General features: G+C 46.0%; 1 protein-coding gene across 1 annotated transcript; it reads left to right on the forward strand.

Annotated features, from left to right (window-relative positions):
• The first annotated feature begins 29,642 nt into the window (after window positions 1–29,642).
• Window positions 29,643–69,077, forward strand: APOB (apolipoprotein B). Its single transcript, XM_052649316.1, has 29 exons — window positions 29,643–29,715; window positions 30,042–30,080; window positions 31,098–31,213; window positions 32,775–32,920; window positions 35,146–35,299; window positions 36,086–36,241; window positions 36,923–37,047; window positions 37,735–37,820; window positions 39,213–39,432; window positions 40,180–40,407; window positions 40,627–40,744; window positions 40,866–41,012; window positions 42,136–42,347; window positions 42,609–42,846; window positions 43,352–43,528; window positions 44,950–45,141; window positions 46,026–46,193; window positions 46,871–47,082; window positions 49,735–49,917; window positions 51,094–51,215; window positions 53,636–53,846; window positions 54,410–54,585; window positions 54,711–54,898; window positions 55,586–55,731; window positions 56,505–56,878; window positions 57,753–65,327; window positions 66,072–66,186; window positions 66,302–66,488; window positions 67,437–69,077. The coding sequence occupies exons 1-29, from the start codon at window positions 29,643–29,645 to the stop codon at window positions 69,075–69,077; spliced, it is 13,725 nt and encodes a 4,574-aa protein (XP_052505276.1).
• The last annotated feature ends 75,102 nt before the right edge of the window (window positions 69,078–144,179 follow it).

The raw sequence follows: 144,179 nt of genomic DNA on the forward strand, positions 1-144,179 counted from the left end.
ATGTTGTTGCTCCAATTTCAGCCAAAGTCCTTTAAAGACAAAGACTGCATTTTACTTTTCTGTACCTTTCACTGATAGCCTAACTCAGTGATGGGTGAATGGGTGAGTGAGGGAATGGGTAAGTGAGTGAATGAATGAACAAATGAACAAACCAGCTTAAGATTATCATTGGGGTGACAAGGGAGCCCCTGGAGGAGGTACAGCAGTTCTGGTTGTTGTTATTGCTCTGATGGAACTTTCTTGGTCCTGGACATCCTCCCTCAGGGAAAAAGTATCCAGTGGAGAATGGTCTGAAGTCAGCAGTCTGGTTTCTAGTCCCAGTGTACCGCTAGATATCTGTGACCTTGAAGAGCTCAATGCTCTGGGCTTTTTACATCTCTGTAAAATAAACATTCCTTTCAGATCTATTATTCCAAGATTCTTAAAACCACTGGTCCTTATAAAAATGCAGGGAAAAAGCCTACCAAAATAAACCACAAATTTAGCAAATAATATTTATTTTTTATATCCTATTCATATCCAGGATTTAATGAATGCCTGCTGTATTCAGGCACTGTTTTAAACAAGTGCATCACCTGTATCATTCGTATGAACCATTTCATTCACTTTCACATAGGAGGCATAGAAAAGTTGTGTCACTTACATAGCCAGTGGTGGAACCAATTTCAGATCCAGGCTGTCTGACTCCCATAGCTGTGCTCTCGATCTTAGTGTTTCTCCCAGCACAAGGGTAGAACCAGCCTTCCCTTCTGCCCTCAGAACCACTGGCCTCTTCTGAGATTGTATACTTCATTTGAAAGATTAAAACTGCTGCCTCAATACAAAGTGATAATTCAGAAAGATGTTTTGAGAGAACAGAACTCCCAGCAGAGCAAAGAGATATTTGCTAACGACTTCATTTGGGACCAAGGCCTTTGTTTTATTTGGTATTACAGATCCTGGGTTGAGAAATCAGTGTGTGGATAAGCTTTTGACCTGACTTTTGAACAGAATGTCATTCTTTCCTCCAAACCTTATCAGTCATGAGGTTGAAAGGTGAGTCTTGTCCTTGCAACATCACCTATTTTTCTCCTACTGAGAGGGTTCCATTTGATGTAATATTAGGATAGGTTTCTTTCACATGAACTAGATGGAGGACGCCATCTTAGTCTGCTTCCTCCCACTCCTTACCTCAGCTCACAGGTATATCAGCTACAGGAAACATACTGAGATGGTCAAATAGCCTTTAAAGCTGGGTCAGGAAGAGTAAGTAAACAGGGAAACTTTCCACCATATGAAATGTGTACTTTGAGTCCAACAACGTATACAGAGTAACAAATAAGATATGATTTTAGAACTAACAAAGATGTGATCAGCACTCAGTGTTGCTGGGCCTTCTTCCTGCAATTTCAGCCACATTTTCCTCTCATTCTTTTTTTCCCATTCCTCCCTTCACTTTTCTCCATTCAGCTATTCTTTCCCCAATCCTTTCCTTTCCAAGTACCCCCAGGACTGGTATTGTCACACTTCCTGCTCCTAGAACATTGAGGAAAACGGGCCTGTATGAGGACATGTAAAAATGCTGAATATCCACATACGTATAGCATATATTCACACTTTGATTTTTCACATCCGTGCTCTCAATCAACAGGTGAGTATTTAGTGCCTATTCAGTCTTTACAAGTTCTTACATATGTGGGTATACCTTAGGACAGATGTATGCATGTGTTTCCCTAAGGACTTTGCATTTTAGCTGGAGAGCCCCAAAGGAACTGAAATGGGGGCTTAACCTTGATAGTTTACCATTGATCATGGGTTCAGAGTCTGCCAGGTCTGCAAATTACAGCCTGAGGAAAGCCATTTGGGAAAACTAGCAGAAATAAAGACTTTCCTGTCTGGTCCTTTTATTGGCCTTTCTGGAACTTTCTCTTTGAGTTCTGGGGAAAGCTCAAGTACAGGTAGGAACCAGTGTCCCTTTCTCATGACCTCCTATCTGTGCACTCAAAAGGTCCTACAAGCTTGGGAAACATTGACACATAGGGTATCACAAATATGATACAATCTATGAAACATAATCATTCCTTTTAGGAGGTTTGACTCTAAAGCATTATAAAAAGTTTTGGCACAAAAATGCCCAAAATACAATATCAAAACCAGAACATGGCTTTTGACCAACCTTATAATACCTTTCTGTTTACCATTGAGCACGGCACTCCTGGGGCACCCAGCATGGTGTTAGGAGTATTCATGGTCTTTTGGGCACTTACAACCAAGTTTTGGAGGCTAGACCGACACTAATCAGATCATGAATGCAGCATGATAAAGTGGAAGTAGCGGCTCAGATGGTAAAGCGTCTGTCTACAATGCGGGAGACCCAGGTTCAATCCCTGTGTTGGGAATATCCACTGGAGAAGGAAATGGCAATCCACTCCAGTACAATTGCCTGGAAAATCCCATGGACAGAGGAGCCTGGTAGGCTACAGTCCATGGGGTCGCAAAGAGTCAGACACAACTGAGCAACTTCACTTACTTACTTCACTTAGCCTTTGATTTGGAAACTTAAGACTGGCTGTGGCTCTAAATTCCACTACTTCCTGGATGTGAAACCCAGTTAAGAAATGTTGTAAAGCTTAGCTTATGTAAATTATGTATGAATAGGAAATATTTTAATGGTTTTTAGAGAAGGCAAAGCAGAATAGGATTCCTTGCCAGGTTTAATATAGTCCAATGAAGTAAGCCAGTATTTTGCAAACAAATTGCCACCCATTGGTAGATCAGGAAATCAGTTTAATGGGTGGTGACCAGCTCTTTTCTTCTTTTTTTTTTTTTTTGATGAGACAATTTAAAACATCAGTGTATCACATGTAGTAAGGATAAGAGTAAGTTTTGTTTCAGGTAACTTTTATCTCGTCTGTGTGTGTGTACTCTGTTGGAATGGTAAAGTAACTATAAGTCACTTTCAAGAAGTTTGAAAAATGCTGATAGAGATGGCATGCCCTCTCTACTTGAATATTTATAAAATTATCTGGACTAAGCCTGGTCTCATCTTTAATAATTCAATAGTTAGATTCCTAACTCACTCAAGCCAGTATTTCTTGATTTCTATACCTGCTCAGTTCCGTGAGGTGTTGCCTACAGACATCTTGCTCCCAAGGATGTAACCAGGAAAGGAGAATGACCAAAAATAATAGAGAATATTAGGAATATTTAAATGTCACACCAGGTAATCATTACAGTTCAGTTAACAGAATGGCACTAAAGCGGAGGGGAACTGAGATATCCAGGAATATTTCTAATAAGTCCACCGAGAGCGAATCCTAGGGGCAGCACCGTGTAAATGGGGTTGACATCTTGCCAGTCCTCTGTGCCCACAAGCTCCTGCCTGGCTGGCTGACCCCAGCTACCAGTTCTCAGCAAGCATAGCCCGGGTTTCCCTCCCTTGCATCATCTTCTCTCAGCCCTAACCCTGGCCAATCACCATGCACAGTTACTACAGGCCAGGAGAGGGCAAGAGACAGGCAGCAGAACAACATGTCATCTGAGATTTACATTTCTATTCTTGAGCTACTGCACTTGAGAGGAACCTTTGCCAGTGGGGTGTTCTCACAGAAACCTGATCTCTGCACTGAGGCACTGTGTCGGCACATGACTGTCCTACACAACTCAGTGTGGCTCCAGTATTGAGGTGCTGTCCAGGTACAGTGGATCTTTGGGTCAGCGCCAAAGGTTTTGGCTCAGAAGTTAAAGTGATGTCACAGGTCACATGTACTTTAGGAAGGTGAGCCTCAAAACATCCTTGGAAGCATGGATTGAGTCTCAGCTTTGGAACTTCCTTCTCTGCCCCCTGTCTCCGTCTCTCTCTCTTTCACACACACACACACACGGCAACACCCAGAGGAAAACCTGATTCTAAGGCTTCATGGACTCCATCTGAAGCCTTTCTCTGCATTCTTCTCATAGCATACATTTTCCCTGTCAAGACCATCATTTCTGGACCCGTGACTCAGCACACTCATTGGCTCAAACCAGGATTTCCTGATGACACAAGAGCAGTTAACTGTACCATTTATTGAAGGATGGTGTTATTCTAGCATCTAATATCATGGCCAAAGCACCGAAAACCGCAGTCATCCTGACAGCAGTGACCTCACTCATAACTTGCCCAGTGTGCTCAGGCTGGGGTTGCTAGTGCCAGCATGTGGGTGTCCCTGACAGCCAGCACTCACCCAGCACTGCCCAGGCTTCCCAGTTCTCCTGAAACCCTCTGTCCTGAATGCACAGACAACAGGCTGCAGTGGGGAGCACTCGACCTCTGGAGATGCAGGCACTGGTGCACTGAGTTTCTCAGAGCCTTCCTCCTGGTGCTCTGGGACTCCCTGTGGCTGAGACCACCAACTCCAACCCCTGGTAAATTATTTATTGCCAGTAAATCTGAAATCCTGCTCCAGGCTAGTCACTGCATGAGGAATTCTAAAGATACAGGGACAAATTAAGTCTGAACCTGATCCTCTAGTTGTCACAGTAAGCAGGTTAGGCATTGTTGGGGTCTGGATGGGTTCCAGGGACTTCACAACCTCTTGAAGTTCTGTGCAAAACTTGCTGGCCATTTGTAGCTATTTTATAGTAAGAGGATACTAGCTAGGATCAGATCATCAAAGAGCAGGGTTCTTTGGCCCCCAAATGTTTAAGAACAATCAGTTTTCTCGCATATAATCTTTATGTGTTCTCATAGTAAGAAGAGTAGTTTTGTAACCCTGGGTAAAATGGAGACAAAGATCTTTTGAGTAACAGAAGATGGTGTCCGTATGATTTACTGCCCCAGCATCTACTTAGTAAGTGGTCAGTTAACAGATTCTAGTGGCCAGGGTGTTACTGCCTCAGTGGGAAGGTGTACCCTGTGGAAGACTAGCTAGAAGCGCTTTGACCAAATCTAAGGGCTGATTTCCTCAAAACGCAGTGTCATACGTTACTCATCCCTGTAGTATTTGTGTAAGCATTGGTTTCTGATCCTACTGTAACAGCATGTTCAAAAACAAGTAAATAGAAGATAGTCCATTTGTTATGCAATACAGCAGTCCCCCAGTTTCTGTCATCAGTGTGAAGAGTGTAGATTTCCCCACAGTGGATTCTGTTCCTCCAATTGCTGCTATTAAAAATACTGAGAGAGCAGGCTATGTTGACTCTACTGTATCCAGCTAGGCCATGATGTTTCTTACTGAATTGGCTTATTGCAACTCAGAGTCCCATTTGGCTAACTGTTATCTGATCACATTGTGTATTTATAGTCTGATTTTTAAAAATCTGAATCTAGGAAAATCTGAAAACGTATCCTTTGAAACTAAGATATTTATCTTTTGTCCCGGAAGAGACATTCTTTTCTTTATTGCTGAGTAGCTGAGAAAAAAGTTTACCTGATGTCCTCTAAATGACTAAATAACTTTTACACAATTGTATAATCTAAATCAAGGTGTTTTTATCAGAAGATTAACTATGGCCTAATTTCACAGCTTGTAGTTTTCCTGAGCTCCAAGAAGGTTAATCCCATGCCTAAATTGGGATTGTTTCTTTCTCTTTGTATGAAAATACCTAATTATTTAAGTATTAAGTTTCTTACAAATAATTAATGTCAGCAAAATTAATTCATTCACTTTTAAAAGCAGGGATCTGACAGCAAGAGAAAAATTTGGGCTCTAAAAATGTTGCTGTCCCCTATTCATTCTTTCCAGTGTTCTAAATCAATAACTATCTCTATCATGACTGAGTCATTACTGATAGAATAATGAAAAAATGGAAAAAATTAACTATTCCATGTTACTTTAGTTATATAATGTTGATTTTGGAGAGTTGTATAAAATAAGTTCTAGTTGGCTGCTAAAATAATAGAAAAATAATATCAAGCAGCTTTATGACCAGTGAAAATCTAACATGACAATTTAAAAATAGCCATTTAGTTTATGATGCTGCATTTCAAATATACATTTAGATGGTAATGGGAAAGATGATTAAAGTTGGCCCAGTGACATTTTTCAGATAGCTGAGAAATGAGAAATATATTCTTCCCTTCACAGCTTTATGTTTCATTGGTGTGAATTGATAGGTTCTTTTGCTGAAGAAGTGAACCAGTGGTCCATGTACCAGAGCATTTATATTTCCAATTCTAAACTACTTCATTTTTCTAAACCCCAAAGAATTTTCCTAGAGTGAAAATTATATCTCATTACTGAATCATAAAAAAAATAAAAGTAGGCTCTGTTCTTTTGCTCAGAGTAGAACAACATTTCATAAAGTGTGGAACTAGAAGGAATTTCACATGACACAAAGGAAGAACATTTTCTAACTCTGACCAAACGGATAGTAGAAATTGCTAAAAATCATCAATTCCTCTAAGACAACGTGAATTATTTTTCCTTTTTTATTCATTAATTGTTTTGAGGTTTGTGAATGAAGTGTGTGTATGTTTGTACACAAACATAACTTTTGCAAATGATTCTGCAAAAGAAATTATCTTTCTTGATCTTTTTAAATGCAAGCCAGATAAAAAGGAAGCTACACTCTTGAAATACCATTGCCCTGGTCAAATCCAACTGTGCATCCAGGAAGCATTCCTATTAACACTGTGCTTTAATTCAAATGATGATCTTTCTGTGAAACAATGGAAACTTCATTGGAGTTTAAAGAAAAAAAAGTCTGTATTACACCTTACAGGAAACTGCTGCTTGAGAAGGGAACAGGTTGTGAATGACCAATGAGAACCAGTCTGTGAATCTCCATCACTTAAGACATAGGATTAAATATTTGCGACCAAAGAAGATACTCACACTTAAAGTACAGGAGGTGAAAAGAAGTATATTCAACAAATTTCATACTTTCAAAAAAGTCATGTCTGAGATATTTGTGGGATATCCAAGTGGAGACGTTTTGGTGTGCCTGGCAATGAGCTGACAAAGTGAAAAGGCAGAACCTCTGCCCTTAAAATGCTCAGAGTAATGAAAAATGGATGGACAAACAGATGATTACAGTACAACCAGATATATGTCCAAAGCACAGAAGTAGCATTAAAAGCAACTACTAAATTTGTTGGGGACATCACAGATAGCTACAGAAAGGATTTCAAGTTTGTTTGACAAACTGATGGGAGGAGAGCATTCCAGGCAGAGAGTGGCATCTTCAAGGACTCCAAGAAGTGAAAGATGTTGAAATATTCAGCCATACACATTGAATTGTATGGCTATAGATGGGGTGCAGGATGGCTCTTGCAGTGATATAGGAGAGACATGTCGAGATCAGTGGCAGTAGAGAACTGGAGGCAAAAAGTAATGGAGATATTTAGAAAGTAGACTAGACTTGTTTTTGTGATTGACAGGGCTCAGAAATAAAGAGGGAAGAGGTCCCACTGACTCCTAGGGTTCTGCTTTGGGTATGTGGAGAAAACTGTTTCCTATCGATAAAATAGGGAATGCACATGGTGAAGAGATTTAGATTCAAGGATGGGTAAGATGATATATTCAGTTTCAAATGTGTTGTGTTTGAGATGCCTACAGGCAATTATATATGTTGGTGAGGATCCCAAATAAGAAACCCAGGCTGAAAATATAAATGAGAAGCCATCAGCATGTCAATAGAGGTGGAAGCCACAAGATAGGTGAGATAGAGAGTGACGAGAACAGAGCCTGAGAGAAGAGTGACATTTAAAGAACAGATAAAGCAATAGTTGGGTAAAGTAGGTTGCTCTATGGAGGATAGGAGGAGAAGTAGTAGATTGTAATGACATGAAACTCACCAGGAGAGTGGGACTTCACAAACCAGGCAACACATATCAGTGTCAAAAGTCGAAGTTAAGTCAGGCAGCATAGAGACTGAGATGCTGACATGGGATGTGTTAAATAAGTCTTGGCACCCTTAACAAAGCAGTTGCCGTGGGTTTTAGTGGCTGAGAGGGTCTACACCAGAATGCATTGTGCTGAGACGTGAATTGGAAGTGAGAAAATGGAAGCAGTGCATTTAGGAAAAGCTGTGGGAAAATCAAGGAGGAATAGAGAAAGGGAGGTAGTGATTCAGTATCAAGAACATTTTTTAAGTTAGTAGGGATTTGACAGGTTTTATATATGCAAGCAGCATAGCATGTTTTATATGCAATTTTAATCATTTTAGATATGCACTCTTGGTTAATTCTGAGAATAATTCTGAGATGATAACAATCATATTTAACATTTATTGAGTGCTTCCTACGTTCTAATAGAGGAAACGGACACTTTACGTATATTACCTCATTTAATCCTCATGACAACTCTTATGGGGTAACTGGTGTTTTCATTTCACTTTCATTTTGCAGATGAGAAAATTTGAAGGACAGAGAAGTAAAGTATATCTCCAGGCATACAGTTATAAAACAGCCAGGTCAAAATTGAACTAGAAGTCTAATGCCAAAGTCCGTGAAATGATAAAATTGTTCCTATCACCCTTTTAAAGATGAGAAGCGGAGTCTAAGAGGTTAAACAGTTTGCCTACTGTGAGGTCAGTCAATGAGTTTCAGAGCAGAGGGGCACAGAACGCCTTACTCCAAAGCTTGAAACAACTGTGCTGCTGACGGAGCAGAGTCTAGAGATAAGAGAGAAAGGGCACAACATGTGGAATAAGAACTTCCAGAAGCAGAAGAGGATAACAACGCAGGTGAAGCAATTCATCTGTTATCTGCAACATGTGAGCAAATCCAGGAATGTACAGATCACAGGATCGGAAAGAAACTCTTCAAGGCCAACCCTGCTGCTTTCTTAATACACCACAAACAAAAACAGACGGTAAATATATTTCCTGCCCAGGAAAGGAGGTCAGAGTCCAGGGGGAGGTGTGAAGAGGGATGGAAGTAACTCTATCATTCACAATTCTCTTTGCTGTCACTTAACACTGGTGACCACCAAGAATTCTTAGTCCAAGCAGAATGGCTTTCTGTCTCCACATGCAGACAGCTCTCTGCAGGTTCTCAAAGCCTCAGGATAATGTTTACCCAAGCATCCTTTCTGACATTTATCTCAGAAAAACGAAAGCTTACGTTCCCACAAAAACCCATACACAATGCTTATAGCAGTTGTTGTCTTAATAATCAAAAATGTGAAAACCAGCCAGAGGTCCTTCAAAGGGTGAATGGTTAAACATACTCTGATAAATCTTCATCACCTGATTCTACTGAGCAATAAAAAGGAACTATTATTGATACACATTGCTACAGATTTCTGGCAATTGTGAGTGGAAAAAAATCTCAAAAGTATGTATACTGTATAATTCTATTTATATAACATTCTTGAAATGACAAAATTATAGAAATGGAGAACAGATTAGAGGTTGCCAAGGGTTAAGGAGGAGCACTGAAGAGGAAAGTAGTTGCTGTGATGAGAAGGTAAAAAGGTGTTTGTGAGGGAATAGGTTCATGTCTTGACTGTGGGGGTGGCCACACAAATCTGCGTATGCAGTGAAACTGCACAGAACTATGTACACACACATCACACACAAATGCATGCAAAACTGGTGACAGTTACAGTCACCGGATTGTATTAGTGTCATTTTCCTGGTTGTAATACTGTGTCATTCTTCTACAGAATGTTCCTCTTGTGGGAATCTCGGTGAAGGGTAAACAAAACCTCTCTGTATTATTTCTTACCACTGCATATGAACATGCAGTCATCTCAAAAAGTGTTTAAAGCCTTGTAAATAAAAGCCTTTAAAGATTGCTACATAGGCTGTCACTTTATACTTGAATCACTCCAGAATAGATTCTGGACAAAAACTGATACAGTCAAGTTATTTGAATGTTCTTAAGACTAAGACCAGAGAAGGCAATGGCACCCTACTCCAGTACTGTTGCCTGGAAAATCCCATGGACAGGAGAGCCTGGTAGGCTGCAGTCCATGGGGTCATGAAGAGTCGGACACGAGTGAGCAACTTCACTTTCACTTTTCACTTTCATGCATTGGAGAAGGAAATGGCAACCCACTCCAGTGTTCTTGCCTGGAGAATCCCAGGGACCGGGGAGCCTGGTGGGCTGCCGTCTATGGGGTGACACAGAGTCAGACATGACTGAAGTGACTTAGCAGCAGCAGCAGCAAGACTAAGACAAACACATACTGATCAGTGTTTGTTGAATAAATCCAGGATGAATGAACAAACAGAACAAATTATTTTTTCCTTTCCTGCCAACTTTTTAATAATGTTAGTTTCTAAATCAGTGATTCACCTGTACTCTAGAATCAAAGGTCTCTAAATCACCTCAACTCCAGTGACCTTCACCTGTATTCCAGCAACCCACATCCATAGTCACATTCCAAATTATCTCTTTGTCCAGAATCCCAGAGTTATTCTTCTGAAAGCTAAAGTTCAGAAAACCAACACCTGACCCTAACATCCACTAAGCTTTCTTTTCACCTTCACAAAGAGCCTCAGTCCCTTCACCCCTTCTAATCTGTCTACACTTCATGACTTCTGTGCCCTCTCATCTCTAGATTACATAGTGAATCCCTCCGAAGACTACCACCCTCAGTTACCTGACTCCTTTATTCTTCTTCACATCCCTCAGTTCAGTTCAGTTCAGTTCGGTTCAGTCGCTCAGTCATGTCCAACTCGTTGCAACCCCATGATTCGCAGCAGTCAGTCCCAAATCCATGCTTACTTTGACCATGCAGTATCTACAAGGGATATACAAGGCTGTATAGAGAAAAAATTCCCACTGAGTTCTCAGGATCATTTTAAACATTATTTCCAACATCAATCAGACACTGAACTCACCTTGAGAGAGAGTTTGTTATCCTAGTCTCAGTTTCTTTTCCCCAATGAGTTATCTATTTTCAATCTTTCCCACATCTTCTTCCCCCTTATTTCCCAACTCCTCCCTCAGTTACTCTTTTTATACCATCAGCCTTCTTCATAACCTCAAGACATATCCATGTTTCCATCTTGCCAAATAAAGGCTTTTCTATCCTCTTCTCTTCAGATCACCTTTTTTTCCTTATAAGCTAGCTTTTCTAAAGAGTCTCTTCCTTTTTATCTCCCATTTACAATCCCAGCTTATTGTGATCTGGCTTTAGGCCTCACACCTTTAACAGAAACAAGACTTCAAATAATTTCCTAATTTCCAAAGCCAGTGGACATTTTCCATCCCTTGATTCCATTGGACCCTTCTTAAAATTCTCACTTCTCTTAGCTTCTGTGAGGCCACTTGTTATGCCATATGATAAACTCTTTCAGTTTGGGGATGTGATATAAAGAAGATCATTAGAGACTCAGAGACTTGCTCAAGGTCTGAAAGTCCTTTTGCCTTATTTCTTTCCTTTTAATGGTTGTATCAGAAAGAATCACAGCTCTAAAAAACTTTGGAAAAACTGGTTGAATTACTGGAGAGCTGGATGCATTTTACCCACTGGTATTAGTCTTTCATGAAACTAAAATTTTAGAAAATACCTCTCCATGTAACAAATCACAAAATCATGAGTCCCAATTCTGAGTTCTTCAACAGAAGAATATTCCTTATCACCTTTCACTATGAGGCTTTACTCCCCTGACCAGAGATCAGATGTGGGCAGTCCATTCACTCCTACCCTGTTCAGAAGGTTCTAAGGTAACTCAGCTTTCAGCCCAACCATGGGTATTGTAATTGTATTGCAAACTTTATCATCATACTTATGAAAATATTTTTATAAATTGCATGAGAAAAGAATTATTTGCTTTTCATAAATGTTAAAGCTAGATAAAGAAACAGCCTACCAGACAAATAATTTGAGAGTTTCCAGATTTCTGAGAATCTCCACTAAACATGTAAAGATACCAAATAAGAAATGGAAACTCATTTTACAAAATGAGATGTTAGTGTTTTTACTTCAAATGAAAATCGCACCTAATAAAGAAAATGCCAGGAATATATTTAGTAAAACATAAATATCACAAAAAAGTCAGTTGGCCATTCAGCTAGCATGCAAAGGAACTTATTGCAAAACCCTTCAAAGGTTTGGATCTTTCATCACAGCACATTGTCTCCCTCCACCCTCTCTGGTGACCCCAGCTGCACTTCTTCTAGAGCGATAACGTCTGGTCTTACAGTCTGGCTATTCTTGTAGGTCTCACTTCCTCTTTAAGAATGTAAACAGAAAAACTTTGTATTCACCTTGGGAAGATATCTGAAGTAGACATTATGTGTGCACATCAGTAGACCACAGACATTGGCAAGAAGGAAGGAAGCTGAATGTGAAAGGATATATTGACAGACCAATGATAGTAACTAATATTTAAGGACTGTTTACCATGCATAAGAACTATGTGCAGTGCCTTAAATTTTCTTATGTAGGAACAATCTATTATGATCCCCTTTTTACAGATAAGGAAACAGAGCCACAAGAGATTAAATAACATGCCCCCAGTCACATTGCCTATAAGTGACAGAGCTGTAGTGCTGACTTCAAAGTGTGGGCTCTTAACCATTCTGCAAATGCATTTCCTGAAAAGAAACACATGAGCAAGGGAAGTATTGGTACCCAGCTCTGAAAAAAAAATGGATTTCTGGGTCTCCTGGGATCAGCTTGTTTTGCAAGAATAAGTTGCTCAATAGATTGTCCAGTCGGAAAGCCCACCTTCATTGTTGGGCCATAGAGTTGCCCAGGTGCAGCTAGTGGTAAAGAACTCACCTGCCAGTGCAGGAGATGTAAGAGACGTGGGTTTGATCCCTGAGTCAGGAAGATCCCCTGGAGGAGGGCATGGCAACCCACTCCAGTATTCTTGCCTGGAGAATCCCATGAACAGAGGAGCCTGGTAGCTACAGTCCATGGGGTTGCAAAGAGTTGAACATGACTGCAGCAGCTTAGCATGCACACACATGGTTACTTCAAACACAGTTTGGCTGACCGAATGAATTAATGAACACATAAAAATCTCTAGAAAGGGAAGTTATAAATATTTCAGCATATCATCATGAGCCCATACACACTGATTTCATACATGACATAAACTCCCAGATTTATTAACTAAATCCATATCTTCTTTCTTTCACCACCCAGTGTAAGGACTAAAGAATACTGAAAATAATAAATGCTCTTTTGCTGATTAATTGACTTATCGACTGACTGATACGAGGAAGCCTTATTCTTTTTGTGTCCCAGCTACAGTTATAGTCAGCTAGTTCAACACTCCACTCTCAGCATCTCATAGAATCAATAGACAAAATCAACAAGAATATAAAAGAACTCAACAACACCATCAACCAACAACATCTAATGGACATGCGTATAAGTCTATACCCAACTCAGTAGAATACACATTTTTTTCAAATGACTATTGAAACAGTCACCAACATAGGCCATATTCTGGGCCATAAACAAACCTCAACAAATTTGAAATAATTAAAATCATACAGAGTAAATTCTCTGACCATAATGAAATCACTTTTGGTTTCAGTGAAACTACTCAACTAAATAATATAACTGTTATTGTTGCCTTATTTTTGTGATTTTACCCAAATGTGTTATTACCATGCCTTTCTCATAGGCTGGTTGATGTTAATGGTGTCACTTAAAAAAAAATTTCATAAATGATTTCTCACATTTCCTTGAGAAGCCTAGTATTTAATGTAAATGAGTCTTTTCTAATCTGTAGATTTTTGCACCTACTTTTTTCTTGCAAGAGACACTTTTATTTCCCTGTTCTCCACCCGAAGCATTCACAGTATCAAAGTATTAATCTGCCCTTCCTAATCAGGTTAGGGCCACCGCTGCACTGCTCCTGAGCTAAGAAGACTGCTGGCCCACAGGTACAAGGGAATCCATAATTTCCCAGGAATCTATCTTTAATTCTCTTAGGGATGAGTTTATTCTGCTAGAAGAAAAGGGAGAAAAGTAGTCCTTTAAGAGCAAAAGTCAGGACTACCTTAGTGGTCCAATGGCTAAGACTCTGAGCTCCCAACTCCAGAGACCCAGGTTCAAACGCTGGTCAGGGAACTAGAGCCCAAATTATGCAACTAAAGACCCTGCATGCCAAAACTAAGACCCAGCACAGCCAAATAAATCAATAAATATTTTTAAATAATAAAGAGCAAAATAATGCACTCTATTATTATGGGTTATTTTGTCATTGCTGATAGGCTGTCTTAGTGTCCCAGGCCAGTTGTTTTCTGGACTTATCCTACCATTGAAATTACCACAGGATCTCCTGGCTACCCAGGACTTTCAAAGTGGCACTAGTGGTAAAGAACCCGCCTACCAATATGTGTAGGTTTGATCCCTGCGTAGGGAAGATCCCCCTGGAGAAGGGAACGGCGACCCGCTCCAGTATTCTTGCCTGTAAAATTCCATGGACAGAGGAGACTGATGGGCTACAATCCATGGGGTCACAAAGAGTAGGACATGAATGTGCAACTAAGCACAGCTCCTGGCTGCCCAGAAGTATGCTCTAGAGGCACTCTTCTCCCATAGTGTCCTTCCACTGAAGAAATCACATGGCCAAAGCCCTTCTCAGGACTCTGAGGAAGCCATTTAACTCAGTGAGGCAGTTCCAAGCCCATTTGGACCCTCGTCAGCTACTCTACTAACAGGGTCTTTTTGCAGCTTTCCAGAGCCCTTCTCAGGAAAGGAGTCTGCATAACTGCCAGTTGTAAGGAAGTCATGTACTTCTGTTTATAAAGCCCTTCTGACTATATTGTATAGTCACTGAGTATAGGGCTCAAGTGTATCCCCCCAAAATTCGTATGTTGCTATGAACAGGATTGTGTTCCTTCAAATATGTATGTTGAAGCCCTAATCCCCAGTGTGATAGTGTTTGGAAATAGAGCTGTTGGAGGTAATTAGGTTTAGACAAGATCAGGAGGACAGGGCTTTGATGGTGAGATTGGTTCCCTTATAAGAAGGAACATCAGAGTTCCCTGACTCTCTCTGTCTCTCTCTCTGCTTCCTACCCCTGCTCCCACTCACCCCCTACCATGTGGAAACACAGGTAGTAGGTAGCCATCTGCAGTCCTGGAAGAGAGCTCTCACCAGAACCTGACCATGCTGGCACGCTCATCTCAAACTTCTAGCTTCCAGACTGTGAGAAGATAAATTTCTGTTGCTTAAGGCCCCAGTCTATGGTTTTTGCTATAGCAGTCTGAACAGACGAAGGCATACTTTGAAATCTTAAGCTCCAGTATCTCAGAATGTGACTGTATTTGGAGATGGGGCTTTTAGCCCAGTGATTAAAATGAAACCATTAGGGTGAGCATGATCCAATAAGACTGCTGTCTTTGTAAGACAGACAGGCAGGCAGGCAGAGAGGGAAAACCATGTGAAAACGGAGGGAAGAGGAGATAGCCATCCACAAGCCAAAGAAACCAGCCTTGCCAACACCTTGATCTTGAACTTCCAGCCCCCAGAGTTTTGAGAAAAGAAATTGCTGTTGTTTAAGTCACCCATTCTCTGGTACTTTGTTATGGTGACCTGAGCAAACTAATACACAGGCTATGTTGGGAGTCCTGGCAACATATTCACTTATATGGCAGCCTCTCGGTCCATAAAATAACTCAAAATATCAATTAATTCAGAGATAACAAGGTGCTAAATTGGTGGTAATGATAAAGCAAATGTGAAAGAGGACGAAGAATGTGACAGACAACCTTAATAAAGAAGATGGAATTTGGGGCTGAGGTTTGGTGACCAGGGCAAGAGAGTGAATTTGCTGAGGCAAGAGTGAGAAAGAAAGTGAGGAGAGTGGAGGAGAGGGAAGTTGCTCCCAAGAGAGCTTCCTCTCCCTCCACGGAAGGATTTCAGGGAGGGGACGATCAGAGAGGTGGAAGCAGGGCAGCTAAAGATGGTGGCATTCTCATCCATGGGATGGCGCTGGAAGCTAAGTTGTCTCATTGCCCACCCCTCAACCTCCCTCTTTTCAGGAAGGTTCTAGCTTCTCTGAGCAGTAAGGAGGCACACAGCACATCTGCCCTCTAACAAGGAGACACAGTTCTGTTGTTAATGAAGTGAGGATGAAGTAATTATCTGAGTAATTCAGACATCTATCACCATATTTAACTAAGAAGTCCAGGTAAAAATGGTATAAGAGTCAAGAGGAATATATTGATTGGAGTTAATTGCCTCAAGGCCTCCACAGTGGCTCAAACAAGTAAAGAATCTGTCTGCAGGAGACATTGGAGAGATGGATTCGATCCCTGGGTCAGGAAGATCCCCTGGAGGAAATGGCTACCCACTCCAGTATTCTTGCCTGGAGAATCCCATGGACAGAGGAGCCTGGTGGGCTATGGTCCATAGGGTCACAAAAGAGTCAGATACAACTGAGCACCAGCACTTGGACCATTTTATATTGGACTTCTCCAAATGAAGTTATTTCAATGACCATTAGCTTTCCCTATGGGTTGGCCAGTGATGGAGAATGTTGTTAAGTCAGTGTTCTGCCAAGGGACTCTCCAGTCCCAAGACCTGGTCTGGAATAAGCGGACAGACACATCATGTCATACTGACTCATTCTCAGATTTTCTGAGTATGAGACAGTGTCTCACATTCTCACTCATAAGAGTAACCATGTGAGGTCATCATGTGCAAGATAAATATGAAAAAAGAACTGAGGTGTCTGAGCCAGCTTCTTGTTTACCTACTTAGAGGAAATGCATGAAGGCACTGAGAAGGGGAAAATTGCAAGAAAAAGCATTTACATTAAGAACACATCAAAGGAGCGATGACCACAGGTGTTTCAGCACATTGTTGCTTCTCACCTAAGTGCGTTTCAACAGAAAGCTGGATGTTATCAAAGGCGGCCCCTCGGAAGTACCACCAAACCCCCTCTCCTCCTGCGGCAGTGGATTGCTCGCGTATTTTCATGTTGTCTCTCTGAGCATCTCAGAGGCTCGGAACCTCTGTGCCTTATTCCTCTATCACATTCCATAAAAAGTCCTGGATTCCCTAATTCTCTCATTAAGATTCAAGGTGGTGAAATAAGTATGAATTCCTCGGGATGTGAAGTCAGAACACCTAATCTTGAGTTCTCGCTCAGCTGGTGACATGCCAGGTGTGCTCAGAAAGTCATTTAACTCCAGGGAGCCTCCAGAGCCTCACCTGTAATATCTAAAATAAAACTCACAGGGTTAGAAATCCCATGGCAGTACAGTGGGTAAGACTCTGTGCTGCCTCTGCAAGAGGTGCAGGTTCAATCCCTGGTTGAGGAACTAAGATCATGTATGCCAGGTGGCACAGCCAAAAAAAAAAAAAGGTCAAAAGATTATTAGAAAAAAGAAATGATGGACACCAAAGACTTTAGCAAAACTTAAAGCAAGATGCAATTGCAGCTCTTGTTAATAAGACAGTAGCTTACTCCATAGATAAAGAGCTATTCGAGTATATGTACCAAGGTGGCTTGAGATGAACCTTGGTGTTCATTTGATCCTATTGTGCATCCATGGTTGCCTCTTCTAGGGATCATGAGGAAGATTTGCATAAGGAAGACTGAAATTTGTAACTTTCCTGGTGGCTCCCACAGCCTGCATTGCAGGAGACCTGGGTTCAGTCCCTGAGTCAGCAAGGTCTGCTGGAGAAGGGAATGGCTTCCCACTCCAGTATTCTTGCCTGGAGAATCCCGTGGACAGAGGAGCTTGGCAGGCTACCGTCCAGGGATCACCAAGAGTCAGACATAACTGAGCGACTAATGCTTTCACTTTTATGTAGAATTTAGCCCTTGCTTCCTTATTTTTAGGAACAGGGGTTAAAAATACCTGTTTGGCAGATTTTCTTCTTTTGAATGTTGAATGATTTATGAAAGTTAATTCTCACAGTGATTAGTACATTTTGGGTACTTGAGAAATACTATTTTTTTTAACATTTTTAGTTAGGAGTGTTGTTCTGTTATCACTCAGGAGGAGACATGACTGTTCCCCCTCCCAGTCTCTGACACACAGTTATTGGTCTGCAGAGATCCTTGTCTCATTCTCCTGGTTTATTTATTTCCCATCCTAATTCCCCATTCCCACCTACAACTCCTGCTCTTCTCCCCTTTATCCCCTAAGCAATCATTCTGATGTGTTTGATGTCACTTCATTTAATTTGTTTGTCTCTAGTTTTGTATATTTCCTTGTAGAACATGTTGAGCCATCTTGGGTGCAGAAACGCCTCATTTCTCTAACCACTGGATACTTTTGGAAGGAAAAAGGAAGCATGGTTATCAGAGAGCCTTATGGACTTGAAAAGGAGATTGGAAGTTCAGCTTCAGAGACCAAAAACATCTTTTTTCCTTTTGAGAAGACAAGGGCTCAAGGCCTGTCCCCTCAGAGACTGTGGCTCTCGGGCACTGGTGACTGGTCACTGCCTGGAAAGCACCAGGGAGGAGCAGCGCCCGATAAGGGATTGACCCTGCGCATTGAGCAAGGGGCCTGATGTCATTCTCATCGGGAACAAGCCACACCCTGTTAGCAGGGAGGAGGGAGAGGTTATGCAGAGTCATGTGCAGGCTCACAGAACTCAGTTCAGTCAGTTCAGTTCAATCGCTCAGTTGTGTCCGACTCTTTGCGACCCCATGAATCACAGCACACCAGGCCTCCCTGTCCATCACCAACTCCGGGAGTTCACTCAGACTCACGTCCATTGAGTCAGTGACACCATCCAGCCATCTCATCTTCTGTCGTCCCCTTCTCCTCCTGCCCCCAATCCCTCCCAGCATCAGTCTTTTCCAATGAGTCAACTCTTTGCATGAGGTGGCCAAAGTACTGGAGCTTCAGCTTTAGCATCATTCCTTCCAAAGAAATCCCAGGGCTGATCTCCTTTAGAATGGACTGGTTGGATCTCCTTGCAGTCCAAGGGACTCTCAAGAGTCTTCACCAACACCACAGTTCAAAAGCATCAATTCTTTGGCGCTCAGCCTTCTTCACAGTCCAACTCTCACATCCATACATGACCACAGGAAAGACCATAGCCTTGACTAAATGGACCTTAGTCGGCAAAGTAATGTCTCTGCTTTTGAATATGCTGTCTAGGTTGGTCATAACTTTTCTGTTTTCACAGAACTCAGACATTTCCAAAAGCAAGGCTTGAAAGGTGACCTCTGTGTACAAAATTTAATTCTAAATAGATTGAACACACAAATATAATACCGAATACTATAAATCTCCTTGAAGAAAATATAGGAGTAAATTTTCTTGACCTTGTTTCAGGCAGTATTTTTAGGTAAGACACCAAAAGAACAAGTAACAAAAATAAATAAAGCAGACTTTACCAAAATTAAAAATGTACTTCAAAGGACACCATGAAAGTGAAAAGACAGTCCACAAAATGAGGGAAAATATTTGCAAATCCTATGTCTAATAAAGGTCTTGTGTCTATTATATGTAAAGAACTCTTGTTTTGTTGTTTAGTCACTGAGTCACGTCCGGCTCTTTTGTGACCCCATGGACTGCAGGTCACTGGTTCCTCTGTCCATGGGATTTTCCAGGCAAGAATACTGGAGTGGGTTGCCATTTCCTTCTCTAGAATATTTTTCTGACCCAGGAGTTGAACCCACATCTCCTGCATTGGCGGGCAGATTCTTTACCACTGAGCCACCTGGGAAGCCCCAAAGAACTCTTGCAACTTAGTAATAAAAATAACTCAATTAAAAAGTTTGAAATCCAAAGGATTTGAATAAATGTTTCTCCAAAGAAGATATACAAATTGCCAGTGAGAACACAAAAAATATGCTCAATATCCTAGCCCCCATGGAAATACCAATGAAAGTCACAATGAGATACCAGTTCACACCCACTAGAGTGGCTGTAATCAACAAGTGTTGTTGTTCATATTCTTAGCAGAAATGAAAACGTTATGTCCACCCAAAAACTTGTACACAAATATCCATAGCAGCATTATTCATAATAGCCACTAAGTAGAAGCAACATAAATGCCCATCAACTGATGAATAGATAAACTGTAGTAAATCCAAACAATGGAATATTATTTGCCACTAAAAAGGAATGATGCTACAATATGGATGACCCTTGAAAATATTATGCTAAGTAAAAGAAACCTGTCCCAAAAAAACAATGCATTTATGACCCCATTTGTACAAAATGTCTAACATAGGCAGTCTGTGGCTGGACAGGGGAGCCTGACTGGCTATGGTCTGTAGGGTCACAAAGAGTCAGACACAACTGAAGCAACTTAGCACACACACACAGGGCTGAAGGAATAGAGAGTTTAGGGGGTTGCTGGCTAATTGGAACAAGATTTCTTTCAGAAGTATTAAAATTTTTTCTAAAAACCTGTTGAGGTAATGGTAGTACAATTCTCTGATTACACTAAGAAACATTGAATTATACACTTGAAATGGGTGTATTTTATGGTATGAATCTTATCTCAATAAACCTGATTAAAAAATTCTTTTCCAATATAGATCTCAAAATAGCTGAAGGTGACCTTTATTTTTTAAAATAACAATTAAAAGCGAAGTGCCACCGTTAAAAAGAAGAAAGGCAAAGAACCCCAGATACTAAACAGCACATGTGTCTACCCACTTTCTGTTTTGGATAACAAAACACCAAAGCAGACTGAGTTCTGGGAATGGTCTGACTCCTCCCCCTAAGCTAATAGACAGCAAAGGAGGTGCAGATGAAAATAATATCAGTCAGTCTGACAGTCATTTGCTCTTCACACCAAAACACAGATAAAGACTGTATCAGAGAAACTTCCATCCCCAAATGGGCATCTTTCTCAGTTTTCCCAGCGATGGACGGTCTGACCTGGGCAGAGGCCAGAAATAGAAGAGACCTGAGATATGACCACAGGCATTGCTGTCCATACATAGGGTCCAGCTGGTCCTCTGCAGATAAGCAGGCTGGGGGAGTGTCCCTTTAAGGGAATTTTAATTGCTCTGCTAACTAGGGCATTTTTAGGCAGCTTGCTAACGGGCTCCCAGGTATTTTGAGTTTGATGAGATACCCATGTTGGGAGATGAGTTGGATGCAATGACTGTAATGGCCCTTTGAAACCCTAAATCTCTGTGACTCTGTGTAGTTTGTTACATAACAACATTTATTCTGAACACAAACCCACAAAAATATTAATTAAGTTTTCTGCTTTTAATGAGCAATAGATTACAAGGAAATACACTGAGATTGAAGATTCATTTTCCTAAAGTGTCTGCAAGCAATTTTATGTAGTCAGCATAGATTTAATGCAATTAGAGAATAATGAATATTCTAGATTATAAATTAGGAGATCCAAGTTCTTACCCCATCTTTGCCCTTGTCTGGAAAAAAAAAAAGAAAAACAAAAAAGAACCTCAGGCTGTCAAGACCTCAGTTTCTCTATCTATAGAGTAACAATATTGTCTGGAGTCACCCTCTAATATATTCTGTGCCTTTACACTCTAGGAATCCCTGTTCTTCCATTTCCCTTCACAGCTGTGGACAAGGAGAATCCAGCCCAATATAATCATTGCGTTCTCATTAGCTAGAGGTTTAATGCCATGTGAAGTGAAAGTGACTCAATCGTGTCTAACTCTTTGCGACCTCATGGACCGAAGCCCAACAGGCTCCTCTGTCCATGGCATTCTCCAGGCAGGAATTCTGGAGTGGGTAGCCATTCCTTCTCCAGGGGATCTTTCTGATCCAGGGATCAAACCAGGGTCTCCTGTATTGCAGGCAGATTCTTTACCATCTGAGCCACCAAGGAAGCCCCACTTAACGCCATAAGTACCGTTTTTAATGACAAACATATAGTGTTCCGTTTATACAGTAACTCACAGTTAAATCAAAGATTGAATTAGCCAGCCAGCTGTCTGTGTCCCGGGCACAGTGCCCTGTGCTCCGTCCTGATTCGCATCCCACTTTTCCCCAGCCTTCTCCATGAACTCAGCTGGCTGGCTGGGTTACAGACTGTCAGCCACATCAGAGACTCAGCTTCTAGCCCTTGCACTTTCAGTGGTACCCCGCAGTCAAGGAACCCAAATCCTGTCCATCATCCAAGATCTACTCAAGACCCACCTCCTCCTGGACCTCAGAGACCCACACTGGACCACTACTGTGGTCCACAGCCTGCTGTGTAGACCCTACACTTTAGCTTTTTCTTTCTTTTTATTAGCTGTGATGTGCATTCAGGCCCTTCTCCTCACCTGTAAGCTCTCAGAAGGTGAAGTGCTCAGAGGCTCCCTGAATACTTCACGAGAACCTGCAGTTGCGTGGGTGGGGGAGGTGGGATTAGTTTAGCTATCCAGCCATTTCTTTATCATTAGTGCTGGTCAGCTCTTTGGTCCTGTGAGAACACAAAACTTAAAAAAAAAAAAAATCAGTAAAGAGCAGCTGACCAAAGCCAGCAAAAAGCCTTTCAAAGGAAAAACTAAGGTATATCTAAAGAAGACAAGTGACTTCCCTGGTGGTCCGGTGATTAAGAATCTGCCTTCCAATGCAGGGGATGTCGGTTTGATCCCTGGTTTTGGAACTAAGATCCCACACGCTGCTAAGCAACTAAGCCCATGCACTGCAAATACTGAACCCAAACACCACGACGAGAGAAGCCCATGCACTGCAATGAAGACCCAGTGTAGTCAAAATTTTAAAAAAATAAAAGGCAAGGATGAAGCCTAAAATTATACGTGAGGAAGGACTTCCTAAGAGCCCCCACTACCCCCAGGAGGGCAGGACCTCTCCTTATTTGGAAATCTGTTTAAAACAGATGAAGAGTTATATTTCTTGCACAGTATGAGTTCAGGTCTCCTGGAAATGCATCCTGCTCAGTGATTCCAAATCCTCAGCCCCAGTTCCTCATCACAGTGAGGTCGGAACCCAGGATCATTTGTAGGTTGTTTTCCTTAAGTTCCAAAGTGTCCACAGAATCAAGTAGTCAGAGCTGCAATGAGTTTAAAAGGTCACCTAATCGTGTTTACTCATCTCACAGGTGAGGGACAATACTCAGTCTGAGACTGTCCCATGATCCCGGCTCTGAGATCCTGCCTATCTTATGCTGATTCAGATCCACCACTCATTGGGTTGGGTTGGTCAAAAAGTTTGTTCGGGTTTCTTATGGAAAAATTAACATATAAGCATATACAGCAGCACCCAAGAGTAAAATTGAGTTGTAGGTATGGAAAAATTAAAAGAAAAAAAAACCTGTCTCACAAGGACCATCTCACATAACAGTCACAGGGTTTACTGGCCCTACCTGCCTGGCCCTCCCTGCCTGGCCCTCCCTGCCTGGCCCTCCCTGCCTGGCCCTCCCTGCCTGGCCCTCCCTGCCTGGCCCTGTGTGAGGTGCTGGCAAGGGAGAGGGAAAAGAAATACAAAGGTGAAAACAACACACAGTCCTGTCCTCCAAGCTTATCTCTCCAGTTGGCAAGATAATATGTAAACACATAAAAAATTAAATAATATCACCAGAGACAAATATAGATTCAGGGCAACAGGATGTCTGTATGGAGGTCCTTTAGGAACTGTTGCCCTATAAAGAAACTGACCCTTGAGAGACCAGGATCAGAAGCCAGGAGGTCTAACAATGGGAGCCAGAGAAAGGCTCCTGGAAGTAGGTGGGGCTGGAGCTGCCCTGGCAGGGTGGAGGGCTGAGATCTGCACGGTCATGGAAGGGATAGCTACACACCCATACGACCTGACCGCACGCTGAACCATGCTGACTTCGGACTTTTCTCCTCGGTAAGCACTGCTGCTCAACAGTCTGACCTTATCTCTTGGATAGCAGAATAACTGAGTAGGAAGGTTTCTTTTTACTTCTGCACCAGAAATGAATCATCCACCAGTCATGTCTTCATCTGACTGATGCTGGCCCTTCCCACCATCTTTCACTTACACCATTTAGCACTGTTTTTTTTTCCTTGACATTTATCATTTCTGTATGTGTTTGTGTATATGTGTGCCTGCACTCTGTTATCAGCAGGCACAGACCATACTGGGAACGGCCCCATCTACAATTCTTTTTCTTCAATTGATCTATTTATTTGGTATTTTTGGTTGCACTGAGTCTTCATTTCTGTGTGGGCTTCCTCTAATTGTGACGAGCAGGGGCTACTCTGTATTGTGGTGCACTCATCTCTCATTACTGCAGCTTCTCGTTGCAGAGCGTAAATTCTATGGTTTCGACCTTCAGCAGCTGTAGCATGTGGGTTCATCCCCTGTGGCATGTGGGATCTTCCCAGACCAGGGATTGATCCCATATCCCCTGCATTGGCAGACAGATTCTTAACCACTGGACCACCAGGGAAATCCCTCCATCTATAATTCTTGAAGTTTACTTTCAGCTCCTGGGCATCATTTAGCAATTATAATGCTGTCATCGGCAGAAAAGAAATGAGCCAATTAATCATTGTCAATTCTGGTCCCTATTTGCCAGATGAGTTATTTGAACAGTATAGCTGGGAATAATTTGTATCAGATTGTATTTCCTTGTTTTATGTCCCTGAAAAGATATATTTAACATCATGGTCACTGTCCCTGAATGTCCTGGAAGCAACAGAGGTAAAACCGAATGTCAGAAATTCATTCATTTGTTTTCAGCAAATGTATATTGAACACATTTTAGTATATAAACTATGCTGAACTCAGGATAGTGGGCTGCCGAGGGGCCTTGAATTGTTCCTATAGGTCCCTGAACTTGACCAGGACCCTTCTGGTCACCTGCAGATAAACAGAATGCATAGTTTCGTTTCTGAAGACTGTTACTGGGATATTCAGCATTATCTAATTCCTTGAAATTCCGTTCATCAGATGGCTTTCTAATGGGGACCCTGCGCTCTGTGATTACTCAGACCAATGGTTCACCCCATGCGACTTTGCCTTCACAAACTGGCAAATCATAGCTGCCAGCTGAGATTAATCTCCACAACTTCAGAATGTGTGTCTATCCTAGTCACTCAGTCGTCTGCTTGCTATAGGAAGAACTCTGTTCACTCCAGAAAAGACAGTGATTTCAGGTCCCCAGAGAAGTTAGGAATCATCAGTGACCAACAGGCGCTCTGTGTCTGCTGTACATCGCCCTCAAGGATGCCCTGTTTTGTTTCTGCTCTCTCTCCTTAGCCTGATTTCCTATTTTTGTTCTATTTATTTCTGTCTCTATATCTGCTGTGGTTAGCTAGCTCAGTAGGTACCCTCCAAATATATTTCCACTCCAATGCACACACATATTAAATGATAATTTACCATGTATTGTCTTCTTTCGTGGGACATCCTGCTATCAATGCAATCATTTACATAATTGTTTCACTTAATTCTCACAAAGATTCCTCTGAGGGAGGTGTATATTTTTAATCCTGTTCTAGGGATGACTAAACAGAGACTTGGGAAAGTGAAGTCACTTAGCCAAGGTTACAAACCCCACAAGAAACCCAGATAGGACTCAACCCCAGGTCTTCTTGACTCTAACACACACACTGCTTTCCTTTACATCAACTGACCTCGCAGGACCTGGGTTTTCTCCTCTCAGTGAATAGCTTATACTAGAAGATTGCCTGACTCCTGACACCATTTGATGTCTGTGAAAACAGCTTGCTGTCCTTTGAAACTTCATGTTTAGGAGAGCAAACTGAGAAATGTTCTACTTAAAGAGATGAAGAGTGATAGCTATGGTCGCAGATAATGCTGTATTTTAAAATAGTGTTTTACGGGCTTCCGTGGTGACTCAGTGGTAAAGAATCTGCCTGCCAATGCAGGAGACACAGGTTTGATCCCTGGTCCAGGACGATCCCACATGCCATTGGAGCACCTAAGCCCGTGCACCATAACTGTTGAGTCTGTGCTCCAGAGTCAGTGAGCCACTACTGAGCCTACATGCTGCAGCTACCGAAGCCTGGGCTCTGCAGCAAGAGAAGCCACTGCAACAAGAAGCCCATACACTGCAACTAGAGAATAGCCCCCACTCATGCAACTAGAGAATAGCCCCCACTCATGCAACTAGGGAAAAGCCTGCACAGCAGTGAAGACCCAGCACAGCCAAAAATAAATAAATAAGTAATTTTTAAAAAATGAAATAGTGTTTTACACAAGGTCTAAGTGGATTTAGTAATTTCAGAAAAGTCTTCATATTAATCCTTACAGTATTCCTGTGAAAAGTGAAAGTGAAGTCGCTCAGTCGTGTCCGACTCTTTGTGACCCCTGGACTGTAGCCCAACCAAGCTCCTCCGTACATGGGACTCTCCAAGCAAGAATATGAGAGTGGGTTGCTATTTCCTTCTCCAGGGGATCTTCCTGACCCAGGGATCGAACCCAGGTCTCCTGCATTGCAAGCAGACACTTTAACCTCTGAGCCACCAGGGAGTATACCCAAATCAACTCAACAGTCAACCCTCCCTCTGTAGTGCTTGTGTCCCTGACCCTGTCAGAGCATGGGTACTGCTGGCTGAAGCCCAGAACTGAGGTGACTTTACAGAGAAAATCGGGGAAAGAAACAGAAGCTGAGCCCAGTGCTTCCAAGTCTTAGGGTTTCTCCTTTAGAGATGGTGACAGTCAACTCAGGGCACAGAAACAACCCACAGAGTTTTCCTGTATCCAAGTCAGCAGATTCATTTTTTTAGTCTCAAATCATAAAAATTATGTTCTCTACCTTCTCTAATAGAGTAATCCAGTGTTTGTACACATTGCAAAATGATCACAAAACGTCAACCTCCAACACTGTACACAATTACCAAATTTTTTTTTTCTTTTCTTGTGATCCTTTTATAATCTACTCTTTTGTGTGCTAAGTCACTTCAGTCATGTCTGACTTTTTGCGACCCTAAGGAATGTAGCCCTCCAGGGCCCTCTGTCTATGGGATGTTCCAGGCAAGAATATTGGAGTGGGTTGCCCTGCCCTCTTCCAGAGGATCCTCCGGACCCAGGGATTGAACATGCATCTCCTGTGTCTCCTGCACTGGCAGGAGGGTTCATTACCACCTGGGGAGTCCCATCTGTTCTCTTAGCAACTTGCAAATATGCAAAGCAGTACTATTAACCACATTCATAATGCTGTACATTAATCTCCAAGACTTATTAATGTTTTCCACTGACACACTATAAGACAGTGGCTTCATTTGTCATCCAGCAGAGGAAGCCTGGACTTGTGTTCATAAACTGAAGTTAACCATCTCCTTTTGGTTTCCTTGTACCTACATATGTTTGCCCATTCTCCTTAAAGTAAAAATGTATAGGAGCAGGACCATTTCCTGATATTCTGGCAGCAGCTCCTCCTGTGGAGCGACACTCCACATAAAATAGTTCAAATAAAATACTCAGAGAAATGGGGTTTGGGGGCAGTTTTTTTTTCCAGATCTTGTACAACTCAGTGGTGTAGGTATGACCAGCTTTGGGTTGAAGCCTTTGTAATACCCACTTTTAACGATATGAATATACCTTGGATACAAAGAAGCTAATCACTGAAGAGAGTTTAGCTGCTCATAGAGAGTTCCCAGCTAAGGACAATACATGAATGAGGAGAAATGTGAAGGCCCAGGTTCTGGGAACAAGACAAACCTTCAAGTGTCCTTTGAGGAAATGGGGGTCTTTATATACTATGGAGAAGGAAATGGCAACCCACTCCAGTGTTCTTGCCTGGAGAATCCCAAGGATGGGGGAGCCTGGTAGGCTGCCATCTATGGGGTCACACATAGTTGGACACGACTGAAGCGACTTAGCAGTAGCAGCAGCATACACTATTTCAGAACTGTTGTGCTGGAGAAGACTCTTGAGAGTCCCTTGGACTGCAAGATCAAACCAGTCAATCCTAAAGGAAATCAACCCTTCCAAGAATATTCATTGGAAGGACTGACACTGAAGCTCCAATACTATGGCCACCTGATGTGAAGAGTTGGCTCATTGGAAAAGGCCCTGATGCTGAGAAAGATTGAAGACAGAGAGGGGTTGACACAGAATGAGATGGTTGGATGACATCACCGACTCAATGGACATGAGTTTGAGCAAACTCCAGAAGATGGTAAAGGACAGGGAAGCCTGGCATGCTGCAGCCCATGAGGTCGCAAAAAGCTGGACACAACTTAGCGACTGAACTGAACTGTTTCAGAACATGACCCTTCTGAAACTGTCAGTCTTGGCACCAGAAAATTTAAAAGACTTCACATGTGGTTCGTTACCTCTGGATGCATCTCATAAATAACAGATTGTAACAACATATACTGACTTGCGCCTCGGGTGCTCCGTGTCCCCTTCAGTCTATAGTCTCACTTCATTGCTTGTTGCCCACCCCCGACTCCTCCCTTGGCTCTCCTCCAGCGGGTCTACATCCTTGAGCTTTGCTTGCAGCCTGCCTGCGTTGCTTACCATCTGTCTCCCGTCTACGCGGCTTCTCTCCCCAGTCAGATTGCAGGTGCCTTGTAGACATGGCCAGTCTCAGACATTCATCCATCCCATCACAAAACCACCCCATCCATCACCCTTTATGATTGTTTCTGGGTCAGTAAGACATCAGTGTATGAGTGTGTAGGCTCAGTCACTCATTTGTGTCCACCTCTTTGCCATCCCATGGACTGTAGCCTGCCAGGCTCCTCTGACTGTGGGATTTCCCAGGCAAGAAGGCTGGAGTGGGTTGCCATTTTTTCCTCCACAGGATCTTCCAAACCCAGGGATCAAACCCTTGTCTCCTGCATTGGCAGGCAGATTATTTACCACTGGGCCACCTGGGAAGCCCAAGACATCAGTAAGATGCTGAAATACTTATGCTGTGCCTGATTGCCTATGACAGGGCAAGGAAAAGTGGGAGGAGAGCCTTGGTCAAAGTTTTCTGTGGGACATGGACAGGACCTAGAGAGGAAGGGACCGATTCGTGGAGAAGGTTCTGGGATGTGTTAGGAGAAATATTCTGCATCCACCCACTACTTCACTTCTCCTCACTGGCCTCCCCTGTTCCTGAGGAAACCCAAAGGCAGTTCATGCAGAGAAAAGCCTCCTCCCCTCAACTTCCCAAAAAGAAATTGGACCTTTGGGGTGGGCAGAGGAGAAGAGGGAGGAAGCTGGCCTTTTCCAAAGGCCCCTCCTCACTGGGGCTTCCACAGGATTCCGGCCTCTGGATTTCTGCTTTGACAGAGATGTGGTCCCTCAGGTCGAGAGGGGTTCAGTCCCTCTCCAGACCCCTCTCTCCTTCTCTTCTCTCTCTGCTTCCTCCAGATGAACTGAGTCTAGGGCAGGCGACCCAGAGCCTTGGGTACTGATCTGGGTTAGAGGCCCCCAGGCAACCTCAAAGTCCACCCAGGTAGGAAGGAAGTGGGGGTCGGGGGAAGGTCTCCACCTAGACGCTGGGAAGGACTAGCCATCCAGTGGCTACAGAGTCCGTGCATGGAGCAGGGGTAGGCTTCATCCTGCGCTCAGTCGTCTTGCTGGGTCAGGGCAGGCCCCTCGGGCTCTGAGACCCCTGCAGACAAGCCAGGGGAGAGGCCAGGCCCCAGTAGCCCTGGAGGAGTCTGGGCTGAGCCCCCTCGCCGGCCCCTTCTCAGGGCTCAGAGCCTGGCCTGGTGCGGAAAAGCAAACAGGCCCCGGTCGCTGCCCTTTGGACCTTGTGCAATTTGCCCGGTGCTCCTTCAGCTGGGGCCCTGGGCAGGCGGCCTTAGGCCTCGTATAAATAGAGCCCTGGGCGCCGGCCGTCCATCCCCACTGCAGGTGCAAGTGTAGGTGCGGGGCTGCCTGTGGGCGCCCGTCCCCCGGAGCCAGCGAGCAGCACCGAGGCCAGGCCCAGACAGCAGGCGGCAGGGAGACACCGCCCAGGTTGGCCATGGGCGCCCCGAGGCCCGCGGTGCTGCTGCTGCTGCTGCTGCTGTTCCTGGATGCCGCCAGCACCCAGGCCAGTGAGTGAGGCCACCCAGCCGTCAGGGTGCAGGGCTGGGGGCGGGGGACCAGGGGCCCCAAAGCCAGGGCCGGAGTGGTGGCTGGGGCAGCTTGGTCCTGGGACAGAGGGAGGGCAGCCCGAGGATGGAAGGACAGGGGCACAGGACCAGCTGCGAGGGGCTCCTCTAGACTCAGGGTGGGAGTGGGGGAGGTGATGGGAGGGACGGAGGATTCTTCAAAGCCTTCTTCCCTGCTAGAGGTTAATGCAGTGGTCCTTCTGGCCAGACCCTAGGCCCCAGCTGGAAGAAAGGGAAAACCTACAGTTGCCTTTCTCCCTTTCTTACAGGAGATGAAGTGCTGGAAAATGTCAGCCCCAGTTGTCCAAGTAAGGCATTTCCCCCTGAGCTGAGAAGGGCGCCCCACCCCACCCCTCAACCCTCGACCCCCGACCCCTCCCTCTGCACCTTGGATCACTGCAACACCGTGATGCTGTAATTGATGTACACCGCTCTGACCCCAAGAAACCAGTTCCTGGAGCCTCTGCCCCCGCGAGGGGACCTCAGCTCTTTTACCCACCCTTCCCCTCTTGTCCCCAGCGTTCAGCCTGGGGATAGGGTGGGGAAGGGACCTGTTGATCCATGGGCACTTTAAAGAGACTGTTTGTCAGGGACTAATCATTAATCTGAAGCACAAGAGGGTGAAGAAATGCTGACTTTAACCTTTGTAGATGCTCACCCTGGGATTTGTATTTACCTGACCCCTAGGGGTCAAAGGAGCCGGCCTTGCAGTGGTACCCTGTTTTCTCCGGAGAGAGAGGGATGCTTCTGATGGGGCAGCACTGCCATCTCGTGGGCGTCTGGCATCACTGCATCTGGACTCGGGACCCAGATGCTCTTTCTCTCAAATTGTTCAGGAAATTTCTCTCAAGCACAGCAGAAACCTCCAGAAATTCCTTCTTGGGGGTTTCTTAAGTCAGCCAGATATCCTTGACGCTTAGTGAACTTTGCCTCAGATATTTGGTAGAATCTAAAAAGAGCCATAGAGTTAGAGTATTTTCATTCTGAAAAGTCAGTGAAAGATATATTTGCTTTATTCTGTCAACTCTTAATTTTCCAAGGAGTCTTTCCTGTAGACTGTCTGAGCCTCATCGCTTGACACTCCCTGCCTTGTGCTTCAGATTATATATTCAAAGAATACAAGTTAATTTAAATATTAGCCTCAGCACTGTCGTAACAGAGAAATCTATAAAGAAAAATTAAGTATAAGGCAAAATTAATTGAAAATAATTGGAGTTTAATTACCGTTTTTCATTATCTGTGCCACTATCCCTCTATGCCCAGGATGGAGTATCCTTGGGCGAGTTATTTCTGCCATGTAGCTGATGGATTTCTCCTCATTGTAGAAGATGCAACGCGATTCAAGCACCTCAGGAAATACGTCTATAACTATGAGGCTGAGAGTTCCAGTGGTGTCCCTGGGACTGCTGATTCAAGAAGCTCCACTAAGATCAACTGCAAGGTACGAGGGGAGAGGGAAGGCCACTGGAGGACCCTGGAGCCCAGGGCTGAGCAAACCCGGCTTGCGCCAGGACCGTCATAACCTCTAAGTGCTGGACTGGCCCTCAGTTTGCCAGTCAGCTTCTTTGCTGAGAAGCTATCTGCTACAGAGACTTCCCTGCTGGTCCAGGGGTTAAGGCTTCACCTTCCAATGCGGGAAGTTGTGGATTCAATCCTTGTTTGGGGTGGCCAAGATCCCACATGACTAGATGCCAAAAAACCGAAACATAAAACAGAAGCGACAGATTCAATGAAGACTTTAGAAATGGTTCACATTAAAAAAAAAAAATTTAAGTTGTCTGCCACAGAAACAATATTTTTACCTACCAGGTTTATTTTGATATTAGCTTCCATTCCCTGGTGGCTCAGAGGGTTAAGCCTCTGCCTGCAGTGCGGGAGACCCAGGTTCCATCCCTGGGTCAAGAAGATCCCCTAGAGACGGAAATGGCAGTCCACTCCGGTACTTTTGCCAGAGAAGCCTGGTAGTCCATGGAGTTGCAAGGAGTCGGACATGACTGAGCGACTTCACTTTCACTTTCACTTTTCTTTCCAAGATGTAATTAAAATATGTGATCTAAAATGTCAAAATTGCAGACTAATAGAGTTAACATTTCAAGAGATGTCCAATGGGTGAGCATCCCAGGAAAGCATTCTGGAGTGTGGCTTTTATCATGTAACTGAAACAGGATCTACTACTAAAAACAAACAGAACAGAAAATTTTAAACGTGCAGTTTGTTCTCAAATAAAACTTCACCAGTTGTTGAGACAGACTGTACTCGTATCCATGTTCTGCGGAACAGATCTAAGGGCAGCTATTGGGGTTCCTGTGGGAAAGAGAAGTCAAACTGGGCCGCCCTCTTAGTTTTCAGGCACCAGCATCTGTGCTGTCAGGTAAGTAGCCATTAGTCACATGCGACTATTTAAATTGAATAAAAGTTGTTACTCGGCTGTATTCAAATATAAAATAAAAAGGTTTAAATAAATAAAAATCAATTGAATAAAAGTAAACATTCAGTTTCTTAGTCACACTAACTGTATTTCGAATGCCCTGTTGGCCCCCATACCTAGTGGCTCCTATATTGGATAGTGAGAAAACAGAACATCTCCAGCACTGCAGAAAGTTCTTTAAACCACGCTGGATAACACAGAGGGAACTATTTAAACTCCAGCTGTATGTGAAGCTTGGAATAGGCCCTGATAGATACACATGGTCTTGGATTTTTGGTTTTTCCCCTGACATTAAGGAAGCATTTGCTGTTGAAACCAATGATAGCCCTCCTCCTGCCTCCTGGTTTTCTTCCAAACCCTCACTCCTCAGCTGCATTTCTTCCAGCCAGTTGTACCTCTTTATAACTAAAGGGAGTACATTTAGAACCAATAAAAAGTTATCATCCTTTGCATACAAAGGGGAAAACTTCAGAAGTATGGTGTCCCGCGGAACATGGGAAAGGTCAGAAATCCCTGAGCTGGGGAGGAGTGTTGTGTTCTTGGTGGAGAGTCTTAATGTACCCTGTCTTCTCAGGTGGAGCTGGAGGTCCCCCAACTCTGCAACTTCATCCTGAAGACGAGTCACTGCACCCTGAAAGAGGTGTATGGCCTCGACCCTGAGGGCAAGGCCTTGCTGAAGAAGACCAAGAACTCTGAGGAGTTTGCTGCTGCCATGTCCAAGTAAGACGTAGGCCAGTGCGTTCAAATTTCTGAGCTCCGGGCATCATGGCATGTGTTTCACACGAGTGTGTGTGTGTGTCCAAGGGAGACATGAGCATGCGTTTATTGTTGGGCACATATGTGAGTACAAGTATTTGTACTCTCTACTCACCATAGAACAGGAAATTGCTGAGTTTTCACAACAATCAAAAAGAGGGAAGTAGTCTCTACCCTCCCCTACTGAAGTTTCCCTAATTATCATTTAAATATGGTTCTAAAAGATCTCACACTCTTTGAGACAATAAAGCTGAGATGGTTTGTTTAAACAAGTGAATTCATGTTTAAAGAATGAAACAAGACTGTGCCTGGTGGTCTTCAGAGAGGGTCCGGGCAGGACTTGCTGTGACCAAACATGGCTCGGCTCAACAGAGAACACTAGCTTCAGGGGGTCCGGGGAGAGCCTCGGCCTGAGCGGGTTCCCCTCCAGGGCCGGCGTCCTGCCAGTGTACACTGACCAGACCTTTCCTGTTGCTTACAGCTGGCAGCGCTTCTGACTGATCAGTGTTCACGGTGTGCTGGTTGTTAGATTTTTTTGAACATCACCCCTGCCTCATCTCCAGATCACAGTTTGCAGTGTCTCCTGCATTGCAGGCAGATTCTTTTCCATCTGAACCATCAGCAAAGCCCTTGTAGTGTCCTAAGTGTGTGCAAATACAGTCATGGGGTTGTTGATTTGGTAACAATGGACACTCCTTCCCTGCCTGTCTTTCAATTTGTTAAACATTAGACTCGGAAGCCAAAATAGGCCCTGGTGCTTCTGTCTCTTACCAGCGCCTCTTATTGCATCCAAGACTTGGAAGCATCAGAGGGAGTGGGGCCGCAGTGATGGAAGGGAGTAGGAGTTGCTCTCTGGTCTGTTAGTTGCTCAGTCATGTTCGACTTAAAACCCCGTGGACTATAGCCCTTCAGGCTCCTCTATCCATGGAATTCTCCAGGCAAGAATACTAGAGTGGATAGCCATTCCCTTCTCCAGGGGATCTTCCCAACCCAGAGAACAGGGCCTCCCACATTGCAGGCAGATTCTTTACCATCTGAGCCACCAGGGAAGTCTGCTTTGGTCCTTACCCTCCTCCAAACAAAAGAGACTCCTGCTTTTGGCCACCTTGAGGCTCTCCTGTGAGCCTGTGTCACAGTGTCTGGAATTTTCTGAGAGGATGTAGGGCTGTGGGAAGCAACCCTCATCTCTTTTTCTTTCTTCTGACTCAGCTGCCAGGCTCTCTGAAATTCCCTAGGGAAGTCCCCAAAGAAAGGTCCCTACGATCAGAGTTGACCCTTTAGCCATAGCCTGAGATCATATGAAAGTGAAGGAATGTCCAACAAATGTATGGAAAGAAGCTCCAGTTCGCTGGTGGTCAGGAGATGAAATTAATGCAACAAGATATTTATCACGTTATACTCACTTATACCCATAAGACTACAGAAACTTTAAACAGCAATAGCACCTATTGCTGGCAAGCCTGTGAGGCAAAGCATACCCTCACACATTGCTGCTGCAAAGGAGTGCATTTAGTCAATTTAGTAAATATAATGAAAAATACTTGGAGCCTTTGACATAGCTAAAAAGAAAAGTAGTAACATGTGAAGATAGATGCATAAAAATGTTTGTATCAGTGTTGTTGGTGGGGAAAAAAATTTAAACATCCAGGAAGAGAAAAGATGAATGCCATCAAATAGGAGACGATCTGAATAAAGAATATATAACCACAGAATGGACTGTTACGCAGCTTTGTAAAAAGAATCTGTTAGAGTGCTGCCAGATGACTCAAGGATTTTCATGGAGTAGAATTAAATGAGAAGAACAAGATAAAAACAAGTATGCATGATGCCATGCCATTTGGATAAAACCAGCAACGACAAACTATTTCTATGAAGGTGTTTTCACTCCCATGCTTCTGTATAAGATCATATGAGTGTGGAGATATGAATGGAAGGCCCAGTGGGGTGTTGTGTGGGGATAGTGACTGCAGAAACTCATATGGGGAGAGAGAGGGACTGGGTGAGCCAAGCAAAGCAAAAAAAAAAAAAAAAAGAAAGAATACCAGAAGCATACACATACTTTTTTGAAAATATATGTATATGTGCTGATATTTATCAAAAAACGATGTAAAAAGGAGGCTGCAACGCCACCTAGCCTATGGCTCACGGTGGAGAAGGAACCCCTGGTAACCATACTCTCTCTGCACCAGATACGACCTCAAGCTGGCTGTTCCTGAAGGCAAGCAAGTCCTACTTTACCCAGAGAAAGAAGAGCCTAAACACATCCTCAACATCAAGAGGGGCATCATCTCTGCCCTCCTGCTTCCCCCAGAAACGGAAGAGGCTAAGCAAGTGTTATTTCTGGTGAGAATTTAAAAAGCTGATAACAGTGATCCTTTGAACTCCTCTTCACATAGTGGAGCTGGGTTCCACTTATACGTCAACTGGATCGTTGACTCAGCTGCGTGGCTAGTTACACAGGAGGCCCTGTATTGGTGTGAAGCACGTTGCTCAGAGCTCCCCTGATCTCTGGGCTCACTGAGGGCCCAGCCCACACAGCCTGAGCAGGTTGGGTCTAATTTTATAGCAGTTTCTGAGGAGCCCTGACCACCCTACCCTCTGTTTGATTTTGTTATGTTTCCACAAGGTAGAGCACAGTAAGGCCTCTGTGTGTGTGTGTGTGTGTGTGTGTGTGTGTGTGTGTGTGTGACGTTCAGTTTAGTTCAGTCCCGTGAACACTTTTGAGCCCTTACTATGTTCTGAGCTCTGTGCTGCACTCCACGGGGAGCAGATACTGTTGCATTCTGCAGGGGCCCCTGCACCGGGAGGTCTCAGGATCTGGGGGGAGAACCAAGACATATACACAAAACGGGTTGGAGTACACACCAAAGAGCCAGGACCACCCTTAAGAGGTTTTCTCACACCCACCCTGGCTGCCCAGGAACCAACCGCACCCACGTGCTGTCCAAGAGGACGAAGCTTTCTCCCAGATCCATGGGAGATCTGGGAGAAAGCTTTTCTTTTCTTTTCTTTTCTTACAGACTTCTTTCTTACAGGCTTTTCTTATAGGCTTCTTTCCCAGCCCTACCCCAAGCACCTAAAGATGGTTCCCTGTGTTGAGTACACTTGTTGTATCTCCTGCTGCCCTAGGATACCGTGTATGGAAACTGCTCCACAGACTTTACTGTTAAAACGAAGAAGGGAAACGTGGCAACAGAAATATCTATTGAAAGAAACCTGGGGAAGTGTGATCACTTCCAGCCCATTAGCACGGGAGTTAGCCCACTCGCTTTGATTAGAGGCATGGTAAGTTCACATCAGCATTGCTATGCACACTGGCAGCAGCCTCTTCATTATTAACATTATGGAATGTTACAGCTAGAAGGGATCCCAGAGAAAAACTTCCAGGCAGAGAAAACATAAGGAGCAGTAGGAACTGGTGTGAAGTGTTCGTGTGTGGTAGGACAAGGAGTCATGTTAGATGCATGCATGCATGCTAAGTCGCTTCAGTCGTGTCCAACTTTTTGCAACCCCATGGACTGTAGCCTGCCAGGCTCCTCTGTCCATGGGATTCTCCAGGCAAGAATACTGGCGCGGGTTGCCATGTCCTTCTCCAGGGGATCTCCCCAACCCAGGGAACAATAAAACACATGTTTCATTGTGTTTCCTTCATTGGCAAGCAGGTTCTTTACTACTAGTGCCACCTAGGAAGCCCCATGTGCCGGATTCCAGGTTATAAATACTTTGTACAGATCAGAAGTCTCCTGGAGTGAAATAAGAAAAGTCTACAGCTGGACTCAGCTTTTGGGTTTTCATCCCCTTGACTAAAAGTCAAGTATGAAGCTCTCTTCTCTCGCTGAGTTTATCTAGTGGTACAGAACCCCTGTTCCCCCACTTTCTTCCCTGAAGGGAAATACATATGGGAGAAGACTCAGGTTCAAGCCCCAGGGCCTGATGAAAATGCTTTTTCCCTGATCCCATTCACAGACCCGCCCCTTGTCAACACTGATTGGCAGCAGCCAGTCCTGCCAGTACACCCTGGACCCAAGGAGGAAGCACGTGTCAGAAGCCATCTGCAATGAGCAACACCTATTCCTGCCCTTCTCCTACAAGTAGGTCCCTGGCTGTAGCCCCGATTCCTTATTTATGGGGCCATTAAGAGCTGAATGCTTCTCGGTGCCCTGTTGCAAGCTAGGCTGTGCCTGGGAGGAGGTATGAAAAGGTACAAAGTAGAATGTATTTCTATCCTCCTGTCTCAAGCTAATAGGCCGTTTGGTAGGAAAGACTTAGGCATGAGGAACAATTCAAAACCAACAAAAGATATCTGAGATCCAGGCTTTAAGGGCTCGAGATCAGGAAAAACTGGAACCATTACTAGCTGATCGGGTTAGAAAGGCTTTACAGAAGATTTTGGAATTGGCCTAGAGACTTACATATCCATTTTGAAAACTGGTCAGTCAACTAGTGTTGACTGAGTAACTGCTATCTATATTCTTGGCAACTGAACTATGGGAGATCACAAAAGAATTTTGGAGCTTGGTGTCAGTTCATTCCCTCTGGGCACTCTGGAATGGTGGAGAGGTATAGGGGTCCTTCTGATGGAAGGACAGCCAGCATGACCAGAAGGAGCTGTTGCTGTTCACAGGCGGTCAAGGACAGCTGGATATAAATAAGTATGGTTTGAAAGGGGAGCAGGATTTGGGGAGGAGCGGAGATAGGAGAGACATTCAACATGAAGAGCAGAGGATGCTGCGGGGAGCCTGGCCATCCGCGACATGCTGTCATTCCTGTGTTGCCAGGAACAAATACGGGATGATGGCACAGGTCACACAGACTTTGAAACTTGAAGACACACCTAAGATCAACAGCCGCTTCTTTGAGGAAGGTAAGGTGTGATGTACACATGGTTGCCAGGGTTGGGAAACCTGCCCACGAGGTACCTACCATGGCTTAGCTCCTTGCTGGGCCCTGTGAGAGTCCTGGGCTCTGGGCTTCTGGCCATGGGCCGTTCTACTGAGAAAGCCTGTTCATTTCAGAATGTCAGGTGGCAATGGGATAAAGGAAAGGGGAGAGTTCTCCTAGCACTCCCTGGGTTTTGGAAATAGGAAACTGGCCTCCCAAGTCCACCTTTGGTAAATCGGACAGCCAGGCCTGAGCGAGGCAGGGCAAATGGGAAAGGTCAGGAATCAGTCTTTAGAGCTGAAGGGAACTAGAGAAACCTCTAGTCCAACCTCAGCGCTGCACCTGTCTTTATGTCAATGAGTCGTGTGCCCTACCTCGTTCTCAGCCACCCGTGATGTCAGGTGGTAGCAGCATGTGCTTTTACTCCCATTCTATGGAAGGAAAAGGGACACACAGAGAGGCTTGGTGACATATCCAAAGTCACAGACTGTTAGAGGCCGTACAGAATGGGCCTCCAGGTCTAATCTAAGTCAGGACTCCTTCCTCCGCACCACTGATTCACCCACCTCCTGGGCAGAGGTGAGAGCAGGGTGATGGAGGGAACACCAAACGTCCCGCCTACACACACACACACACACACAGACACACACAGACACACACAGACACACACACACACACACACAAACTGCCATTAGACCCAGTGGGAAGACAGGATGGGTGAGGGCCAGTGAGTCTAGCCTCATGTCAGCAGCACCTCCTCACCAGCTCTTTTAGGCAAAAAGGTCATTCAATCCAATATAAGTCTAACAAGCCTGGATTCAATCCCAGCTCTGCCTCTTACACCCAGAAAGCTCTTGGGCACAATAAGTGGCTCACCTCTGGGTCTTAGTTCCCTTATCTTTAAATTGAGGAATAATATTAAATGCTGAACTTCCCAAGTGGTGCTCGTGGTAAAGAACCTGGCTGCCAGTGCAGGAGATGTAAGAGACTCAGGTTCGATCTCTGGGTTGGGAAGATCCCCTGGAGAAGGACATGGCACTCACTCCAGTATTCTTGCCTGGAGAATCCCATGGGTAAGGGAGCCTGGCAGGCTATGGTCTATGGGGTTGCAAAGAGTCAGACATCACTGAAGCAACAGCAGGTGTGCACAATATTCACGCTAATCACAAGGAGAGAGTGGCAAGTTAGGGAAACACTGAAGTCAGACCCCTAGCCCAGAGCCAGACACAAAACAGGCACTAAGAACAGAACAAGAGAGGCTTCTTTTCTCCACCCCCATCTTGCTGACCCTTCCTGGATCTCCAGCTTCTAGAAGAAAGATGAGGCTGAGATGCAGGGGTAAGCTGGAATCCCTCTGACACACTCCTCCTTCCAGGCACTGAGGCAGTGGGTCTTGCCTTTGAGAGCACCAGGTCCACGTCACCTCCAAAGCATGCTGAGGCCATTGTGAAGACGCTCCAGGAGCTGCAGAAACTGCACGTCTCTGAGCAGAATGCCCAGAGAGCCAACCTCTTCCATAAACTAGTGACCGAGCTGCGAGGCCTCAGCAGTGAGGCGGTCACCTCCCTCTTGCCGAAGCTGATCGAAGTGTCCAGGTATTTCTTGAGCAGTCACAGCTCAAACCTTCAGAGATTATGAGCCCATGGGAGCTGGCTGAGACCTCAGCCAGAGAATCCCAGGAACCATTGAAATTTCAACCCATTTAATCAGTTGAGTCAGTCAGTCAATGTTTGCTCGATAGAGAAATGTCAGCTAAGGTGTTTAGAGTTCCAGCTAAGGTGTCTCGAGTTCCATGGGTAACACACACACGTACAGTGCATCCAAGGTAGATAAATATTTACATGTTGAGATAGGAGGGAAATCTTTCCCACATTTTGATGGGTATCTTTAATCCCTCGTTCTATAATGAGTACCCTGGGAAGTGAGAGGAAAAGAAGTCTGTGTTTTCTGGAAGCCTGTAGGCTAGAGGAGAGAGAACTCAAGCAAACAAAATAATACCGTGACTTCTCTTTACTTCAGTGCCGTCTTCGTGCTGTGAAGGTCAGAGAAGGGACTGGGCGAGTGTTTATGTGGCATGTTCCATCTTCTGACCAAAGGATAACAGTCCTCTCTGGGTGTTGAGTCCAGGGGGTCCTTCTTCGGACTTTGCTCCATGGTGCTTCTCCAGTGGATGCTACTTATGGGGAAGGCTTCTCTGTTCTCTAGGGATCTGAGTTAGATTTTGGAAGATGGTTGGATTTGGATCTTGAATAAGGGAATTCCTGACAGAGGGAACCCTGGGGGCCAAGGAGGTTTTAGCTGCCTAGAAGGTGATCTTTCTTTCTCTGCCCTTTTCTTCTCAGCCCCATCACTTTACAAGCCTTGATTCAGTGTGGACAGCCCCAGTGCTACACTCACATCCTCCAGTGGCTGAAAAATGAGAGAGCCAACCCCCTTCTGATAGATGCTGTGACCTACCTGGTGGCCTTGATCCCAGAGCCCTCGGCCGAGAGGCTGCGGGAGGTCTTTAACACCGCAAGAGTGCAGCAGAGCCGGCTCACGTTTTATGCTCTGAGTCACATGATCAACAAGTGAGTTTTCCACTGGTTCTCCTCGTAGGAGCGAAGGAAGACCCCGCATGTCAGTGTTGTTTGTACCCTCCCTCCACTTGCAAATTCTGATGCTTACCCTTTCGTTTGTCTAATGGTCAACTTTGAGAGTAATGACTTAAATAAGAGATCAGTGAACATCAGTGTATATTTTAAGATAAGCCTGGCTATGCTTGCTGAATCCTAACTCTTCTTCTGTAGCTATCATAAGACAAACCCTACGTGGACACAGGACCTGCTGGAAATTGCTGATTACCTGTCAGAACAGATTGGCAATGACTGCACTGGGAACGAAGATCTCACCTACCTGATTCTGAGGGTATTTTCAGTTTTTTGTTTGTTGGTTTTGTATAATAGGCATCATTTCAGACGCACTTTTTCTGTCTGCCCCTCACTGCACCTTCTGAGCCCTGATTCTCTCTTGTTTATTTTCAATGTAGGTCATAGGAAATATTGGTAAAACCATGGAGCAACTAACCCCAAAACTTACATCTTCAGTCCTGAAATGTATCAGAAGTGAACAGCCATCCCTGGTGATTCAGAAGGCTGCCATCCAGGCCCTGCGGAAAATGGAGCTTAGTGATGAGGTAAGGGCCACAGAAGAGGGCCGAAAATGACAAGTTGATTCAGATTGACAAAGATTTGGAATGAGAGTCTAAATCTCACCATTCTACTGACTTTATTCTACTGCTCTTTAATTGCAAATTTCAATACACCTATTGACTGCCTGGGGCTTCCAGATGGCTCAGTGCTAAAGAATATTCCTGCCAATGTAGGAGACACAGGCTTGATCCCTGGGTGGGAAAGGTCCCCTGGAAAAGGAAATGGCAACCCACTGCACCCTCTCTTCTCTGGAAAATCCCACTTTCAGAGGAGCCTAGCAAGGTACAGTCAGTGGGGTTACAAGAGAGTCAGACATGACTTACCAACTAAACAATTGACGGCCTAGCCATATGCAGACATGAGAAAAATAGTTGACCTTCCTGCTACTTCAGCAGGCGAAGTGTGATTTTTTCCACTACCTGCTGTCCTCTCACCAGACTGACCATCACTCCCATCTTTGGAAAACATGTCTGATTTTTTTCCCCCTATTTCCCTAGACTAAGAGAGTCAAACTGGCCCCCAAAGGTGGTGATGGTGATTCCACAGCTTTGCAGACAACCTGACTTACTTATGAGCATCAAATTCTCCTGATTCCTTCTCACATTAACCCTCCTATTGAAATAATTTATGTTAAAACATCTTTATCTTCAGTTAGTGGCAGATCTCCAACAAGTCATAACTTGGCCATAATTTGTATATTTTAATGCAATTGAATTCAGCATGCATATTTTTTAAGATTCTTTTTGATGTGGACTATTTTTAAAGTCTTTATTGAATTTGTTACAATATTGCTTCTGTTTTATGTTTTGGTTTTTTGGCCACAAAGCATTTGGGAACCTCAGCTGCCCAACCAGGGATCGAATCCACACCCCCTGCATTGGAAGATAAAGTCTTAACCACTGACCACCAGGGAAGCCCCTCAACATGCATTTGATATGTGTCTTCTGAGAACCCTTCCTGGAGCTGGTTGCTCTGGGTGAAGAAGGTTCAGTAACAGCATTTGAAGAATTAATAGAGAGAAATTCCACTTGCAAAATAAGATCAGGCATGTTTACCAGACATGTTCCATGTTCAGACAGTGATGACAGTCTCATCTTTGGACTACAGGTCCGGGAAGTCCTTCTTCAGACTTTCCTCGATGACACCTCTCCAGGGGATAAGCGGCTGGCTGCCTATCTCATGCTAATGGGGAGTCCTTCCCAGTCGGATATTAGCAAAATCACCCAACTTCTCCCTCGGGAACAGAATGAGCAAGTGAAGAATTTTGTGGCTTCCCACATCACCAACATCTTAAACTCAGAAGATCTGTATGTCCAGGAGTAAGTAAAGTCATTTTCATGTATCTGCCACAAGGGGCTGAAATTCCAAACCTCAATTCTGATTTAGCCACTGCCTGCCCTTTAAGGCTGTTCTTTCTTCTGGAACCAACATCTGTGTGAAAGTGCAGCAGATCTGAGCCAAGCTTTGGGGGCAAATAAAACCCAAAGAGTTTGGTAGCGATTGGAAATCCACATTGACTTGGGAGTGAGAGAGTAACATGATGTATGTCAGCTCAAAATACTCTCCTTCTTTTTGTCTAGCTTGAAAAGCTTAGTGGAAGAAGCTCTGAAAAAATCTCAGCTTCCAACTATCATGGATTTCAAGAAATTCTCCCAGAGCTATCAGTTTTCCAAATCAATTTCTCTTCCATCCCTTGACCTGGTCTCAGCCAAAATCGAAGGAAATCTTATATTTGATCCAAACAATTACCTTCCTAAAGAAAGCATGCTGAAAACGACCCTCAAAGTCTTCGGATTTGCTTCAGCTGACCTCTTTGAGGTATGTGTGGTCCTGAAGCAGAGTCTTATGTCTTCTAGCCCATTCTGGCCTACATCATAAATAGTCAACTCAAGGGAGCCGTGAGCCAGCTCCAAGAGGAGCAAGAATCATCAGGCAGTGATACCGTCACTTCTTCCCTCCACCCTCTTCTTCCTGCCTCCCCACTAGGGGCCGTGTGGAGCACGACTCCTCGTATGAATGGAATTGCGATGTCTCAGAGAAGCCCTTACACCATAAATCCAAGGGTTCAAACCCCAAATTCACCCCCAAACCAGAATCTTCAGTTTAACTATGTATCCCCTCTGAACCTTAGCTGCCTCTTCCAGGAAACAAGCACATAATAGGTTTTGTCTTGCAAGATTCTGGTGAGATTTAAATAAGACAACTCCTGCCCAGTAGCATTCACCAAGTACTTGTTTAATAAATTGAGCATAAATAGGGGAATGGGAGATGGACAGACAACAGAGAAACCTGATGGTGTTTCTTGCCTGATTTTCTCTCTCAGATTGGTTTGGAAGGAAAAGGTTTTGAACCAACACTCGAAGCTCTTTTTGGGAAGGAAGGATTTTTCCCAGACAGTGTCAACAAGGCTTTGTACTGGGTTAACGGTAGAGTTCCTGATCGTGTCTCCAAGGTCTTGGTGGACCACTTTGGCTACACCAAAGATGATAAACATGAGCAGGTATGTTTTACATATCCTCTCAAGGAAAGCTTTGGGTCTCAATGCGAAAATGTCCTTATCTAAGCCTGGAAATCATCAAAGCACTATCTAACCAAAATGACAACTATGGCTATTACTAACCAGTCCAGTGGGAATAAGAGGCAGTATCCTCTGCAGTGATGGGCCTTTTGGAGATTCAGTCTATCCAGAGTCCAGGCTCATTAGAGGCTCACGAGTATAATGATGAACAGTGTGAACTCTGGGGCATGGGTTTGAAATCTAACCTCACTCTCTTCAAGCTCTGCATACCTGGGCAAGTTGCTTGATGTTATATCTGTTTCCACCTCCCCAGAATGATAATAATAACTTATATCCTTCACAAGGATATTTACAGACTAAATGAACTAAAGTATGTAAAAAGGTAAACAAAGCCCCTGACTCTTGTGTTGATTATTCAAGAAGCAGACACTATTATAATTTTGAAATTCATATTTTCACTGTTATTAACTACTTTCTTTGGCTCTCACCCACATCTGTGCACTAGCTAATGCAGGCAGAATCCTCTTTGAAGTTGGCATAAGCCTCCACTTAAGGAGCAGAAAATAGATTGTGTGATCTGGGCCTTCTTATTCTTTAACTCTTTGCTGTCCAAAGCATGGTCCAGTCATCAGCATCACAGCAACCCCTGTTAGAAATGCAGGTTCTCAGGCCCTACTGGGCTCTATGGAATCAGAACTTGCATTTGAACGAAAACCCCCAAGTAACCAGTATACACATTTCAATTTGAGAAGCAGGGTGGTAATTTACTCCCCGATGCTCACCTCCATCTCCTGATTTACTCACCTCCACTTGAGGCTGAGGGTCTTTGATCTGTTTTGGGTCTCTCAATCACTCTTTCAGCATCAGTCTATGGAATTCTTATCTCTAAGAACTTACCTAGATCAGAGCTTCCCTAGATGAGATGTGTTTCAAGCTTTTGGCCAATGTATACATCAGCTGTGCTTTCCCAGGAAATCCCTAGTGTTTTCCTTTGATGGAGGAGAGAAGGAGTAAGCAGGGGAGGGGATGGGGAACAGAGGATCTTCTAATCTTGGGGAGCCATAGGGATCCTGGCATGCTGGAGAACAGAGATCACCTATGCCTACATCATAGATCACTTGAATGCCTACATCATTCAAGAACAGTGTGGAAGCACCATTGTCCCTGACGAGACCTTAGTTTTTTGTTTTTTGTTGGTTTTTTTTTTTTTAATGTCAGTTTGGAGGAGCTGTCTATCTTTTGATAAAAGGTGGGGGCCTGGTTTCAGTGTCTGCCCCCACGTCCCCACCATGAGGGTTTATGTTTAGGCTCGTCACAGCTGCAATAGGGAGGTCCCACACCTTAACCTAAGGGTGTTTGACAGCACTCACACCTCACTAGACATTTTGTTGTTAAAATCCCAGGACATGGTCAATGGAATCATGTTCAACGTTGAGAAGCTGGTCAAAGATCTGAAATCCAAAGACTTCCCAGAAGCCAGAGCCTACCTCCGCATCTTGGGAGAAGAGCTTGGCTTTGTCAGACTCCACGACCTCCAACTCCTGGGGAAGTTGCTGCTGAAAGGTGTTCATACCCTGCAGGGGATCCCCCAGATGGTAAGTGGACCGTCATAGGATGATGGCTTAGCCTGGGCTCTTTTGAGATCTCCCAGACTCCCTTATGATCCAAGTCATGCAGACCAGAGAAAGTGCTTGCGCTTCCTTCAGAGAGGCAAGTTTGGCTTAGATGTCAGTGAAGAAAATTCCTGGATTCCTAAGGAATTGATAACATTTAGAAATTAAGCTATTCATCATGTATCTATTAACAGCATTCATTTGTTCATGTGGAAAACAGTGTATCTCTCTACCTAGAGAGATACACTTTAATATTTAATATTAAATATTCCCTTTAATATTTAAATGATGAAGTGATTATGAAACAAAGTATGTAGAAAACTTCAGTCCCTTGTCTAAATATTCATAATTATTAGTTTATTTAAAAGGTAGAAAATATCCAAATATACTCCCTAGGATATACATAAAAGAGATCTCAAGTTATTTTCCAGAGGTGTTATAAAGAATAAACACTAATGCATACTGATATGTACATCATCTAAATAGCTCGTCAGTTTTAGAAAACTGGTTTCACCATAATAAATTGTGCTGCAAGTATTCCAACACCAAATAATCAGAATTACGTCATGCCATGCAATGATACTTAAAGTTCACAAATCTCAGAGGCCCAGAAATAGTCTGAAATGCTCTTTGAATCCCCCGTTGAAAATGACATGATATCTACCCAGGGAAAATTTTTGTATTCCAATTTGTTGAAATCAATAATCATTCATCTTTATTTATTAAGCTATTCAGCTAATTAAAATATGCCGGTCTCTTTCACTCTGGATGAAGAAGAATAACTATTGTCTGACATGGGGGAGGCTGCATTTCGGAAAGTCTGCTTCAGTGAGGCTTACTTTTACTCTCTCCTATATGATATATAGATTAAAGAGCTCGTAAGGAAAGGTTCAACAAGTGACTTGTTCCTTCACTACATCTTCATGGACAATGCCTTTGAACTCCCCACTGGACTTGGATTACAACTGCAAGTGTCCTCCTCCGGCATCATCACTCCTGGACTCAAAGCTGGAGTGAAACTAGAAGTAGCCAATGTAAGAATCTGTTCACTTTCCTCCAGGGCAGATGTCTTGTGCAATTTAAAAAGGTGTTTGCAACTCAAGGTGAAGTGCGTCATCATTGGAATCACCTCATTAACTTTTCTTTTTTTAATTTATTTTTAAATTTAATTGGAGGGAAATTGCTTTACAGTGTTGTGTTGGTTTCTGCCATACAACATTGTGAATCAGCCTTAATTATACATATATCACCTCCCTCTTGAACCCCTCTCCCCTCCCCCTACTCCACCCCTCTAGGTCATCACAGAGCACCAGGCTGGGCTCCCAGTGTTATACAGTAACTTCTCACCAGCTATCTATTTTACACATGGTAGTGTGTATGTGTTGATGAACATTAGGCTTCCACCAGGTTGCACCTAGCAACTTTCGCTCAGGCATGGCCATAACGTAAGAACTAAGTGTTTCGGTCATCTTTGTATCCTGTTATGCTTAATGTTAACTTGGGCACTTCCTGGTCCTGGGTATCAGTCTGGCCCTGAAGGACTGAGAACATGGCTTTTCTTCCCACAAACACATCTCAGTAACGCTTCCTCTGGTGTGAGCCATCCAGAGATTCTTCCCAGAAGTGGGAAGCTGGTTGGGGGAGTGGTGATCTGACTGCAGGGGACTGAGGTTATTGAACCAAGCTGATTAGGTCATTGTCTGACTTACAGATGCAGGCAGAACTGGTGACAAAGCCGTCTGTGTCTGTGGAGTTTGTGACAAACATGGGCATCGTCATCCCAGACTTTGCCAGGAGCGGGGTGCAGATGAACACCAACTTCTTCCATGAAACAGGCCTGGAGGCGCGAGTAGTCCTAAAGGCTGGGCAGCTGAAGTTCATCATTCCTTCTCCCAAGAGGCCAGTCAGGCTGTTCAGTGGCAGGTAATTCTTTCATTTAGATCTGACCAGCCAGCTTGATAGAAGAAATTATGACTGCAGGGTTTGGCCAAGCTACACAGTTGATTGAGAAAATTCAGGCCCCAATGGATCTTGATGGGAGGGGCGGGGAATGGGGTGAGAGAAGGTACTAGATTACCTGTCCTAGACTCACTGCATAATTACAGTTTCCTAGACATTTCATATTTCACTAAGCTGAGACTTCAGACCTACTGATTAACTAGTTGCTATTAGATTGTATTTTCTTGTGTGATTTCTTTTGAGAATGAAAAAAAAAAAAAACATGCTAGCTATAGAGAAAACATCCTTGGGAAATGAACATTTTTCCCAAGAAAAATACCAAAGGACATACTGATCTACAATGGCAAAAGTGGACATCTACAGTGGATAAAGCATGAAAGTCCTAATCTACTGACTATGGAGGCAACCTCCTATTAGAGCTCCGTGGTCAATAAAATCCTCAAAGAGGGATTTACCTTAGTGTTTCCATATTTTGGACACTTTTTAATTAATAATTATTATGTTCACTGAACTCTAACCCCCTGAATGCTTTGCAAGAGTGTTATCAAATATAAGACAAATGGAGACCATTTTACTCTCATTCTCTTTTTGCCTACACAATAAAACTTATATAAGGACACATTAATTTATCAATTCAAACATAGTGAGATAAGCAGGGACTGTCAAGTGAAGGCTGAGTTAGAGGAAGCAGGAGAGGACCATGACGTTGTGTATTGTGGAGCCTGTGGCAGTTAGAGAAAGCATTCTGGAGAAAGCCACACTTCAGCTGATCCCTGGAAGCCGTGTGGGAGTTACCCGGACAAAAGAGAAAAGAATGAATGTTCCCAGGCAAAGAGAAAAGCACGTGCAGGGACCTGAAGGAAAAATGTGGTTCCAGGAACTACAAGAAAAGTTCCATGTGGTCAAGTGCATGGGAAATACAGTGAAAGAGGACATGAGAGGCTGCAGGGGTCAGCCTTGTGAGCCATCTTCAGGAGTGTGGGCTCTTCTGAAGGCAAAAGGGTTGAAAGTGGGCGTGTAAATGAAGTACAGTTGGTGTTTTAGAAAACTCTGACTCCGGAGTAGGAGATGGTTCTAGAGGAGGCATGGCCAGAGCAGGAAGATGAGTCAGGAGCCTGGTTACAACCGCACGCTGGGGGAGATGGTAGTGCTGCACCTGAGGAGGGCAGGCAGACAGAGCTATGAACTGACCCCAGAAATCCTTAGGAGGTGGGAACTTGGTGATTGACTGGATGCAGGGAGTGAGCAGGGGGGCAGGGTGAGGAAAAAGGAGGAGTCAGGAGGAGTCAGAGGTGCTCGTCATTGAAATAGAGACTAAAGAAGCAAAGCAGTTGGTGAGGGGGATAAGGACAAATGCCATTTTCAACACACTGGCTTGGAAGTCCTGGGAGACTGAGATACCCAGCTGTGGTCAGATCCATGGGTCTGAGCTCAGTGCAAAGGTCTGAACTATAAATACATATCTGGGCATCACTGGCACATAGAGGTTGTTGAAATCAAACAGTGATTCATGTAGAGTAAGGCATGAGGGACTAGGACAAGAACAGATAGAATATACACACGTAAAAGACGCATATGCAGCAGAGAGTGATAAGGGGTTACCAAAGCCATGAACGGTCACAGAAGCCCAGGAGCAGCCACAGGGGTGGATCACCCCACGGACGGGGCATCACTGGCACTTAGGGTTCCAGCCCACCAGCAAAGGTTGGTCTCAGCGCACCCCTAAAATGAGAAAACAGCCCTGAGAAAAGAACATGATATATCAAAGAGACCATCCTTAGGTGGAATCAGGACATTATGAAGTACTCTTGCACTTACTAATTTTTTAAGAGCATCCTGGGGAGGAGGATACCAGATATTTTCAGATCTAGTTCAGACTCTAAAGTCTTAATCTGGCCATTAGTGAGCAACTCTGCTGAATGTTCCCAAGAGATCAAAGAAGACAAAGCCGGAAAATGTCCATTGGAGGTGACTGGAGATGCTGATGAAGGCAGTTGTAGAAGCAGCAGGAGGGTGGCCGTCAGACCCCTGTTCAGGAGGAGGGTGTTGAATGAAAGTGGTGACTACAGAGGCAGACAGATTTCTTGATTGCGAGGGAGACAAGAGGGGGCTAGAAGGGCAGGAAAAGGGTGTGGAGTGTGTGTACACAGTGGGAAAAGAGACTTGAGTATGTTTAATGCTGGTGGAGAAAAGCTAGTGGAGAGGGATTTCAGGTGAAAAACAAGTCGGACACCTTTAATCTGCACTTTAGGAAGGAAGGGGCAGCCATGAAGTCGGGTCCCAGTGACCGTTACTGACCTCTCTGAGTCTCTTTCATCTGTAAAAGGAGACTCTTAATTCCTACTGTCATGGAAACTACAGATAGGAAATGTGACCAACTTAGTGCAATGTCTTAGCGCAAATTGTTTTGGGAAATGTTAAGAGTCACAGGGTTGTTCGCCTTATTGATGTTCTTCTTACAGTTCTGGGTTTCTGAGTAAATCAAAGAATTTGAGGTGGATATGAACAGAGGAAAGATAGGGAGCAGGGTAAGGGGGCATTTGCATTGGGAGAATCAGTGATGTTCATTTCAATGGCTTGAAAATAACTAGGTTTTTTTCCCCCTTCTTTGACTAGTAACACATTGCATTTGGTCTCTACCACCAAAACGGAAGCGATCCCACCTCTCATTGAGAACAGGCAGTCTTGGTCAACTTGCAAACCTTTCTTCATTGGCCTGAACTATTGCATCACGGGTGCTTACTCCAATGCCAGCTCCACAGACTCTTCCTCCTACTACCCGCTGACTGGGGACACCAGGTCAGAAATGCTCAGTGTCTCTGCCCAGCATCTGCTCACCTCCTAGATTATGACCACCTCGCAGGGCTTCCCATGTGGTGCTAGTGATAAAGAATATGCCTGCCAGTGCAGGAGACACACAGGCATGGGTTCCATCCCTGGGTGGGGAAGATCCGCTGGAGAAGAAAATGACAACCCAGTATTCTTGTCTGGGAAATCCCATGGACCGAGGAGCCTGCCGGGCTACAGTCCAGGGGGTCACCCAGAGTTGGACATGACTGAGTGTTCACGTGCAAGCAGGGCCAAGGAAGAACACTGTGTGTTGTATTGCCATGTGACCAGCCTCAGGAACTTGCTCTATGCCTTGGTTATTAGAACTGTGGTCCTTTGCCCTACACACAAGAAGGGTACCTACCTAACCTTTGTGGCTAGGTTTTGGCATCTCCACAGGTGGAGAGGAGAGGGCAGTGTTGGAAGGTGAGGTGTCATAACCCCTAGGGAGGTCTTAGCTCCAAAAATAAACAAAGGAAATTTTATCAAACTCCCTCAAGGAAACTACCCACTGCCACTGAGAATCACTCCTTTAAAAGCATCTCTTTGTAGGTGGTGCCCCCTTTTTCTCCCTCATGCATTAGAGGAGGAGATCATAGACACATGCTGATTTGCTCCCAGTTCAGTATCCATGTTTCCATTACCTCCAGACACACTGGCAAGATCTTTCTTGAAGCCATTCCTACTCCGTGGCTTCCCTTGTGGCTCAGCTGGTAAAGAGTCCGCCCACAATGCGGGAGACCTGGTTTCAATCCCTGGGTTGGGAAGATCCCCTGGAGAAGGCAAAAGCTACCCACTCTAGTATTCTGGCCTGGAGAATTCCATGGACCTTATAGTCCATGGAGTCGCAGAGTCGGACACGACTGAGCGACTTTCACTTCACTTCCCACTCCTTATTCTCAGCTTTGCTGACTTAACCAGCCAACCCCTGCTGGTCCAAAAACCCCAGGCATCCTGGGATTTGCCCTTGCCTTGGGCTTTTGGAGGAAATGAAGGGACCTTAAAGATCATCATTAGTTAAGGACAAGAGACAGGGTTAAATAAGGACCAGATTTTTGTTGCAATTGGGGCCGAGTTGTTTTGGCGATGATATTATCATCACGAAGGCTCTAACATTATGCATCACATGCATTTTAACATCTTTAGATTTGAACTGGAACTGAAGCCCACAGGAGAAGTGGAACAGTATTCTGCCAAGGCATTTTACGAACTCCGGAGAGATGGTGAAGCCTTGGTGGACATGCTGAAGCTTGTAACTCAGACTGAAGGCAAGTATGCAGAAAAGGGCCCTTCCATCTCCGCCCTCAATCTCAAGTCCAGGACTCACAAGGAGAACGCATTTCACTTAATGGATTTAACAAATAGTTACTGAGTGCTGGTTAAGTGTCAGGCCTGATCTAAGAGCTGAAGATAGAATAGTAAACAGAGATAAAGTCACTGTCTTTTGTGAAGTTTATAGTAAACAACCAAACAAGTAAATATTCAGAAGGTCAGATTTCTGCTGGGGAGAAGAGAGCACAGAGGGGCCTAGGGGATGTCAGGAGTGGCAGCCAGGAGAAAGGGTAGGGGAAGCCAGTGCCATATGGAATGAAAAGGGAAGCTCTCACTGGTAAAGGGAGCATAAACAAGAGGCCTGAAAGAGGTAAGGGGATAATGCACATGTAAAGACTGAGGGGCCAGCTGGTGCAAAGGTCCTGGGGCAGGTGCATGGCCTCTGTTTGAGGAAAAGGAAGGAAGTTGGTATGGCTGAATCAGAGATCAGGGAGGAAACCTATAGAAGATGAAGTCAGAGAAATAGGGACAAGGCGAAGGATGGTCGTGTAGGCTGTGTAAGGATGTTAATTTTTACAATGAGTGAAGTAAGCTACTATTTTTTTAAATTGACGTATACTTGATCTAAAATGTGTTACTTTCAGGTATCTAGCAAAGTGATTCGGTTATATATATATATATATATATATATATATATATATATATATATACTTTTTCAGATTCTTTTCCATTATAGATTATTACAAGATATTGACTATAGTTCCCCGTGTTATATAGTAGATCCTTTTTTAATCTCTTTTATACATAATACTGCATATCTTTTGATCTTAAACTCTTAATTTACCCATCCACCCACTTTGTCCTTTGGTAGCCATAAGTTTGTTTTCTGTGAGTCTGTTCTAACAGTAAATTCATTTGTATCATTTGTTTAGATCCCACATGTTAGTGATATCATATGATATTTGTCTTGCTTTGTCTGACTTATTTCATTTAGAACAATAATCTCTAGGTCCATCCATGTTTCTGCATATAGCAATGTTTTATTCCTTTTTATGGCTGGGTAGTATTCCATTGTATGTGTATACCAGATCTTCTTTATCCATTCATCTGTTTGTGGACATTTAGGTTTCTTTTATGTCTTCACTATTGTAAATAGTGCTGCTATGAACATTGGGGTTCATGTATCTTTTCAAATTAGGTTTTTTGTCTAATTTGGGTGTATGCCCAGGAGTGGGATTGCTACATCATATGTTTATAATTTTTAGTTTTTTAGGGAACCTCCATACTATTCTTCATAGTGGCTGCACCAATTTATAGCCCCATCAACACAGTAGAAGGGTTCTCTTTTCTCCATATCCTATCCAGCATTTATTATTTTTAGACTTCTTGATAATGGCCATTCTGACCAGTGTGAGGTGACATCTCACTGTAGTTTAAAAACAAAAGGAAAACAAAACCCACAGGAAAGGGGGTGCTCACAGGGGATATGGATGAAAAAAAAAAGTCATTTAACAATTTTACAAGAGATGTAAAATGGGTAAACCTGTGAACTGAAGGAAACCTGAGAATCTTGCGACAAAGAAGGGAGGAGCTGGGAGAGAGGCAGGCAGGGCATAGTGGCAGAGAGCCAAGAAGGATGTCATAGGCAGATCCTCATACGGAGATGTGTGCCTGCCAGAGCCAAGCCTTTACTGATCCCTGAACATGCTAAGTGTTTCTCATGTCAGGCCCTTTGCAATTCTGATTTCCTCTGCCTGGACAGCTCTCCCCATAGGGTACAGCCTGGCTCAGCATCTTTCTCATTTTTATTTATTTATTTGGCTGTGCCAGGTCTTAGCTGCGGCATGCAAGATCTTTAGTTGCCACATGCGAACTCTAAGTGTGGCATATGGGATCTAGTTCCCCGACCAGGGATGCAACCTGGGTCCCCTACACTGGGAGCTTGGAATGTTAGCCAATGGACCACCAGGGAAGTCCCTCACCCTCTCTCTTCATTCAAGCCTCTGCCCACATATCCTCTTATCAGAGCTTCTCTGGCCACCACGCATGAAACAGCACCTCTTCTGTCCTTCTCTGTCCTTTACCATCTTATCCAGTTTTACTTTTCATCTTAACATTTATTACCACCAGACATATGTACTCGCTTATTGTCTGTACACCTCCCACTGGAATGTCAGCTCCATGAGGACTAGGAATCCCAGTGCCAAGAGCAGTGCCTCGCCCATGATAAGTAATCAGTAAATATTTACAAGCTGAACACATGTCCAGGTACCCTAGACTTAAAAATTTAAGGTAAAATCCCTGAACTGTGTCCTCAGTTGAGTGCATTAAGTTCTGGAGGTTTCTCTGCCTTGTTCTCTTTTCTTCCTATATGGAGCTGATGAATATGTATCTTGACTCTTGTACGCTCTCCCAGGTGTGAAGCAGACCGAGGCTACTCTGCTGTTCAGATACAATCGGCAGAGTAAGACCTTGTCCAGTGAACTCCACATTCCAGATTTTGACGTTGACCTTGGGACAGTCCTCAAAGTTAGTTATGACCCGTCTAAGGAAAAGAAGTCTTACAAGCTCACCCTGGACTTTCAGAACAAGAAAATCACTGAGGTCACCCTCACTGGCCACATAAGGTAAGGAACTCTCCAGGGGGGTCTGGCCAGAGCTATGGACCCTCCTGGCTCTGCCCTTTCTTCCTTTTCAGCTTTAAAGCTGACCAGGCCAGGGGTACCCACAGTCCACAGTGCAAGGGACAGATAGAACCCTCGTCATTCTGACTCTCTGCTCATGTCTGGTTGGACCGGCCTGACATTCACTGGTATTACTATTCATGAGTCACTGTGCTGAGCACTTTAATTATCTCAGCCCTCGTGATAAACTGCAAGGTAGGTATGAGTTTCTCTGTTTTATAGATGAGGGAATGGCAGCTCAGAAGGGTTAAATAATTTGGCCAAGACAGCAGAGATAGTAAAGGGTGGAGCAGGATTCAGTTTTTGAAAACCTCTCCCCTACCTCCCTGGAAAGTCCTGAATTTGTGCCGAGTTAGCTTTAGAAGCTGAGGAGTTTAATCTCTGGTCACTTCTTTGAGCCATTCGTGTATCATGTTTTCATCACGACAAATAGAACCCGTGTTTCATCCTGCGTATCTCCTTGGAATGAATGGAATCATTGATGTTGACCTTTTCTTTTTCAATAGCTATGACAGGAGGGAAGAAGGCAAAATCAAAGGTGTGATTTCCATACCCCGTTTGCAAGCGGAAGCCAGAAGTGAGATTCTCAGCCTCTGGTCTCCCTCAAAACTGCTCCTTCAGATGGACTCCTCTGCCACGGCTTACGGCTCAACAATATCCAAGAAGGTGGCGTGGCGTTATGGTGTGTATGTCCCTCCTACATGAGCACACCCAAGAAGAGCTCCGTGTACTTGAGGGCAGTGCTGACAGCCATAGGTAGGGACTGACCTGGTGCTCTTGACAGCTATTTCCCATGTGTGTTTTCAGATGGAGAGAAGATTGAATTTGAATGGAACACAGGCACCAATGTGGATACTAAAAAAGCAACTTCCAATTTCCCTGTGGATCTCTCTGGTCTTCCTAAAAGCTTGCATACGTATGCCAATATTCTCCTGGATCGCAGAGTTCCTCAGACAGACCTGACTTTTCGGCACATGGGTTCCAAATTAGTTGCTGTGAGTACACGTCAGCCAGTCAATAAATACACAGTGATAATTACATAGACAACCCTACATTAGGTGAAAGAGAATATCCAATGATGGAGAAGGTATGCTTCCCACCTCCAGGGAATTCCTGGGGAGAAAAAGAAGCATTGACATGCGCACTCTAGTTGTTTAGGTGTTAAGTCTTGTCCAACTGTTTTGCAACCCCATGTACTATAGCCCACCAGGCTCTTCTGTCCATGAGATTTCCCAGGAAAGAATACTGGAGTGGTTTGCCAACTCCAGGGGATCTTCCTGACCCAGGGATTGAACTTGCCTCTCCTGCATTGGCAGGCAGGTTCTTTACCACTGAGCCACCAGGGAAGCCCTTAATATGTGCCTAGTTACCCAGTTACATAAGGCTGTATGTTTTAAATACCAAATGAATACTAAGCAGAAGAGTTACCTGTGCCTAAGACATCACAGGGAACTTCAGCATACTGGCTAGAGGGTTGACTATGCTATGCATTCCTTTTATAAAATACAGGAAGAGATGAATTACTGCCAACCAAAATTAAATAATTTTATGATTTACATTTTAACTTTGAGTATATCATCCTGCTTAATGATAGAAGTGTCAAATTTAGATTATCACCTAATGTGAACTGAGTTTGATGCCTGTCCATGCCCACTGCTTTTAAAACTCCTGTTATTTTGTAGGCAGCAAGCACCTGGCTCCAGGAGACATCCAAGAGTCTTCCTTACGCCCAGAATATACAAGATCAACTCAGTGGCCTGCAAGAGTTGTGCCTCCAGAAAATGAAATTGCCAAACTTCCACATCCCAGAAAACCTCTTCTTGAAAAGGTGAAAAAATGAACCAGAAAAATTTCTTGAACCATGAGACGTAAATGGAAGATTTTACTTAGCGTGATTTAGGCCTTTTTTCAATTTACATTTTTAATGGAAGTGATGTGAGCATTTTATTAGTAACTGTAGCATAAATGCTATGGCATTTTTGCATTAGTAAATATGAGGTCAGAATGTGAGCACCAACCCAGTTAAAAAAAAAAAATCCTAAGAAAGTAATTAGGAGATTCTAGTACTCTGTCCCGAAGATGTTTCACAGGTTATGAAACGCATTTGCAGGTAAGTGATTGTGTCACTGTAAAAACAAGAAAAACTATGACTTGGGCTTCCAGGTGGCGCTAATGGTAAAGAACCTGCCTGCTAATGCAGGAGCTATAAGAGATTCCAGTTCTATCGCTGGGTCGGGAAGATTCCCTGGAGGAGGGCATGGCAACCCACTCCAGCATTCTTGCCTGGAAAATACCATGGACAGAGGAGCCTGGCAGTCTACAGGGTCGCAAAGTGTCAGACATGACTGAAGCAACCTAGCCCACACAACTATGACTTAGACGGATGGTAGTCATAAGGACACAGCTCTTGGAAGGGATTTGAATGAATCTGAGTGTTTGATAGGTAGGGATTAAGACCAAGAACTCCAGGCCCTGGGAAGAGCATGAGCAGCCTGCAGTACTGGATTGAGAATGGGACACCTGCACTGTTGTTTGAAAGGTCAGGAGGCAGCGAAGTTCTTGCCGTCTGACTGTGGGCACTGTCTTTGCTCTTCATTTCAGTGACGGTCGGATCAAATACACCTTGAACAAGAACAGTATGGAAATTGAGATCCCATTGCCTTTTGGTGGCAAATCCTCCGAAGATCTAAAGATGTTCAAGACGATTCAGACTCCAGCCCTCAACTTCCAGCCTCTGGGATTCCACCTGCCATCGCAAGAGTTCCAAATCCCCACTTTTACCATCCCCCACTTGTATCCACTGCGGCTGCCCCTCTTGGGTGTGCTAGACCTCTCCACAAGTATCTACAGCAACTTGTACAACTGGTCTGCCTCCTATACTGGCGGCAACACCAGCACGGACCACTGGAGCCTTCAGGCTCAGTACCACGTGAAGGCAGATTCTGTGGTCGACCTGCTCTCCTACCACGTGCAAGGTGAGCCATGCTCACAGGGAGGGTCACAGAACAGCTTCGCTGCATGTCCCAGTGGGAGAACCTCCTCTAGGAAGGGAAAAACTTCCTTACAGATATTTTTCTTGCTACTTGGAACCCTGTTCTTTTATTATTATTATTATTTTTAATTGAAGGATAATTGTTTTCCAATATTGTGTTGGTTTCTGCCAAACATCGACATGAATTGGCCATAGGTATGCCTATGTCCCCTCCCTCTTGAACCTCCCTCCCAGCTCCCTTCCTGCCCCTCCCCTCCAGGTTGTTACAGAGCCCCAGTTTGAGTTCCCTGACTCATACGGCAAATTCCCATTAGCTGTCTGTTTTACATATGGTCATGTATATGTTTCCATGTTACTCTCTCCATATATCCCACCCTCTCCTTCCTCCCCCTCCACCACCTTGTTCATAAGTCTGTTCTCTATGTCTGCGTATCCACTGCTGCCCTGCAAATAGGGAACCCTATACTTTTTCTTTCCTACCTTTATCCCTCCCTGCCTCTCTTCTTTTGGAAATATTTATTAAACACATATGTATCAAGTATCCTACTAGGCAGTAAGAGAGCAAATGAACAGATAAACTAGCAGTTAGATTTCAGTGTGAAAGATGCTGTGATACAGTCTAGGTATAAAGTGGAGGCACTTAAAAGGGAAACCCAGCAAGGTCTGTGGTAGTCAGGGAGGGCTTCTGGGAGGAAGGCCTTTTGCTGTCAGATTTTATGCTCACACTACAGATAGAGGAGACTGTGGCACAACTGACCCAGACCAGTGGGACTTCATTACTGAAAGCCTTTCACCATAGAAATTGTTCTGGAGATGCATGACTTCATTTAATCAGTGTGTTTTGATTTTTATGCTAGGATCTGGAAAAACAGCGTATGACCACAGGAATACACTCACGTTATCAGGTGATGGGTCTCTACACCACAAATTTCTGGATTCAAGTGTCAAATTCAATCACGTAGAGAAAAGGGGAAACAGTCCAGCCTCAAAAGGTCTGCTAACATTTGATGCATCCAGTGCCTGGGGCCCGCAAATCTCTGCGTCAGTCCATTTGGACTCAAAGAAGAAAGAGCATTTGTACGTCAAGGAAGTCAAGATTGACGGACAGTTCAGAGCCTCTGCATTCTATGCTAAAGGTGCATATGACCTGTCTTATCAGAGAGATCCTGCCACGGGCCAGCTCACTGGAGAATCCAACCTGAGGTTTAACTCCTCCTACGTCCAGGGCACCAACCAGATAACAGGAAGGTACGATGATGGCACTGTCTCCATTACCTCCACCTCGGATCTGCAAGATGGCCTTGTGAAAAATACTGCTTCCCTGAAATATGAGAACTATGAGCTGACCCTGAAATCTGACACCAACGGGAAGTATGAGGACTTTGCCACTTCAAACAAAGTGGATCTGACCTTCTCTAAGCAGAATGCATTGCTCCGTTCTGAGTATCAGGCTGATTACAAGTCACTGAGGTTCTTCACCCTGCTTTCTGGATCTCTAAATTCTCATGGCCTTGAGTTAAATGCCGACATCATGGGCACTGACAAAATTAATAGTGGTGCTCACAAGGCAACACTCAGGATTGCCCGGGATGGAATGTCCACCAGTGCAACGACCAGCTTGAAGTATAGTCCCCTGGTGCTGGAGAATGAACTCAACGCGGCAGTCAGCCTCTCTGGGGCATCTCTGAAATTAACATCTAACGGCCGCTTTCGAGAACACCATGCGAAATTCAGTCTAGATGGAAAAGCTGCCCCCACAGAGGTGTCGCTGGGAAGTGCTTATCAGGCCATGATTCTGGGTGTCGACAGCAAAAACATCTTCTACTTCAAAATCAACCAGGAAGGACTCAAGCTTTCAAATGACATAATGGGTTCATATGATGAAATGAAACTTGACTACACAAACAATCTGAACGTTGTAGGGTTCTCACTGGACTTCTCTTCCAAACTTGACAACATTTATAGCTCCGACAAGTTTTATAAGCAAAATTTTAATCTACAGTTAGAGCCCTATTCTCTGGTAACTACTTTAAACAGTGACTTGAAATTCAATGCTCTGGATATGACCAACAATGGAAAATTAAGGCTAGAACCTCTGAAGCTGAATGTGGGTGGAACCATAAAAGGAGCCTACCAAAATGACGAAATAAAACACATCTACACTCTTTCTTATGCTGACTTATCTGCAAGCTATAAAGCAGACACTGTAGCTAAGGTACAGGGAACAGAGTTTAGCCATCGGCTCAACACGAACATTGCTGGGCTTGCTTCAACTGTGGACATCAGTACAAGCTACAATTCAGACTCCCTGCATTTCAGCAATGCATTCCGCTCTGCAGTGGCCCCATTCACAGTGACCATCGACACACATACAAATGGCAATGGGAAGCTGGTTCTCTGGGGACAACACACGGGGCAGCTGTACAGCAAATTCCTGTTGAAAGCAGAACCTCTGGCCTTTACTTTCTCCCATGATTACAGAGGATCCACAAGTCACCATCTCACGTCCAGGAGGAGCGTCACCACTGCTCTTGATCACAAAGTCAGTGCCCTACTCACTCTGGCTGAGCAGACAGGCAACTGGAAACTCAGGACCCGGTTGAACCAAAATGAATACAGCCAGGACTTCAGTGCTTACAACACAAAGGACAAAGTTGGTGTTGAGCTCAGTGGACGAGCCCTGGCTGACCTCACTGTGCTGGACTTCCCTATTGCAGTGCCTCTTGTACTCAGCAAGTCCATCAACATCATCGACACTTTAGAGATGAGGGACTCTGTTGGTCAGCCCCAAGAATTCACTCTTGTTGCTTCTGTAAAATATGATAAGAACCAAAATGCTCACGCCATCCATCTCCCATTCTTTAAATTCCTGCCAAAATATTTTGAGAAGACTCGGGTAGTAGTTATAGGTGCGCTGGGGGCTGTACAGAAAGAATTGAAGCGCACCCATATTGATCAGCACATGAGGAAATGCATAGCAGCCTTGGACAGACTCTCACAGCAAGTTAGTGATTATCTGAGCACGTTCAATTGGGAGAGACAAGTTTTGAGTGCCAAGGAGAAACTAACTGCTTTCACAGAAAATTATAGAATGACAGAAAATGACCTGCAAATTGTATTAGACAATGCCAAAATCAACCTTAATGAAAAACTGTCTCAGCTGCAGACATATGTGATACAATTTGATCAGTATATTGAAGATAATTATGATTTGCATGATTTTAAGACAACTGTTGCTAAGATTATTGATCAAATCATTGAAAAATTGAAAATTCTTGATGAACATTATCATATCCGCGTCAATTTAGTAAAAAAAATTCGTGATCTGTATTTTTTTATTGAAAATTTTGATTTTAACAAAGTTGGAAGTAGTACTGCATCTTGGATTCAAAATATGGATACTAAGTATCAAATAAGAATCCAGATACAAGAAAAACTGCAACAGCTCAAGGTACAGATTCAGACTGTAGACTTCCATCACCTTGCTGAAATGTTCAAACAGCAGGTTGAAGCTGTTGACATCAGAGTGCTTTTAGATCAGTTGAGAACTACAATCCCATTTCAAAGAATAAAGGAAATTATTGAGCATGTCAAATACCGTGTTACAAGTCTTTCTGAAGGTTTTGAAGTAACTGAGGAAATCAAAGCTTTCAGAGTCATGGTCCATGAGTTCATTGAGATGTATAAAATAGATCAACACATCCAGGTTTTAATGGATAAATCAGTGCAGTTAGCCCAACAATATAAGCTGCAGGAGACTGTTCAGAAGCTAAGCAGTGTCCTACAGCAAGTCAAGATGGCAGAAATTGTTGAAAAATTGATCGGGCTTACCGACAATGCTCTCAAGCAGCTTGAAGCATTGTCTTTTAATCAATTCCTTGAAGAAGTAAACAGATTCCTTGACATGTTGGTAAAAAAATTAAGGTCATTTCATTACCACCAGTTTGTAGATGAAACCAATAACAAAATTCATGAGGTGACTCAGCGAATCAATGATGAAATTCAGGCCCTGGAACTCCCACAGAAAGCAAAGGCACTCAGACTGCTTGTAGAGGATGCTAGGACTGTGGTCTCAACCTATCTGGAAAACCTAAAGACCACCAAAATCACCTTATTCTTGGATTGGTTACAGGAGGCTCTAAGTTCAACATCTGTAACTTACATGAAAGCAAAATTTCAGGAGACCCTGGAAGATTTTCGAGACCGAGTATATCAAATGGATGTACGTCAGGAACTCCAGCGGTACCTGTTCCTAGTGGGCCAGGTTTATAACACACTCGTCCCCTACATTTCTGACTGGTGGGCTCTTGCTGCTAAGAACCTTACTGACTTTGCAGAACAGTATTCGATACAAGACTGGGCTGAAAACCTGAAAACATTAGTAGAAAAAGGGTTCACTGTTCCCGAAATCCAGACCACCTTTGGGACCATACCTGCCTTTGAAATCAGTCTCCGTGCCCTTCAGGAGGCTACGTATCAGACTCCTGACTTCACCATTCCCCTGACAGATCTGAGGATCCCATCCTTTCAGATCAACTTCAAAACACTAAAGGATGTGAAAATCCCATCCAGCTTTTCCACGCCAGAATTTACCATCCTTAATACTCTCCATGTCCCTTCCTTTACAATTGACTTCGTAGAAATAAAAATAAAGATCATCAGAACCATTGACCAGATGCTGAACAGTGAACTGCAGTGGCCAGTCCCGGAAGTGTACCTGGGGGATCTGAGCGGAGTGGATACCATTCTTGCTGGAATCACTGTGCCAGACTTCCACTTACCGGAAATCACTATTCCAGAATTTGTCATCCCGAATCTTAACCTTACAGATTTTCAAGTTTCTGACCTTTACATCCCAGACTTCCAGCTTCCCCATATCTCACACACAATTGAAATACCTGCTTTTGGCAAGCTGTACGGCATTCTGAAAATCCAGTCTCCCTTTTTCACGTTAGATGCAAATACTGACATTCAGAATGGAACAGCTTCGGAAAACCAGGCGGAGATTGAGGCTTCCATCAGTGCCAAAGGAGCATCCAGATTAGAAGTGCTCAATTTTGATTTTCAAGCAAAAGCACAACTTTCGGACCCTACGATTAATCCACTGGTTCTGAAGGAATCCTTGAGGTTCTCTAGCAAGTACCTGAAGACAGAGCATGAGAGTGAGATGCTCTGGGTTGGAAATGCTATCGAGGGAAAGTCAAACACAATGGCAGGTATACACACAGAAAAAAATACACTGGAGCTCAGTAACAGTGTGCTCGTCAACATGAATAATCAGCTTACCCTGGACAGCAACACAAAGTACTTCCACAAATTGAACATCCCCCAGCTGGATTTCTCCAGCCAGGCTGACCTGCACAGTGACCTCAAGACCCTGTTGGAAGCTGGACACATAGCATGGGCTTCTTCTGGAACAGCATCCTGGAAATTGGCCTGCCACGAATTCTCAGATGAGGGAACACATGAATCCCAAAGTAGCTTTACTGTGGAAGAGTCCATCACTTCCTTCAGATTGTCTAATAAGATCAACAGCAAACACCTAAGAGTGAACCAAAAAATACTGTATGAGTCTCAATTCCTCAACTTCTCTAAATTTGAAATCCAGTCACAAGCTGAATGCCAGCATGTGGGTCGCAGTGTTCTAACTGCTAAAGGCCTGGCACTGCTTCAAGAGGGGAAGGCGGAGATAACTGGCAACCATGATGTTCATTTAAATGGGAAAGTTGTTGGAACTTTGAAAAATTCTCTTTTCTTTTCAGCACAGCCATATGAGATGACTGCATCCACAAACAATGAAGGGAACTTAAGAGTTAGCTTTCCATTAAAACTGACAGGGAAGATAGACTTTCTGAATAATTATGCACTGTTTCTGAGTCCTAGTACCCAGCAAGCCAGTTGGCAAACAAGTGGCAGGTTCAATCAATATAAGTACCATCAAAATTTCTCTGCTGGCAACAATGAGAAAAGCATCGAAGCCCACATAGGAATAAATGGAGAAGCCAACCTGGATTTCTTAAACATTCCTTTAACTATCCCTGAAATGACTCTACCTTACACAAAGCTCACAACTCCCCAGATGAAAGAAATCTCCTTATGGGAAAAGACAGGCTTGAAGGATTTCTTGAAAACAACAAAGCAATCATTTGATTTAAGTGTAAGAGCTCAGTATAAGAAAAACAAAGACAAGCACTCCATCCCAGTTCCTCTGGATGCCTTCTACACACTTATCCATCGTAACATCAATTCCTTCTCCAGGCTTTTCGAGAGAGTCAGAAACCAGGCACTAGATTTTTTTATCAAATCCTATAATGAAGCAAAAACTACATTTGATAAGTACAAAGTTGAAAAATCCCTTAACCAGCAACCCAAGATCTATAAAATTCCTGGATACACTATTCCAGTTGCCAACATTGAAGTGTCTCCCTTCACAGTGAAGATGTTAACATTTGAGTATATGATCCCCAAAGAGATCAGCACCCCCAGCATCACTGTCCTGGGTTCTGGCATCTACGTACCCTCATACACGTTAGTCCTGCCATTCTTAGAGTTGCCAACCCTTCATGTCCCTAAGGAATTTTCTGAGCTTTCTCTTCCAGAGTTCAAGGTATTGAGTACCATAAACAAAATTTTAATTCCAGCCCTGGGCAATATTAGCTATGATTTTTCCTTTAAATCAAGCGTCATCACACTGAATACCAATGTTGGTCTTTATAACCAGTCAGATATTGTCGCTCATTTTCTTACTTCATCATCTTCTGTCATGGACGCACTGCAGTACAAATTAGAGGGCACCTCAAGTTTGACGAGGAAAAGAGGACTGAAGTTAGCCGCAGCTTTGTCCCTGAGTAACAGATTTGTGGAGGGCAATCATGACAGTACCATTAGTTTCACCAAGAAAAATATGGACGCATCAGTGACAACAACAGCAAGAGTCCAAATTCCAATTCTGAAAATGACTTTCAAGCAAGAGCTTCATGGGAATACCAAGTCAAAACCTGCTGTCTCTTCAGTCATTGAATTAAAGTATAATTTCAATTCCCCCAAACTTCTCTCTGCTGCTATGGGAGCAGTTACCCACAAGCTCACCTTAGAAAGCCTCACCTCTTACTTTTCCATTGAGTCATCTACAAAAGGAAGTGTTGAGGGTTCTTTTGGTTCACAGGGATATTCAGGGTCTCTTGCCAGTGAAGCCAGCACTTACTTGAATTCCAAGGGCACCAGATCTTCTGTGATACTGCAAGGAGCCTCCAAAGCAGATGGTCTCTGGGACCTCAAAGTAAAAGAAAATTTTGCTGGAGAAACCACACTCCAACGCATATATACCATCTGGGAACAAAATATAAAAAACCATTTAGAGCTAGGGGGCCTCATTTTAACATCTGGAGAGCATACAAGCAAAGCCACCCTGGAGCTCTCCCTGTGGAAAATATCAGCTCTTGTTCAGGTCCGTGCACATCAGCCCGGTTCCCTCCTTAAAATCAATTACCTTGGCCAGGAAGTCTCCTTGAATGTTAACACTGAGAACCAGAAAATCAGCTGGAAAAGTCAGGTCCAGGTTCATTCTGGGTCTCTCCAGAACAATATACAGCTCTCTAATGACCAAGAAGTGGCTCGCTTTGACATGGCAGTCTCCTTAGAAGGGCACCTACGGTTCCTCAAAGATACTGTCCTACCGGTTTATGACAAGAGCTTATGGGACCTGCTAAAGCTGGATGTCACCACCAGCCTTAATAGGAAACAGTATCTCCGTGCTGCAACTGCCGTCATATATACCAAAAACCCCAATGGTTATCTTGTCTCTATCCCCATGCAAGAATTGGATGATAAATTCATTATTCCTGGACTGAAACGAAATAATCAGAATTCCGTTTATGTCACACCTACATTCCAAGTCCCCTTTACAGATCTTCAGGTTCCATCCTACACACTTGACCTCAGTGAAATAGAAATCTACAAGAAGCTAAGTACTCTTCCATTGACCTTAAACGTATCAACTCTACCCAAAGTAAAATTCCCCAGAGTTGATGTGTTAATACAATACTCTAAACCAGAAGCCTCCTCTGTTCCCTTTTTTGAGATAACTGTGCCTGCATCTCAGTTGACTGTGTCCCACTTCACCCTTCCCAAAAGTATTTCAGTTGGCAGCACTGTTCTGGATCTAAACGCAGTTGCCAGTAACATCGCAGACTTTGAGCTGCCGACCATCACTGTGCCTGAGCAGACTCTTGAGATTCCTTCCATGAAGTTCTCTGTACCTGCTGGAATTCTCGTTCCTTCCTTTGGAACACTGACCACACGTTTTGAAGTGGCCTCGCCCTTGTATAACACCACTTGGAGTGCTGGTTTGAAAAACAAAGGAGATCATGTTGAAACATTCCTTGACTCCACATGCAGCTCAACCATTCAGTTCCTGGAATATGACCTAAATGGTAAGGAAATTTCCTGACTCCCCGCCCTAACCCACACACACAGGCTGTATTTCCTTTTTTTTTTAAGACTTTGCTTCTATTTGGCTGTGCTGGGTCTTCGCTGCTACCTGGAGTTTTCTGTAGTTGTGGTGAGTGAGGGCTCCTCTCTAGTTGTGGCGCGTGGGCTTTCATTGCAATGGCTTCTCTCGTTGCAGAGCATGTGCTTCAGTTGTCGCAGTTCCCGGGCTCTAGAGCTCAGGCCCAATAGTTGTAGTACACAGGCTTCGTTGCTCCTTGCCATGTGGGATCTTCCCAGATCAGGGATCAAACCCATGGTTCCTGCATTGGCAGCTGGATTCTTTACCAATGAGCCACCAGGGAAGCTCCCCCACCCTCTGCACATGCTGTATTTCTTCAATGAGAGTTGCAAATAAATCATTATGTATTTAGATAGGACTTGAGGCAAAGCTGCTCTCTATAGCAAAATTTAAAAGAGGCAGGAAGGAGATACATTTATACTCCATGTGTGAAAACCATCCTGTTGAAAACCTACTGACATTCTACAGAAATAGTTTCAGAGAAAATAGGTGTTTCTGTAATCATTTTAGGACGAATAAGGTCTCCTTCTATTTTTTTTTCAAATGAGGACTGCATGTTACAAACATATAAGACATATAGTTAAGATAGAATTCTCTGTTTTCACAAGGAAAATATTTATATCCTGCAGTTACTAATCTAATGAAATATAAAATCTGTCCCATACAGTTGTAGGAACACACAAAATCGAAGGTGGCATGTTAGTGTATAAGACTAACGCATCATTTGCACACCGTGACTTCAGTGCAGAATATGAAGAAGATGGCAAATATCAAGGACTTGGGTAGGGAACTTTTAATTTCATCTTTTTTCCAGTCATTGTGGTGTCTGCCATCTCCACCTCCTTTTCATGAAGGCCCATCTGTTTCTTGGGGGGTTTGGGGTGTTTTTGCTTTCAGGTACTGGAATGGAAAGGTTGACCTTAACATCACCAGCCCAACACTAACTGATGTCTGTCTGCACTACCAAGAAAGTGAGAACCACTTCTCCTCATCAGTAGCCTCCCCAGCCATAGGCACTGTGGTCATCGACGTGAAAAACATTAGCAATACCTTATTGGGATGGAACCTCTACTACTGCCCTCAGGTGAGTCCCATATAGTGGTTTACACGTATCAAGAGCAAACATGGAATATGGGCAGATAAATTGAAGTCCATACAAAGTATTACCTGGGCTTTCCAAAACCAGGTAAAACACAAGCAATGAACTGGTTAAACTTCTCTTCTGAGGAACTATTCTCCAGAAAGTGTTAGGAGTCTTTTGTTGATTGTATGAAATGCACATATGACTTCCTATTACCACTATTACTTTATTACATTTGGGTAATTCTAGAAAGATGAGAGTTTTGCCTCATCACCTAAATCATGGACAAACTCTGCTGTATGCTGAGTACATTTTTCAGATTGGGGCATCTGGAGTATTTGAGGCTTCAAAATTCTTCCCCATGATAGGATTGTTAGGTGAGATATGCCAAATTCCTCTCACCTACCATACAAGTTCTGCTGGGGCCAAATCAAAGATGCCATTAGTAGAGAAGAGGAAATAATCAGGTTCTATTATTAAAGTTTGTCATAGGCTTGGAGGATGGATGGCACCTGATATTGGTCTTCTAGGTCTCTCTTAGATGGACCCTGGACATTTTTCATTTTTGTTACATCTTCTCTGAATTAGTGTTTTCCTGGTTTTTTTTTTCCTCCCCATTCTCTCCTTCCTCCTCCTCCCTCTTCCTCCACTTTCTCCTCCTCTTCTGATCTTCAGTCCTAGAAAAGCCTTGATGTTAAATGTCACTGTACAAATGCTGTACATAATTTTATCCTTTCTGGGGCATGTGTTAAAGAGGAATTAATGAGTGTATTTGCTTAACCATAAGACAAACACATATGAAAGATATGACATGTGAAAGATAAATCTCCATCAGAATATGAAAGATCCTCTGATCTTTACTTTTAATTGCTAATGAAGTTTTAGTGTAGTGTATTATGTAATCAGGATAATTGAAAACATTTTCCTTTAATCCTTTTCTGCTGGTCATAGGCCTCTCCAGATAAAATGCTCAACATATTCAAAATTGAGTTGAGGGTCCTGGAATTGGATGATGAAGTTCAGATCAAAGCTAACTGGGAAGAAAGAGCAGTGTCAGAGCTGCTAAGCTCACTCAAAGACAGTGTGCCCAGGGCCACGGGAGCCCTTTATGACTATGTCAACAAGTACCACCAAGAGTACACGGGACTTGATCTGAAAGATGCTTCTTTAAAACTGAGGAGAGGCCTGCAGGACAGCGCTGATCAGGTGTATCAAGGGGCCATGAGGCAGATTGATGAAGTAGACATGGAGCTCCAAAGGATGGCCAGAAGCACCACTGAAACCTACCAGCAATGGAAGGACAAGGCCCAGAGTCTGTACCAGGAACTGCTGGCTCAGGAGGACCGCAGTGGTTTCCAGAGACTCCAGAAGAAGGTGTCAGACAGCTTAATAGGAGTCACTCAGGGATACAGCGTGACAGTCAAGCGTGCGACTGACTTGCTCATTGATCTCCTGAATGTAACCAGATTCTGGCTCCCAGGAAGAGCCAGGAACTACACTGCAGATGAGCTCTGCACTGTGGTCATACAGAAAATAGCGAAGCGACTGTCCCAGGTACATTCAAATATCCATAACGGGTTACATATACTGTTTTCCTATTTACTATACCTGATTGAAGAGTCTGAATTATACAAGGACCTAAACAATAAATTTTCTTTTACATCAATGCACAATCAACTAATAAGTATGGTCTTGGAGTATGTGAAAATGTCTATATTTTTCTCACAAGAGATCCAAAAGGCACTTAGTTACCTCCAATCTACCATGATAACAGAGATGCTAAGTGATCTTCAGAGGTCTCTACAAGACACTTTCCAAGAGATAGAAAGGGAACTTAAATGCTTCAAGGAGAAGAAATTGACTGATTTCATTAATCAAACCCTACAGAATATCAATACAATCTTCGACATATACATTTCATTTGTTTTTAGATTCCTGAAAGAAAACCTAGACTATAACTTTGTTGAGTTTAATGAACTAATCCAAAACAAACTTCAGGTAGCTTCTCAAGAGTTACAGCAGCTCCATCAGTACGTGCAGGCCCTTCACCAAGAATATTTTGATCCAACTACAGTTGGCTGGACAGTGAAATATTATGAATTTGAAGAAAAGATCATCAACCTGATCAAGAACCTAGTAGATGTCCTTAAGGACTTCCATTCCAAATACGCTGTCGGTGCTGCTGATTTTGCTTCCCAACTCTCAAGTCAGATTGAAACATTGATACAGAAATATTTGCAGGAGTATCTTAGAATCCTTGCCAATGCAGAGGAAAGGGGGAAAGAGAAGATTACAGAGCTTTCTACCAGTGCTCAGGAAGTAATTAAAAGCTGGGCTGTTGCAGTGAAGGAAATCATTTCTGATTACCACCAGCAGTTCACATATAAACTACAGGAGTTTTCAGACCAGCTCTCTGATTACTGTGAAAAATTCATCTCTGAGTCTAAAAGATTGATTGACCTGTCCATTCAAAACTACCACATGTTTCTGAACTATATCATGGAGTTACTGAAAGAGCTACAGTCAGCCACAGTCAATGACATGAGCCCCTACATAAAGGTTGCTCCAGGAGAGTTTACTATCACCTTCTGAGTTTTTATAGCAATTCTTCAATTAGACTTTCACATAGTAGGGAAAAAACTCAAACCGTATGTATTAATATAACTTTTGACCAAGCCAGTCCTGTAACAGGCAGCTGGATCCAAGCAGAAGCACATATGAACTGGACCTGCACTGAAACTGGCATCAGTTCTCTGAAAGTCTCTGAACTCTGGGGAATGACATTTTTTGCAAGTTCAAGAAAACCAGGATCTGAGTTATTTTGCTAAAATCTGGGAGAGTAAGAACAAATAAATTCTTTATCGTGTATCATAACACTCATCGTGATTCATTCGCATTGAAAGATAGAGAAAATGAGAGTATTTATTCAACTGTCTGACATTTCAAAACCTCTGGAACACATACTGTTTTGAGTGATAGGGGAAAAGGAGAATTTAAGAAGGGACATATTTTGCCACCTGAAAGGAAGTAACTGATCTCAGAGAGTGTATTTGCCAAGTGAGAATGAAAAATTATTTGCAGAAGCTTTCACATAATTTGATCCACAGGAGCATCTCATTATGTGATACACAGTCTTCCTCAGCCATCAGTCTGCATTTGCCAGGCAAGGCTCTCTGCTAGGCTCTGAGATAAATCACCAGGCCCTTTATTTCACTCACCTGCCAGGAATGGAGAAGGAATGGCTACAAAGTCCTAGCCCCCAAGGACCTCATGGTAGTAGGGACCCTAGAGGCTCCCTGAAGCTTGGCCAGGACCCATTCATGGCTGAGGAGGAAAGGGTAGGAGAGGAGGCATGGGCATAAAGCATACATTTATGCTGTTGAGTTTCTTTATTTCTCCAAACTGCATATCCAACCATCCTAAGTGTAATCAAAACCCAAGTGTTTCCCTTGCTTCATCCACTCACCTCAAACTCTGATCTTAAACACTGCCAGCGTCCAGTCAGGGACTTCCCAGGTGACCGAGTGGTAGGGAATCTGTCTGCCAATGCAGGGGACATGGGTTCGATCCCTGGGTTGGGAAGATCCCTTGGAGAAGAAAATGGCAACCCACTCCAGTATTCTTGTCTGGGAAATCCCATGGACACAGGAACCTGGCAGGCTACAGTCCCTGGGGTCACAAAAGAGTCAGACATGACTTAGCAACTAAACAACAACATCCAGCCAGAGCATCCAAGGTGAGCTCTGGTGAAGGAAGGCTAGAAGCTGATATCATTGGGAAGGGCAGCTATAACATTCATTTCAATGGCACTTGAGGACAGAGGAAGGGTGTGACCATTGGAGAACAGGAAATTGCAGACTCTCACCCCTTCTGCTAAGTCACTTCAGTCGTGTCTGACTCTGTGTGACCCCATAGACAGCAGCCCACCAGGCTCCCCTGTCCCTGGGATTCTCCAGGCAAGAACGCTGGAGTGGGTTGCCATTTCCTTCTCCAATGCATGAAAGTGAAAAGTGAAAGGGAAGTCGCTCAGTCGTGTCCGACTCTTCGCGACCCCATGGACCACAGCCTACCAGGCTCCTCTGTCCATGGGATTTTCCAGGCAAGAGTACTGGAGTGGGGTGCCATCGCCTTCTCCGCTCACCCCTTCTACACGAGGCCTATTTGGAAAAGGCCCTTCTAATTCCCAAATACCTGCAACCTGTACCATTCTTTCATAAAGCCTTCACATTTCCTTCTTGAAGGCTACTCTTAAAATGCACAAGCATTAAGAAACACATTAGCCTCTCGGTACCTTTGCAGGATTCTTCTGTCTGTAACTGAGGAGCCAAAGAGAGTCACAGGGAGGTAGAATACATCTGGATCTGATGCTAAAAGAAAGTCTTTTGGCCAGTGGATCAATAGATGGATGGATGGATGTGTGGGCAGATGAATGAGTGGATGGGTGGATGGATGGAGATCATTGAATCAATGAATGACAGAATAAATGAGGGGTTCGTTCCAAGGATGAGATGGGAGGGAAATTAGGCCCAGGTCCCAGAACATCACGTGAGTAGTTCCCAGCATAATGCTACGAGACTTTCCCTGATGAGCTGTGAGCAGCAAGAATCTACTGAGTTCAAACTGAAAGGAAGCCTGGGATTATGGCTTAATTTGAAGGGGAAGAAGTCCAAGGTTCATAGTACTCATGTGGTGATACCTTTGTCTGGGGCATGAGTGGAGAAAAAAAATAGACACAAATTCAAAGTCACCATAGAATCACACAGGGCCACCTTCCCAGTTCCCTTACTGGTATCCCTTGTATGAGGTTCCCTGGCTGCCTTAGCATATCTTTAACATGCTCAGTGAAGTTGGAAGAGGGGATCCTTAAGTACTTGGACTTTGCCTGCCTCTTCCTTTGTCTTCCACTGCATATCAAGATACAGCTCTGGGTTCAGTTCATGGCTACATTTCTTATTTGTCTGGAGCTTCGGGCCACTAATTTTCCCTCAGTGAACTTCAGTTTTGTTATCTACAAAATAAAGATACTATCTATCCTGCTTGCCTTGAAAGGCTGTTCATGAATATCAGTTGAAATAATAAAATGTGAAAGAATTTTGTAACCTTTATTGTTGTATAGAAACCAAGTGCCTTATTATTAGATGATTACTTAAGCAAGTTTATGCCAAGGAGAGAATGGCGGCAAGAACTAGACAGTTCGCTGCTGCGGCTGCTGAGTTGCTTCATTCGTGTCCGACTCTGTGCGACCCCCATAGACAATGGCCCACCAGGCTCCCCTGTCCCTGGGACTCTCCAGGCAAGAACACTGGAGTGGGTTGCCATTTCCTCCTCCAAGGCATGAGAGTGAAAAGTGAAAGTGAAGTAGCTCAGTCGTGTCCCACTCTTTGCGACCCCATGGACTGTAGCCCACCAGGCTCCTCCATCCATGGGATTTTCTAGGCAAGAGTACTGGCATGGGGGTGCCATTGCCTTCTCCAGACACTTTAGTGAACATTTATTAAATGCTTCTATGTGCTACGCCCAAAACCGCTATAGAGGAAACAAAGATCAGTAAGACAGTCCCTGGATGTCTGTCCATTTTTTTATCAGGGGTGGAATGTGCTGTCCCATCATGGATATATACAAAGTATTAGGAGGGTTTATCACAGGAAAAGATAAAAACCAAGAAGGATTCATGGAGACTGTTGAAATGGATCTTGAGGATACACAGACTTTGACAAGAAGGTAAGGACAAGAGGTAAGGACATGACTTAGCAGCAGCAGCAGCAGCAAGGGAGAAATGACATTACAGAAAAACATAGCAAAGAAACAGAGTTCGGTGTGTTTGGAGGTAGCCAACTTGAGGGGAGACAGGATTAGAAAGGCAGCAGAGGTCTTGAAAGCTGGTATTTTCCTGGCTGGAGAGAACATCCAATGAAAGTGTTTGAATAGGAGGGTGAAATGAGTTGCGACTTAAGAAAACTGATATCCAGCTTCTATAGGGTGAATTGTCATGGGATGAATCTGGATTTGAGGCTGTTGCAAGGTCCAGGTAAAAGATACTGAGCATCTCAGCCAAGTCATAGCTGCTAAGAATGGTGGTGGGGTGGATACAAGAAGCATCGGAAAGACATAACTGACAAATTGACAGAGCTGTGGGGCTGACTGTTAAGGACAGAAAGGATGTGTACAAAAGCTCTGAGGACTGGAACTGCCTGGAAAACTCACTGGAGACAAAAATTGCTGGGATGAACCGAAGAATAAGGAAGCAGAATAAGTCAAGCTGACTTCAGAGTTAAGAAAACTTGAACCTGCACAACTTGAAGGCCTATGAGGCATCAGCAGAAACGTGAGAAATGTGTGGGGGACAGATTATTAATGTAAAGCATGGACTTAGAGCTGGTCATGTGGGATCACATGGTATGCTTCAGGTTGCATGGTATGTCCATGCAGAAAAATCTCCAATATTATATTGGTGATGTGGGCTAGAGAAACTATCCAGAGAAATGGGAATGAGGGATTATTTTAACCAATTGTATTGATTTTGTGTCCTTATACCTACCTTTAGAAACGTAACAAGAAAACAGAGTTTTTCCTCTTGTATAATTAATTGCTGTATTGACCTGAGAGTGAGCCAACATGTACATGTCATGAGAACATACTGTGAGATGATGTGGAAAGTACTACTATAAAACCAGCTATTCCTCCCGTAAAACAAATATCCGAAGTTGAAAACCAAAGAAGAAATGAGATAATGGCACCCAGCCCAGGTCCCTGGAACTTTGGAAGCATGACCAAGCTGTGTACTTAGTGTGACTCCTGGGTCCTGCCTTGGGCCAGTTGCTCTGTACCCAGAATAAACCTTGTAATAATTAAGTCTCTTGGGAGTGGGTACCACCTGGAGCATCAGGAGCTCTGTCCATTCTCTTTGCTTTTCCTGTGAAGGCTGGTCAGTTGAGGAACCCAACTGCCCTTTACCTATGAGATGAGCAAAGTCCCCTCTGACTTTTTATTCTAGGTCCCTTTTCTGCCTCTAATTTATGATTTAGTCCCCATTCAGTCAGAGAAGGGGCCAAGCTGGCCCTCAAATGAGGCCTGTAACATGGGAGCCAGGATGGACAAACAGATGTTCCCTCTAAAAGTGTCTAATAACCAGAGATAAATGTGCAGAAACAGACCCTACCTCTTAGCTCATCCCTTTGTCTCACTGTTTCACATTAAGAGGTCAACTGCACTCCCTTCAAGCACTCTGTTTGTTGGTGGGATGGTGGGGTGGTCACCAACAAATAACATTCCAGGGCCTCGTAAAAGCTGGTGGAGTAGGTACACATGTTTCTAGGAGGAGAGGGCCCTGCCCTCCTCCTCCTGTACAGACTGGCTCACTCCTCCTCTGAGTCTGAGCAGTGCCTTGCGTCAGTGATATCCAGGGCACTACGCACTAAGTTCTGACCCTTGTGTCAACTTTACCTTCCACTGGCACCACTGAGGCCCAGTTTTAATCAAGAAAGATGACTATGGCCTTGGAAGGTAGGCTGGCCCAGGAGCTGTGGGCCATCCTTGTTTCTAAGCTGTGGCTGGGCCATAGCTGTGTAGCATGAGCACCACATGGAGCAGAGACATTCACCCTTCAGACTCTCAGCTAGAGAGCAGACTGAGGAAAGCGTGGCTTGGTCAGCAGCCCAGCTCCCCCTGGATCCTTAAGTGGACTCGCCACTCCTCTTCCATCAAGCGTGTCCAATTCAGGCTGGCATGTAGGTCCCTATAGAGCAATGAGACCCCAGGACAGCTCCAGGAGTTTTGTCCCAAGGGTTGGGCTAGATAGATCAGAGCTGAGGTCATTAGAACACTCCTGGAATGTTGGAACACTCCTACACAATGCCTTGGAAGTTCATGGAAAGAAGAGTAGAGAGAGGACAGAGTCCAGCAGCCAGCCACTACTTCCCTTGTCTCAAAAGAAAGCTAAGCTCTGGAGCCAAATTCAGGCTTCCTTCCTCATGAGTTATATAACCTTGGGAAAGTTACTTGATATTTTTAGTTTCATCTTTAAAATGGGAATCATAAAAGTACTCTGAGCAGGAATACAGTGGTTCCCTCTTACATTATAGAGTTGTAATGAAGATGAAATGAAATAAGGTACATGAAGTACCTGGCACATGGTGAGTAAATTAATTGATCGCATCACTTTGATAGAAGCAAGTGAACAAAATATAATTAGTTACACACAAGCATATAGAGGAATTTTACCAACATAAATGGAGTGAGAAAGTAAGTCCCAGAAGATTAAACACAGCATGATACCTGCTCAATAAAGTCAAAATCAACTAAAACTAAATTTATCTTCTGGAATTATACTTTTGAAGGAAAGAAATGGTAAACTCAAGACTCAAAAGAGGTAACATATGGTGGAGAGGCAGGGGTAAGGATGGGTGTATTAGACTTCTCTGGAGAAGCAGAATTGATAGATAAAACAGGAAATTATCTAGAAAATGGAGGCCAAGAAGTCCCATGACCTACGATATGCAACCTGGAGAACCAGGAAAGCCAACAATGTCTGTTGAAGGCCTGAGAATCTGGTGGCCAATGGTATAAGACTTGATCAGAGTCCAAAGGCCCAAGAACCAGGAGCACCGATGTCCAAGGGTAGGAGACAATGGCCATCCCTGCTCAGGAAAGAGCAAATTCACCCTTCTCTGTCTTTTGTTCCATCCTGGCCTCAACAGATTGGATGGTGCTCACATGTAGAGGTGAGGGCCATCTGTTTCACTCAGTCTACCAATTCAAATGCTAATCTCATCTGGAAGCAACCTTATAGATGCCCAGAAATAATGTTTACCAGCTACTGGGTATCCCTTAGCTCAGTCAAGTTAACACATAAAGTTAACCATCACAAAAGGTGAGGACACACAAGAGGTAGGTGTGAGTTACATCATGCTTTCACTCTCATGCTGAGTGATGAGTTCAGGGCCATTTACTCTCTTTCCTTGGTGGCTCAGGTGGTAAAGGATCGTCCTGCTATGCAGGAGACTGGGGTTTGATCCTTGGGTCAGGAAGATCCCCTGGAGAAGGAGATGGCTACCCACTCCAGTATTCTTGCCTGGAGAATTCCATGGACAGAGGAGCCTGGGAGTCTACAGTCCATGGGGTTGCAAAGAGCCAGACACGACTGAACAACTATTTTTTAATGTTATTAATTAATTTAAATATACTGCTTTTTTATTCAAAAATTTAGAGAGAGAAGAAAAATTTCCAAGGGCCTGACACATATTAAATACTTAATTTAATTTGTGGTTCCCTTTCTTTATGGCATCAACCTGGGATTTTCAGATGGACAAACTCCTCCTCTTTCAAAAGAGAATTGTTTCATACCCTCAGCAGCTATTCATTAAGCCCCGTCTCTAAGCCAGGCACTCTCCTAAGCATTCAGAAATGAAGGCTCTGCAGTGGGAGGCTGGGGGAGGCTCTGATGGGAAGGACTCACAGGCACCCCAGGGTCCCAGGGGACAGTAGGGGCAGGGAGGGAAACGAGATGTGGGGTCCTGGGAGAGTCACTTTGCCTCTCGATCCTCAAGCCAGTTCTTTTGGTCCATTTCTTGCGGCATTTCCCACTGAACCTCCTTTCTCTGATGTCTCAGATCACTTCCTCTGCCTGCTTTGTTATCTTGACCTCTGGTCAGCAGTTTTAATACCACAGGTGATGGATAATGGGAGGTCACCTTCACTGACTGGGGCCTGATACTTTGGACTACCTTCTTCCCTTTCCTCTAGGTTCTTGCTCCCATGCAAAATTCAGTGCTTTTACACTTCAGCTTTTCCTCCCCGGCCCTGAAATCCAGCCTCCCCAATCACCGGTCCCCTAAACCATGCAGGACTGACTCTTGTTCTATAACAGGCACAGAGGCAAGCTGGGGTAAAGGGCCTCCCCTCAGCTCTTGTGTAGGGGGAAAGCCATGGGGCTGGATGGAAGGCACATGAAGCCTCAACTCTCCAATAACACCAAAGGTAGGGAATAAGCCAAACATGGGACACACCAACCCCAACCCCCACTACTTCTCTGAGGCCACTCAGATTCTCCAAGCTCCGCACCAGGCCGCCATATCTTGGGAACCCCCAGTGGAAATCTTACCCCTTAGAAGTCCTCCATCTGGCCAGTGGGGCAGTCTCCATCTCCAAGCTTGCAAGAGTTTCTCCACGCAGTCTGCAGGCCTGGCTCCTGGCTCCATCTTTACTGCAGGCCTGACTGCCTCTGTGAAGCTGCACAGGTCCCCGGCCCCATCTCCTATGGTCATTCCAGGACTGACAGCCAGGCTGTGGATTGAATGGGACCATGATGTGCCCCTCTTTGAGCAAATCCAATATACACAAAATACAGGCCTGAAACTCACTATGCAACCATGTGTTGGCTGCTTGGATGTGCCCACATTATCCAGCCTCCAAGGTCTCCCTCTTTTTTTTTTTTTCTGTTGAGACTTTTATTTTGTATTAGGGTAGAGCCAATTGACAATGTTGATGACAAAGGGACTCAGCCATACATATACATGTATCCATACTCCCCCAAACCTCCCTCCGATCCACGTTACCACATAACATTGAGAAACTCATTGAGCTCCAGCTCACATAGCACCCCACCTGAGGTCCCCTAGTACATGGCTGTCCCATCACTCTAGGGCTCTTTCCCCCTCTCCCTTCAACTTTCCCCAGGTCTCCAAACCCTGTCTGCCCTACCCAACAGAGGAAGACTCCTGTCACTGCAGAGGGCAGAACAACTTGACTTTTCTGTGATTATGTCTGGGGAGGCACTAGGGCCTCCCGTTTTATAACCCAAAGGTCCTTTGACCTATTTTCCTTTAAGATAAATCAAGGCATCTTCTTATAAGGAAACACTTTGCCTTCTTTTTAGGCCAACAGGCTCCAACAGCAGCCAGCTTTAAAATATTAAAATTTTTTCTACCTTTCACAAATTAAATGGGGCAGTGATTCATCCTACCATATTTTTAAAAGAATCTGTTTATCAAGAATTCTTTATTCAGGATTTCCCCAGTGGTCCAGTGGTTAAGAATCTGCCTGCCAATACAGGGGACATGGGTTCGATCCCTGGTCCAGGAAGATCCTACATGCTACAGGGCAACTGAGCCTGTGCGCCACAGCTACTGAGCATACACACCCTAGAGTCTGTGCTCCGCAACAAGAGAAGCCACCACAATAAGAAGCCCACGCATCACAACTAGAGAGTAGCCTGTGCTCACTGGAACTAGAGAAAGCCCGCATAGCAACAAAGACCCAGCACAGCGAAAAATAAATTTTAAAAATTAACTTTAAAAAAGAATTCTTCATGCAGTTTTCCTGGGACAAGGTAGATGGGTAATGGAAGCCTGCATGTATTTGCTTACTCCCAAAAGGCTGAGATGAAAACCTTACACAGGGGAGATTTAGTCAAGTCTTTGGTTTTGTGGTGAGAGATGGGTCCTGTGGATGCAGGTTCCTGATGGAATATTCTCTGTGTTTCCTTTTGGTGTCTAAGGGAAAGAAACAGGTAGAGGATGGTGGAGGATGGAATTTGCAAGCAATTTTTCTTCTGCAAAAAAAGTCACTTTCGTTGGAAGGTGATTTCTAAACCAACTACATCCCTGACTCACTGTACACATTCACTGTTGCTGCTACTGCTAAGTCGCTTCAGTCATGTCCAACTCTGTGCGACCCCATAGACAGCAGCCCATCAGGCTCCCCCGTCCCTGGGATTCTCCAGGCAAGTACACTGGAGTGGGTTGCCATTTCCTTCTCCAATGCATGAAAGTGAAAAGTGAAAGTGAAGTCGCTCAGTCGTGTCCAACTCTTAGCGACCCCATGGACTGCAGCCTACCAGGCTCCTCTGTCCATGGGATTTTCCAGGCAAGAGTACTGGAGTGGGGTACCATTGCCTTCTCTGACACATTCACTAGGTTCAAGAAAATGCAGGTGTTCACTTTGATAAATCAAAGAATATTTTAAATTTACAGTAAAAGAGAAACTGATGGAGAAGATTCTTGTAAAGCAGTGTCCTCGTGTCCTGCGAACCATTCTACCTAAAATGAATGTTCTTTGCAGTTTTCAGGGTTTTATAGAGCTTTCTTCAATCAGGGTGGTACTCAGCCAGGTCCTACTGAGGTCACTGAGATGGCATGTGGTAAATATACCAGCTTATGCCAGGAAGGATTTGTTTCTACTGTTATAGAAATACTTCTATTCTAGAAAGTCAAGTGGGTCACTTGATTTGTAGATATGGTACATTTTCCTCACAGAGGCCCCAGACTGACAGGGAGGCAGATGGTTCCCAGCACCCCATCATCACTGATACACGAGGGCAAGGTTATCCTAGGGGTCAGTCATCGGATCTTGACTCCTCCTGTTCCTTTGGCTACTCAGCGAGCTTTGCCACCTACCCCCAGGCTTTGCTCATTCCCTCCCCCAAGTCTGGAACACATTCCCCTGACTCTCTAAGTACTATTCAGAGTCCCCTAGAGTGCCTCCTCCTCCAGGAATCTTTCCAGAACCTTCCAGTGCTCTCCTGAGCTCTGTCAGCCTTGATCATCCATCTGCCCACAGGGCAGCCCACTGTCTCCATCTATGATGTGACCACTGGGCCTGACACAGTCTGATCTCACTGTGATGCCTCAGCCGTACTGGCCCCGGGGCCCTCTCCTTAGAGTGGGAATGAAGTTCCCCACTCCTCTCAGCCCACTGTGGGGAGAAAGTTTGGCTGTGCTTCCCCAAGAGAAGAAATGACAGCACATCCCACCCTGGAGGTGGCCCTACTTCTTCAGGCCAGCCAGCAATCTCTCTGTGGTAGAAAGGGCAGGTCAGGTGCTTCCCTGGTGGTCCAGGGGTTTAAAAATCCACCTGCTAATGCAGGGGATGTGGGTTTGATCCCTGATTCTGGAAGATCCCACCTGCCACAGAGCAACTAAGCCCATGTGCCAGAGCTACTGAGCCCGCACGCCCTAGAGCCCAGGCCCTGCAACAGGAGAATCACTGCAAAGAGAAGCCTGCCCACTGCAGCTAGAGGGCGGCCCCCTCGTGCCGCGACAGAGAAAGCCCATGGGCAGCCGCAAAGACCCAGCGCAGCCAAAAAAACTAATTTAAAAAAGAAAGAAAGGGCAAGTCAGGTGGAAGCAAGAGTGGATTTGGGGGTCAGGCGGACTGGGCTCTGATCGCAGCTCCCCTTCACTCGCACCTCTGACCTAAGTCTGGGAGGTCACGTATCCGCCCTGAGCCTCCATTTCTTCATCTTATAAAGATCATTCCAACAGGAGCACAGGAACAAAGGCGCACACTCCATCCGTGCACTGCCTGGCGCACAGGAGATGCCGAGCACCGTGCATTTGTGGGAAGAGGATGGTCCAGGCTTTCCCAGAACGCCAAGCCAGCCCCGGACAGCTCTGACCCAGGCGGCTGGCTCACCCACCCGCCCAGCACAGGCTGCCTCTCTGCATCAGCGTGGATCCCGCAGAAGCTTTCTCTTGTCAGACAGAACACACGCTTCCCGTCAGCTTTTATTTCGGTGGGGGCTTGCTTACGAGCAGGGCATTCTGTTCTCGGAATTTCTTGTTAAAATATTTCATTTAATTAAGTTTTTACAACCAGCTCTGTTTTGTGTCTGTCAGAAGGTGGAGGCCAGGGCCACCCTCTCCTCAGCTCCCTGGGAGGCCGGGTCACGGAGCCTCTGGGGAGAGCCAAGCCCCAGCCGGGGGGGGGCCGTGTCCCTAGGCCTCAAGGCTTGTAGCCACCAAATCTGGGATGGTCAACAGGTGGACGCCCACGACAGGCCCCACAGGAGAGCTCAGTACCACCAGAAAGGTTGCCTGCGGCCTCCCCGTGGAAACCTCTCTCAGCCCAGGAACTTCCCTGTCTCTGAGCCACACAGCCCAGAGCCAGTATGCTGTAGACCGCCATAGCCACCTTTCAGTGTCCCCAGAACTCCAAGCAAGATCCGCACCTTGTCGCTTTCTTTCCCAGGACCCTTCCCTCGCCCACTCCTCTGCCTGTCCAAGCCTCACTCAATTCCTGCTCTCTGAGTCCCTTGGTCAGAACTGCCCTCTTCCTCCTGCCACACCATGAAATGGAGATTACACCCCTGGCCAGACTGGCCCTTCATCCATCTTCTCATCCTGGCGTGCTCAGTCTCTCAGTCATGTCCGACTCTTTGCGACCCCATGGGCTCTAGCCCACTAGGCTCCTCTGCTCATGGAATTTTCCAGACAAGAATATTGGAAGGGGTTGCCATTTCCTCCTCCAAGGGATCTTCCTGACCCAGGGATTGAACCCACATCTTGTGTGTCTCCTGCATTGGCAGGCGGGCTCTTTACCACTCATGCCACCTGGGAAGCCCTGCTTCATCCTGGACTGCCGGATTATTGCCTGCAACTCCCTGGGCCATTGAGGATCAGCCCTGTCTCACACACGGGACACAGTTCAGGGCCTTGCTAGGGAACCTCAGGGGCTCTTTACCAAGCTATTTCTCCCCTAGAGCCAGCTGCCCCTGAGCTGGAATCAGTGATCAATGAGGAGGCAGAAGGTGCTTATCCACACCCCCACCACCACTCATGCTTTGAAAGGTTACAGAGCACGGCCGCCTAACAGGTAGAACACGAGATCACTTAGATGGGGGTGGGGGGCCTCAGGTGAGCAGGTGGGTTTGTGCAGGGATGTGGTTCACCTAATGCCCAGCACCCTGGTAAACTCTTTACACAACAAACCAATCAACACCCCCCTGCTTGTCTCCCATGCTCCCTGGCAAAGCTCCTCCACTACTGCTGGAAAACAGGACCTAGGCCAAGAGGGCCTAGGAGGGTGGCTGTCCTGCACCCCAGGCTAAGGCCACAACCCAACCCGGGCCAAGTCTTGGGGGCACTGGAGGTTCCCCAAGGTTCCCCCTTCCCTTCTTCCTGTCCCGGCCTATACCTGCCCTAAGGGAACCACTGTGGCCCCTGGATAATTCTAGGCCCCTGGTGGCGTTGCTAGGAGTCCGGCTGCCACCTGTCAGGAATGTGCAGTCGGGGACGTGGCCGAAGGCACTGTTTTCCCACACTCGTATTTTAAAAGGTTACAGACCATGTGTGCGTAACAGGCAGAACATTGGGTCGCTTGTCTCACTTAGAACAATAATCCGTTTTGCTAGGGGTCAGGTCGACACAAAGAATCTGTCCAGACCAGGTCTCTGGATGGGACTTAGCCCTCCCCTCAAACTAATGAAATTTTCAACTCGTGGGTACTTGAGTTAATAAAGTGTGCCACACATCTGCTCAGGCCGCTGGCAGAAGAAAGCCCTGGGGTTCAATTTTGAGATCACTGACATAATGTTTGAGTGGCCTCCTGCTGGTACCCGGCGGGACACCAAATTAAGGAAAGCCGCACAATGAATGTGTGAGAAAAAACGTTAGTGTATAAACACGGAGGCCAGGGCTCCCGAGGGGAGGGTGAGCGAGAGGAGGCCATGGAATTACAGAGAGAGGGGCGGTGTGGGTGACCGCTGGGATTTCCCACCAGGGGCCTACAGGTAATGAATTATTTTCAAAGAAATTGGCACCAACATGATCTTAGGTCAAAAAGATGAAAAAAGTAAAAAGAGCGTATTTTCTATGGCTGTTGAATTAAGTGCTGAAGTGTAATGTGAACAGCTCTGAACAAAATATAAAGCTGGAGGTGAGAATGTAAAACGGCCCCGGGAGACATTACCCCTCAAGGCTCTCTGACCCCCAAGAATCCAGCCACCTCCTCCCTATGTCGTCACCCTGGCAGGGACAGGGTCATTGGGTTTGATTGAGGCCTCCTGAGGGGCAAGGAGGAAGGACCCCATCGCCTACTGGGCAGACTCTCCACTGGCTTTCCCAGCAGCCCACAATCAGAAAATCAAACTTAAAAAGTCCTTGTGCCTGCGTGCTAAGTCACTTCAGTCATGTCCAACTCTTTGTGACCCTATGGACTGTAGCCCACCAGGCTCCTCTGTCCATGGAATTTCCTAGGCAAAAATACTGGAGTGGGTTGCCATTTCCTCCTCCAGGGGATCTTTCCGACCCAGGGATGGAACCTGCGGGTCTTATGTCTCCTGCATTTGCAGGTGGGTTCTTTACTACTAGCGCCACCTATGCAAATCCTGAATGGCTCCCTTCTAAGGATTCATAGACTCCAGAGAGGACCAGGAAAGCATGATCCTGAATTTTCTGATCAACCCTTGGTGATGAGGGAGAAGGATTCTTCCTTCCATGGCCTGGCTCCCAGGAGATGCGACTGGGTTTGCTCTGAGATCAGCTTAAACCAAGGTAGGGCCAAGGGTGCCTCCCGACCCCTGGAAGCCGAGTTAGGGGTGCTGGTCAGGACTGGTCAGGGCTGGGGCCTACTGCTGGCACCTCAGGGCATCTCCTCCAGTCCTGCCTGGTGACAAGGTGTGAGAGGGAAGGGTGCTGAGCGCTCCCCAGGGTGCCCAACCAGGGGCCTGGGCTATAGGGGGGACCCTAGAGGGGAAGGCAGCGCCACCAGGGCCAGCTGCCCCCAGACGTGAATCTGGGGCTCGTGCAGGCCGAGGAGGCACTTGGCTAAGGTGAGGGGAAGCCTGCACTTACGTCCTCTCAACTTGGCCATGCCATCTGCTCCAGGCGGCCCTGCTAGGGCGCCAAGGTCAGGTGGGCCACCAACCAGTAATTTGTCCTTAGTTCTTTTGTCCCTTCAAGCGCCGCCCCCGTGCTTTGGGGCCTGCTCCATGGGGCACACAGAAGGGTGAGGCAAGCACACAGGGGTGAATAGAGGAGCCTACACCAGGGGACCCCAGGGCTGGGCACCAGGAGGGCTCATCCCTCCTGACTTGGGAGGAAAAGGAAGGGCTCAGCAGGTGGGGCCCTAGGGCTTCACCAGCAGCCCCCAGCCCCGCCACTCCCTTCCCAGTGACATGCCACACCTATCTGCTCTGGGAGATATTATTTGGGGATAGTAATACTACCTACTTCAGAGGGTTCTTGCTAAGTTATAGGCATGAATGTGTGTCAGTGGCTTAGAGGGGTGAGTGACATCCTCTTTGCCACGAAGCCCCCAGACTCCCCCTCCTCTGGGAGGCCTTCTCTGACCCAGTGCCCCAACCCTCAGGGCCCCCAATGCTCCTGTGAGCCATCTGCCCTCCCTTCTCCTGGCTGTGGGGCCTGTGGGTGCCCTGGGCCAGGCCTGGGTTTCACACATCTTGTCCGATCTGCAGCCCACGACCAGGCCTCCTAGGTCTGGGCCCCTGGCAGGGACACAGCAAAACCTAAAAGCTCAACATGAAGGGAGAGGTGGTTCCTACTCCCCACCTTTGGGAGGCCGGGAGCCCCCCTCCAAGGGAAGGCCGCGCTCCCTTTCAAAGTGAGAATTCGGCATGTGAGAGAGGTGGGGCGCAATGGGCTGGTCCCCATGAGGGGTCACGCTGTGATTAATGAGGCTCCCAGAGGCTCTCCGGGCAACCGCTCGTGGCCACCGTGGAATGCAGGGCAAGCAGCTTCCGAGTGGCTGGCCAGAGAGGCGCTCCAGGGCTTCCTGTGCATCAGAAACACCCAGGCTTGCAGCTTCCCAACAGTCAGCCCAGATCTCCTTCAGTGGGGAGGAAGGGGCTTTGTCCTTTGATCCCATCCTCCTGGAGAAGACACAGAACAGGCTCCAGGGCCTGGCCACCTGGATGTATTTCCGGCTCCCTCGTGTGCCAGGGCTCTGACCTCCTGAGCTCTCTGGGCTCTTCTGAATCTGCATTTCCTCAAGTATAAAGCGGGTATAATAAAGGTGCCTACCCCATTTGACAGAAAACAACAGATTCTGTAAACCAATGATCCTTCTATTCAAAAATAAATTTTTAAAAAAATACCTACCTCAGAGGGTTCTTATTAAATTATAGGCATTAATATGTGTCAGTTGGATGCCATCACTGACTCAATGGACATGAGTCTGAGTAAATTCTGGGAGTTGATGATGGACAGGGAGGCCTGGCATGCTGCAGTCCATGGGGTCGCAAAGAGTCAGACACGACTGAGCGACTGAACTGAACTGAATGTGTCAGTTACTTAGAGTGGTGACTGATGCAATGTGAAGGCTATGGAATACTTGCTGTCGTTACTATCAGATGATCTGACTTCCGAAACCCACTCTTCCTGGACAACCAATAAAATGCCTCCTGGGCCATCAGTCCCTCCCTCCTTCACTAACCCCAAAAGGAGCCATAAGCTTCTGTAACGTTTGGTACCTAGCAAACTGGGAGTCCTTGTCTTGGCTGAGTTTCTGCTTTGGCCTCTAACTTAAAGACGGCATCAATGCAGGCCTCACTACATGTAGAGGACATTTCTCAGGTGATGGGGCCAGGCCCACCACCAACCTGGGTAAGCCAGCCGGGCTACTGCTGTGTCCAGCAGAGAAGGGGCTCTGTCACGCCCTCCTCCCCCCGCCCACCAAAGTTACTAGGAACCCAGGTTCCAGGGAGGCTGATGCCTCAATATATATATAAAGAACAGGACTAAGTTCTCAGTGACAAGCAATCATTGATAAGTTGATCAGAAATAATAAAAGTCCTATGTGGCACCTCCGTCTCACAAAGTCCCAAGGTCAGCTGTGGTCACAAAGTTCACAAGGTCACTAAGTCCCAGGAAAAGTGAAGAAAGCCATCCAAGCCAAAGGCCCATTGGGCTTCTCATGCCTCTGTGGGCCCCTCGGGAGGTCAGTCCCTTGCCACATTCCTCCAGATCACAGCGGAACCAGGTAATTTCTAAAGGCCTTCAGTTTCTGACAGATTATCTCTTTTCTTTTACCAACATCATCATCAGGAATATTAATGGAAGTAGATTACTTTCTATGTGCGAGACAGTATTCATACTATTACAACAAATCCATAGTAGCCCATTGTGGTCTTTATTTTATAGACAAGGAAACTGAGGCTCCCAGAGTAACTTCAAAGTTACAACTTATAAAACTGGGCTTTAAATCCAGATCTGTGTGACCTCTAAAACCATACCTGGAAGCAGATACTGGGCCATTTTTATAATACAAATGATGCCATCAGTAATTTTAACAACTTTCCAGTCCAGGTACCTATATTGGTTTCTCTCATTTCATCTTTACACCAACTTTACATAAAGGTGGGTGTGGTCATCCCAGTGTTACAGGGAGATTAAGTAACTTGTCCAGAGCCAACAGAAGACACTTTCTAACATGTAAATCCAATCCTATCACTCCCTTTGTTGAAAATCTAACTCATCTTAGTCAAAATGTATTTTCCTAATTACTCACCAAATTTAGTTTGGGGGACAGCAGAACGGATGCTCTTTCCATTAGCATTAGGAAGGCCACACCAGCTAAAAGAGTGAAACTACATCTGGACCAAAGGATACCTCTTCACACACCTGCCTCTTGCCCCCGTCATTATACACCCACTCCAGGGAGCCCACTGGGCCTCCCCTGGACTCCAGCCACGGCCATATTACTGACAGTGTCCGTTCTGATTGGTCAGTGCCAGTGCTGGATGGAGTGCAGGCCCTTGGTGACCTTAACCCAAGCACATACACAGGTGTGTAAGCACACCCGTTACATTGACTGACCAGGGCCCTATGCACTTGTGCAACACAGGACTCAGGAATGCAGAAATGCCTATATGAAAAAGTAAACATGCCAAGGTGGTTCCAATGCCTTCGGAGCCCATGTAAGCAAACCAAAATCAAAACCTAAGAACAACCAAACACAAGCAGCCAACTAGGCTCTCCCAAACACGGCAAATGCTTCAGTTGGAGCCAATCAAATAACGTCCTCACTTTGCTTCTGCCTCTTCTCTACAGAAGTCTTGCCCTAGCTTCTCTTGGTGGAACTCTTCTAACAGCTTCTGCTCCCATAAACCGTTAAAATGTTTAGTATGCCTCGGCGTATTTTTCAACACCTATACTCAGGCATCAGGCACAAACATGCGTGGAGTGGATATAAGCATCTGCATGAATGAGACCACACACGTGAACAGATGTACCCCATGCATACGCCACCCGCCCCCCCCACCACCCCGCCAGCACATCTTCCTCCTCAATGCCTCCCTTTAGTTGCCAGAGAGGCCCCATTCCAGGCCCACCACCCACTGCTGCTTCTGAAATTCTCCCTTTCCTGTTCCATGGTACATTCAGCTGCTCCCTTGAAACCCAGGGCCATGCCACCTGATACCTGGAAGCAGACTGAAGCTCCACACCATGGTCAGCGGGCTGGTCCTACAGAAAGGGAGCTGAGAACAAGGTCTTTGTCACCCTGGCTGGGTGTTCCCCTTGTTAGACATCAGCTCACCCAGGAGAGACGTCCTACAATTACAGGCAGGCCAGGGTAATGGCCTGATTGCCCACAGCCTCCAAGTTCCTGCTAAGTCCACAGGTTCAGCCTCTTCTCAGAAAATAGATGAAGAAGGTTTGGTTCTGCCAGCTCCAGGTGAGGCCCCCTAGGCACTGGCCATGGGGCAGGGGTGGGGGTAGTCCTCACTTGGCCTGTTACTCCCCATGGGGTGCAGCTCCTGGAACAGTTCTCGAATTTTCTAAAGAGTGTGTCACAGCACTTTGCTCTCAAAGGCGCAGCTGTGCAGGTCAGCCCACACACCTCTCCCAGAGCACAAATCCGGGCCCACCTCACCTCCCTGCCTCTTCCTCCAGTCACATGACGCTGAGACGGGCCCAGAAGTGCAGGTGGGCTGTGCTCTTTCATGAAACAGACACTTATTGAGTACCTGCTGTGTGCCTGCTGCTTTTCCAGGAGAGAGCTCTCTCCATTCTGCCCCGGGGGTCTCTGCCTGCAAAGCTGCCCACCTCCTGCAGCAGCAGGTCATCTGCTGGCCTCTGACTCCTTCCTTTGGGGCCACAAACTTCCTTTGAGTCCTGTGAGGTATCTGGGTCTCTCATGTCCCTCCCAGCTCAGACTGTTATCAGGGTTACTCCCAGAGATGGCTCATTTCTCGGGGCCAGGAGAGCAGCTAGCTGAGCCTCCAAGGACAGGCCTGGAGGGTCTGAGTAGACAAGCATCTCTGCTGGAGAAAGCACTCCCACCCAGCACCAGCCCCAGGCTCACCTTTCTCCAGGAAGTGTCTCTCACTTGAGTAACATGTCCCAGAAAGAAACCCCCTCCCACCCCCCAAGAACTCCATTCCAGGGCCTCCCGGGACCCTGACTGCTGGGAAATGCACTTCCAGCCATACACACACTGTCTCTGCTTCACTCCACCTAGAGGGGCTCCTGGGAATTTCACAGGTGACACTGATGAATGGAACACACACGGCCTGGCTGCCAAGACCAACAGGACTATTTGGAGGGCCTTCCAGCCAAATGTCTGCACTCTGAGAGTCATTCACTAGAGCTGCTGCCACTGGACCAAGCCATTCTCCACTGAGACCACCCACCAGTCTGGAAGAGGTCTGCACCCCTCCCGGCATGCAATGAGCATGCCCATAACACCTTTACCCCCAGCCCAGGATCAGGCACAGAGTAATGAGCCCCTAAACACACTGCCTGTTTGCCTTCAGCAGAATCAGCTCAATAATGGCAAGGCCTCTCTCTGTTCTGAACCCTTTCCTGCACCCCATGTATCCCTCCCACGCCCATCACCTCTTTACCTGTGCCCCCTTGCTCCAGTTCAACCAGCTGAAGGGTCCGGGCAGGGAGCCAGTTCCCCTGTACTGCTCCTGCCTCCGAGGGGTTGACTTGCATCATCCTCAGTGCTCGCCTCCATCTTCCCTGTGCACCACCCCACTCCAAGCAGAGAAGATCACATCGGCACCCTGGCTATTCCTCACCCAAGGAGACTCATATTTTATACACAACTTTGAGGTTCAGGGTACAGCCCACTGTTGGCTCCAAAACAACTTTCAAATTTGAGTTAAAGCTCAAAAGGTGCCCAAAATGCTCAGCTCAAGACCAGGATCAGGAGAGCATCACCTGGGTCACAGGTGTTAGGCTGACTCCGTATTCTCACTGGATGGAGGACAATCATGGATTAGTCCTGGAACTACTCTCAGACCCCCAAGTCCTCCCAAGAGGTTGGGGGGAAGGGTCTTCTCCCCTGGCCTCGACACCCAACCTTGCAATTCAGGGCGAGGGCTCCTCTGTGTCCTGGATGGCAGTCCTTGTTCCACACAGGTGGCCAAAGTATTGGAGTTTCAGCTTCAACATCAGTCCTTCCAATGAACACCCAGGACTGATCTCTTCCAATGAACACCCAGGACTGATCTCCTTTAGAATGGACTGGTTGGATCTCCTACAGCCCTTAAGAGTCTTCTCTAACACCACAGTTCAAAAGCATCAATTCTTAGGCACTCAGCTTTCTTTATAGTACAACTCTCACGTCCATACATGACCACTGGAAAAATCATAGCCTTGACTAGACGGACCTTTGTTGGAAAAGTAATGTCTCTGCTTTTTAATATGATATCTAGGTTGGTCATAACTTTCCTTCCAAGGAGTAAACATCTTTTAATTTTATGGCTGCAATCACCGTCTGAAGTGATTTTGGAGCCCAGAAAAATAAAATCAGCCACTGTTTCCACTGTTTCCCCATCTATTTGCCATGAAGTGATGGGACCAGATGCCATGATCTTAGTTTTCTGAAGGTTGAGCTTTAAGCCAAATTTTTCTTTCTCTTCTTTCACTTTCATCAAGAGGCTCTTTAGTTCTTCTTCACTTTCCACCATAAGGGTGGTGTCATCTGCATATATGAGGTTATTGATATTTCTCCCAGCAATCTTGATTGCAGTTTGTGCTTCCTCCAGCCCAGCGTTTCTCATGATGTACTAGAAGAAGATATTAAGAAGAGGTGGCAAGAATACACAGAAGAACTATACAAAAAAGATCTTCACAACCCAGATAATCATGATGCTGTGATCACTCACCTAGAGCCAGACATCCTGGAATGTGAAGTCAAGTGGGCCTTAGCAAGCATCACTACAAACAAAGCTAGTGGAGGTGATGGAATTCCAGTTGAGCTACTTCAAATCCTGAAAGATGATGCTGTGAAAGTGCTGCACTCAATATGTCAGCAAATTTGGAAAACTCAGCAGTGGCCACAGGACTGGAAAAGGTCAGTTTTCATTCCAATTCCAAAGAAAGGCAATGTCAAAGAATGCTCAAACTACCCCACAATTGCACTCATCTCACGCTAGTAAAGTAATGCTCAAAATTCTCCAAGCCAGGCTTCAGCAATGCATGAACTGTGAACTTCCCTCTGTTCAAGCTGGTTTTAGAAAAGGCAGAGGAACCAGAGATCAAATGGCCAACATCTGCTGGATCATGGAAAAAGCAAGAGAGTTCCAGAAAAACATCTATTTCTGCTTTATTGACTATGCCAAAGCCTTATTGTGTGGATCACAATAAACTGTGGAAAATTCTGAAAGAGATGGGAATACCAGACCACCTGACCTGCCTCTTGAGAAATCTGTATGCAGGTCAGGAAGCAACAGTTAGAACTGGACATGGAACAACAGACTGGTTCCAAATAGGAAAAAGAGTACGTCAAGGCTATATATTGTCACCCTACTTATTTAACTCATATGCAGAGTAAAACAAGCTTGCTTACATGCTAAATCACTTCAGTCATGTCCAACTCTTCGTGACCCTATGGACCATAGCATGCCAGGCCCTTCTATCCATGGGATTCTCCATGCAAAAATATTGGAGTGGGTTGCCATGCCCTCTTCCAGGGGATCTTCCCAACTCAGGGATTGAACCTGTGTCTCTTATGTCTCCTACATTGGCAGGCAAATTCTTTACCACTAGCAACACCTAGGAAACCCCAAATAGAACAACCCCAAGTAGACAAGAACCAAAAGTTGTTTTGACTCGTCTTGGTAACAGAATTTCCCATTCCCTCAAAGTGACCAACCAACCCTGGAAAACACACATTAAAAACTTCAGCCCACTCATTAACATCAAGAGTTTGCAAAATATAAAGTGTGCCCATTAAAATGATACCTAGATCGAAGTTTGAACTTTGTACTCTGATCTTAAGCCCAGAACAAGATGGTCACTGGCTCCCATTCTCTAATGACCGACAAGAGCCACATTGTTAGTTCGGTTGGTTTGGGGGTTTTGTCTGTCTCTTACGCCTCTCACCACATTAAGTTCGTGCCCCACAGAGAAAACCCTCACCAAGGAGACAGGTGTCATGGGGCCGGTGAGAACGCGGATCCACAGGAAATCTGCAGGAGGAAACGCACACCTGGGCTGAGGGTGCTGTGCCCTACAATCTCCTAAAGGCAGTGAGCGTTACTTCCTCTCTCTTCCGAGGCTGAAGACTCTGGCTGTTGCTACGGCCTTGGCTCTCCATACATCAGGTTGTGCCTACTTCTAGCTTTGTATTCAGTTCTGTCTGGGCAATAACTTTTGGGAAGATGAAAACACTCAAGGTATCACCAAATTCACCAGATGTCTGGGGAACTTAAGAAAAACACCCATCTGGCAAATGGAAGGGTACACGGCTAAAGGACTGAACAGCAACAAACAACAGCAAATAATGGAACTGGGAAGGGGGCAGGATTTCTGTTTCTAGTCCTCATTCTGCCCCCAGCTTCCCACAAAACCTTGGGAAATACCTTCTAGGCTTCAGTTTCCTAAGTTTGTTCACTTGCTGTTGTTCAGTCGCCCAGTCATGTCCAGCTCTGTGACCCCCATGGACTGTAGCAAGCCAGGCCTCCCTGTCCCCTGCTTCTTCAGAGGGAGGCCAAAAGGCAGACAATCCCTGAGAGGCCTGAAGAGTGCCCCCCTCCCCACCACCGGAAGAAAATGCTGAGGCAGCTGGAGCCCAGTTAGGGGCTACTAAGTGCTGAGGCTACCATATTGGCTGACAAGTGAAGCCAGAACCTTCTCCCTGGCTCTGGGAACCCTGCAAGCAGTTGGGATCTCAGACTCACACAGAAGATGCAGGGAGTCATGAGGTTGGAGGGCCCCCTTAGGACCCCCTGTCCCAGCTCTGGGGTGCAGAGCAGACTTCCTGAGTCACTGCTTGCAGCAAAGTCCCCAGAGCAGCAACCCAGGCTACACGAGGGCATCTGTGCTTCTTGGCAAGGGGCACTGGTCAACGTGGTCCTGTCACTCAGTGCAGGCTTCTCCCAGGCGAGGGCCAGACAACCAGTTCCCAGGCAGCTCATTCTAATGCTTGTATGAGTCATATGGGATTTGAAGCTCAAAAGACTTGTGATCACCATGACCTCTGTGAGAGTGAAAATGGATGGTAATCCCCATGGCCCAGAAGTCTCGTAGCCTGTCTGTGAGATGCCAACACCGTGACCACCCCACACTCTTCCTGATCTTCCCTCTACCCCAGGAAGCAGGCTGGTGATGTGTTTGAGAACCAAGCAATGGGAACTTGGGCTCCAGAAAGGCGAGCCAGGCAGGAGAGGATGCTCACTTACCCTAGACTGGGAAACAAACTAAACCACTCTTTCCTAACCTTCCCTTTGGTCCCTTTGCCCTGAGTGAAATCCAGACCATGAGGACTCAAGAATGCGCCTCACGGGGATCCCAGACCCCAGCTCCTTATTAAACCTTTCCATACTCATTTGAGCACAATCAGAATTTTTTAATCATCTTCCTGAGCATCAATTTATGGGGAGAGATCATTTCCAGATGTGATTCAAAATAAAAAAAAAAAAAAAACCACACACACTCATTGATTAACAAATGATTTCTAGATGGAGAATACATGTGATGCAGTCCCCAGTTGAAACTTGCATCAAATCCTGTTTGAGTGATACAGAAGCCAGGCGTTCCCTGGTCCTGTCCGTCTCTTTTCAGCTGAGGTCTCTTCCCTAGCCTGGCTCAAGATGTCTCTGGTTCAGACCAGAACAAACAGGAACTGCAGAGAGGGCTCTTGACCAGATTCTCTCTCCCGCTTTAGTTGATTTCTCACAGCCCCCAAGCTCTGAGCCACAGGCAAGAGCAAATGATCCACGGAGGAAAAACTCAGAGCTAACAATCAAAGCACAGCTTTCTGGTCCACACTCTACAACAAACTGTCTATGAGCTTCAGGAGGACATCTCCCCTGTCCGTTCTATTCCTGGCTGCTCACTGCACCAGTGTTGCCAAATCGTTGCCTGTGCACTAGTTCCTGGTTAGCCTATGCCGTGTGTGTCCTTGTGCACCACGGACCTTGTTCACCCGTGATCGTCCGCTTGCCCAAAGACCTTTCCCTCAGCGCATTAGGCACCCGCTAAAAACCTACTCCTGCTCAGAGATCCAAATCTGAGCATGACTTGGTGTTCTCAAGCAGAGCTGCCAAGCTGGCTGAAGAGGCAGTCAGTTCTGGACACTCTTACCACACAGCAGGCAGTAGGAAAGCGAAGCCACAAGCGAGGGGAAACTCAAGATTTTATAAAGGGTGGAAGTGAGGCCTGATGCTGAGCTCTGGTGCAGGCACTTACCAGCTCAATGCGGGATGTGCCCACAGTAGGGAGAAAATAAGCAGCCTGGACTTCCCTAGTGGCCCAGTGGTTAAGAATCTGCCTGCTGGTTATCCGTTTTAAATATAGCAGTGTATACATGACCTTCCCAAAGTCCCTAAGGATCTGTTCATGGAACTGTACCCAATGTTATGTGCCAGCCTGGATGGGAAGAGGGCTTGGGAGAGAATGGATACATATTCGTGTATGTATGGCTGAGTCCCTTTGCCGTTCACCTGAAATGACCACATTGTTAATCGCCTATACCTGAATACAATACAAAAAGTTTAAAATTTGGGTTAAAAAAAAAAAAAAGAATCTACCTGCCAAAGCAGGGACACAGATTCAGTCCTGGGTCCAGAAAGATTCCACATGAGTTCATGAGCTGCAAAACTACTGAGCCTGCACACCTAGAGGCCGTGTTCTGCACCAAGAGAAGCCACAGCAATGAGAAGCCTGCTCACCGCAACTAGAGAGGAGGCCCCGCTCACCATAACTAGAGAAAGCCTGTGTGTAGCAACAAAGTCCCAACACAGTCATAACTAAATTAATTCATTAAAATATATATTAAAAATAATAATAAGGAGCCAGAGAATTTGGGAGCTTGCCCCAGTGCCAGTCCAAAACCACTAGACTGGCTTTAGTTCTGCCCAGACTCAGCACCAGCAGCTGACTCCTGTCCACCTGGGGACCGTCTCTGCGCTTTTGTCTTTTGGCCTTTCAGAGCCCCTGCAGTTTCCCTGGATGGCTGGCATTCCATCAGTTAATTGGTTTGTTCCTTCTAGTCTGTGCACAGCAGATACCACGTGACACGTGCATTGTTCCCAACCCTCTCTCAAAGGGTATCAATTCCTCCAACAGCCGTAGTAAGTGATTCCTTACATGTTCCTGCATGTTTCACAGGGCCACCGGCAGGGCGGATGCGCCTATCAGAAAGGAGCATGTCTGCCTCTTGGGCTGCAACCAAGCCACAACTTAATTTCCTCTTCTGGCTGTACTTCTCATGAAATAAATATGAAAAATGGGGTTGGGGTGACTTGGTCTCAGATAAACAGGCCACACTCTGTAGCTGGACAAACAAGGTGCTCGGCTGGAAATAAGATGTTCTTTGGCTGGCATCTCTGAAACATGACAGCTTCTTCCCAATGCAATGTAAAGCTTGCAGCGAGCCTTTCCTTCCTCGAAGCGCTGCCTACACCAGATTTTGAGTCAGGCAGAACCCAAATGTAGCACCAATAAAGCTGATAACTTTTCAAACATGTACTAGGTTGTTGTTGTTTGTTCCTGTTCAGTTGCTAAGTTGTGTTTGACTCTCTGCGACCCCGTGGACTGTAGCCCACCAGGCTCCTCCGTCCATGGGATTTCCCAGGCAAGAATACTGGAGGGGGTTGCCATTTCCTTCTCCAGGGGATCTTCCCAACCCAGGGATTGAACCCATGTCTCCTGCATTGCAGGCAGATTCTTTGTCACTGAGCCACCAGGGAAGCCCACATATTAGGTAGTAGTCATCACTAATAGAGGCATTTTGCCTGCATTTTCCCATGTAATCCTCACTGAAGCCCTCTGAAGTTTTTTTATTCTTACTATTTCCCATTTTACAAATGAGGAAACTGAGGCTTAATGGGATTAAACAAATTGCCTGAACACACACAGCTAGTAAGAGATGCAGCAAGGATTTGAACCGAAAAACCATGATCTTCGGCTGCTAGTGTGTGCCAGCTTAATTGTTAAGTGCCAGCTTAAAGGCTAGAGGCCACACCTATGGACTCTGTCCACTTCATGCCCAGAGAGTCTCTGCTGAAGCTTGTCATCGTGACAGCGAGCAATTACTTGAGTCCCAGAGATTCTAAGCTCCTCAACAAATCAGAGATTCCTTTTTGTCCTTCTTCCAGGAAGTTTTGGGGCCTTGTTCCACCAGTGGGGCCGCCAGCTGGCCAGGACAGCAGAGGGGCTTGAGTGCCAGGCTCGCTCTCAGAATTGTCACAGCTCTGGTAGAAGGACGGGAGTGTTTCTGAGGAGCCCGGAGCAGGCAAAGAGGAGGTCTGTGCCTGGTTACTGCCTCACGGCCGGGAAGGAAATGCAGTGTGAAGGCCAAATACAGACAGTTGACAATGTGCCACTTTCACAGCCAAAAGCTGGTTTTCCAGGCATAGCAGAAATTCTATATTGAACATACCCCTCTGTCACAGCCCAGGGTGATGACTTTCAAATACAAATATAAAGCAATAACATGGAGAAATTTGTCACGGATCTCGGTTCATGACTCACTGTTTCTCTCTAGATAGATCCGTCGCCACCAGCAGGCGTCACCAGCCGCCGTTTCTTTCCAGCTTCCTCTACATCTGCAGGGCCCTGTGAGTGGCCGGAGCCAGGGAGGACCTGAACCCAGCTGGTGCAAATGCCTCTGAACTAGCTGCCCAGGAACTTCCAGACCAAAGGCGCAGCTGCCACCTGTGTTGCCCTCCTCATTGCTGTCACCTGGACTAGGTGGTGAAGGCGGGTTGAACAGCTTCTTGACATGCCATTGTGGAGCGTCTGAAGGAGAAAAAGGGTGTTTTCTCTTTCAGGCTATCAGCTCAGCCCTGAACGTATTTTCTGAGTTAAATTGGATCTTTTACATGCAGGACAAAGCTCACCTGGGCCGGACTCTAGCAGATCATAGGTTTGATTTTTCCTTTGAGTCACTTTGTTCTTGGGGACTACTCAGGCCTTTGAGCACACTCCTGGTGATCCCTGATCCTGTGTTTCCATCCTGGAATGTCTCTGGAGTTTAATCCCCTAAGACTGTCCACTCCTCTTCTGGAGCCCAGGGGCTCACACACTCTGCTTTGTGGTTCTAGACTTTGCCTTGCTCTTTCCTCCAATATGTTTCTTGGACTTCATCCTTGTGGTTACCCTCTCTCCTCTGAAATGGCCTTGAAACCCAGGTTTTCCCAACTATCAGCTCAGCTTCCAGCCAAACTTCAGATAACTTCCAAGAGTGTAGCTCTTTCGGGGGTGTTCCCAGAGCAAACTGGCTCTATTTCTAAAGTTTCTTTCCTTAAGAAACTTGGGACAAGTTTCAGGGGCAAGATTGGAGGAAACCATGGGACTCAATCCTCTCCCTCCCCACAGCAAGACACCCTTGTCTCACCTTTCCTCAGAAGGTTTTTTTTTTTTTTTTTGGTGTGTATGTACGATTTCATTTATATGAAATATCCATAAAGGTAATACACAGAGACAGAAATAGATCAGTGGTTGCCAGAGTGTTACAACTGGGATGTTATGCAAATTTTACCTCAACTGTAAAAAGAATAGGGCAAGAAAATGTATAAAAGAGAAAAGCAGAAAGAAAAAAATATCCCCTAGAGTTGCACCACCCAAAACCAAATACTCTTCACACTTTGTTTCAGTTTATGTTCTACAGTAAATGAGACAGAGAATGAGATGGTTGGATGGCATTACCCACTCAATGAACATGAGTTTGAGCAAGCTCCAGGAGTTGGTGATGGACAGGGAAGCCTGCTGTGCTGCACTCCAGGAGGTCGCAAAGAGTCGGACAAGACTGAGTGACTGAACTGAACTGATGTTCCACAGTAATAATTCTTATTGCATTTATAGTTTATATTTTGTTTTCAAACTTAATGTTATTTCCAAAGTGTTGCCTATGGTCCATATGTTTCATGATCTTAAATACTGGCTACAGCTTCTTGATGTTTACTTTTTACATTGCTTCTTAATATTGCTAGACTAATTAATACTATGCTGTGCTTAGGTGCTCAGTTGTGTCCGACTCTTTGTGACCCCACGGACTGTAGCCCACCAGGCTCCTCTGTCCATGGGGATTCTCCAGGCAAGAATACTGGAGTGGATTGTCATGCCCTTCTCCAGGTGTTCTTCTCAATCCAGGGACTGAACCCAGGTCTTCTGCACTGGAGGCGGGTTTTTTACCATCTGAGCCACAATGGAAGCCCAGTTTACAGAAGGGTCTTAATCTCTGCAGCCCAGGAGACTGTCCCAGGTGTGGGTCCTGGAGGACCCACCCTTGTATGTCAGTTCACCCACCCCATCACCCCCTGCCCCCGAGAGGGAGCATGAGTGTGGCTTCCATGCCTCCAGGCTGATCTGCCTACCTAGTCAATCTCAGGGACTCTAAACACAACTTTCCCATCATCCCCCACCACTAAGCACCAAGCCTCCTTAATGCCCCACTCTCTTCTCTGTCTCTGTCTCCCTCTCTCTTTGCCACACTGTAGGGTTTATGAGATTTCTGTTCTCTGGGACTAAACCCAGACCCTTGGCAGTGAGAACACAGAATCTTAACCATGAGATGGGTTGCCACCTTAGAGTCCCCCCAACACATCACCAGTCAGGCACACCTCCAGAGCATTTTTCTCATTGATTCAGCGTACATTTGTGATATCTCTGGTGTCCATCTTTGTTGAACTACCCCCTCACCGCACATGGCCCTTTCCTGCCTGTGTTGACACAGTCCCATTTGTGAACTAATGGCTGGGGATGGGGGAGAGAAAAGCCTCTAGGCTGAACCAATCTACCTTCTCTCTCTCTCTTTTTATTTCTCTCCAGAATTTAAACTAAGAGATACAGAAACTATAGGAAAAATTGTGTGAGGCTCTAAAGGTCATTTACAGTTTGGACTAGGGTAGGTGTCAGGGCAACCCAGAACTGTGAGCAAGCTGGGATTCTAAGTGAAGAGAAATGAACAGCCTTGTAGAGAAAGCTCCAGGGAAGGAGGCTGGAGCCAAGAGACACAAAGAAGAGAGACGGTGTCATTTCAGAGAGCAAGACACAGAGAGTCTGACAGGCACCAGTTGGAAACTTTCCCAACTCTATGAAGCCTAGCAGTACTTTCAGCCTCTCTCTAGGCTCACTGTTTATCCTCCCATTCTGCTTAAGTTCATTTGAGTAGTTTTTGTTTGTTTGTTTCTTATAATCAAATAATCCTCAACTGAGCCAAAAGCTTAATATGAGTATTTGCCTTTTACATGTTCATGATCAGACTCAGCCAAACTGAGTGACTCCCAAAGGCAGGTCCCACGCGCTGCTCCTCTGAGTCTCCCTGGACAAGCAGCGGATCTGGGCATCCCCTGAGGCATCTGTCGGCAGCTTCAACATTCACCAAGAAGACTTTCATTCCTTCAAATCTCTTCACTGCCAATCAGTCATGAGATATTGACCATGGCCCAGCATGGCCATATGGTCCCCTCCCAGATTCTCTTTGTCCTCATGTCAACTTTTCCTGTCCCCAGAGACATCCCTAGGGTGGCAGATATCAGGGAAAGGGGCCAGGCATCATTTACCTTGCAGGAAGCTTACAAATGCCCTGAAAATTGCTTATTGTTCATTTTTCATTACACATCTATCCACCTGCTCACCCATTCATCCACTCATCCATCCACCCATCCACCTCTTCATCCATCCATGCTGCATATACAGAACCACTGAATGTTCTCTGGAGCACCTGCTCAGAGAATAGCTCCAAAGGCCGAGAAGTCACGCATTAGCCTTGAACCACCAGAGTCTTCTGGGGAACAGAACTCACACTTCTTGACTTTTTCCTCAGTCCCCTACCATACTAGATCTTCCAAACAAAAATTCAAAAATTCAATCTATTGGCCCCATGCTCACGTGTCATTACACTTCTGATCCAGGAACTGGATTCTGTACCCACAACACTCTGAACCAACCAGAGGCGTCTGCAGTCAAAAGTGTATAGTGCTGATCCACTGCTCGTTTGCAGGGTGGGCCATGTAGCTTCCTGACCTGCAGCTTCCTCCCAGGGGAACAAGTTCTTGAAGCTCATTCTATCTGATTCTATAGGGAGTCACAAGACCAACATCTACTGCTTCTGTTTGTTGCAGGAGGGCAAGGGGAGAGGAGAGATGGCAGCCCTCTTGTGATAGAAAAGGTTCCAGAGTAAGGGCTCATAGCACGCATGGGGGAGATAATGCTATTAACGGTGGGGATAGCGATGGGGGCAGAGGTGATGGCAGGGATAGTAGATACACAGATGCTGGTAGAAAGTAAGCATTCAGTAATCACCTGTGTGCAGAGCTCCTGACTCAAACGGATAAGGGCAGCAGCAGACAGACCAGGCAGACCAGCTTTTGAGGTTGCTGGTCATTGCAGGCCCTGCTTGATTCCCAGACACTACCTGATCATATCAGGTATCTAGAATTTCTGAAAAGCCATAGACAATATAACACATTTAAATCCTCTAATTCAATCAGGTCACCTTAGGAAGATCCATGTTCCCATATAGTTCATGGAGCTAGATCATCTCTGCAGTCGATTAGAGAAGACACTCCTCCCAGGAAAGGCCCATCTGCAGATGGTGATGCTCAGAACCTGTTGTTGTTGTTCAGTTGCCCAGTTGTGTCTGCCTCTTTGTGACCACGGACTGCAGCACACCAGGCCTCCCTGTCCCTCATCATCTCTCAGAGATTCCCCAAGTTCATGTCCATTGAATCAATGATGCCATCCAACTATCTCATCCTTTGTGGCCCCCTTCTCCTCTTGCCATCAGTCTTCCCCAGCATCAGGGTCTTTTCCAATGAGTTGGCTCTTCACATCAAGTGGCCAAAGTATTGGCATTTCAACTTCAGCAATCGTCCTTTCAATGAATATTCAGGGTTGATTTCCTTTAGGATTGACTGGTTTGATCTCCTTGCAGTCCAAGGGTCTCTCAAGAGTCTTCTCCAACACCACAGTTTGAAAGTATCAATTCTTCAGCACTCTGCCTTCTCTTTGGTCCAAATCTCACATCTGTACATGACTACTGAAAGACTATAACCTTGACTATACAGACATTTGTTGGCTAAGTGATGTCTTTGCTTTCTAATACACTGCATAGGTTTGTGCAAGAAGCAGTCATCTAATTTCATGGCTGCAGTCACCATCCACAGTAATTTTAGAGCCCAAGAAGAAGAAATCTGTCACTGTATCCACTCAGAACCTGGCCCAGCTCTTAATCTAGGGCCTTCTCTTCTGACAGTTCCAAATGCTCCCTTCCCTCCTATGAGGTCCCTGTCCATCCAGTAAATCCTTCCATCAAAGAACTACAACATTTAGGAAAAGGCTGATGACAGAGAAAATCAGAATTTAGGTGAAATTTGCTTTAGTCCAGGAACCAAATTGCTCTGGGTGGGCCAGCCTCCCTCTGTGGGCCCCTGCTCACTTCTTCCCACCCAGTTCCACCAAGCAGGGGCTGGCCTCTTCCTAATACAGAAAATACAGCTTTTCTTTAAAGCATTGGATTTTCCCCTCAGATCAAACCTAGTATTCTGATTCTAACCCCTGTTCTCAGGGTACAGGGGCTGGTAGTAGGGCATGACACACCGTCCCCAGCCCATTGACAGCCCTGGTCAACAGCTGTCAAATATTTGGATTAAAGGATATTTTGGGTATTTTCACAGAAACATGGGCAGCCTACTCCCAGGAAGGAAAGAGAATTCATGACCAAAAGGAAAGAGTCCTTGGTATTGTTGGTAATTGTTACCATGTGAGTCTGTTCAGCATTATGTGTCCTCTCAGGCCCACCGCCCTTCACTCAGCCCCTCCAGGTTTTGCTCACTGAAGCATTAGCATAAACGTCCTCTGCCTTTACTTCCTAGGGATGACACACAACTGTCCCCAGGAAGGAGCCAGCCCAGGTGCCACCACGTCTCACAGATACCTCAGCACAAGCTGCGGGTCCAGGCTGTGACAACCAATAGATCTTTCCAGACCAAGAACTCTGTACCCAGGCCTGTCCTAGATGCTGCAGACCGCAAGCAAAGAGAATATCGTCACCACTGCCATCATCACCATCAGGATCACTACCATCATCACATCACCATCATCATCACCACCATCACCATCCTCACTACCTACCACCAGCATCACCACCACAGTCTCCTTCACCACCACCATCCTCACCATTATCATCGTAACCATGACCATCATGACCTTTATCACCTCCACAAAATTTACATAGCAATGGGCTTCCCTGGTGGCTCAGTGGTAAAGAATCCACCTGCCAACGCAGGAGACACAGGTTCAACCCCTGACCTGGGAAGATCCCACATGCAGCGGAGTAGCTAAGCCGCTGCACCAAAACTACCGAGCCTGTGCTCTAAAACCCGGGAGCTGCAACTACTGAGGCTACGTGCTGCGGCTACTGAAGCTCACACATCCCAGAGCCTGTGCTCCACAACAAGAGCAGCCATTGCAATGAGAAACCTTTGCACCACAACTAGAGAGTAGGCCCCGCTCCATGCAACTAGAGGAAAGCCCGTGCAGCGATGGAGACCCAGCACTGCCAAAAAGAAAGAAAGAAAATTGTTTTCAAAAGAGAATTTTTAAATGTAACAAATAGGTACTTCTAAAAAATGTGCATGTTGATCACCACATGCCAGGCAGAATTAAATAAATATTATCTCATGGAAGCTTTTGACAACTCTACAGGACAGACAGTATCAATATCCCTATTTCACAGACAAGGACGTTGAGACACGGAAACATTAAGCAACTAGCTCAGGGTCTCCAGTTTCTAAGGGGTGAGGCTGGAATTCCCTAAGCATCTGGTATCTGTGTCTGTCCTCCTCATCCCTCTGTGAAACTCCTTCTCATAAACGAGATGGACCTCCTGCCTTAGGGATGAATGGACCGTTGAGACCAGCATACAAGGACCAAAGTAAGAACAAGGCAACAGGCGCCTGAAGGATTAAGTGAAAGGAAAGTTACAGAGAGAGGTCTGAAAGGTGGCTGATGGCTGGAGAAAGCCTCTCCACCTTCCAGTCACAACATGATAAAGCGGGTTTCCACTGGGTCAGACATTGTGCAGGTCCTGGGGACAGATTTCTCTCTAAAACCTGGATGCCTTGTTGATCCTGAGCTTGCGGGACTAGGAAAGAATTAAATCACCTCTCAGAGCCACAGAGCCCAGTGCTGCCAGTTCCTATGGCCGGCACTAAATTACTGACATGAACGTGCTCTTCCCATCACCCTTTCCTGGACTGAAATATGAAATATCCTTTCCCATTTTTGATCTTGTCACCTCTGGGGTGTCACAGGTACAGATCTACACGTGTTGCCTGCCAACAGACCTGTATACACGATACACACTCCTGCACAAAAAGCACACTCCTGCAACCTTACCTCTTGTGTCTGTGAAATCTCAGCTGCTTATCCACTGACAAAGGGGAGCCTAATATTTGAATCAGTTCCTGTGACTCCAGCACATCCACAATTAGCCTCCTCTGCTTCTGTGCAAGGGAGCCTGTTCTTTTCACTAGAGTAGAAACAGCCTTAGGCAATGCTGGATAAAGCTTTGGATAAAGCTTTATATAAAGCCTTAGGTTTGTGCTGTGGGGAAAGTAGCAGCAGAAAACGTTCAGTTGCCAGGACCAGTGCCAACGCAACCAGCTGGGGCCCAGCCTGGTACCCACTGGGAGAAAAGAGGGGAATGAGGTTTACCTCCTAGAAGAAGGAGACTTTTTTTTAATAATTGTAAAGCTCTTTTTTTTTTTAAGAACGAAAGGGGATTTTTTAAATGATAAATTGAACACTTTGTTTTATATTTCTTAAAGGAATATTTGGGAAAACAATGATTAGTGTTTTCTCTTTCATATTCCCCTGAGCATGACCTATTCTCTAAACCGGCAAAGGTATATACTGGTTGGATGGAGTGGTGTGGGGGTAGCTAGAAATGTTATAACAGGAATGCCTAGAGAAAGAGTTAATATTCAGCTCATATCATTGAAATATGATTTCACAGTACGACAACAGGCCTGAAAGCTAGGCGTTGACCAGAGAGAAAAGATGTTCTAAATCTCTTTAGGTTCTATTCAACATACTGACAATCAATCAGTCAGGCATGCAGTCAGCAATACCTCTTGAGCCCTCCCTGTATGTTCCAGAAGAATAGTCTTAGCCTCAAGAAACTGAGAGAAAAGAGGCCACAAGTAAGCAAGATAAATGCTAGGCCTTGATAAGTGCTAAGTTCAGTTCAGTTCAGTCCAGTCGCTCAGTCGTGTCCGACTCTTTGCGACCCCATGAATCGCAGCACGCCAGGCCTCCCTGTCCATCACCATCTCCCGGAGTTCACTCAGACTCACGTCCATCGAGTCCGTGATGCCATCCAGCTATCTCATCCTCGGTCGTCCCCTTCTCCTCTTGCCCCCAATCTTTCCCAGCATCAGAGTCTTTTCCAATGAGTCAACTCTTTGCATGAGGTGGCCAAAGTACTGGAGCTTCAGCTTTAGCGTCCTTCCTTCCAAAGAAATCCCAGGGCTGATCTCCTTGAGGATGGACTGGTTGGATCTCCTTGCAGTCCAAGGGAATCTCAAGAGTCTTCTCCAACACCACAGTTCAAACGCATCAATTCTTTGGCACTCAGCCTTCTTCACAGTCCAACTCTCACATCCATACATGACCACTGGAAAAACCATAGCCTTGACTAGACGGACCTTAGTCGGCAAAGTAATGTCTCTGCTTTTGAATATACTATCTAGGTTGGTCATAACTTTTCTTCCAAGGAGTAAGCGTCTTTTAATTTCATGGCTGCAATCACCATCTGCAGTGATTTTGGAGCCCAAAAAAATAAAGTCTGACACTGTTTCCACTGTTTCCCCATCTACTTCCCATGAAGTGATGGGACTGGATGTCATGATCTTTGTTTTCTGAATGTTGAGCTTTAAGCCAACTTTTTCACCTACAGAGGCTACGTCCTCCCATAGGAGGACTTGAAAACTAGTATAAATAATTTAAGGTTTATTCTTATTACACTAGCAAACCACATTGTTTGAAGCATGGGAATGACACAATTTATATATATACTTGAGAAAGACCACCCTGATTACTATGTTGGGAGTTTGGCAGAGTTTTTCAACCTTACCACTATCAAAATTTGGGGCTAGGTAATTCTTTGTTGTGGGGGGCTGTCCGGTGTCTTATAGAATCGCCAGCGGCATCCTGGCTTCCCTCCACTGAATGCCAGTAGCACCCCCCTACTTCCAGTAGAGACAACCAAAAGTGTTCCTGCTGCTGCTGCTGCTGCTAAGTCGCTTCAGTCGTGTCCAACTCTGTGTGACCCCATAGACGGCAGGCAGCCCATGAGGCTCCCCCGTCCCTGGGATTCTCCAGGCAAGAACACTGGAGTGGGTTGCCATTTCCTTCTCCAATGCATGAAAGTGAAAAGTGAAAATGAAGTCGCTCAGTCGGGTCCAACTCTTAGCAACCCCATGGACTGTGGCCTACCAGGCTCCTCCGTCCATGGAATTTTCCAGGCAAGAGTGCTGGAGTGGGGTGCCATTGCCTAAACATCACCAAATGTCCCTTAGGGAACACAATCACCCCCCGATGAGAACTTCTGTTCTATGGGAACCCAAGTAGAAGAAAGAGTCCCAATTCGGAGACTGTAGCTGCAGTCCAAGAAGAAGAAACAGCAGCTTAGATGCTGATGGTAACCATGGAGATGATAAGAAATGTTTGGGATCCAAGATCTATTTTGAAGTTAGAGCCAATGGGATTTTCTGATGGATTAGATGTGGGATGCAAGAGATAGAAGAGCCAAAGACGACTTTAAATTTTTGGTCTAGGCACCTAAAGACAATGGCAGTTCTATCACCAAAATTTAAAATCTTTGGAATAAGGGACAGAAACAGGGACAGGCAGCCAAACAGTTCTGGTGTTGATTATTCTAAGATTGAGATTTTTCTTAGACATCCAAGTGCAAACATTGAGAAGCAATTTAGACAGATAGCTAGGTAGAGAGTCAGGCAAAACGTTAAGTATAAATTAGAGAGTAACCCACATATCAGTTGAAGAAATGCAGACTATAGAATTTTTTTTCTGTAGTATATTCAGACCATAAGACTTGCTGTCCAATTCAGAAGGAGAATAATACATAGAGGAAAGAAAAGCTAGAAGTTCACCTATCCCAGTCCTGAGGGGTGAGGAGGCAGAAGAGGCAGGAGGGGAGATACGATACTCCCCTATGTTGAACTGGGCTTCTGTGATGGCTCAGACGGTAAAGAATCCGCCTGCAATGCAGGAGACGCAGGCGCAATGCAAGAGACACAGGCTCAATCCCTGGGTTGGGAAGATCCCCTGAAGGAGGAAAAGGCCACCCCCTCCAGTATTCTTGCCTGAGAATTCCATGGACAGAGGAGCTTGGCGGACTACAGTCCATGGGGTGGCAAAAGAGTCAGACATAAATGAATTACTAACGCACACACAATGTGTTGAATAACTGGAGGGGAAAACCAGAGGAAGAGTCTTTGTCCTATCTCTTGGTTTGGACTCTGGGTTAATTTTATTTTAAATCTTGTACCAACATGGTAGCAACCACACCAAAGTAAATGTAATTGTGAAGCATACCAGAACTAAGGGAAGACCAAGCTTGAATTACGTTTCTGAGCCATTTTCAATTTCCTTGGGGGAACGGGGGAGCATGTCTGGGACCCAAGCATTCCCACAGCCCTCCATGGAGGAGAGGGAGCAGTGTGTGGCCACTGTGTTGGGAGCCAGGGGGTCTCCCTGGCAGGTAGAATAAAGACCCACGGGAGAGACCTCTCAGGTCAGAGTTAGAAAGGATACAGCCCACCCTGAAGCAGCCAAGTGGGGAAACTGAGGACTGAGAGGTAGTCGCAAGTCTTGCCAACTGCTGACCGCAGCGATCAAAGACAGCAAGGTAAGCAGTGACCTGACCAAGGGCCACTGGCTCAGAAATCAGAGGATCACCAATGCCTGAGGGATCTGAGATGAGAGTACAGTATTCCTCCCCCCACATCCCAGTGCCATATGGGGTCAGAGAAAGGAGAAGAGAGCTGAATCAGTTTGAAATTTTTCAATTGGACCAAAATTTAGTTTTATTTCTTCTTTCACCACCCATGTGTGGGAGCTCATGTGTAGTTTCAGATCAGTGTCAGGAAAACAAAGAAAGAACAGTTGCTTTCATCAGTGTGGTTAGCACGGATAAACTTACTACTGCCGGACGTACTGGTCAACCAGCCAATCCAGAACGTACTGGTCAACCAGCCAATCCAAACCATTCCTGAGTGCCAGCTATGCACTGACTCTTTCATGTCTACATTTCTAACTTGCAATAAATTAGAAATGCAAGGACCTGGTTCTTCCTTTTGCTCTGACACGTGTTCTAGAACCTGGGTGGTATTCTTTCCATCTCTGGATCTCCCTTTCTGGGCAATGAAGGAATTAAAGATTAAACCTTCTGTTAGTCTTCCAGTCCCACCAGCCCGGACTTTGAAGAATGAACGTGGTACAAGAGTAGGCTTCCCACCTGCCCTCCTTAACTGTAGAGAGTGGGAATGACCACACAACCAATCACCCCTCTCCTGGCCCTTAACTCTTTGACCTTCAGGAAACCTTGGGTCTCCGTCTCTCCTGGATGTCATTCTTAGCCCTGCGGAGTTGGCCCCAGGGCTAAGAGTGGTAAGACTTAAGAACATTCCCCTCGGCGGCCAGGAAAACCCATCAGAAAGAAAAGACCCTGTTTTCCTTCTTGGATTCCCTTAGCACTTCCTTGAAGCCAAAGGGAATGACATCACAACAAAACAAAGTTGCCAAGACATACTCTAGAAAAATGTCCTCACATGGTTACATTTTCTGCAAATTACAGCGTTTGGAGTATAAATCAGAGTAATTGTTTAAATCAGAGTGACTGTTGAAACAGATTTCCAGTGATCAAATCAAAAACGCAATCATTCTTGCGGTTCCTCCAGTGCTTGGAGCCCCACATACTTCTGAAACTGTCGGTTGTCAGTTACATAGAGTGTTTACATTAACATGCTGCCCTAACAGAGAAAATATATATTTTAAGAAGAAAATGTGAATCCAGGGTTACAAGAATGTTTCTGAAACAGCTAAGTCATCTTGTTTCAAGTAAAACCAGATGTTTGCATCAAGAGAAAGCCAATCATTTCTTTTAATTATGCTCAATGGTCAGGCCACCAAGAATACCCACATGTGTACACACGAGCCGGTGGAAATCAAAGGCTCTGTGGCAGAGAAAGCAATCAACAACTCCCAGACCACCAAATGGTATTGCCAGCACCGGCTCTGGGCACTCTCTGAGGTCCTTCCCTGAGAAAACCAGGGTCCCATGCAAGGTCAGGCTCAGGAGTAGGTTCTCTGGTAGAGACTGAGGTTCTCTACATACACACACACATACACACGAAAAACAAGAAAAGACTTCAACAGATATGCTGTCCTCTTAAGCAACCTCCCCAGGACACCTCACTATCGCCAAAGACTCAGAAACGTGAATAGACAGAGCTCTTTCTCCTCGTGGTGTTCATCCTGAAGGAGATGCAGTGGATCTGCATGCCAGCCTCCCTGCCCAGCTGGTATAGGAGCCTGAGTGAGCAGAAGGCACATTTGTCAGTTTGGTCTCCACTCTGATGCACTGTCAGGTGTGATCGACCCGGTGGAAGATTCTCCAAAGGCCAGGCAATGACATCCCTGACCAGTGGGCAGAAGGGAAGACTTTGGAGTTATCACCTTCCCTCTGAGATCCAGGCTCAATCTGAGAAAAGATCCATTCTCCCAATCAGGGGCTTCTCCTGTGGCTCAGAAATAAAGAATCCACCTGCAGCGCAGGAGCCACAGGAGCCACAGGTCCAGTCCCTGGATCGGGAAGAGCCCCTGGAGGAGGAAATGGCAACCCACTCCAGTATTTTAGCCTGGGAAATTCCATGGACAGAGGAGCCTGGTGGGCTACAGTCCATGAGGTCACAAAGAGTCAGACACGACTGAAGCAACTTAGCAGCAGCAGCTCCTGAGCAGACATAACTGACTGCTGGGGGTCTTCACTGGGGAACCCACAGAGATTCAGTCTGTTAATAGAAAGACTGCTGTTCTTTAGTCATTGTATCTGACTCTTTTGTGATCCCATGGACTGTAACCTGCCAGGCTCCTCTGTCTGTGGGATTTCCCAGGCAAGGATACTAGAGTGGGTTGCCATTTCCTTCTCCAGGGGGTCTTCCTGACCCAGGGATCAAACCCACATCTCCTGCTTGGCAGGCAGATTCTCTACCATGGAGCCACCTTGTAACCCCAAAATCCTAGAGCTAGCATGTTTCCCACAACCAAAAATGAATAGCCATGCCCTTAAGGCGTCCTTCTAAGCGTGTCCACAGTACCTGAGCCTTTCCCCAAGAAGATGGTAAGTCCTAAATATTTGTTCCAAACAGTACTTATGAATCTGAGTTCGGCTTCTAATAGCACTGCAAAAGCTTAATGCTCACTTTGCATCAGTTCACCAAACTTCATTATTAAGGTACCAGCCTCACAATTTTCACTATTATTAGTCTTCTTTGAATTAATTCTCCTACCTTTCTTTTTTGTTTTCAATTAAATGGATTCTTTAGTCTTTTCTAAAATAATCAAGAAATCACAGATGTGTTAGTTGAATATCTTTTAAATATTTATTAAATATATGCCATTGAAATGGAAATATTCATCCATATTTGGGCTAAAATCTTCCCACAAGTACCATCAGTATTTGTCAATAGCTTTAGACAAGTATTCTGTAGAATCCTGGTGGTTCTTTTCCTGAACCCTTCATCAGATTCCTTTAGCTGACATGGCGATAAATGAACACAAGGCTGCATCACTCCTTCTGCCTGCCTCCGTGAGCTCTGGCACCACCTCTCAGCAAGTTGTCTAGTGATAGGAGGAGTTCAAGACCTGTTTTTTCTCTTCCTGTTAGGAATAACCACCAGTTCCCACCAAGAGAATTGAGGGAGGGATATTTTCTCCATGATTCATTATGAGAGGATGTGAACAAGAATGCTAACAGGGACTGAATGTTTTCTCAGAGTCTTCACTGTGCCCCAAAGTTCCATGGACATTTCAGTGTTTTGTTTTGTTTTGTTTTTTTTCAAAATAGATCCAGCATGGGAAGTTATAAAGGAAAGCTAATCCTGTATTATTATTAAACTAAGAACTCTGCTTTGAACTCAGCCCAGAAGTCAGACCATGCCTGTGCAACAGGCACTTGATAATCACTTCTTGGCTGCGGTTGACTGGCAATGTCCTCAAAACCAAGCCATCCTGGGGATTCCTGAAGTCAGAAGGGAAGTGAATTGTTTGAAAATACAACACTCCTGCTTCAGGCCCTCAGATCGCTCATAAGACAGCGGTCTAATAACCCAAATAACTATTTTGAAATGTACTTCAACTCCATTTTGTCAAATGTTTGCTTGCGTCTTTCAGCCTCATGGATATAAGTCCCCTGATTTGGCTGCAGGCCGCCCTGTCTGGTTGTGTAACAACGGGGTTTACACCGTGACTGCAGAGCTCAGAAGCTTCATCTGAAGTGCCACTGCTGCGATTCCTTCCATTCATTTCTGCAACCTTTTAACAAACAATTATTAAGCACCTGTTGAATGCAATGATCCAAGATATTCACTTCAGGGGATCTGAAGATGCCTTATTCATGCCAACAGTTGATGTTTCTCAATACAGAGACAATGCCAGGAACATTCAGTCCTCTTTTAGTTTACTAGGCATAAATCTCAGAATAACACAGTATGCTGTTTAAGTAAGAAATTTTTCAGAAAACCACTTTTCTTGCAAGAGGTTGAGTCAAAGACTAAATTATTTACTTAGCGCCTTAACTGGAGATGCAAATAGGTGCTGATACCATTCAAAAAAGAAGAGGTTTAGAAAAGTGACAAGACAAAGTTTACAATCTAAAAGTTTGATCCCACTCACAGCAGCTTCAGAAAATACAATTTAGGCCCAGCAGGTGTATCCAGATGCCTGGCATACAGCTAAGTACCTCAAAGCAGGTGGATCCCATCACACATTTGGCTACAAGGTAGTTCTCCTGGGAAGGAAGCCTCAGCCCTTGGCTCTGGAAATTGATGTTTGTTTGGTAGAAATACCTGCAGGGAAGGAGGCCAGCTGTGGGCAAAGATCAAGAAGATACATCACCATCTTGGGACATAGGGGCCTCATGGCTGCCACCCCAGAAATTCTGACTTTCAACCTGGCTGAGCCAGGCAGTGACCCACAATGAACTCCAACAGTGAGGAAAGTTATCAACTGACCAGGCTGGTGAATACGGCTATGCTAGTCCCATAGTCCCATAGCTGAACTTCACACACTGTGAAGGGTCATTCAATATTCATGGACAAATGGATCTTTGAGTGAAAAGTCTGTACTGTAAATTATCGCACGAGAGCGTTTCAGCAGGCAGGGCATTTGAGCGGCTGGAGTCTTTTTGGAGAACTCACAGTACTTAAGTGGGGGTGCTGTACACTCCACTTGGGAGTGAGGCTCACCTGGAAAATGGAAAGCCGCATGCCCATCACCAATTCCATATTGAAGTCAGGGCTGCAGCAAGTTGCAGAGTTCACCGCCAGAGGGCAGCAGTGTACACAGACACAACCGAACCGCCCCATTTGAGAGAGGAGAAAACTGAGGTGGAAAGGGAGCTTAGCGATGCGCCCGCAGCTCACAGGGAGACCTGTGATCCAGTCCAGCCCCCTAACTCAAACCCCACCCTCGCGATTCCTAGCCAGTGCTCCTCCACTGACCCCCAGGGTCTCCAGAAAGGAACATTTTGGATGCTTTATTCATCTTTATTTAGAGTTGATAAAGCTGCCTGGTCAAACCTGCAACATCTCCCCCCAGGGGTCACTGGATCCCCTCCAGTGATTCCTGGAAAGCTCTATTTTTCCTTGACCCATAGTAAGAAATACATTGCACTTTGCAACCCACACTTAGTATGCTGTTATTGTTTAGTCACTCAGTCACGTCCAGCTCTTTTGTGACCCCCACGGACTGTAGCCCACTAGGCTCCTCTGTCCGTGGGATTTCCCAGGCAAGAATACTGGAGAGGGTTTCCATTTCCTTCTCCAGGGGATCTTCCCAATCCAAGGATCAAACCTGCATCTCCTGCACTGGCAGGCAGATTCTTTACCACTGAGCCACTAGGGAAGCCCTCATCTAGTATACTATAAACCATACACAAAACTGAAACACATTTTCACAAATATTTTTTCAACTGTGCTGGATTCTGTGTCTCTTTTTCTTAATGCGAAGTGGATCTCCATCCACCACATTGACTTCACCACCCACTAACTGGTTGTCAGGCCTGGTTTGAAGGGTGGCCTGGAGAATGATCTCCAAAGAATGGAGGATAAAGTCTACTGTGTTGATTCCCCTGTACACTCCAGGTCCTGCAGGCTTAGGAGGGGCTGACGATGCTGGGCTTTTCCAGCCAAGGAGGAGGATGATGGCCTGGGGAAGTACCAAGGCAACCCTGATTTACCATCCAGCCTTACTTGGTCTGTATCATGCCTTCACCCATCCTCTCAGCAAACATTGAGTCCCCCCAAGAGTTCAGCCCTGGGCTTTGCCTGCCCTGCCAGAATTTCTGGCTTCAGATATCCCTGTGATCAGCCTTCCCCTGCAGTCTGTGGCTCCTGGAACTGTATGGGGTCCCCATTCTGTAGCTCTGAGTGAAGAAGAAGGTAAGGATGAAGGAGAATAATCCGAGGCCAGAGGGCAGAAGATACTCAGAGCCAAGGGGCCTTACCAGGTGGACACTGCAAGGGGAACTTTTCCGCTGGAGACCAGAATCACCCCCGTATCCCCCAACTCTGGCAGCAGCCCCCTCCCCCTGGGGCATAGCTGACAGATCTGCCCAGAAAGTCCTTCCTGACGCTCTGTCAAATATTTCAGTTGCTTGATTTCATCCCTTTGCTCCTAGCATGTGTTTATGAAGAAATTCATAGGACAAGACATCCCTCACTGATCAATGCCCCAGTGATCCTAAAGTCCTGCTTAAAACCAAGGGCAGTGTCTCAAATCTGGTTCTCTGATGTCTGGGGAGATTCCAGGTGAGACCTCACAGCTGGATGTAAGGCTGTCACTTCAGTCCTGCTCTTCACCTCTGATGGGCACAAGTGGATAACGGTAAAGAAAACCCTTCAAATGCTCAGGCCAGGGCTGTGCCCAAGATGCTGGCTGATTTCCCATCACATCACAGATCCAAAGCTGAGGCCCCCAAAGACAAAAATGACTGAAAGATGGCACCTGTTCATTGCAAGTGGCATCAGTATTCACTGGGTGTCCACCAGGCACAAAGCAGTGAACTGAGTTTCAAAAGAAGGAAGAGGATGCGTTCAGTCCAGTCCTGACTTTGTGCTTCCCCACAGGTTCGTGGAGGAGTGAAGCCAAACACTGACTTGGGTACCTCCCCTTGGGACCACCTGCTATGACTTGGGATCACCTGCCACGCATGTTCCCACCCTGCTCTCTGCAGAACCCCACTCTTCACTTCCCACCTAGGACTGCATTTCTGGGCTCACCTGTCTGCTTGTCATAGAATGTTGGTACCTGGTGAGTAGGTCAGAGAGAGGCTAGGCTGGGGCCAGGAGGTGAGGGAGGTGGATGGCCTCCAGAAGATGGAAATTCATCCGCCTCTAGAGGCTCCAGAATGGAACCCAGCCCTGCAGACGCCTGAATTCTAGCCCAGCGTCACACTTCTACAGACCCGTAAGGTAATCAGCGTGAACTATGTCAAGCCACCCTGTGGTGGTGATTCATGATAGCCGCAAAAGGAAGCTAATGTGGATTTTGGTCATTTCCTTTGGGGCCAGGACCCTGTGGGAATCTCTCCATGTTTCAGGACAAGAGGAGACATGGTCAGGTGGCACGAGGGGGCCTCTTGAACACCACGTCCACAGGGGGGATTATGGAGTTTTATCTTAATGGGAGATGGGTTAGAAGCTGGTTCCTTGAGGGGAAGAGGCCGCCATTAGGGAGTTATATTCTGAGGCTAAAGGATGGAAACAGTTCTACGTCACTCACACAGAGACCCACTCTCACCGGCTTTCTTTCTAGGAGGAGCCGGACAGCCAAAAAAAAAAAAAATACACTTATAAACAAAGAAACAAGGACACATTTGTGCTTCGCAGAGAACCCAATGGACACTCAGTGGACTGGAGCTGGTCAACCATTAGATCAGGGGCTGGGGTGTCAGAGACAGCCCCATTTGACCTTTGACCTGAATGACAATTAGGATGCAGGTAGATCAGGCTTCACCTTTTATGTGCAAAGCACTTTTAATGCGCTGTTTTATCTCATTCTCCCAGCTGACCTACAGAATCTGCATCGTCTCTGTTTTACAGACGAGAAAATTGAGGTTCACAGAGACTGGTTTCTTGTCTAAGATAACACAGCCGACCACAAAAGAACGAGGACCAGACAGACGTGCGGTCCGTCTGGCTCTAAAGCTGCAATCTTTTCTATTCTGCTCATAAGGGCTCCAGTTGCATCCTTCTTGGAATTGACCCAAATGTTCCAGACAGAAATTTCTTTCCTGCTAGGTGTTGACATTTCGATCTTTCCTCCTTGGTCCCCTGGCAAGGGCACTGCACGAGGAGGTTTCCACCCTCATGGCCATTGCTCACGGGAGAAGATGAAGCTGGTCAGCTGCCCCCGCCCCGCCAGCCTCCGGCCTGGCCTCGCTCCAGCATGGTCCTGACCTCCTTCCTGCCCACAGTCCCCTTGGGCTCTGCCCCGGAGACCTGACACCCTCTCTCCCAGCGGCCCTGTGCTGTGGGCCAGTGGGTGGGAGAGAGAGCGAGGCCAGATGGGCCAGCGGAGCCCACAGTGACTGGCTGGTGGTATTCGAGCCTATTTTTATTCATAAAAAAAAAAAAAAATCTGTTCTGTATTTTATTCAGCTCTGGGGCAAGGAGAGGTCAACTCTCTTCACCTCTGCTGTAAGATGAGAATGGTGCAGGAAATGAAATGACAGGGAAGCCAGCCCAGGGAGAGGGAGAAAGGGCAAATTACAGGGAAATTAAAAACCTGTGTTCAGATCAGAGTGGAGGGTGTCAAAGCTCCCCTTGCAGGGGGCCCTTCTACCCAAGGCCGTCGGGCGTGGAGACGTGAGCGCTGTAGCCACGCTTGACAACCACCATAGGAGGCCTGGTGACTTAGCACGGTGGCCTGGCACACACGTGGCTCCTGAGGGAGGGCCTGGCTTTGGCCGCTGCACCATCATCCATGCTTCCAGCTCCAGTAGGGTCCCTGGAAGGAACTTCCCCGAGGAGCAGAGCCCGAGAGCCTGATGTGTTGGCATGTGGCCCGTCTTTGCCTTTATCACGGTTAGAGTCCCCTCAGTGTGCAAGGCACAGGATTCCTATGCATCTGAGTCAAAAGGCATGAAATTATTCAGAAACCCAGATCAAGTAGCCTCTGCTCCTTCGCCCCGCAGAGGCATAACTTCAGCTCCATTAAGGCCTACCTCCAACGCGGCATCCTCCCCTCCCTCTGGGGATGGAGCAGACACTGTGCTTTTGGTCCCAGCAGCCAAGACCTGGAAAATGCCAGGCAGACACTGGTGCCCACCTTTCTCTTGACCTGGTGGATACAGAGACACGGCTGCAGTTCCATCTAGAAAATCATCTTGGAGCACCTGTCACGTGCTGGGCAAGCTTCAGCCCCCAGAGGCCCAACAATGCAGGGGGTAGAATAGACACGCTCAGCTCACCCCACAGAAGGCCAGTGAGTGAAGAGAGAACAGAACTTTCCACCAATTCTGGGAGCACAGAAGAGAGGGACTCATGTAGCCAATGGACCACAGTGAGCCCACTGAGCAAGGAGGCATGTGGCTGAGGCCTTAAAAGACAAGGCCCGGGTGGGGGGTTATTTTATTGTGGTTTTGTTTGTTTGTTGCTAAAAGAGTTGCAGAGGCAGAGCCTGGAGGAAGAGTGGACTAGCCAGACTGTGGATAGGAATGCTGACCAAACCCTAGGGCATGTTTGGGGAGCAGTGGGGAGCACCGTGAGTTAGTCTCCCTAGGCGGCCATCATACATCACCCCAGACTGGGGGCTCCCACTGCAGAAATTCCTCTCTCTCTAGGCTCCGGAGGTTGGAAGTCAGGAATGAAGCTGTTGGCAAGCTTGGTCTCTTCTGAGGCCTCTCCCCCTGGCTTCTGCATGGTTGCCTTCTTTCTGTGTCCTGAACGTGATTCATCTCACTGTCTGCCGTCTCTCTGTGTGTCCTGTGATGTACTAAGTCACTTCAGTCATGTCCGACTCCGTGCAATCCTATGGACCGTAGCCCACCAGTCTCCTCTGTCCACGGGATTCTCCAGGCAAGAATATTGATGTCCGTTGCCATGCCCTCCTCCAGGGGATCTTCCCAACCCAGGGACTGAACCTGTGTCTCTTGCATCTCCTGCATTGGCAGGCAGGTTCTTTACCACTAATGCCACCTGGGAAGCCACCGTGTGTCCTAATGTCCTCTTCTTATAAAGACATCAGTTTCAGACTGGATTTGGAGTCCACCCAAACAGCATCATTTTAATATAATTTCCTCTTTAAAGATAATTTAAATACTCAAATACAGTCAGATTCTGAGGGGCTGGGGTTAGGACCTCAGCACATGAATTTTCAGTTCAGTTCAGTTGCTCGGTCACGTCTGACTCCATGGACTGCAGCATGCCAAGGCCTCCCTGTCCATCACCAACTCCCAGAGTTTACTCAAACTCATGTCCATTGAGTCAGTGACGCCATCCAACCACCTCATCCTCTGTTGTCCCCTTCTTCTCCTGCCTGCCATCCTTTCCAGCATCAGGGTCCCTTCCAGTGAGTCAGTTCTTCACATCAGGTGGCCAAAGTATTAGAGCTTCAGCTTCAGCATCAGTCCTTCCAATGAATGTTTAGGACTGATTTCCTTCAGGATGGACTGTTTGGATCTCCTTTCTGTCCAAAGGACTCTCAAGAGTCTTCTCCAACACCACAGTTCAAAAGCATCAATTCTTCAGTGCTCAGCTTTCTTTATGGCCCAACTCTCACATCCATACCTGACTACCTGAAAAGCCATAGCTTTGACTAGATGGACCTTTGTCAGCATTTCAGGGAGACATAATTGATCCCATGACAGATGTTAGGTCAAGAAGGTGGAGCAACATGGTGATAAGAACCTTAGGCTGAGGTCAGATTTCATCATCTCTTGAGTGTAAAACTAATTCATCTTGCTTTTATGCTATTGGTTAATGTTATCAAAACAAACCCTTTCATCTTCTGTGTGCTAATGGATGTTAAGCAAACAAAAGACAGACGCTAGTGTTCCATGGTCGAGATTGGGGAAACCAATTTCTTCCCTGCAGGTCTTCTCAGGGCCCTTCAATATGTTAACGTGCATTGTGAACTCTCAAGAGGGAAGCGTAATCACTAAAACCAATTTTTAATAACTAGGAAACACCACCGAAGGTACTGGGGAGCGAGCAAAGATTTCTGAACAGCAAAGCAACATAAGCAAATCTTTTTAAGGTAATTGCACTGGAGCTGAAAAATCTTGAGGTTGATGGACCATCAGAGATGGTTAAACACCAGCATCTGGGTAAAGGTATGTTCCAGAAGGCCTAGGCTCCATGGGTAGGATAGCCTGTGACTGGGCCGAGCTCACTGGAATCATCAACCCTTCTTTTGTTCAACAAGTGTGAATTAGGCTCCTCCTGTGTACAGGCACTCTGGTTTGCCAGCCTGTTTGTTCCCCAACTTGGAGATCCCTGCCAGTGTACACCCAGCCCTCATCATCTGTGTCTCTGGGCGGGTTTTCTATTCCATGCAGAGATGGGAGCCTAAAGGCACCAGCCACCTGGGCCCTGCGGCCCTGGCCCCCTCTCTCCTCTTGAAATCTATGCCACGCCTGAAGCTAAGACCTAGGACGCATATTAGACGAGGACGCTCCTGGTGCCTCAAGGCTGAGTCGAGGCCCTGGTGCTCTCACCAACAAAGCAATTCACAAGAACTCAAGTGCAATCCTTCTGAAACAAAGGTCTTCACTGTCCAGCTCATAGGAGGCCCAAGAGGTATAGACACATCCCTGGAGACAGTCATTCTCAGGGATTCACAAGGTTCAGTTGAAAGTGCTGAACTGGGAGAAATGGAACCCAGGTCTCGGACTCCAGGCCGAGGAGAAGCCATGGGCAGATTAGCAGCAGAGACGGGGCTGGCCTCACCTGGCAGCCTCAGAGATGCAGGTGGGCATCCTTTTTGCATCCACACTAAGGAGCAGGTGGGGGGTGGAGCCCTGGAGGAGAGGAACAAGGACCTGACGGGGACTCTGGGGGAGCAGCATGCACAGGGGAGGGGCTGTGGGAAGGGGGTCGAGAGCTCTGGGGTGCTGGGCACCCAGCTGGTGGTAAAAGGCCAAGTTGCGCTGTCAGGCTGTGGTCTCTCAGCCAGACACACCAAGGCTTCAGAGGAATTTGATGCAGCCCCTTGTGACTGGGGGTTTGGGGAGGCATATCTCCTCCGTATAGAAAAAAATCCAGATTTTTTTTCTTTTAGTTATGTTTTTGCAAATAATATACCTAACACCCCTGTCCACCTCCCCCAGCCCCAGGCTTCACCGTCCCCACCATGGATGCAGAGGAGAACTTTTACCCACATGACTTAGTAACTAAAAGAAAAAACAGAGCATTTCACAGGTATTTTTTTCTGCTGCTACTACATGTTCCCGAGTCAAATGGCCCCATCAAAACATCAGTGGTCTCCAGGGCTAAGAGAAGTCCCCTTCCGGGCACTCACTTTCACCCCCTCCAACACCATGTGCTGTGATGCTCTGGGGGGAATCTGGCCTTGAGGCAGAAGAGAACCCCTCCCCACTTCTCTCATGGGCCTTTCTCGGTCATTCTCAAGCACCATGGATCCAAGGAATAGCCTTCCCCCACCCAGTATGCTTCCCTGGCCTGGCCAGCCTGCCTTTGGCATTTGTAAGGGTTCATCCCCAAAGGTCCAGGTGGCATAAATTTATGGAACCTTTCCTTCTAATTTTCTCTCTGGTTCTTTGGAGGAAAAAACATGAAGTACCCAACTCTCTACTATGAGCTTTCCCTGCCACAATGGAGGTAATGACTTTGGGTGTCCCAGGTGGCACAGATGAGGCTTCCATCATGCCATCACAGCCTGTGACTAAACACCTGTAGCACACAAATGAAGTTGACATGACTCAGACTCGGCTGTGGCTCCAGATACTTTCAAAGGTCACTACCCCCTGAGATGCTACAAGAGCCCTAGGCCTGACCTTTCATCCTGCCTCCAGGCAAAGAGTCTCCTTCTCTCTGGTCCATAGTTTCTTCTTCTGTAAAATAAACTGTAAGATTCCTTCCAGCTCCCCAAGTCTATAATCCTTTACTTCTACAGTTGAGTATAGTGTTAATCACTCAGACATGTCCAACTCTTTGTGCCCCCATGGACAGTAGCCCACCAGGCTCTTTTGTCCATGGCATTCTCCAGGCAAGAATGCTGGAGTGGGTAGCCATGCCTTTCTCCAGGGGATCTTCCTGACCCAGGGATTGAACCCAGGTCTCCTGCATTGCAGGCAGATTCTTTACCTTCTGAACCACCAGGGAAGCCCACAGTTGAGTATATGTAATGTTTATTTGTGTGGAAAGGGGATTTTTTATTTTAAAACTTGAAAGTTCTAACTTCAGACTAACAGTCATTTTGGATGATGTCACATTATTTCAAGGCTAAGTGAAAAGCTAGATTATTGCTGTAGTGTGTTTTTAAGGGTGGAAAAAAAGATGATTGGGGAAATCTCCTGCCCCCTCTAAACGTGACATACAGACTTTCTCTGCTTTGCATCTACAATGAGATATTGCCTGTAGGGGGATAGGCCAGCCCCCCACGCCCACCCCATGGCTCCCTTCAGAATGCAGATACCCACATTTCTCACGGAGGAGCAAGCAGTTGTGAACCAAGAAGTGAGTGACTCTGCTGACAGACACCCAGTCTCATCCGGCTTCTAGTGCTTTGCCAGACTGTGCTTCTGTTTAGGGCAGCTGAGCCCTGGGGCTGGAGGAGCTTCTGGTCCCAAGGACTCCTGACTCACAAGGTTCACACAGATGTTTGGGGCCAAAGTGTGACAGCTGACCAAGTAACCCTTTGAGCATCACTGCTCCCATTCAGCTTTAAGGCCTGGTAGATGCCAGGGGCAGCTTGAGCCAAGGGTGCTGTAAAGAATCAGCTGGTATCAGCCCCTGTGAGCTGACCCACAGTCCTTTTTGGGAAAAGCTGATGTGAAATAGAGTGTTGGATTGATATGGTTTGTAAATGCAAAACACTGCTACTGATGACCTCAAATCTCCTCAGATAGTTTTAGGGTTCATTGTTGGGAGAAGGCTCTGAGAGAAGAAGGGCCCAGGCCCTGGAGTAGACTTCGGGCCCTTAAGTAGGGCCATGATATTGCCCCGGACCTTTGGAGTTTCACACTGAACCCTAATTTCAGGCTGTGCCGGGACCCGGCAGGGAAGAAAGCACAGGTATTTCAGAACCCCCAAGGAGGGTGACATTGGCTGGTACATGGAGCCCCGTGACCTTCAGAAGCCAATGAGCCATTTACAGGGCTTTTCTGATGTGAGGCCAGGAAATCATGTAGGGTCCTCTTTGTTTCTCTCTGCAACTGGCCAACACATGAAGTCGCAGGAACAAACTCCAACTCAAATTGTGAGTTTCTGGGTCACAAGAGGACACGGATTAATCAGACTATTTACCAACTGCTGTCAACACAAGCCGGAGGGAGCGGGCCAGTGGCTGCCAGCGACATTTTGTGGACTGCTTGTAGCATGCTTTGCCCATCCTTTCCTTATTAAACATTCAAATCCCCTTCATGCTCTCTAAAACTGGATCCTGTCGTCTGCTCACCCGCTGAGCACCAGTAATCCAACACACATTGCCTGGAGCCACCCTGGGCTGGAGGTCCCCAGGGCCTGGTTTCACCACATCATACACAACACACAGAGACACACACTCCAGGCATGTATCACGCAGATGCTACAAAGCATGCGAAGCCAGAAGCCTCCCGTGAGACTCAATCCCTTTGCCGAAACCCCAGAAGATGTAAGTTGTCCTTGCAGAACTGACCCACCCTGGCCCTCAGTACAAACGCCTAGTTCTCACAAGAACTTTCTGACATTAGCATGGCAAGGGCCTCCCCATTTTTTGTAGGGAGGAACTGAGGCCCAGCTGACCCAGTCACGGGATCCTGTATAGTTGTCAATCAAGGCTAAAGGTAAAAGCAAGGACACTTTTCTTACTCTACCCACAGAAGGGCTCCTCCTGACCTCAGGGGATATCATCAACCAAGACCTTGCCTCTGCTCTCTGCCCCAGTTTGGGGGCTGACCCCTGCTCGACACTGACCTTCTCACATGCCCCCTGCTCAGAGTCTGGCAAACCCCAAACCTTGGCTATAAAGGTCACATTCTGATGGCAGTACTCTGTTGAAATTGGCTCATCCTGGCTCCTGACAGCCTGTTGTTAAATATTCAGGAATGTTGCTAATCAAGTGTTTAAAGGTTGGCATTTTGAAACTGATGCGAGAGCCAACTCATTGGAAAAGACACTGATTCTGGGAAGACTGAGGGCAAAATGAGAAGGAAGTGGCAGAGGATAAGATGGTTAGATAGCATCACCGACTCAATGAACATAAATCTAACCAAACTCCAGGAGATAGTGGAGGACAGAGGAGCCTGGCATGGTACAGAGCTCAGGGTTGCAAAGAGTCAGACACAACTTAGCGAGTGAACAACAACAATTTTGAAACTGACCACCGTGAGAGTATGTATACCATGGAAACCAGCAAATGCCAAATGCCACACATCGGGGACTTTTTTTCCCCCTAGAGAGATGGCTCATCAGTACATCACTGCTCACCAGAAAGAATCACTGACTTCAATAAGATCTCAGGACTTTGTGAGCAGAGGACATTTCTCTCAGGATTCACCAGGCAAAGAAGCTGACTCTAGTAAGGCAGGATTTGGGTAGTGAGATTGGGGAGGGTGGCTACATCAGATCACTTACAGAATCCACAGCAAATCTGGAGAACCAGAATCAGGAAAGAGGCTGGAAAGAGGCTGAGTACGGTCAGGCAGGGTGTGCCGGACCAGGCAGAGAAGGCAACTGATGCTTGCATCTCAGTCTTCCTGCCATGGGCATTACACCTCGACCCCGATCGCTTCCCCCTCTGCAGAGAGAATTCTAACTGCACCTTCTCCTTGACATGCTTTGCTCTGGCTCTGAATGGGTGCATTTGATTAGCTAACTTGGAGTCATATCTATAGCTCCCAGTGGTCAGGGTCGCAGAGAACAGCTCTCGGGCCTTTTCTGCTACTGCAGCAGGAAGTAGGAAGCTAACAGGATTAGTGGATTTCCCAATGAAACACTGAAAATGCCCTCTGCAGAAAGGCTCCCCTCAGTCTGTAGGCTGCTGAGTTAGGGCCTATGGTGGCAGTGAAGAGTGAGGGCCTTAATGAGCCCTACCCTCAAATCTCCTCCACCCTGACGTAAGATCTTCCCTCCCTGCCCACCTAGTTGTGACTTTTTACAACCCAGTCTGCCTTTTAGTGAATAAGATCCCTCTCTGAAATGAAATACCCTTCCCCCTTCCTCCAGGGCTCGGGTGGCGTATTAGTCACTCACACTTTAGTGTGGATCAGTTTAATCTGACATTTCCCTCTTATCCTCTTCATTCAGCTCAACTAAAAGAGTGGGAGTAATTCTTGATCACATACATTAGTGGAAGAGTTAAGCATGGATAATTCAGAACAGCAGGTAATCCAAGAAATATTTCCATGTGGCTCTGGGATATAGCATGTGAGTCATTACTTATAGAAAGGCATTAGAATTGCCTGTGTAGATTGTCACTACACAATGAATGGAGAAAGGGCTGCCATAGTCCTTAAGTCCTTTCAGCTAGGGGGTGTTATGTCACTTCAGTCGTGTCTGACTCTTTGCAACCCTTTGGGCTGTAGCCCACCAGGCTCCTCTGTTCATGAGATTTCCCAGGCAGGAATACTGGAGTGGGTTGCCATGCCCTCCTCCAGGGGATCTTCCCAACCCAGGGATCAAACCCACATCTCTTATGTCTCCTGCACTGGCAGGTGGGTTCTTTACCACTAGTGCCACCTGGGAAGCCCAGACATTCAGCTTACAGACTATAAAATCAGTGGCACCCCTTGGTGGGTGCAGGGTGTGCAACTGTACATGGTAGCCCTAGTGGAGACTGTTGAGGGCTTTCTGAACAGTAAGAGAAGAACGCTAGGAGGAGCCAATACCAAAGACACCATAGAATTAAAATCTTATCACTAGGAGAAGAGACATGAGAACTTGGAATACATAAGATGTAAACACATATACTTCCTGGTGGGCTACCCTTGTGGCTCAGAGGGTAAAGAATCCACCTGCAATGTGGGAGACCTGTGTTCGATCTCTGGGTTGGAAAGATCCCCTGGAGAAAGGCATGGCAACCCACTCCAGTATTCTTGCCTGGAGAATCCCCATGGACCGAGGAGCCTGGTGGGCTACAGTCCATAGTGTCGCAAAGAGTCAGACACGACTGAGCGTCTAAGCACAGAAACATACACACAGCACATGAACACTTACAATTAGGCATCTTCATACTTGCCTAGACCCACCTGAATTCATAAAGAATCTTCATAGTGTTTAACTATGCTTGTGAAAAACAAAACGCTGGAGATCTTTTCATCATTCAAGGATGCACTGGTAAGAAGAAGGAGGAGCTGCTGGTAGACAGGTGGGACGACACTGAGCAGCTCAGCGGCCTGGTCCTCAGGTCATTGAGTCACGAGGGGCTGAGAGTAGAGAAGCACATGGCCCCCTGAAGGCATGTTCCTTTATGACATGTGAAAGGAGCTCACAGAGTAACAAGTACCTGATGCAGAAGCCTTTGGTCTCTAAGTGATCCCACGTTTGCAGCCTGTTGTTGATTTTACTCGGAAGAAAGAAAGCAAATCACCACTTTTCTCTCAGAGGCTACAAGTGCAGCCTCGCTCTGATTTTCTAGTTACCCCAGCAGACCGCACGTCTGGAGCAGGAGTCAGAACTCAGCCAGGTCCAGAGCGTATATCCAACTTCAGGAGAACTGTGGGACCATCACCTTCAGAGCTGGGCACGCTGTCCTCTGAGCTCTGGTTCAACTGGAATCAAGCTGGACTTGGGCCACTGAATCCAGAAGCCAGGTCCCTGGCTTGTGCTTGGGAGACCTGGGGCCTAGTCCTGCCGCCACCCAGCTCACAGGTTAGGCAGAGAAAGACCTTCCCTTTCTAGCCCCAGATGGAGGCTCCTCGAGCAGGTCCTCCTCCCCACGGTGGCTGCTGAAGGGCTCAGGCCACTCCAGAGACCTATACCTGATCCACAACCACACGCCCCACACAGGGCTGGCCCCGAGCCTAGACATGGAGCTGACATTGCCTTGGGTCTCCTCCTCCTGCCACCTCCTGAAGTTCCATTCCCTCAGAGTCAGCCCAGACTCCTGATAGCCCACCACCCCAGGAAGGATCTCACATGAAAAATAAATGCAGACGAAAGAAACTCAGAAGGACATATTTTATAATCCAGCAGGGAGAGAAAGGCCTTTTTAGGCAGGTCGCAAAACCTCCATACACATAAAATAGGAGATCAATAATTTTGATTAGATTTCCACATCAAGGAGAAAAACACCAAATGGCAAAAGAAAAGATCAATGAAAACCAGCTTCCCTGGTAGCTCAGTTGGTAAAAAATCCACCCACAATGCAGGAGACCCCAGTTCGATTCCTGGGTCAGGAGATAAGCTACCCACTCCAGTATTCTTGGGCTTCCCTTGTGGCTCAGCTGGTAAAGAATCCACCTGCAATGCGGAAGACCTGGGTTCAATCCCTGGGTTAGAAAGATTCCCTGGAGAAGGGAAAGGCTACCCACTCCAATATTCTAGCCTGGAGAATTCCATGGACTGCATAGTCCATGAGGTCACAAAGAGTTGGACACAAGTGAAAGACTTTCACTTTCACCTCACTCAGAAAAAATATTTGGAACTTGCATCACAGGTAAAATATTAATTTCCTTAAGACTTATAATGCTCCTTTGGAGTCTGAGAGATCTAATAAATATCATAGAATCTCTTTCCTTACCAAAATTCCAAACCAACTTGTAATAGACGTGGGAATAGGTAAGTGAGGATTCCAAAACCAACCTTATTACTGACAGAGCTTTTTTAAAGTATTTTTTAAATTAATCTTATTTACTTGTTCCTTGGCCAGATACCACACAGCATGTGGGATCCTAGCTCCACAGCCAGGGATTGAACCCATGCCCCTTGTATCAGATGTGCAGATGGGTCACCAGGGAAGTCCCCTGACAGAGCTTTTGGAGAACATGGTTTAGGTATGCAAACCATAGGTCTCCTAATGCCAGACCGTGGAGTGAAGCAGATCTCCTCCCAGATCACAGACAGCTTAGGAAACCCACAGGCCTCACCTGGCCAGAGCAGGGCCTTTGTCACTAAACTGACAGCAGAGCCAAAGGCCACCAGAAGCACCTGTGTTCTGCAGGTAAGCTGATCCCAAAGGGCAGGGAGAGAGGCAAGTCCATCCCCTTCTTCATCCCAAACTCACCAACCAGATAATTTACTTCTCTTCTCCGCAGTTGAAATGAGTGGCTGGGATGGGGGTCAGAAAGAGGACAAGACTTACATTTACTGGTGTCCTTGAACTCAGAAATATAAAGCATGGAGAAGGGAAATAAATCCTCCCCCCTCTTTCAGTTCAGTCGCTCAGTCATGTCCGACTCTGGGACCCTATGGACTGCAACACGCCAGGCTTCCCTGTCCATTACCATCTCCTGGAGCTTGCTCAAACTCATGTCCATTGAATTGGGGATGCCATCCAACCATCTCATCCTCTGTTGATGAGTTCCAGTAACCAGTGCCACCTGGGAAGCCCCCCTAAGTCAGTAGAAAAATAGCATAATACAAAAAATGGGAGAAGATGTGTACAGACAGTGCAGGGAAAGAAAACTCAGACACGTAGACAAACGTACATGAAAGATGCAAAACTTCACTCACAATATAAAAATCCAAATTAAAACCACCATGAAATATCACTCTGTACGTAGCAAATTGTCAAACATTTTGTTGCCACATCGTGCTGGTGCACGTGTGGGCAAGTGATACTCTCGGACATTGCGGGGGAGATGACGCAGCTTTCATGGAGGGCAGTCAAGCAATAGGAGTCAAATTTGCAAAGCAGTTACCTTTGACCCAGCATATTCACTTTTAGGTCTTTATCCCATGGATTTGAGATCCATGATATTCAGGGCAGTATTGCTCTTATAAATGCAAAAGATTAGAACCAACCCAAATGTGTATCAGGAAACCAGTAAGATAAATTGAAGTGTATCAATGCAACGTAATGATACAGAGCTATAAATATTTTTAGGCAGTTCTATACATCCTAGTATAAAATGATCTCCAAGGAAGTAAAATGAAATAAAGATGCAGATTTTTTTGTACAGAATGCTACTATGTTCCTAAAAAAAAAAAAAAGAATATATGTGCTTAGATATGCATAGACTCCTTCTAGAAGTTCACATAAGAAACTAGTTCCTTTAGAGAAAGAAATTGGAAGGCATGCGATAAGGTGAATAAGACTCCCGCTTTTTTCCGTATGATGAAAAGGACCCATAGGATGAGTAAGGCTGGCTATCTATGTTTTCCCACTTAATGTGAATTTTCCCTAATGGGTGCCTTTCACCCATTGGGGACCTGGTGTCATGATTTGGTGGGTTTGGGAAGAGGCTGCTTTTGGAACTAAGACTCTTGGGGAGAGCAGACAGGCCTGGTGGGCTATCAGCATAGTAGGTTTTGAGTAGCCAGATCCCAAAACACCCAAGCAGGAGAGGTACGTGCAAAAGAAGGATCCGAGATGAGGAAAAAACTTACCAACTAAGAGGCTGAATCTGCTAAATCCTAATGCTAGAGGCAGACATGTCCAAGGACAGGAAAATCCATGTCCTGCTCTTCACAGCACATGCTTCAGAGCTACAGATGAAGACAAAAAGCTTTCAAGCCACAGCCTCCTGACTGCTCACTCCCCAGCTACTGTGGCAGGTGTTGAAACAGCCCTTTCATCCCACTAGAATCTGGAGAAAATCATCCTGTGAAGAAACCACAGCAAAGAGAAATTGTTCACTGAGGGCCATTTATCAGTGGGAAGCCTCAGTCACAGAGCTCCATTCCTGGAGCTGACAATGGCCCCCAGAGAGCAGGCATCACAGTGCATGTCAGGACCAGGAATATCCATTGCTGGATCCACTGGATCCACTGATCCCCTGGAATGGATCCACTGCATCAGTGGATCCAGTGGACCAGTGCAGCTGCTGAAGAAGCCACACAGCATGCACTGCCCACTGCCAGATTGTATAACTATGAGGTAGGGGTACATCTGTGAGGGTATAAAGGTATGTGTGATGGTTGATTTTATGTGTGAACCTGACTGGGCCATGGGGTGCCTAATGTTTGGCCAAACATCATTCTAGCTGTGTCTGTGATGGGTGTTTTTGGATGATATTAACAAGTGAATCAGCAAACTGAGTGAAGCAGATTGCCCTCCCTAACATAGGCGGGCCTCATCCAATCAGTTGAAGGCCTGACCAGACCAGAAAGGCTGACTTTTTTTAAGTAAAAGGACACTCCTCCTGCCCCTCTGTTTGAACTGGAACATTGGTCTCTTCCAGCCTTCAGACTAGGACTGAACTATTGGTGCACACACATGTGTCTGTCCTGGGCAGTCACCCCTTCAGACTCCAGGCTTTCATCATTTCCACCACATGCAGGGGTGCAGCAACAGGAGGAGAAGAGGGAGTGTGACAGACTGCTAGCATGCACTCCAAAAGGCCTCCACTGACTCCAGACCTCACCTCCCTTACTAGAGACCGTTATACCCATGAATGCTATGTTTTGTTGCTGTTGTTGTTGCTCATGCAGTCACGTCTGACTCTTTGCAACCCCATGGACTGAAGCATGCCAAGCTTGCCCTGTCCTTCATCTCCTGGAGTTTGCTCAAGCTCATATCCATTGAGTCAATGATGCCATCCAACCTTCTCATCCTCTGTTGCCCTCTTCTCCTTCTGTCTTCAATCTCTCCCAGCATCAGGGTCTTTTTCAATGAATCAGCTCTTTGCATCAGGTTCTAATGCTATGTTCCAATCTGTCCAATTAACTTTTCCAGAAGACCATATGTTACAAACCCTAGGGTGTACAGGGACATAGCTGGTAACAAAAAATGTCTGAAATGCAAGTGGTGGGGACTGTGACAAGATGGAGAGTGGGTACCTCATCAAGCACAAATTCAAATTTTGATTAAACAACATGCTGTCAAAATAGAATACATTTTTGTGAACTTTGGAAGGCTGTAAGCTTCCCATGGCTTGTTACAATGAAAACTAAAAGTTTTCACTAAAAATAATGACAAACAATAGCACTGTACTTAACAACCAAAAACTTCTCTAAGAGAGTGAAATAAAAATCCTTATAACAATCCCATGAGGGAGGTGCTACTATTTATTTTACAGGTGAGAAAATTGAAGCTTAGAGAGATTAAGTAGCTTATCCAAGATTATACAGCTAGTAGTATTAGAGTCAGAACTTGAACTTCAGTAGTCTGTCTGCAAAGCCATTGAAACTGGGTTTCTTGTGAATTCTAAAGGTGTAAGAGAACTGAGCTCCATTACACAGGGGCATGATTATTTACATCCCTGGCTGAATCCCTACAAAGTGCTGTGGAATCCTGAGCATATATCCAGGGAGTTCCAACCCTATAGAGAACCAATGCCTGTCAAGAAGTTCCCTCTTATATCAATGGGGTTTGCTTGGTGGGGTAGTTGGATAATTGACTCTGTTCTTCACTTCCTTCAGTGTAGATGGACACAGTGACCAGTAAAGGCCAATGTCTTTCTGATTTGAAAGTCAAGCCTTTGACAAGGGGGGACACTCATGATGTGGAGGGCATTCTCCACACAGCTTTGTGACTGTATGGAGTCACAAAGTCCCAAACCACAAGGGTCTTCAACTATGAGCAGATCTGGCTGGAGGTGAGGATCTCATAGGTTCATCTGGGCCCATGAAACAAAATTAAATGTAGGATTTTAGGGCTTGTCTTAGATAGCACAGGTGACTTTAACAAAATATTAATACTTAACTAAATACTTAATTAAAATATTAATGACTTAAACAAATGAAGGCTGGGAAGTTCAAGATCAAAATGCCAGCAGATTTGGTGCCTAGTGAGGGCCCTTCTTCTGACTTGTATATGGCCATCTTCTTGCTATGCCCTCTCATAGCAGAGAGGGCTCTGGTCTCTTTCTCTTCTTATAAGGGCATTAATCCATTATGGGGGTTCCACCCACATGACCTTCATCCCTGATGAAGGCTTCAAATTATCAGTGTAGGAGGGACACACACCTTTAGTACACAGCAGGGCTGATGGCTGAGTACAGCTATGGAAAACACACCTTGACGGAGTATGCCATGCTGACTGCACACCCTCATGGTAGCCCTTCCTGGCTTTCCTTTCTGTCTGACCACCTGCTTGCTGGCTAATGGCATGTTCTATAATTCTGAGGAACCTCTGTCCTCTCTTCCAAATATCCATTCCCAGACCATTGCATAACCTGAACCTTCACACCCATTCTTCAGGGAGAGCAAGGACTTTACACACAAGCCAAAGGTAACTAGAAACCCCTTTACACTTGTGGTTACAAGATTCACCCTCGAGGACCTGCATGTTTGAATTCTATTATTGTCTCCATTTGCCAAAAGTCAAATAAAGAAATTGCACCTGAAAAACCCTGAATCTTCTTTGGTACTTGGAGTTCCAGGGTGTAAAACTGGAGGTTAATTGTATCCTCCTGCACAGAGGAGAGAGCCGAGGAGCTAGAGAAGTAGCTTTCCAAAGCACACAGCTGGCCCTGGATGTCTTCCCAGCTCTGCCGGAGAAGGAAGGGTGGGTCACTCCCCAAGGGCCAGGCAGCCAGTGCCTCCCTAGGCAAGGTGTCCAGCCAGAGGAATTCCATTGTCCAGGCTCCCTGGAACCCCTGAGGCCAGGCATGTGGGTCGGTCAGGAGGCTGCTGCTGCAGCTTGGAAGCACCGCCCACCACCAATTGGTGGTAGCACTTTAGATCTCTCCAAGGGGCATGGCTTATGGCTCTCATAGCCATACAGACAGCCAAAAGTGCTGTTTAAGTGACTAGTGATGTATTACTCAAAAAGCCTTTTCAACCCAATGGCATTATACAATGATTGCTTATTACTATTATTTATGGGTCCCTTGCTGTTCTTCTGAGCCTTTTGTGCTTTTGCCTAGAGAAACCTGGGCTTCTCTGGTGGCTCAGATGGTAAAGAATCTGCCTGCCATGCAGGAGACCCAGGTTCGATCCCTGGGTCAGGAAGATCTGGAGAAGGAAATGACAACCCACTCCAGTATTCTTGCCTGGGAAATCCCAGGGACAGAGGAGTCTGGTGGGCTAGACTGCATGAGTCGTACATGACTGAGTGACTAACAGTAGAGAGGTTGAATGGGCCCAGCTGGATGGTTCTCAGTCAGGTCTCTTACGCTATTGTGGGCAGGCAGTGGCTGGGGCAGAAGACCTCTTTGAGGCTTCTTCAACTAAGGGAAGAAACTGGGACCCCAACTGAACACCCGTAGCACAACCTCTCCATGTGACCTGGGCTCCCCTTACTTCAGTCTTGATTAAGGTTCTGCTCTGTGATGAGAGATAAAATGAACAAGGAGGTTTAGATCATGGTAGCCACTTGAGAGAGGGCACCATTAAAAAAAATAATCAAGAAGAACTAAAGAGCCCCAGGAGGCAGCATGTGCAAAGAGGGTGAGATGAGTCGATTTCAGCCTCGAGGAGGCGTGAACCCACCAAGGGAATATGCTGGGATTGTGTCATGAGCTTACACCACTGGCACTGTGTTCAGTGCTGCCATTTTTCTTCATTGCTGTGAGCAAGCAGTTTATTTTGCTTGTGTTCCTTTTGTTCTGTGTTGCTGTCAAACTGGAGTGAGTAGGGCAGGTGATGAAAGGAGTTTGGCCCCCCATGTAGGACTGGAGAGGAAAGATCTGGGATGCACTAATTCCTGCCCACCTGAAAGCATTTGTTCTTCCCTTGGGGGGTTGAAGTCACTGACCTGAGGGAGGCAGGGCAGTGCATAGCTGGTATGAGGTATGCAGGGACTAGAGCTAATCTACAAGTCCTTGTCTAAGGCATCTGGGGGCTGAAACAGCCCAAAGGGTGTCCCAGTCAAATCCCAGGACAGCACAGAGCGCCACCCATCTTGGCAAACAAAGGTCATACGGTGAGCTCCATGTGTACAGGCTGGCCTGAGAGTGGGAAGCAGCCAAAGGGCAGATGTGGGTTGAACTGTAATCAAAGGGCTCCATCATGAGCAAGGGGAGCAGGGGAAGGAATGCTTGGTTTTGCCTTTATTGAATTTAAGCCATGTGGTATTTGGGTGAGTCAGACTGTCTGCCAAACAACCTGATCTCTGCTTAACTAACAGTGATGATTGTCAAGATGCTATAGCTCCCATGTGGCAGGCACGGTGCTAAGCACCTCCTGTGCATGTTTTCTTTAATCTTCTTAACAACCTGGTAAGGGGTTATTATCACCATTTTATGGATGAGAAAACTGAGGCTCAGAGCAGGGAAGTATTTGTTTTTGATCAACAGTCAAACTCTGACCTTTGGCCGTCGGACTCTGCACCAACAGGAGCTTTCTCTGGAGCCTCCATGAACTGCCCACAATGCACTTGTGATGATGGGTTTTATACCCCTTTTATTCCCAGTGAGAAAATGGAAAATAAGTGACCTGCCTAAGGTCCAACAAGCAGAATAGGGATCTGTCCAACAAGCGGGTAGGTGGCAGAATAGGGATCTGAACACATTCTCACCCCCCAACCCAAGCTCTTTCCACTACTCCAAAGACTCTTATTTGCAGGGTGTCCTCCTCTGCAGACTCGAATGGCTTGGTACAAAGTTAAGGAGAAAAAGAACACAAAGAGAGCTCCCCGTAGCCCCAGCCAAGGGAAGAAAGCAGATTGTTAACGGAGGTGAAGGGCAGGGTAGGGAGCAATGCTAACCAGATGCCATCTCCCATTTTTCACTTAAAAAGAAGAAAATCACCTTGTCATTTTTTAAAATTACCTCTCTTGAAGGGGGAAAGGAGCAGGTACTCCAAAGGGCTAGACACCTGCTTTCCTCACCGTCTGCTTCCAATCTGTGATCTGGCCTGGCACATGTCTCCTATGCCTGGGATGTTTTAAGGGGCCTTCCTAGCTGGGTCCAAAGAAAACATTCGTTTTGATTACAGAAAAGAGGCGCATCTGCTAGCCTGGATTTGTGGGAGAACCCATAATCCCTGCAGTTTACCTCCTATTAGCCTTCTTCTCCAGGAAAGAAATGTCCTGCTCTTTAAAGTCAGGGCCATAAAATTGTGACAGCTCTCTTGCAAGCAGAGCTGGCTCTGGAACATGAAACAGCCCTTCAGATAAAATATACAACTCAGGTGTGGGAGTGAGAAGGCTGGGGTTTTAAAACTGAGTCAGCTGTTAGTTACGTTTTGCTTTATGGTTCTATCTGGGCAGTTCCCTACTGTAGAGCATCACCAGTTCCAACATTTTGGACATATTTCCCATTAGCCCTTTATTTGAAATTTTATGCTTCCCCTCATAAAAACCTTCAGCAGATTAATGTGCTCGGGATGTTTATTTATAAGTCCAGCTGGTCTATCTTCGAGTTGCTTTTATTGCTGAGTTGCCTGAGTATGCCCTTTGTGTAGCAGCAGAAGAATGGGACTTCAACCCAACAACCAGCGTTATCTCTGAGACGAGGGGACACATGGTAGGGGGTGGGGGCAGGGGTGATGGAGAACACCAGGTGGGCCTTTGAGGTTTGCCACGCGGTGAGGTCCTCAGGAGCCTTCTTTGGCCTGTCTGCTGTCACATATGTTGGGAATGGGCTGTGTGCGGCAGGAGGTATAGATGGAAACTGAGACAGCCACCCTCATCTCCCAGAGGGATCTATCCTGTGAATCCTCCCTTCCAGCACACTGGGACAGGCTTGACTTCATTCAAGTAGGAGCTATTCACCCTTAGCTGAATACTGGCCAAGATTGCCAGTATTACTCTAATTTTGGATGAAAAATCATCACTTCTTTTACAAGATACATGATAATCAAATGTCTTGTAAATTTCTAAATTTGTACCATTCTTTCCTCCCTCCTGCTTCATTATTTTTGCACTAAACATGAGCAGCATCGTTATTTTTTAAAAGATCAGGCATCATTGGGCTTGTTTTGTTTTGTATGTGTGTACTTTTATTAAGGGCCACCACGTTGTATGGTCTTGCTGCATACTTGGCTTCTTAGGTCTTACAAGGGGCAGGAGCAACATCAGGGATGAGAATTCCTCTAGCTTCTACATCTTTCTCCAGATTGGAGGCAACACTGCCCTTTGACCTTTAGAAAGTTCTCTCTGCTCTTGGCATCAGATCTGCCTCTCTGCACATCTATCTTGCAAGTCCTACCCCTGCCCTCCAGGCTACACAGCCTATTTCCTCTCCTTCTTCCTTTAGAGAGATTTAAGGACCATGCTTAGTCCCTCTGAATCATCTTTTTCTCATGTAGTATGTCCTGTGACTTCCCATGCACTGAGTGAGAATCCAAATGACTGCTGGCCACATTAAGGCTTTTCCATCTTCCTTGGACTAATGGGCTCTTCTGTCAGTGAGACTACTAAGCCCTGGTCACACATGCCAGCCATTATGCAGTTATGCACTCTTGGCAAGGACTGTCTCTGAACTCATGCTTCTGGGCTCCAGAGAGAAATATTTTTTTATCAGTCAGATGCCTTTTGGTTATCCAGGGATTATAAGAGGCAGCAGACATTGAAATCAAAGAAAGAAGGAAAAAAACTTTATACCAAATGGCAAGAGACTGATATTTGTCTTGCCCTCACTCCCAAAAATGTTTGGGAGTCCAATAGCAGAAGAAAAGGCAATCCAAGTATCAAACAGTAAAAATCATTCATATGGTCTTTGGAGAGACAAACGCTCCATACCCCACCCCCAAGCTCTCTATGATCCCCTCTCCTTGCTGTGTAATCAGTGCTCAAAGGCTCTCTGAGTGTCAGGAAGCTTTCACCAGCCCCTAAAACCCCAGAGGCCAAAGGAAGCAGGGTTAAAAGCAACTGTGGTCATGACCCCAGGTCATTTAAGGGAAAAGATGAACAGTTGTTGGCATAAATAATCTCTTTAAAATACTGATGATTTTAACAAAGATGTAGCCCTGGGACCTAAGATTTTCCATTACACCCATGGCAAGACAGAAGGCTTTGGGATGTTGGGAAGAGCTGAGATCCATCCATCAGGCATCTGGAGCCTGGATCAAACCATACTTTGGGCACTGGGTGGGCAAGTCAGTGTGACATTCCTGATCAGGTGTCCAGAGAAGGTGTGCATGACCTCATTTCCATTGACCCCACCCACCTAATTAAGCTCCTGGATCTAAGTCTCTTTTTCCCTTAAACTGGCCCAGATTACAGTTTACAGTTCCTTAGGAAAGAGAAGACCTTCTATAAGAGAAGTCTGGGGGCAAATCTGAGCTATTTCCCGTGCCGGCCTTACCCTGTCAGGCACTCCTGACCAAAGAGACTCCGTACTATCGGAGGGTGAAGACTCTGACTTAGGACCACCAGGGAGGACCTCCTAAAGAAGAGGCCTGGGGAGGGAGGGAGGTGGGAGAGGCAGCACTTGAGATTTGGGAGGGGGGCACCCTGCTTGAAGTGTATTTACAGAGGGATGGATGGACCTGTTCACTGTATAAAACTGTCTGACTCAGAAGAAAATCTGGGTACATGTGAGCATCTCTGCTTCCCTAGCTAGGTGAATCTCCACAGTGCAGAACTGTTTGCTTAAGAAATTCTTCTGACCTCTGGAAAGGGCTGGAGTCTGTTTTGATCTCTCCTGCCCTGCATCAGGGCTCACACCTTCCTTCCCAGCACAGCCCAGAATGATACCCTCAGAACCTTTAGCTCTGACTTCAGGGGAAGTAAATCATGGTGGGTACCTTTGTCCAGCTGAGGCAAACCCCAGGACTGGGCTCTTTCCTCATAAGAAGCAAAAGAACCACAATCCCGGCTCTTGGGCTCCAGAAACTGCAGCTTTGCTGCTCTGGGGCCCTAAAGTGGCCTTTGCCGAAGTCAAATGAACCAGTCAGCTCCCAGGGAAGAACTGCTCGGAAGACTCTCAACTGCTGGCCTTGCAAAGACAAAGCTTCCTTCCAGAATTGCTTCTGATTAGAGCTATAGAGCCAAGTGTGGATTTCATAGACAACTTGAATGTAAGGAACTTTGGTTGTTCTCTGCTGCTGAGCAGGACATACCTTCACAGACTGACAGATTCTTCTGTTGCCTCTGAGCAGGCCAAAAGCCCAGTCAAACCTCCCAGATAAATCAGAGCCTTTCCCAAAGTTGGGATTTACAGAATAAGAGATGTCTTCCAGGAAATGTCCCAATGTTCCCATCCTCTCCCAAGCCTCAAAGCCTGCCTCATTCAGTTGAAATATCACACACACACACATATACAGGCCAAATTCTAGGTTTCCACTATTTCCAGCAAGGTGTGGGCAGCAGGCTGGTGGCACAAGCCCAGGAGGAAGGGAAGTGAGGAATGTGTCTCCCTGGGACCTGACAAGAGTGACAGCAGCCCCAGGAAGTGGCTCGCTAATGCTCTGGGGGTGCAGGATCTTGCCTAGCTTACTGTCTCTCTCCTCCATCTCTGGACTTAGGATCCCAAGTGTCCTCTACGGCCACCCCCTCATCCTGATTCATGCTACCCCCATCACAGGTCCCCAGGTCTGTCTTCATGGCCTCTTCTGTAGCCAGCCATTCCTGCACTGACTTTGTGTAATCAACTTTTAAAAAATAGATTATTTCACAGTTACTAATGGCAGAGGTGTTGTAGTTGCTTGCTTTTGTCAAAAAAAAAGGAAAAAGCACCCATAGTATAATTCCCTTAACTTGTACAGATCATTAGATTTATCATTCCATCCCATCTTGCTGGAATTGTCTGAGATTACCTCTAAACTCTATATAACAACTAACAGAATATGGGAAAAAGTATTAGTCTCGTACAATAGCGTGTTTTAGTCTCATATGATAGCCTTCCTCAGTGATCAATGCAAAAAAATAGAGGAAAACAACAGAATGGGAAAGACTAGAGATCTCTTCAAGAAAATTAGAGATACCAAGGGAACATTTCATGCAAAGATGGGCTCGATAAAGGACAGAAATGGTATGGACCTAACAGAAGCAGAAGATATTAAGAAGAGGTGGCAAGAATACACAGAAGAACTGTACAAAAAAGATCTTCATGACCCAGATAATCATGATGCTATGATCACTCACCAAGAGCCAGATATTCTGCAATATGAAGTCAAGTGGGCCTTAGAAAGCATCACTACGAACAAAGCTAGTGGAGGTGATGGAATTCCAGTGGAGCTGTTTCAAATCCTGAAAGATGATGCTGTGAAAGTGCTGCATTCAATGTGCCTGCAAATTTGGAAAACTCAGCAGTGGCCACAGGACTGGAAAAGGTCAGTTTTCATTCCAATTCCAAAGAAAGGCAATGCCAAAGAATGATCAAACTACCGCATAATTGAAATCATCTCACACGCTAGTAAAGTAATGCTCAAAATTCTCCAAGCCAGGCTTCAGCAATATGTGAACCGTGAACTCCCTGATGTTCAAGCTGGTTTTAGAAAAGGCAGTGGAACCAGAGATCAAATGGCCAACATCTGCTGGATCATGGAAAAAGCAAGAGAGTTCCAGAAAAACATCTATTTCTGCTCTATTGACTATGCCAAAGCCTTTTACTGTGTGGATCACAATAAACTGTGGACAATTCTGAAAGAGATGGGAATATCAGACCACCTGACCTGCCTCTTGAGAAACCTATATGCAGGTCAGGAAGCAACAGTTAGAACTGGACATGCAACAATAGACTGGTCCCAGATAGGAAAAGGAGTACGTCAAGGCTGTATATAGTCACCCTGCTTATTTAACTTCTATGCAGAATACATCATGAGAAACGCTGGACTAGAAGAAGCACAAGCTGGAATCAAGATTGCCGGGAGAAATATCAATAACCTCAGATATGCAGATGACATCGCCCTTATGGGGGAAGGTGAAGAGGAACTAAAGAGCCTCTTGATGAAAGTGAAAGAGGAGAGTGAAAAAGTTGGCTCAAAGCTCAACATTCAGAAAACAAAGATCATGGTATCTGGTCCCATCACTTCATGGGAAATAGATGGGGAAACAGTGGAACCAGTGTCAGACTTTATTTTGGGGGGCTCCAAAATCACTGCAGATGGTGACTGCAGCCATGAAATTAAAAGACACTTATTCTTTGGAAGGAAAGTTATAGCCAACCTAGATAGCATATTCAAAAGCAGAGATATTATTGTGCCAAAAAATGTCCGTCTAGTCAAGGCTATGGTTTTTCCTGTGGTCATGTATGGATGTGATAGTTGGACTGTGAAGAAAGCTGAGCACCCAATAATTGATGCTTTTGAACTGTGGTGTTGGAGAAGACTCTTGAGAGTCCCTTGGACTACAAGGAGATCCAACCAGTCCATCCTAAAGGAGATCAGTCCTGGGTGTTCATTGGAAGGACTGATGCTGAAGCTGAAACTCCAATACTTTGGCCACCTCATGCGAAGAGTTAACTCACTGGAAAAGACCCTGATGCTGGGAGGGATCGGGGGCAGGAGAAGGGGACGACTGAGGATGAGATGGCTGGATGGCATCACCAACTCAATGAACATGAGTTTGAGTGAACTCCGGGAGTTGGTGGTGCACAGGGAGGCCTGGCGCACTGTGATTCATGGGGTCGCAGAGAGTCGGACGCGACTGAGAACTGATCTGGAACTGGATAGCGTGTGCACGCATGAATGCTCAGTCACATCCACCTCTGTGACCCCATGGACTGCAGCCACCCAAGCTCTGTCCATGGAATTCTCCAGGCAAGAATATTAGAGTGGGTCACCAAGTCCTACTCCAGGCGATCTTCCCAACCCATGGATTGAACTCAAACCCCCTGCACTGGCAGGCAGTTTCTTTACCACTGAGCCACCATGGAACAGTGGGGAGAAGTAAATGAGACCATGAAAGATAACAGCCTTGTAAATGATCTGGTGCTGGGCATGCTGAAGTTAACCCAATTTTTCCCACCAGGTCCCTGCTATCTGGACCATCATGGGCCTCTTTCCTACCACAAGGGTGTCCTGCCTGGAATTCAAATCCTGCCCACTGGAGCTTGCCCAGAGCAAGTACTCTTGGATCCTGTGAATCCTTGGGAAAGTCACTGCACCTCACTGGAGCTGATTCTCCTGAGTTCAACGGAGGGACCACAGAGTCGTCAAAAGACAGCAACTCTTGAGTTCCCTCCCAGCCTGATCTTCTACAATCACTGGTCCTGCTTCACACATAGATTCCTTGGGGAGGACAAGAGTGCCTGCAGCCATTGCTGAGCAGATATCTCGTAGGCGTGCGACCTGATCAGATGGGGGCTAGAGTGTTCGCACAAGTGAAAACAGTCACCTCCTTTGCATGTTCTGGGCTCCAAGAGGTGAAGGGAACTCCATGAATTCTCTAGTTTGTGTTTCACTTTTCGATTAGGAGAAAAACCGCAGAAAAATAAACCGTGTCAATCAGCCCCGCTGTGTAAACACGTGATTGATGATACCTCTTGAGACAGTTTGCATTTCTTTACAGAGTGGCCAGTGACAAAGACTCCCCAAACCAACCTGCTCTTTTACGGTTATTTGGGAAAAGAACAAGGGAAGCATTTGTTTTACCTCTGGGAGCTTCTACAACCAGCCCCACGCTACTCAGACAGCCCATCCAGGCATCAAGCCTGTAGCTGTTCTACTGAGTGGCGCTCGCTCCCAGTTGCCAGCAGCCTGTGATGGGTTGGGGTGAGGCCTTGTGAGCACTGCTCCCCAAGGCCCCCACCCTCAGAAGAAGGACTGGGACCTCCTCCTTAGGGCCCTACTTGCTCACAAGGCACATTTGTGCAAATCAGAAAAAGCTGGCCCCCATCTTTCAGATGTAATTCTGGCTTGGCAGGCAGACAGAGCCTTTGCAAATTAGAAAAAGGTGCCCCTACCTTCAGATCACTGGTCTGCAAACTTTTTCTATCAAAGGCCAGGTAGTAAATATTTTAGGCTTTGCAGGCCAGAAGGTCTCTGTCACAACTCCTTAACTCTGCCATTGTCATACAAAAGCAGCCAGAGATAACACATCAACAAACAGGCGGAGAGCTGTGTTCCAAAATGTTTTTATTTCTAAAAACAGGCAGTGGGCCTGATTCAACTCGCGGGCTATTGTTTCCTAGCCACTGCTCCAGGTGAACACAGCCCAGCACCAGGGCTTTGTAAATGGGACACAGGCTAAAACCCATCCACTGTTCTTCCCTTTGACTAGATGCTCTTGTACAAAAACTACAAAATCCTTCATGGTGGCCCTTTTCTGAATCCCCAAAGTCTGGGAACCTAAGGGGACAAACTTTTTTAGTCCTCGAATGGACCACCCCAGTGAGTCTTAGCATCCTTTATTCCCAGCTCTCTCCCGCTCCCATGGCCTCCAGATCTTAGGGTCAGGCCAATTAGAAAGCAAGTCCCCTACAGCCCCAAAGCCTCTTCCTCATCCCACTGAGCAGCCCCAAACCAGTGAACAGCACTGGGCATGGCTTTTAAAAACAGACTTCTATTTACCCGAAGAGATAAAGACAAGGTCTATGAAGACAGGAAATCTAGCAGAGCCAAATCAAAGGGATTCTTGGATGAGCAAAGCTGCCTGCCTCCTGAGACCTCTTCTTTGGCAAAACACCAATTAACCAATCAATAACTGGTTGGAGTACAAGATTAAGACAGTTGGCAGAAACAAGTTATTTCTGGACATTTTCCAGGTTTTTTTCCAACCAGTCTTCCAATTACAATTAGGATATAGCTGTGGTTTCACGCAAACTCTGCAGTCCACAACCTTGCAATGCAAGCAAAGTCTACAGAAAATCCATTTCTTACAGCACCAAAGAGCAGCCAGGGCAGTGCTTCCCAGGAGCACTGGTCTGACTTTAAGTGGAATACTTCATTATATTACTCACCCTTCATTTGACCTTCATAAACATCAAAACCTTACCACCCTGCATCCTGACATTTAATTCTTTCCTGTCATCTAATGAGGCCACATTTGGTTAGAAGGTCACTTGTCATTCACAACGCTGAGAGAGACATATCATTTTAATGAAGCTCCTAATTCAGAGGGTAATGAAATTGCGGACAAGATTACAACACATGCTGGCTGAGAGACAGTGGAGGCCTCAGACTTAGCCAGGCCTTTGTGGATCACACCAGAAGAATGAAAAACAACGGAGCAAAGCTGGCATTCCAGCGTAAGCTGCAGAGCCTGGCCACTGTCACTCTAAATTCAATTATCCAGAAGAAAGTGTGGATGCATGTTAATATATTTTACAAGGTCCTATAATTTATCATCCTTTGTTTTTCTTTATGAATAACAGATTTTTCCCTCAGCTAAAAAGCATATGGGGGGTTGGGTGGATGGGAGAGAGACCAAGAGCCACTTGCTTTTTCTTCACTGGAATGGAAGGTCATACAAAGTCTTCTCCCCAAGACAGGCTGGCAGAGAATTGCTAGGAAGTCCATGGCAGAGATCTGGGTTGCAGCTGCAGCCACATTTCAAGCTGGGAGAGGGAAATGAGGCATTTGGAATGCTCTAAAGAGCAATGGTGGTTGACAGAGATGCCAAGCCCTGTTCAAACCTGTAGAAAATGAGGACGGAGCCTTTCTGAGCAGCAAGAGAAACTGTCCAGACACCACTCAGAATTCAGCCTAGGCTGACAAGCCTGCATACAAGGCTAAGGATGGATGACAAGCATACAGGGTAGTTGGGGAGGGCAATGCCCTCTCAGATTGCTTGTTCCTGACACACCACTGGATTCGTCTCAGAATTCAGTCATCATCTCAGAACTCACGTCTCTGGCAGGAACCAATCTTTGCCCAAAGACCACTGACAGCAATGCTTTCTGCCAAGCCCCCCACCCCTCACTAACACACATATGGGGACGAGCTTCCATGCTGGTTCCCAAGGCCAACATCACCCTTTGGTTTGGCCAGGAGAAAGGGCACCATGTTGTCACTGATGCAAGTCTGGTCAAAAGTACCTGCCTTTGGTGTGAGAGCATAAAGAGGGGCTGGCTGCTCTGTTATCAGATGGAGATATGAGAACAGAGGAAAGCAAGCGCTGGAGAGTGGAAGGGATGCTCCCACTGGAGCTGATGGTGGCCTTCCTGGGAAGCAGAAGGGGCTGCAACAGGAAGGGCAGGGGGACATCAGACAGACCATGTACCAGCCAGGTGAGCTTCTGCCTCAGGAATTGGGGCAGACTCTCTTTTCCAAAGGTGAATGCAACAATCTTTGCCACCCACAGGCTTTTCTGCAAGTTGATCTTGGCACTCTCCCACTCCCCTGAGTCCAGGAGGGCTCTTGACGGCTTTGACAAGTCGACCGTGGTAGAGATGGCACCAGGCCAGTTTGGCTTCCTGCCTTTGGCTCACTGTCTCTCGGGACGCTATCTCTGGGATCTCAGCTACCCTGCTGTGAGAAGCCCAAGCCACATGGAGAGGCCAAGTGTAGGAACTCTGTTAGGGTCAACACCTCCACTGAGCTCCCAGCTGATGGCGGCACCATCAGCCATCTAATGCCAGCTGCAGAAATAACCGATCCATGTTAGACATCCTGCCCAGCTGAGGCCTCAGACAACGTCAGCGCCAAGCACCAGCTGAGTGCAATCACATATGGGACTATAGCAGGAAATCAGGCAGCTGAGTCTGGTCAACCCACAGAACTTTGGAGAGATAATAATAAACTCGTCTTTTAAGCCACTGAGTTTCAGAGTGGTTTTGTTGCATATCAATAGTTAACCAACATTTAAGTACAGTATGAGCCCTGACCAATCAGAATGGATGCTGATGGGCAGTAAGGATGGAGCAGGGTCTTAGAGATCTCCTGCTGTGCCAGATGTTTACCTTCTAATTCCCAGAACGTGAGGTCCAGTGATGACTAGGGGAGGGGCAGGGCAGCAGAAGGGCACTCAGGGAGACAGGAGACACGGACCACAAGTGTTTTAGTCTTAACAGTTACAGACACATTCACGAGCATCAGCTGGCATTATCACTGGCATCTCTCATCCTGGAATTCAGACCCTCATCCTTTCTGGGCTGCATCAGATATAGGAAGGCAACCCGCACTACTCCTGGGAGTAAAGAGCCTCCTGAGAACGCAACACTTTCACCTTTTTAGAACTGTTTTCTATCCACAATCGCATTTGATCTTTACAATGGGCCCAAGAGGCAGATGTCACTGGCCCCCACTTGACAGGTGAGAAAATTTAAGGTCCAGAGAAACTGAGGAGGGACAGAGGCAATCACTGGAAGTGTACTGGTCAGGATATTTTATTTCTGGATCTGATGCCACTGCAGTCTGGGGCCTTAAGCCACTGGCCTGCCTTCTTGGAGTGTCCTCACCTCTAAAGTGAAGGAAGTAGAAAGATGATTTCCAAGGGCACACCTGGCATTACCATTCTCTGACTCTGTGTCTTGCGTGAGGTCACCAGGACGGGAACAGCAGCATCAGGGGTCATGGTCTCAAGGACCCTGACTCCTTGTTCAGTACTCATGTGACTGTGTCTACAGCTGCCTTCTTAAGACACCTCAGTGCCATCATGCAAGGGGGCAGCCCACCCCTCTCCCCAGGCCCTGGACGGAAGGATGTTTCTAGGTCTAGAGCCAGAGAAGTGTTTCTCTGCATGTGCCTTGGGTCCTGGGCCTTCTGTTCTCATATCCAAGGACAAAATCTCTGGAGGAGGTATGGGGTTCAGCGGAGAGAGAAGGATGGGGAGAAAGATGAGGTAGGGGGTTCATACCAAGTTTCAGCCAGGTTTGCCCAGACCAGCTCTGAGTAAATCCTGCAGCCACCACACAGGAAGCGGCTAATCGAGGGCAGACACTGTCTCATTCAGAGGTCCAGGGCCCCTGTCTTGACACGGACCTAAGGCAGCATTGGCAGATGATGGATCTCTCCTGAGATTGTGTGGTTTCCAGGAAAGCATTCCAGAACCTGAAACCAGCTTCAAAGGAATGCGTCTCTGCTCACTCCCGCCCTGGCGGGGAACCAGCCTAGGGCACCTTATTCTTATTAGGACTGGAGATGTCTTGGACACTAAGCTTGAAAAATGCACCAAGGATTCTGACACAGATGGGGAATGGTGTGGCTGTGCAGAAAACCCCATTGTTGGCAGCACTAGACTGTCTCTGAAAAATCTTTGTGGCAAGTAATTTAACTCCTTTCTAGCTCACATTTTTCCAACTTTGAAATGGAAACGAGAAATTTCTTTGTCTCTAAACCTTCTTGTGCCTGGGAGGCTGGATGGGACAGAGGGGGAGCTGAAGCTTCCATTACCTGCTGGAAGGGGCAAGGTACCAAATACTGCAATCAAAGGTGAGAATCTCCAGGTAAAAACAAAGAAGAGAGTCCAAAGTGGGACTGAAGTGAGAATTAGGTTGGAGAATCTGGAAAGATCAGGTTGGAATGAGCAAATGGTAGTGAACAGAAATGTGGACAGATCCAAGGAGGACACCAATACCCCCTGCTCCTCCATGCCCTGCGAGTGTGTGTGGAGATGGAAGGATGGGGCACTGGGTCATCAAAGCAACTGGGAAAGAGACAGGTTTTGCTTTAGTATCTATTTACTCTCATCTGAACCTGGATGTGAGGCTCCCAGGGGGTGCCCCACCTTGTGATGACCAATCTTATGTATCAAGATGACCTTAGCACCCAGATGCTAGGCTCTCAGTACTGCTGTGATGGTTCTTTTAGACACAATTAACCTTTAAATCAGTAGATTCTGAGTAAAGCCGACTGCTCTCTCCATCATGGGCCTCACTCCAACATTCTTAAGAGAAAAAAAAAGGTTGACGTTTCCCCAAGAAAGGAATTGTGCTTCCAGGCTGCTTACAGGTCAAGATTGCAACATCCACTCTTCCCTGGGTCTCAAGATTGTTGGCCAAGTCTGCAGATTTTGGTCTTGCCAACCTGCATAATCACAGGAGCCAATTCCTTAAGATAAACCTGCCTCTAAGTATCTATAGCTAAATCTAACTCTAAGTTCTATACCTATCTATATATCAGAAGAGGGAGAATGGGAAGAAGTGATTGGGATGAAATCAGATTGGTGAAGTAGCCTGAGAGCAGGTGATGAGAGCCCCGTGGCAGGCTCGTTTATCAGCACCTGGACCTCAACACACCTGGAGAATGCAGTCATTCCACCAAGGCCCACTCCTTGCCTTTCTCTCCTCTTTACACATTTTTCCCTGGTTGATCTCATCTGTCATCTCCCATCCTTTCAACCATGTCCTCTTCTTTAGTGATTCCCAGATCTTTGTCATTTATCATTGGCCCTGATCTCTCTGCTGAACTCTGAAACTGTATCCCCAAATCCTACTGGACAACCCATCTCAGAGTACCATTGATACCTCACACTCAACAAATATAATCTGAACTTACCATCCCCTCCTCACCACCCCTAAAGAAACCATGATACTCCTCTCGGTGAATGGCATTACCATCTACTCAGTTTCCCAAGCCACTAATTTGAGAGTCAAGGATAACTCCTTTCTGTATACCCCCCACTCACCCGCCCAATAATCATGAACTCCTGCTGGTGTCACCTGTGAGGATATTCCCAGTGATAAACTTATTGTCCTAATTCAGCACTCATCTCTGGTCTAACTACTCAAACAGCCCCCAACCAGTTTCACTGGTCCCATCCAAAATCTACCAGAAGGATGCCCCAAGTTGCCCCCTTTATAGTTAGATTCTAAAAAGCAGCATTTTCCCACTTCTCAGGGTTGATGATAATATGCTGGTGTGAACATATCTGACTCAAGGGTGGCTACTTCCAAGGCATTTTCAGCCAGGCTCCAAGCAACTTGTAGATGTAGCATTCTTATATTCTCAGGTCTGCTTGGAGCCTTTGGTCAATCTTTCCACACCAATCTAGACAGCCTAGCCAGCATCTTCTTCCATTCAACTCTATCAGAGGGCCCTTCTGGTCACAAGAAGGGAGACAGAGACAGGTTCCCCAGGTGGCTTGGTTGGGCTTCAAGGCAAAACTGTGTGTAATGTGTCCCTCCAGATAAGCCAGCCTGGACCATCAGCACCTTGGAGAGCTCTGACCTCTGTTGGGGAGTGAACTGGACCAGAGTCCTGGATTCTTCTGGGAGTGGTAGCAGGGAAGGACAGGGTTGATGCTGTACATCTCATTAACCAGATACCCAGCCTAACGA

The sequence above is a fragment of the Budorcas taxicolor genome, chromosome 11 (genome assembly GCF_023091745.1).
Source record: "Budorcas taxicolor isolate Tak-1 chromosome 11, Takin1.1, whole genome shotgun sequence".
Classification (NCBI taxonomy): Eukaryota; Metazoa; Chordata; class Mammalia; order Artiodactyla; family Bovidae; genus Budorcas; species Budorcas taxicolor.

Coding starts and splice junctions, on each gene's coding strand:
- APOB (XM_052649316.1), top strand. CDS start 29,643: ATGGGCGCCCCGAGGCCCGCGGTGCTGCTGCTGCTGCTGCTGCTGTTC. Junction 29,716..30,041: donor TGCCGCCAGCACCCAGGCCA/GTGAGTGAGGCC, acceptor CCTTTCTTACAG/GAGATGAAGTGCTGGAAAAT. Junction 54,899..55,585: donor TGGGTTCCAAATTAGTTGCT/GTGAGTACACGT, acceptor GTTATTTTGTAG/GCAGCAAGCACCTGGCTCCA.